Genomic DNA, 126,378 nt, shown 5'->3' with positions numbered 1-126,378 from the left:
TTAATAAATGAGGGAATATATTTTTAGATGAGAAATATTCTGTGTCTCAACAGTTTCACACAATAATTCCAGTGGCTGAATTAATTGTTATTCTGATGTTTCTCAAATGGGTTTTCCAAATCTATCATTCTTTCTGTATTTATTAGGTGGCATTCTACTGTAAGGAAAATCCTCCTATTTCTCTCACTCATTTATATTAGTATAACCTAGTAGATTCCTGTATTCAGTCTGTTACTAAAATTTGTTTTGATATCAAATTATTCCAGATTTGGAATAATCTTTTCAAGCAGCTCTTGGGTCTCTTTGACATCTTATTATTCTTAGAGCAACTCCTTACTTTCCAACACAGGATATTACAGGTTCATCTTTGTTTTCATTTTTTTTCCCTCCCACTCCAGCTCTGGAATTAGTTAACATTTCCCCAGTGTCCTTAATTTCCTTTAATGGGGATTGGTGTTTAAAAACTAAGATCTGGGATTCCTTAGTTGTCATTGCTTTTAGGCTCTTTGGTGAAAAGAGCCAGGAAACCTTTATATTAGAAATCACAAGTTTTAGTGATACCTCCATTTTCATTCTAGGGCTCCAGGGTTCTTCCTTGCCTTTCCCCATTCCATATTTGTATTGTCTTTCATAGTGAAAACTGGTTCTCAGTATCATCAATATGGTTACTCATTTGTAGAACTCATTTTTTTTATATTGGATATGTATACAACTTATAATTAAAATTTCTAAGTTTTAAAAAGTATTTGGGCAAGCCACAGTAGGGTTCTATGTGGTAATGTCATTTATCAGTCTGTCCTTATAGGAAGAAAGCTTGGGAACTTGTATGCATATGCTGTCTTCTAGATAAATTTAGCAAGTTGTGCTAAGTACTTTTTTTTTCCCAATTGAGCCAACATTTACTGGACTTCTTTATTTTTATTCCTAGTCAGACTGCTGTTATTTATTCTAAATTTTTTTAAGTAAGTACTTGATATGTAGCACATCAGATTAATGTGAAATTATAAAAGTAATGTGTATCAACAGAAACAAGGAAATTATTTTGAAAGACTACTAACTAGGAGAGAGACCAATTACAAAGCAACGATTATATTAAAGAGTTAGAAACTGAACGAAGGTAGTCCTGGGAGAATGGAAATAAAGAAAGATTTGAAAGAAATTCAAAAGATTTGAAAAGACTCAAGATTAACTGGAGGGGAAATGAGATGGCTGTGAGTCACAGTGGGCCTTATTTAAACATAGCAGTAGTAGGTCTCTCCACTAGATGGCAATGATGCTCTTAGTTTTTAATTTGCCTCTATGGTAAAAGATTTGTAGTTACAGCAACTTAAAGGTCAAAATGGACTTAAAGTTCTCAATATTACTGTGAATAAGATTGCCAGAGAATTTTGCTATACAACATTAAAGGTCCAATAAATATTTACATGTGCATATACATACAGGAAGAAATACATGTATATACATACAGATATACTTCAAAATGTGACTGATTACATTGGCAGAAGTAAAATGGAAACCCTCAGAGGCCAGAAACAAAGAGAAAGTACAAATTTAAAGGGTAAAGTAGCACCAAAGCCAGTGCTTATATTAGGAATGTCCGCTAATACTTGAGGATCTAAACCTACATTTGATTTGATTGCAGTACTGGAAATTGAACCCAGGAGCACTCTTATCACTAAGCCACATCCCCAGTCCTTTTTTATTTTAAGACAGAACCTCATTAAGTTGCCAAAGGCTGACCATGAATTTATGATCCTCCTGCCTAAGCCTCCTGAGTAGCTAGGATTACAAGCATGGGTAATCACTGCCTGGAAAAATCTACATTTTAAAGAGCATCACAGATACTAACCAAAAGAAAGTAAAAAGGTAGGTCCTAAGATCCTAAGGCATAAAGTATAACTAAAGGCAAAGATCATTATATGATACAAGGTTCAAGTTTCCAAGAAGACAAAATTCTAATGATGATATAGCTTCAAAATATACAAACAAAAAAATTGTAATGGAAGATGTTCCACATTGTTTGCAGTAAATTGATAGAACAAGCAGTCAAAAGATGATATTTCAGGAAGATTTAAACAATTAACAAGCTTGATCGAACAGACAGAATATATACCCAGCAAGTATAAGCATTCTTAAACAGGGAACATCTACAAAAAGTAATCACGCATTAAGCCATCAGGTCAAGATTTGATTTTATAGAAAAACTAGTTTTTAACCACAAATATCAAGTTAGAAGTGGATAGCAGAAAGATAATTTTTAAATATTTGGAAATTTTGGACACTTTTAAATAATCAATGAACAAAGAACCATAGGAAATTGAGAAATATTTAGGATCAAATGACAAAATATTTTGTCAAAATTGGTAGAATACAGCAAAAGTGGAATCTAGAGGGAAGTATGTAGCTTTAAATATTTATATAGGAAAAATTAATGAGCTAACCATAAAACTTAGGAAAATGAGAAAATGGGTAGAAAGTAGAAATTAATAAAGAGGATAAATGAATCCTATCTAAAATTTATTAAAACTCAGTAAAGCAAAAATTTGGTTCTTTAATAAAATTCTCAAACCTCTAGCAAGACTGGTCATGTCAGGAAAGGCCAATTTTATAAATAAATGAAACATAATTATAGATGCAACAAAGATAATATGAACTATTTTGTGTTAATATATTTGAAAATTTAGACCAATATAAAAATATGCCAACTGAGACTACTTGAGAATAAATTAAAATTTTCTAAATTCTATTAACATTGAAGAACTTTTATCAGGCATTGAAGACATATCAGAATAGAGTGATTTTGCAGGCAAATCATACCAAAATTCAAATAACAGGTAATTCCCATTACACAACTTTTTCATCCAATGAAAAAATGGGAAGATCATTATCACTCATGAGCAAAGATGGAAAATATTAGAAAATTAACCCAGAAATGCATGATAGCTAGTAATGTATTGTGAACTGTATGGTTTTAGAAATGCAAGTGTGGCTCACATTTTTATTGTTTTTTTTTATTTATACATGACAGTAGAATCCATTTTGATATATATATATATATCCTATTCTAATTAGGATCCCATTCTTATAGATGTGTATGATGTGAGATTCACTGTAGTGTATTCATATATAAAAATAGAAAAAATATGTCAGATTCATTCCATTGCCTTACCTTTTCCTATCCCACCTCCCTTCCCTTCATTTTCCTTTGTCTAATCTACGGAACTTCTATTCTGCCATTCCCCCTTTTGTGGATTAGTTTCCACATATCACAGAAAATATTGACCTTTGATTTTTTGGATTGGCTTATTTCATTTAACATGAGTCTCCAGATCTATGCATTTACTGGCAAATGTCATAAAGTCGTTCTTGATGTGTATATATACCATTTTCTTTACTCATTCATCCATCAGTTGAAGGCACCTAGGTTGGTTCCCATAGTTTAGCTATTGTGAATTGTGCTACTATAAATATTGATGTGGCTGCATCCCTGTAGTATTCTTATTTTAGATCTTTTGGATATATACCAAGGAGTGGGATAACTGGGAATTACCTTTATTTGAATTTTGGTACAATTTGCCTGCAAAATCAACTCTATTCTGGTATGTCTTCAATGCCTGATAAAAAGTTCTTCAATGATAATGGAATTTACAAAATTTTAATTTATTCTCAAGTAGTTTTGGTTGGCATATTTTTATATTGGTCTAAATTTTCAAATATATTAACACAAAATAGTTCAAATGGTGATTCCATTACAAGTTTTTTGATAAATCTACATACTGCTTTCCAGAGTAGTTGCATCAATTTGCAATCCTACCAAGGAGTATACCTTTTCCCCTTATCCTCACCAACATTTATTGTTACTTGTAATCTTGATAATTGCCATTCTGACTAGAGTCAGATGAAATCTCAGTGTAGCTTTAATTTACATTTTTCCCCAACTGCTAGAGATATTGAACATTTTTTTCATGTATTTGTTAACCATTCATATTTCTTCTTTTGAGAAGTATCTGTTGAATTCCTTTGCCCATTTATTGATTTGAGTTATTTGCCTTGGTGTTTTTGTTATTGTTGTTTGTTTGTTTGTCTGTTTGCTTGTTTTGTGTGTGTGTTAAGTGTTATGAGTTCTTTGCTTGTCTTGGAAATTAACACCCTATCTGAGGTGCAGGTGGCAAAGATTTTTCTCCTATTCCATAGGCTTTCTCTTCACACTCTTGATTGTTTCCTTTGCTGTGAAGAAGCTTTTTAGTTTGATGCCATCTCTTTTATTGATTTTTTTTCAATTTTACTTCTTGCACTTTTAGAATTTTGCTAAGAAAGTCAAGTTCCTGAGCCAGTATGGTTGGAGTGTTTTGGCCCACATTTTTAAAATCTATTAAATTAACCACATTAACAAATTATAGGACAACTACATGGCTATCTCAAAAAGTGCAAAAAAAACTCATTTAATAAAATTCAACAATTAATCATAAGGGAAACTATTAGAAAACTACAATAGAAAGACATTCTTTAACCTAAGGTGTGGACCTTCTAGGATCCCTACTAATTGCCCTGATAGATCAATGAGGATTCTTTCTACTCTGCAGTTATTTGAACAGTTATTTATCCTATGTGAGATCTGGACACTCCTTTGCTCCCAGCTCACCTTTTGTTCTTCTTCAGCCTTATGAACTCGTATGCTACACATGTATAGCCTAGTATTCAGCAAAGATAAAAGAGTATTTCTTTGAAGGTTTCTGGAACTCTTTTTTTCTGTGTAGTTGTACCCTCTGCAAAACTCTGCCCTACATCTTCTGTCTCACACTGCCTGAAGTCCAGTCTTTTTCTTGACTTAGTAAGATTGATAGAATCTGCCTGGATGTGGAATGTGTCTCCAGGACACACCCTCTTAGGAATCACAGTCCTGTGCTGTCCTTTGTCTAATATGAAAACCAATTTTCTAAATTTTGCACAGTTTTCCAGTTGTTTACAGCAGGAAAGTAAATCTGATCCCTAGTATCATGGTCACAAGTGAAAGTTTATTACAGATGGACTAAGACTTATGACAGATTCTCATCTCAATAAACCCATTGTAAGTTGAATATATTGTAAATCAAAAATACATATAATACCTAACCTCCAAACATCACAGTTTGGCAACACAGTAAACTGAAATGTTGGTTGTTCATTCTTGTGACCTCATAACTGACTGATAGCTCCAGCTTGCTTCTCAGCTATATGATCATTTTTTTGTTGTCTGCTTACTCTTAAGAGAGCAGGGACACTGTTGGATTGTTTGGCAACTCTGCTTATACTGGTGGGCCAATTGACCATGGGTTTAATGTAAGGCAGACTTTCTCTAATGACACTTTTGACTGGATAACTCTTTGTTGGAGGAAACTTTCCTTGTGCACTATAGGATGTTCAGTAGCATCCTTGACTTCTATGTGCTAGATGCCAGGAGCACATCCCATGCCATTGGTATCCCAAGCCTCTGGGTTTGTGGCAATTCAACATGTCTCTAGAGATTGCCATAAGCCTTCAGCTGAGAATTGCTGATGTAGGATGATCTGTTTGGGATGTTCATGAGTGGACTCTTAAATTTTATATCTAGGTATTCCCCATTGGATAATTTCTTTGCCTGAAGGATGAAGTGGACGAAGAGAGCAGGGAGTCTTTAAATACCCTCACCTGTACCTCATGCTTCTTCATCTCGAAACTATCTATTTTTCTTTCAGTAGCCTTCACCTCAAGTCTTTGGTGAGTGTGGGAGAGACAGGCAACCAGTGGTAAGAATGGGGCGAAAGAAGAAATCCAAGAATTCACATGATTCTCACAGATCTTTCATTTAATTGTTCTTCCTTAAGTCAACATTCCCAATTCACAGTACTTCCAGAGGTGCTATCAGTTCTTGAGCCTGTTGAGGATTCTGAGTTTTTTTCCTATATTAATGTCACTTTATGATGACTTTTCAAGTCTGCCAACTGTTACCAGGTGTCTCTGCTTTCTACCTTCCAAAATTTGGCTCCTTTGATATCTTCTTTAACTTTCTTTATCTGTAGGGTTCATGGCACTTTCCCTCAAAATAGCTTTGATGTAGTTGTAGAGGGAAAAGTTAAGAAAAATCAAAATTAGATATGTTTTATTCTGTTAACTTTTTCTAGAAGCTTCCATTTCTTGCACTTTTGATAATTTCATCACATTCCTAATAGTCACCAGTTATTTTGGGAAGTTGGTTGTTCAGGGGAAAGGGACAGCTCTAACCTATTTTCTTCCTGCCTTGTTCCTTGCTGGGGCTAGAGCTCGGTGGTAGAACATGGGTTCCCCAAGCCCTGAGGTCAATCCCCAACATAAAAAAAAAAGAGTTAGTTGTAGCCACCAACCAACCAAGTCATGTGGAAAAGTAAGCTATTAGTATTGAAAAGAGGCCCACTCAAGACAGCTCTTGAATGAGAGAAGAAACTGGGCGTGGTTGCCTGTGCCGATAATCTAGGCTTCTCCAGAGGCTGAGACATGGGAAGGCAAGTTCAAGGCTAGCCTAGAGAATATAGAAGATCCCATCTCAAAAACTAAAACTTATAAAAGAATGGGGGGAAAGGTTTTTATAAATCCAGAGTAGTGTCATTGGAATGTAAGGATTTTTGAAGAGCAACCAGCCTTCTTGGATTATAAAACCAGAAAGAAACTGAAATGCTTTCTCTTTTACTGCTACTTTTTCAGTGAACTTTTTGTTTTCCTGGTACCTGGGATTGAACCCAGGGTTGCTTTACCACTGAGCTACATTCCCACCCCTTTTTATTTTGAGAGAGGGTCTTGCAAAATTGCTTAGGGCCTCCCAAAGTTGCTGAGGCTAGCCTTGATCTTGCAGTTCTCCTGCCTCAGCCTCCCAAGTCACTGGGATTTCAGGTGTGCAACCCTGTGCTTGGCTCCATGAACATATCTTGTACAAAGCCCATCAGTTGCTATGCCAGCCCCTGAGTCCACATGACCCTTCTGGCTCCACTCTGCCACCAACTGCATCTTCCCTCTTGTCTTTCAGTTCAAATTACTGAAAAAGAATTACAGCCTAGTTCCATATTTCTAGACAGGGTGTAAATTAAATATAACCAAGTGACCAGCATGGGAGAAAGTGGTGGGGCAGGGAAGGTGTTACACAGCCATATCCATTCAGCAGGGACCTTGTATGTGGCAGGAAAATTGACCTACCCAAGCCTAAATGAAACATTTGTTTTAATGAATCTGAATTAGAACAGAAGCTAGAACTTTTGAGTATATAACCTTAATTTTTGAAGTTGGTGTCAAGTGCAGAATCCATGTACCTTACAAAGCCATTGTCAAGATGAAAGTGTAAAAAGTATGGGATTGGCTTAGTATGGTGATTCCTTTCATTGAATGGTTTGTACCTCAAATTAACTATTCTCCATGATTCCTGCAAGTCTGCTGTCTGCTGAGGCATCTGTTCTCTCTGACGTCACCAGTCCTCAGCCTGTATTTTTACCTAATGTTTACAAATTCCAAAGCATACTAAAGCGCCCTCAACACTCAGCGCCACAGAATTTGGTCTGCTGTGGAGCTCTAAGGAACTCACTATTTTTCCAAAATAATGTATAATGTTTCTATATCTATGTGATTGTTCAAAATCAAGGGTCAGCAAACTACAGCCTATAGGCAAGTTGCCTATTTTTGCAGATAAAATTATATGGGAACATAGCCATGACCATTCATTAACATGTTGTATAAGGCTGCTTTTGTGTATGATGGCAGAGTTACAAAGCCTAAAATGTTTACTGCTTGGCTCTTTAAGAAAAATTTTGCAGACCCCTCTTCTAGTTAGTTCTAGAAATGATCAGCATGTTTGGGAAAACTTTGGGTTGTTGTAAAAGGTTCATAGCTGCAAAGTAGTGGTACAATGTTTTCCCAGGCTATTTTTATTGTTTCTTAATTCCTTAATCACTTTAAGGATTAAATTTAGAGCCAAAAGTCACTCAGACATCTCTAAAGATTATCTTACTGGCATAAGCTAAAGCACATATTATTGTACATTCATGGACTGAAATATTAAGTAATTTGATCTAGATGATTATTTACAGTTTAACTCAAATGTACTCAGTCTGTTCTGGTTATTTATTCAAGGATTATATTTTCTTGCCACATTTACTCAAGAATAATAGTATGTGATCATTTCCTGTGTGATCTGGAATGTGGGGACCTCTCTCCAAATGCAGCCCTCTGATTTGTTTCCATGATGTGGAGTTGGCCTTTAGGTGATGTGATTGAGGTTTCCCAAGCAGGATGTTAATTTTCACTCTTCACAGTTGGTGAAACAAAATCCTTTGTATGATTTTGAAGGCCAAAGAGCCTCATATCCTCTCACACCATCTTTAATTTATAAAATAAATGTTAACTTGGTTTCTTTGTGCATCATTTGCAACAAACTTGTATTTTTAAGGTGCTCTCCCCAACTCAAGCAAGCACACTCAGCTAAAGCAGCCTATTTGGAAACAAATGAGTTTTAGCCAAGAGTTTAATGATAAAAATACATTGCTTGCAAAAGTTCTAAGCAGCACTCTGGTGCCTCCTACACAGTTTTACCAACAAACTCTTTGCCTGAAATACAAAATCTTTAAGGCAGCCTCCACTTTCTCCCTCTAAGAGGGAAGAGGAAAGAAAGGTTGTGGCTTTTGCAATAAAGAGGACCCTCCTCTTCAGTGTCCTCTTACAGGTTCCTGATTCCCACAGTACCCGTTGAAAAAACGAGAAAAGAATCTTCGTGCCAAAACATGCAGCAGTTAACTCTTTTGAATGAGAAAAATGAGTGTAAATGACCACCAAACTGAGACAAACAGCTATCACTGCTACTGGAAACTGGGGACTGGGTCTGAGCCAGAGCAGCTGCTCTCTGTGCCTCTCCTACTTAAGAGAAGACTAGCCTGCAGACTGGCCTGTCACAGCTTGCCCTGCCCCAGAACCCTGGACTCCCTCTCTGAAGTTTCCACTTGTTCCATCTTGTTCTACCCAGTAGACCGTCTCTGGCACCTCTTCTTTGCTAGGCATCCTGCTTTGGTGAACCCTACAACCTGCATTTTCTCCAACGTAACACTGAAGTTTCTTCTTTACCTGTCTTTCCCTGGCCTCTTCCCTCTCCCACTAAACTGTAAGACCGCCCAAATCCAAAGATCATGGTTTTCGTTTGTTGGTTTTTTGTACTAGGGATTGAACTCAGAAGCACTCAACCACTGAGTCACATCCTCAGCCCTATTTTGTATTTTCTTTAGAGACAGGGTCTCACTGAGTTGCTTAGCGCCTTGCTTTTGCTGAGGCTGGCTTTGAACTTTCGATCCTCCTGCCTCAGTCTCCTGAGCTGTTGGGATTACAGGCATGCACCACTGAGCCCAGCAAGACCATGTATTTTTTTGTTCAACAAGACTCTTATATAAGGTTGCCAGAATTAAAATTGGGGTTACTTATTCCCCAATATGTAGTCCACCACAGGAATTCGATTGTTTTGAATGAAAGAAAAAGGGATGGGACTTCAGACTGAATGGGGCAAAAACAGCAGTGTTATAGGCAGTTGTATTTCCAACAGCCCCATGAGCAGGAATTTGCAGAGTTGAATGAAAGAAAGCCACGGAGGGTGGCCATTGACAGTGAGCCTCTGCTTTCACTTGCTGTCTTCCCACCCAACCTCTCCCAAGACTCTTTCAGGCTAAGTGCTGCAACATACAACTGATGGAACTTTTGTTAGTCAGCCAATTCTTTTAAAAATCCCTTTATTTCAGCTTTGTGTCCAAAAGTCCAGGCACTTAGCTCCAGACGCCCCTGTGTAGAACATTGTCAGGAGCCTATAGAAAAACTGTACTAGCGCCCAGGGGGCTTATTTTGATTATCTAAAATTTCACTTTTTGCTTTGTGTCTGATTTCATGGGAGACTTATTTTTCTTCTAGACTCTGGATCCATGAAATCTATGCTAATTTGTGTGTGGGGGAGAATAGTACTAGCCTGTTCCTTTACCATGTGTTTACTCTTCTTATTCCTTCCTTCACCTAGAAAGCTCTCCTAGTTTGTGCTCCTTACCTCAGAGAAGACGAGTGAGAGCAAGGGACAGAGAAACAAAAGTAGCTGCCCTTAAGGAAGAAAAAAACAAAAAATAATGACATAGACAAAATATTTGGAAGAAAAGATAATGACAGTAGAAAAGGGAGAAAAAAAAATCTCGGAGAGAGGAAGTGAAGCCATAGGAAAATAGAAAGGGCAGAGATAGTGTGGAGTCCTGTGCCCTTCCCCAGGCTCACTTGAGAAGGTCACAGTTCCAGATGTCTTTGAGGTACTTGTTCCTTATCCTCAATAGAACCCCAGGAAAGTGGCAAGACCCCAGAGAAGAAATGGGTGCACAGTTGGTCCCTGCTAAAGGGAACTGAGGCAGGCAGACATGCTGTTTTGCAGCCCCTTGTAAGATAAAAAATGCCTCCTTGTGACCAAGAGGATGACAGAAATGGAGGTATTCCTGGGCCTGAATGAGGTCATCAAACTGTGAAGAATGGCTCAGTAAATGCCAGTGCAGAACAGTGATCTTGAGGTCCATGTTAGTCCCTCCACTCCTTTCCCACTGCACACCTTGCATCTCATAAGCCCATTTCAGAAAGGCTTTTCCTAAATACAACCCCAGGGAAAGGAAAAGTTGAAGGCTATCAGCTCACTGAGGGTTCCCTTCTAACAGTTTAAAGAAATGGAGGCTTGAAGTCAAAAGTAGTTGAAGTTCTCACATCAGCATGTGGAACTGTATCCACGGCTTGCAGTTTACTTATATTCAGGGTTGACATTTCTAATGAAGGAGCAGTGCTCATTTAGCCACTTAAATGTCTTCTCAAAAAGTGTTCAGGTTCAAGAAACCAAGTAATGGGTATACTATCCAACATATGCCAATAAACAGGGGAAATGTTCTCTCCTGATAAGAGGTCTCTGTTCTCCACCCCAAGAATCAAGACAAACAATTTGCCAAGTGTGGAAACTGCATTTCAACATTAACAAATAAATAAATAATAACCTCAAGCATGATCCTAGTTAACTTTTAGTATCAGTTGATTAAGAAAATAGAAAGCTAAGATGTATTCAATAACGTTAAAAATAAATTTATTTTATTCATTGTAATGACATTTATGTATATTTGGAAAGTAGCCCATATAGATGAGCACATATTGCACTCGATCTACTGAGAGAACACTCACATGGGTTTGCAGATCCTTTGAAGTGCCTAGAGGTCTGAGGGCCACAAATTGGAACCTACTGGGCCAAATTATTTTAAATTGATCTTGTTTAGAAAATCCAGCATGTATGATGGCAATGTCTTGCAGAAATCTCTCTCTTAGTATTCCAGTCTGAGGACTCTGGCAGAAGTAATAGCCTGCTGCAAAACGGATCACCCTTTTTTGTTTGCAAAGTCTTCATACCAGCTGAATCACAGCTTGCTTTGCACTTCTCGTAACACCTTGCAACATCACAAAATATTTGCTGGAGTTTGTGGAGGGCGGCTGCAGAATTAGTAAACTGAAAGGAAGCCTTCCTTCACTCCCACCCCTGTCAGCACCTTCTGTTTCAGCAGACCGAAAGGCAGCTTGAGAACTCTGATTGCTTCTCCAGAGTATGACAATTCTTGGCACTGTCGCCTGGGGCAAGGATGGAAGCAAAGGAAACATTATGGAGTTTTGCAGGTGCCAGTACAGAATATTGTCACTTTACAGAATTGAATGTATAATGACTTCATGAAGGTGAGTTGCTATGGCAACTAGCATTCTCAACTTTTATATCTGGAAGTAAGAGTGGTGTGGGCCATTTCTATTTGGACTATATATTCTGGGTTTAATGAGTAACTACCCATGCTCCAACTCCTAGGTAACCAGGCTCATGCAATGCTAGACCAGGAAGGGACCTTAGCAACCATCTAGTTTCACCTCTTAGGTTTATAGATAGGGAACTGAGATTCAGAGAAGTGACGTTTCATAACTAATATGTTTTGGTCCTAAGCCCATGTTTCCCCTCTTAGTTTTCTGGTGCTCTATTCTTTATACTGCACTGCCTTTCTGAATGAACTCGCCCAACTTTCATGACTAGATAAACTGAAATGGAACCTCAGGTAGATAAAGGGTCACTGTCATTTACCAATGGTATGTTAAATCAAGTCCTATGGATGTCCTGGCATCTCAAGGATCTATCTATCTTCATCAGAGTAATCCCAGATTTCACATGCAAAAAACTTTTACATATCCAGAATTATGGACAGTACTGAGGAAATAGGAGTGACTTGCGGGGACTTGATCTAGTTTTATGGTTCCAACATATTACGTAGATTAGCAATCTGCAAAGAAGAGAATATACTCCACTTACAGTGAACATAAGGTTAACTTCCTTCAGTGATTTATAAAATGCATCCTTTAGGTTTTTTCAAGGCCTCCTATCATGAATAATTCTCACACAAATACAAGCAAAAATACTTTGGATAAGAATTTTATCCAGTTAATAAATTACCAGCCCACAGAAAATTTAACTATTAGAAGTTTTCATAGGTTCTTGTAGAGAACAAAGGCAGAAGTTTAGAGTATTTACTATCATTATTTCAAAAGCAAATCTAAATCCAAAATTAAAACTTAAAAAATGAAATGAAAGTGTTAATTCATTTTAAACATACACGTGAATATAAACATTTGATCCTCAAAAATCTTAAAATGTGAAAATCATCTGGAGATTCTACTAACATGCAGATTCTGTCTCAGGAGGTCTGGGACAAGAGTTTGCATTTCTAATAAGCTCTTGGGTGGTGTCAATGCCTCTGGTCCTTGGTTTATACCTTGAGTAGAAAAGGGCTAGTTTACTTGAGGCCTCCCTGGATTTGTTTTCTTTCAATGTCAACTCTGACTTTCAGATCTCTGACTACCCCAGTCACAAGAACTTTTCTGGTTAAATTTTATCCACATGGCACTTAGGTGCTGCTGTGTATCAACATGTCCCATAGGTACATGTAATATCCCCAATCTGATCTTAACCCATCTGCATTTGCTCAGCCCTGTGTGTGTACATAGTTGCTGAATGAAGAACTATTGATGATTGATTGATCCACTGAAAATGATTTCCTCCTTTCTCAGAATGCTCATCCATGAACTCAACTTAAAATACAAAGAAACATTGAATCTATTTTTACTCTTACTTTCCCTCCTCTGTAAGTTGATGTTTTTTAGAAATCAGTGGCTGTGTAGAGACTACTCATTGGGTCTGTGACAAAATAACGAGTTGTTAGGATTTCTTTTTAAAGGACAAACCAGAACTGGTTGTAGTAGGCCATCAGAGTGGAAGCACTAGAGTATATTAGGAAGGACACAGCTTGGAGGCCAATAGACTTGATTTACAGCCTTAGTCTATGGCCTACAAGTTGTATATCTTAAGAATAGTTACTTAAAATTCCTGAAACTTATTTCCTCGCCTGTAAAATGGGATACCATCTCCTGTGGTTTTTTTTTTTTTTTTTTTTTGTAGGAACTGTAGGAATGCATTATAAATTGCCTAACCTTGTGCTTAGTAAAAGACAGATGTTGTAATCTCAGCAGTATCTCTCCCAAACAGATCTGGAAATTAAGTCTTTACCACTCACCCTCTGCCTTTAGAGCCCTGGAATAGCTTACATGCAGGGCATTATCGCCATCTTGTGGTGTATCACTGCCTAAGTGTCCTTATATACCTCTTTCCTTATTACCTTTGAATGGTTGTAATTCATTCATATATTTCATGCAACAGGGAATTGAAATTGAAGGAGAAAAGAGAACTTGGCCAATAGGTCACATTGGGCATGTGCCAACAGACACCCAGCAGCATTTCTTTGGGAACATCAACCCCCATTTAGGCTCAGGATCCTGCCAGTCCACAGGAAGCTCCAATCTCAGGCCTTTTTTTATCAGTCACTTAGTGTCTATAGCATTCTACTCTATGCAAGTCACTTTACATACATCATCACTGACTTTTTCATAGTATTATCCTTTTGCAGACAATAATTGGAGAAGTTAAGGAACTTGCACAAAAACATAAAATGATATATCAGAAACAAGATTAACATTTCATCTCTCTGCCTGAAAACTCCATGCTCTTTCCTCTACTCATGCTGTCTCCCTAATGCCAAGCTCTGCTCTCTTTACACTGCATGAAGATGCAAAAGGAAACCATTAGAAGTGCTCAGGGAGAATGAAAATGCAGAGAAGGAGGGGAAATATAACAATATCTCAGTGGGTCATGTATGAAGGACACAGAGAAACCACTGACATGTCTAACTATGCTCCTCCAGTGTGGTTTTAAAAGAGTAAATTCAAGAGATCTGCTCTACCAGGAAAGCAAATATCCCTAATAATGTTCCTTATGCTCTTGTGCTTTGAAATGGGTTATAGCTGCTACTAAATCAAATGATGTGGGATCATTTGGAGAAGAGTAGTGATTCTCTTTACATCTATAGGAAGATGTAAGGATTGCTAAGCACCAAGCACCAAAGCATCACTAAGTCAGAAAATACCCACAGAACTGAAGGTTTCTTGCTACACAGGACTTTCAGCTTTAAGGTTGGGACATTCCCAGGAAAATCATGACAGTTGGTCACCATACCAATGGGCCAAACAGGGAGGCTCTGATGTACTTAGGAAGTTAGGCCAAGGCAAGTATTGAAATGTGGGCTCAGTCACAGACTATGGCAGCAAAGCTGAGACAAGGGAGGTTTAGGTCCCTCAATAAGCATCTTGGTACTCAGAATTTGGATTACTAAATCATTGTAGGCAGAAATCATTGACTCCAGGCCTGAGGGAGGGCTCAGGTAGAGGACAAGTAGGGGAGAAGAGTCAGGCCAATCTGTACCTGGGCTGTAAAATAGAATGAATGACAGCACCTGTCACTAAAATAATCTGTGAGCTCTACTAGTTAATATGTGTAACATGCTTAGAGTGGTGCCTGGCCCTTAGGAATATAGGAAGTGTCACCATGGAATCCTCAGAAAGAAAAGAGGATGACCCTGGGTGGATCACATCCTCTGTAACTGTTTTCCCCATCCACAAAAGGAAAATCAAAATCCCTGACAAAGCTTTCAGAAGGGACAGAACAGGACACAACAATCAACAAGGAGAGAAATCATGGAGTTAGTTAGGAACTTGTGCTCTGGAATCGAATGACCTGGGTCACAGCCAGCTCTGCCATTTAGATGTTCCTTTATTTATTTGACAAACATTTATGAGCCAGGCATTATTCTGAACACTTTACACATAGCAGCTCATTTAGTTATTATGAGTAGGAACTGTCATTCCACTTTACAGTCAAGGAGACAGAGGCACAGAGTGGCTATAACTTGTTCAACTCATTTAGGGAGCCAGAACCTGGAGCGACTTTGTTAACATTTTGTTCCCCTTAAAAAAATGGGGATAATGCATTATGACGTCTATCTCATAGGGTTGTTATACATATTAAATGAGCTAATCTATATAAAGTACTTAACAAAGTAAGGTCTCATACTTAGCTTAGGTAGTAGTTAGTAATGATCATTGGAATGCAAATCAATAATGTGGAGAGGTCATGGATGTTCTTTAAATTGCTTTTAAGGCTAATGAATAATAGAGAAAAAGAACAGGTATACTAAGTCTAAGTATAGACTTATACAAAGAATAAACATGGAGAAACAAAGGAAACCAATTAAGAAATACATCAAAAAAGGAAAAATCAATAGGGCTGACTCCTGACAGGGTCTTCTGAGGTCAACGTAGGATTAGGATATATGGCCAAAGGTTTCTCAATGTATTTCAGAAAGGAAATTTCATTAATAGCGCAGGTGCAGGAAGATGAAGTCTGCCAAGTCATTGACCCTGTCTCTCGCTTTAACATAGGACTGACTTGTAGATAAAGCCCCCTCCCTCATGAGATGAGCACCATGACAGTCCAGAAAGGACCAACTGCTGCTAATTACAAGTCTTACTAGATTTTCAAAATATGCTTTTACCATTCCCCTCATGAAGCCCAAGGCTAGGGGACCTCGTCAAAAATTTCCCCACCCAACATGGAGCAGTTAAACATCTGGTTGGTGAAGACTGCAGAAGGTGGACCCCAGTTCTTCTGACAAACATCAAATAGGAATCAATTTAGAAGCAGCATTGTTTCCTTTGTTATTCTCTGCTAGGAGATGCCTCTCTCTCTCTCTCTCTCTCTCTCTCTCTCTCTCTCATGTTCTCTACTTGAGCCTTACTTTACTTTTACTCAAAATAAAATTCTCTTACTTGGCTTTTTGTGTTTAACTTTAAATTTTCTTTTGTCAGGACATAAGAACCAAGGTTTGAAGCATCAGCTTCCCCATCTCCTGTGACACTTAAACCTCAAGTAATTTACTGTTTAATTGGAGTGATAAGATACATATTCTGTAACTATCAAATATATAACTGTCATTTAAGAAAGTGCCCACTGAGCTGTAAAAATCTAGCATGGGACAGGGACCTTAGGAATACAAGGGGGACTAACAGATCCTGTTTGCAGAGAGAACATATAGGCCTTTGAGGGGAAATGGTGAGGTCTCTAGGGATTGGCAATTTGTTCCAAAACTCCAGCTTTACAAACCCTTGTGTTAGAGAAGTCCTCAGTAGCCCACAGAGAGAGCTGAGGCACCTGGGCCCAGCCCTGAACAAGCTAGGGAGGCCCACAAAGGCAGCCTGTTCTTGCCTCCTGCTGTGGAAGGCCCAGGCAGGGTCCTGACTCCAGCCCAAGGTCTGGATTTCCGCCATCACTACCTCCTTCCTGCCAGAAAACCACTGCACTGGTGCCATCCCTGGACTCCATCCATCTAGAGGCACCTTTGGCTCATTGACAGAGGCCTCTTTCCTCACCTGCACTATTTTTTTTATGATGTCTTCTGGTTCCAGGCAAGACATTTCATTCACTCTATCAGCCCCAGGCTGGGGGACCCTGTGAGAAGAGAGGATGGGCCAGAAATGGGAATCATGATGAGGTGAGAGGAATATCTCTTATCAGAGATGTGATGATGCTACTCATAAGTAGCACTAAAGCCCTAGGACTTCCCCCACATTCTTCATGAGGGGGGAAGGTAAACGCACATTTTGAAAATCTAGTAAGACTTGTAACTAGCAGCAGGGAGAGAATAGGCCCCTTCTTCAGAGCAAGTGACAAGAGCAGTAAGCACTGGGTAGACGGTGCTCTCCAGCCAAGCCAGGATCTCTTTCCTCCTCTCCCACCTCTTAAAAAGGGATAGGAGCTGTGCTTGGGATCAGAGAATTCTTTTCAACTGTTTGCACTGTTTGCCTCTGAATGAGTTCTCTGTCTTTCCTAAGCCCTTTGGATATATGGTTGCTGCAAAACACACACACACACACACACACACACACACACACACACCAGACTGAAATTTTTATGACAATTGTTTTGTTTTGGGTTTTTATGAATGATATAGATGAAAATATGTATTACACATATCAAGGAGATCGCTTCCCATTGCCAAGCATCTTTGAAATGGGGGCTGTAACACAGAACTGTTTTTAGAATTGCTGCTTTGGTGGCTGGCATAGGACTGGTAAGCCCCTCTCTGTCAGGGCTGCAGGAACTCAGGTGTGTTCTTTCCTAACTTAGCTCATGGGCTGTGGGAGAGTCTCTCTGGGTGTCTCTCTGGGCTTCATTGCTAGGCAGCCCAGACTTTTCTGCCCCACATGCCTGCTTGGGAGGATGGAAGCTGAATGCACGCTTGCCTCTCCCTGGGATCTGCGACTGCTCAGGAGTCCCCAGCCTTGCTTAAGGAACCTTCTGCTGACTCCCTTCTTGCAGCACTATCATCTGCTCTTTCTCAGAGGCTTCTTCTTGTTTGTTTGGTTTTTGTTTTGTTTTGTTTTGTTTTAAGCTGGGAAGAGAAGCTCTTCTGACCCTCCTTGGAGGGAGGCATTTTCAATCAATCCACACACACCCCAACCTCACACCTGGCTCCTGCCCACATCTCCTTTCACAATGCCCTTGACTTGCCTGGTCTGCCTAGGATGTTCCTATTTACACTGCATTACAATGTGGATCTGAGTTGAGCTTGCTTACAACACAACTTATTTTATTTTTGTTTATTGTTATTTTAAAGGGCAGGGAGGAGGAAATGAATACTGAGGGAAGGAAAAGGGAACGAACATTTAATTAGCTCCCATAGTTCTTGAGATAGATGCCTCACACACATTGACTTACACATCCTCACAATGATTTGGGGAGATGTTAATTCCCCTAGTTTACAGAGGAGGAAATAGAAATTAAATAACTTATACAAAGTCTCAAAGTCATTCAACAGAGAAGCCAATTGCTAATTTGCTCCTCACTTAATCTAAAAATTTTCTAAATGTTTCAGTGTAAAAAAGAAAAACCAACTTCATGAAGCAGACCATCAAATAGGCTGGGACCTGGGGCAAGTCAATGAGCCTCTCTGAGCTGTAATTTGAACATCTTTAGACTCAGGAAGCTGTTCTAGAGGGTCCTGAGCATCTGACCCAGTCTTTAATTGCCCTTGTTATTAAAAAAAAATTACATCTACCAGTATAGCCCAAATCTCTCAAGAACCTAAATAGCACTACCAGGAAATAATAAGGAGTACATCAGGAGTTGTCTCCTTGATCCCTGCGGGGCAGCAGCTCTGCTAAATCAGGATCTCCTAGTGGGCAGGAGGATGACAAAACAGAGCTAAAGGGACCTGCATTTCTATATCACCACCCTCCCCCACCACAATGCCCTTCCACTCCAGCCACTGCAGCCAGCATCCCTTGCCCCTGCGTGCTGTGGTGGCTCCCCATGCAGCCTGGGTGCTCCTCATAGCTGGCTGCCAGCACTCCTGAAGAACCAGGCCTCACCATGCCTGGTCCCTTGTCAGGCCCAGCTAAGAAAAGTGGGTGGAACTTGCATGACCTCCCTTGCCCCCTGGGAGAGTCTTGTCTGTGTGAAAGAAATAAGAAAATATTTATGGAAAACAATAAAATCTACAGCAGTATGTACATACCTTGAAAGTCTAGGGGCCATAAACTGGAAGGGCATTTTTATACAAGCGTTTGTGCTTGCCTGGCAAGAGGAAGATCACACACACGCATACACATATGTACTTACACACATTTGCATGAATGTATACTGACTATCTCCTTGGGATTTCCTAAGCCTTTCACATGAAGCCTCACCAGCCCCAGGAAACTGTACTTAGGAACTCCAATTCCACTAGAGCGTGCCAGCATTCCAGGGCCAAGTCAAGACTTTTAAATAGCTGTGGACTAGAGTCTGACCTCAGAGCACAGAGTGGACAAAGGAGAAGCCCTGGAGGCTGAGATAGTGGGGAAGCTACAGCCTACCCCTTTCACATTCACATTTCACATTCCCCTCACCCCACACACCAAAAAAGATTAAGTCTCAGAATGAGTAACTGCATTTGAGGAAGACAGTGGTTGAAGCTTTTTTTCCGTGAAAACATGCCTTCTTGATTTGGGACGGCCACCAGAGGCAGTATTACAGCTTAGGTCAAGTTTTCTTTGGCACCCCGCATCTTACTGCTTATCCTCTTTGTTCCCATCCCAAGCCTCCTCAGGCACCCAGCCAAGCAGCTCTGTGCAATTCAACTAAATTTATAGGACACTATGCCACTTGGCACCATGCTGAGGAAGACAAAGTCATTCTGGTACCAGGTCTGTTGCAAGCTCTGTGACCTTGGGCTTTTATAGCAACTGTGTTCTTGCTCCACCTTACAGAAACTGGAAAGATGCGAGAAAGAAGATGAAGAAATCAGGCTCATATAGAAAGCCTAGGCCTCTCGTGCAAAGACTGGCAAAGAAACACATGTGCAAATCCTTTAATAAGATGTCCAAGGCAGATGTGTTTCATTTTCTTGTTTTTTTTTTTTTTTTTTGTTTTTCCTGAGACAGGGGTCTCACTGTTGCCCTTAGTGATAGTTCTGCTCTAAACAACTTTTTCAATTGACCACAGTACAGTAGTCCCCTTTATCTTTGGTTCAGGTTTCCCCTCAAATGCGGTCCAGATATATCGAATGAAAAATTCCCGAAATAAGCAATTCATAGTTTTAAATAACTTTTTAATTATAGTAGATTATCATAATTGTTCTACTTACAACTATCATTTATTGCTGTTAATCTCTTATTGTGCTTTCCTTATAAACTTTATCATAGTTATGTATGTATAGGAAAAAACAGTAAATATAAGGTTCAGTACTATTTGTGATTTCAGGCATACACTAAGGATCTTAGAACGTATTTCCTGTGGATGAGGGGGGACCACTATAGTCTCAATGATATTTGATGAGAGCTTCTGTGATAATACCTTAATTCCTATTTTTATTAACAGCTAGTTTGTAAAAGCTATGGAGGCACTGTGTGCTGGGCATCCTGGAAGGCAGGGCTTGAGCCAGGCAGGTTGATGTGTGGAAAGGGTGGGAAAGGACACAGGGCATTGGCCTATGTCTGGGTGCAGGAACAAGGTGGGTAGGGGCAAGGGACATCAAGCTGGTCAGAACTTAGGAACTTGTAAAGGATAAGCAACAGGCGTAGAATTGGATAGGTAGGATAGAAGAGAGGAAAATATATGTATGAGGCACTGGTAAGTATAGCATGTGATTCCATACTGTGCATAAATTTATTTTGTCATAACAAGCATATGAGAAGGGTATTATTATCTTGATTTTCAGATAAGGACCAAATCCCAAAAGGCTGTCAATGCAGCAGTACTTACCCTAAGGTAGAACTGGGAGCAGTGGTTCCCCAGCCTCTGACAGAGTTCATCGAGGAAGTTAATTTATTTGCTTAATCTGAGCTAGTTAGCAGTAAAGCCTAGATTCCAATCCATCTTTGTGTCTTCAGTGCCAGAGAATAATCTTCATTTTGTTTTACCTCCTAGTTACTATCTTATCAACTTGCTAAAAAAATTTATGGATTGGATTATGGCTGCATATGAATATAACCTATATATAACTATGTATCTATGTATTATGGATAGATAGATAGATAGATAGATAGATAGATAGATAGATAGATAGATAGATAGATAGATCAATCTACATAGTTGAAGAAGAATAAAGCAAGCAAGCACTAGTGACCCTGCCACCTACTTAGGGCACACAGTATTGCCAATGCTAATAAGCTCCCCATGTGCTCCTACCTGATTGTGAACACCACGCTGCCTACACCCAGAGGTGACCACAGTGCTGAAATGTCTACTAGTGATTCTTTTGCCCTTTATAATGTCCTCACATATATTTGCTGCATAATTTCCATCTGCCCCTGCAGATCCAGATCCATTCCCCAACCTTGTCTACCCTGCCCTGTGGCCCCTGAGGCTGACAGACAGTACTGCATGAGGGATCCCTTGATCCTGGGCTCCCTGATGGGTTCTGCCAAAGTGAAGCGCTGATGGCAGATGAAAGGACAGGAAGAGGGAGATCGGGGCTTTGTTCCCCTGCTCCCTCCCTGCTCCATGAATCCTAGGGTTCCACACTGTCCCTTGATGGTTTCCTCAACCTAGTATCTTTTGGCCTTTTCTAATTTATTATCACCTCCCTAAGTAGCCTTTCAGAATCGTTTTTTCCTAATCATCTCCCTGACATGAATTCTTAATCCCACACATGTACTATTTAAAAAATAGTACATGTGTGGGATTAAATAAATAAATAATAAATAAATAAATAAATAAATATTATTTTTGCCCACCCAGGAACCAATTTGTACCCCTTGGATGTTGTATTGTCCTCATTAAGAATGCATGCCTTGCCAGGTGCCACACCTGTAATCCCAGTGGCACAGGAGGCTGAGGCAGGAGAATCACAAGTTCAAAGCTAGCTTCAGCAAAAGTAGGGCCCTAAGCAACTCAGTGAGATCTCATCTCTAAATAAAATGCAAAATAGGGCTGAGGATGTGGCTCAGTGGCTAAGTGCCCCTGAGTTCAATCCCTGGTACCCCCATCTCCAAAAAAAAAAAAAATGCATGCCTTAACTCAAGCCATGTTTTTGTAGAGTTTGCTTAATAAATTCTCGATCATCCAGTATGAGTGTGCCATCTTCATCTTGCAGGACCCTCATTAATTCATAGGCCAATAAATTTAATTATATGTATTACCAATATAACAATATATTAAATAACATATGTTTATCAATATATTGTAAAGAATATATTTCAGATTTTCCAGGCTTTGTTTGATCTTTATGTAAATGAAACAACATATTTTTATTTGTCCTGCTTTCTCACTCCATATTTGTAAAATTCAGCCACATTTACGGTACAGTTCATTTTTATTCATTTTAACTGCTATGTGGTATTGTTTTAAAGAACAATTCAAAATTTATTTGTTTATTTAAGGTGGGGAAATCTGGTTTGATTATTCTGAACATATGGTATAGGACATTCTTATATACATCTCCTGGTTTAGATATAAATTCAGCTGTAGATATATACATATATATGTGTGTGTGTGTGTGTGTGTGTGTATATATATATATATATATATACATATACATATATATACACACACACACACACACACACACATACGTACATACATATGCCTGGACACATATAGGATCTCTGGAGTGTATGCCTGGTCGCAGAATTGGTGGTTTGTAGGTCATGTCTACTTTTCCCCTTACCAGGAAATGCCAAATTGTTTTCCTGTAATTAATAATAATGTACATTCATACTAATAAAGTATGAAAGTTCTAGCTGCTCCATGTTTTTCCCAGCATTTGTTATCATACTTGTTAATCTTTGCCTGTCTTGTAGGTATGGAGAAGGTGTCTTGCCATAGATTTGGTCTTCATTTTGCTTATTATTAGTAGGTTAGACAATGTGTTCTTTATTTGGTGGCCATTCATGTTTCCTTTTCTGTGCATGTCTGTGTCTTTGTCCATTTGCAGTTGGGATGTTTCACTTTTTGTCACTAATTCATTGATGTCCTTCAAATATCCTTGGCCAGTTACATATGCAGCAAATATTATCCCCAGACTGCAATATGTCTTTTCAATCTCTTAATGATGAATCCTGATGAATATAATAAGATTAAAAATTTAATGTAGAAAAGTATATGAATTATTTCCTTTATGGTGTCTTTTGTGACTTATCTGAGACATTCTTTCCTATTCTAAATTCTATGGCTTCTTTTAAAAGATATTTAAAATTATGCCTTTTAAGCTGGGCTTGGTGGGGCACACCTGTAACCCCAGCAGCTTGGGAAGCTGAGACAGGAGGACGGCAAGTTCAAAGCCAGCCTCTGCAACTTAGCGGGGCCCTAAGCAACTCAGTGAGACCCTGTCTCAAAATAAAAAAAGGGCTTGGAGATGTGGCTCAATGGTTAAGTGTCTCTGGGTTCAATCCTGGTACAAAAAAGAAAAAAAAATGTGCCTTTTACATTTAAATTTTCAGTTTTTGATATATGATTGGGAATCATTTTATTTTTTTCCATGTATATGGAAACCAGTTTTCCAGGGCCACTTATTGAATGAGCCATCATCCCTTTTTGCCTTCTCTGTCAGATATTTGAACATGCATGGTCCGTTTTGCTGCTTTCTCCTATGTCCCATTGGGGTATTACTATATCCCTACATCACAACACAGCTTGAATTTCTAAAGCTTAATAATAAGTCTTAATATCTGGTCTCTTTCTTCTCTAGCAGCATCTTGCTTGTTCTTGCTCTTCTTGTCTCTTCCCTGGACAAATTTTTTAATAGTCAGATTTCAAAAAGAGTGTCACCGGTAGACAGCAAGGGCAGGGATTAGCACCTACATGCAAAGCAGTGACACTAGGGTCACCGTCCTGGGGCAGAGTAACATCCAAACCAGGACAGCTGGTGTCAGAGACCAGCTGTCTGAAGTCAAGGGGTCAAGGTCTCTGAGAGCCAGAACCTAACCACCCTATAGAGGGAAGCTTGGGCAATGTCAAAACATGGCTTGTGCCCAGTGGCCCAATGAGGACCTCATGAAAGTACTAAACCTTTATTATAAGCATCCTCATCAAGAGGTTTATTAAGGAACTAGAATTATTTATTCTGAAGAGGAGAAATGGCAGAAATGACTTAATTATTGAATACTGTTCTGGCCAGAAAGATCAATAAAAATGAAAAACAAGGCCAGACTTGGGAGTTGAGACCCATAGGGATCAATTAGCACTAATAGGAGAAAAATCTGGCTGAATCCAAAGCAATGGCCTGTTTTCTCCCACAGAGAATGAAGGTGGTTCCAATCCAAACCCACGTCTTTTACTGGGGTATATGTTGTTTGTAAGATAATATTCATTAAGCATTTAATATGGGCTTGGCTCTCTTCTAAGCATAAAACATGTATTAACTGATTTAAATGCCCTCCCCAACCAACTCCAAGTATACACCTGACTTGTGATTGATCAGTCAGCATTTTCCTGTGAGAAATAGATCACTGAAGAAAATTGAAGAATTCCCCTTATGTATAGACCTTTGACAACCATTCCTCAAACTGGACATGTGCATTTTCCTAGCGAATCTTGCTTATTTGACCTGCATGAAGAAATGTAAAGCTAGGAGCCAGGTTATGCCATTTAAAAACAGAAACAGGCTCATGGTGGCTACATCTTCTCTGCAGAGACAGGCAAGAGGAAGGGAGGAGCAGGAAGATGGATATTCTAGACCAGAATGCCTGGAGTACCCATTATGTCCTACACAGAACAAGGGCACCTTGGCCCCTTGCTTCAGGCCAGGAAGTCCATGGTGTCAGACGCCAAGTCTTGGCATCAAGGATTTTCCAACAAGGAAGGCAGCCACCTAGAATCTTTTGTGGAGCAAGACAGGTTATAAATAGACCTATAATTCTTTTTTTTTTTTTTAACCAGAAGGCAACAGGCTTAGCACAGCTATTCTTCCCCTTGGTTCTCCTCCCTGCTTTGCCTTGCCTATCAAATCCCTGCTACCAGGCAGAGCCATCTGCCTACCAGCCAATCCACTGCAGCAGCCTCAGGAGGGCTAGGCTGGAAACTGCTTCTTTGATGACTTCAGGTTGTGACTTTGCTTGTGGAGAAGAATAAATCTTCCTATCTTACCTCTGGCTAATTGGGAAGGAGGTAGAGGAGACAGGACTTGATTATACAATTTGTCACTTGTAACTAGATCACTATGGCATCTCTTGCAGAGGGAGGCTTTGGTTATATCCATAGAGCAGAAAGAGGCCCTGGGCCCTGGAACCTGCAGCCCAGACCTGCTGCGGGGGGGGGGGGGGGGGGTTCACTATGAGAGTATGTGGCTTGTGGTGTGTGTGTGCCTCTGTGTGAGAGACAGATAGACATATATAGCAACAGAGACAGAGAGAAAAACAGATTGATTTCATCTGCATTTAAGCATGCAAAGACTAGAAAGTCATTTAGCTTACTGCTCCTCAGTCTTTGTTGTACATCAGTATCACCTGGAGGCTTGTTAAATCACTGATTTCTGGGCTCCGCTCCCAGGGTTTCTGATTCAATAAATCCAGGTCAGGACTTGAGAATCTGAATTTCTTCTGAGCCACCAGATGATGCTGATGCTGCCAATGTGAGGACCACTCTTTATAAACCACTGACTTTGCCCAATCTCCTGATTTCACAAATGAAAAAAACCAAAGCCTAACAGTTAATGAAAATACCTGAACAAAGGTGCACAACTGGTTATTGGCTAAAGCCAGAGTAGATTAGAAGCTCCTAGGTTCCTATTCTGGTGCTTATCCTACCACTTCAGACTGGTACATGCCCAGGATGCCAAAGAGGTGCTATTCTAATAATAAACATGCTTTCCTTTATAACTGAAGATGGCCAGTCTCCATGCTATTTCCTCTTCCCCTGCCTTCCCTAGTCCAACATAACTGGCTTGCTGGCTTAGGACATAAATAGCCCAGCCCAACCCACTCACCCACCGTCCAACGGAGCTGAGAATCAGATCATGTTCACACAGCCAGGTGCACACTCTAAGAGCCTTATTTCTACTTTAATCCCTTAGTGTCCTTGTTGATACATGAGCCAGAGATCTGAGGCCTCTGCAGTGACCACTGGGCATGCACATTGGCCCTGGTTCTATCTACATCCTCCACGTTCATCATCAGATATGGTATTTCACATCTTATTTCACTTCACTGTCTTGCCTTTTCTGAAACTGACACCCTCCTCTGGATGATTCCCCCCACAAGGTGAGGCCGATCTAGGATTTTGTTGGTCCTCACCCCTGGGCTGGAGTGTTGACCTATACTGAAACCTGATGACCGGGGCCTATAGTCCACAGATAAACCTCTTCCATGATGTCCGTCTACCTAGAGGTCTTCTGAGCTCTGACTGCTTCCTGAGTTCCCTGGAACTATTTTCTGCCTACCATATTGGGAAACTCAGGCTCAACCTGATATGAAATCAAAGCTGAGATTGGTCTTAAAGTACTTTGTTCATCTGTCACAGGCACTTCCAGCTTCTGCACTGGATAAGTTCCCCAGTCCCTTCTCACCCTAGCAGGGAGATCTAACACAAAAATGTCCCAGAGAAGGCAAGTGTTTCAAGTGATTTTTCCCCAACAAGGGGAAGGAACACATTGGACCCATATACAGTAATACCTGGAAGGCCTCTTTTGATATGGAATGTGATGGTCTGGAAGAACAGAGTTGGCCACATTGTTCTTTATAAAGAATTAGTAGGGGTTAGGGATTTTGCTCAATGGCAGAGTGCTTTCCTAGCATGCACAAGGCCCTGAGTTTGGTCCTTGGCCCTGGAAAAAAAAAAAAGAATTGGTAGATATTGAAGGTTATAGAGAAAAACAAGAAAAGATACTGGAGAAGGTTCGCATAGTTTGAGCGACACTGGTGGTTAGAACCTAGATGAGGCAAGTAGCCAATGAGAGATTCCTTACGTGGAGTGACCAGAGAATTTTCCTTGCTCACTTTTTCTGCTGTGATCTCCTTCTAGCTCCAAATTTTGGTAGGCTTGTACAGCTTTTGTGTGGTGGCATGGGGTGAGAGAGCAAGGCAGTACACAGAATTGTGATCTGCTCCAACCTACGTGATGCTAGCAGCTCTGTATCTTGCTTCTTGGTTCTAATCTGCTGGAACGTCAGAGGAGTGAGCGGTGGCCAATTGTGAGACTAGGAGAAGCAGGGAGGAGAGCTTGACACAACTGCCAGGTGGGGGACTGGCACTAGAGGGATATGAAACATACCATCCATTTGCTGATGGTACTGGAAGCTTCAAAGTCTACTTTGAGATGATGGTCATTCTGGGGTTCATTGTTACTCTAGATATTTGAGAGAACCAGACTGACAAGCAACACTGTAAACTCTCTTTAACGTAGGTAGATCCAACTAACTTGGAATCTGCTCCCTCAGTAAGGAATTTGGGGGAGATGATTTTCCCCTGCTCCACATCTGTGAAAAAATAAATCAGGAATAGAAACAAAGTGGAAGGAAGGATATTTAGGCTTTGTAAAGGAATTATTTATTACTAAAAAAGTGTTTATCACCCTAAAAAATAATTTGCAATAAACTCATTCATAATTTGAAGAGATTTGTGGTTTTAAAGCAGAAATTTTTAAACCCTCAATCCTTTTTTGAAATTTGGTTTGAGGATAGTTCCAAAACCTCTTCCCAACCCCTTGTTCCCCTCTAGATTTTATCCCCTTATTTCTCCCAAGCAGGCCTTGCACAGTGGGGAGATGATATGGCAAGGCGGGTTGCCATTTCTAAAAGCCTCCCCAAAGCATCCTGGAATGGGATAAGTTTTCTTTCTCCTTTCCAGATAAGTGTCAATCATCAGGGCTGGAGTGGAGGGTTGAGATATTGTGGTGGGAATAAAGGGGGGTGGGGAGAAGGTATTTGCTGAAAGCATTCCCCTTCTTTATTTGTTCCTAGGCCAAGGGCTGCTGGAAAGTGTCTCTCAGAGTGCACCTTGGTCCTTGTCCTGAGAAAGCCAAACTTGGAAGTGACTAGCGGGTCTAATTGTGCCTCTGTGGAATCCAAATTCTGGAAGGAGTCAAAGAGAAGTCTGGAGGCCTCTGTCTGGAGAGAGCCTGATGGAATAAATCCAAGTCTTGCATGAACCCAAAAAGCTGTCAGGGTGCCTGGGCAGCGTGGAGCCGATCTGGACGATGCATTCCAGATGGTTCGCCCACTTTCCTTGAGTTTGAGGCCAGTTGGAGCTCCTGGGCGGACTCCCAAGGTAGCCCCCTAGAGGGCTCCGGGCAACTGTCCAGATGGGAGGGACCAGGCTAAGGATCACTGTGGCAGGCTCAGAGTTAAAAGGAAGGGCCCCTCCTTTGTGTTGAGCATCTGGATATCATTTCTCAAGCTATTAAAAACCCTAACTCTACTCTGCCAAATACAGCCAATTCATTTAAAAAAAAAAAAAAAAAAAAAAAAAAGCACTTGGGGAGTGATTCCAAGCAGTTGCCCCCAAATGGATCCAAATAATTTAGGGCTATATGATAAGCTGAAGCTCAAAGAAAGGGCTCCAAAACTCTAATGGGCATCTAGTGGCCACCCCACCCACCACCTCCCAGCTTCATCAACTAGCAATGATGCCACCAAATGCAGAGAACCCAGGGCAATGCCAGGAGTTTGCAATGTATTTTACTGTCTTTTTTTTTTTTTTTTTAGCTTGTACAAAATATACAAGACAGATGTGGAAGATTTTCTTCTATGTTTAAGGCTTTCAGACTAGGTTACAGAAAATAAGTACAAGGCAGAGAGAAGGGACAGGAAGAGTATGTGAGAGAGTAGAGAGAAGGAACAGATCAATATGCCACTTGAAAATTCTCAGTGGATTCCATGGTCTGTGAATCCTCTCTGGTCATGATAAAATGCTTTCCTCTAAAAAGTAGGCCATTTGCCTGTGGTCCTGTTTCAGCCACTTGGCTGGATGGTAACCTGAATTCAGTCAGCTAATAACAGCCTCTTTTCTAAGGGACCTGGGGTGGGGGAGACAGGAGGAGCCTCTGCCCCCTGAGTATCCATGGTTAAATGGGAGAAAAACCTCCCCTGCTTTTAGAAAATCTTGGCCTATGAGGCAGGAATTCCCAGTGCTGGGGAATATATTCACAGAGCAGCACATGCTAAACAATTCCAAGGGAAAGGAGCCCACAAATATCAAAGGCAAACACAATGAAGGAGTGAGCAAAACAGGTTGGGATCATTTGAAAGGAAAATTGTTACTAAGAGAGAAAATCCTTTCCAACCCAATAGTTGTATGTAAAGGAAGTCCAGGTCCTGCCCCACCACTCCAATTTCTATTCTGTTGCTTTTGAACTGAACATTAGTGAAACTGTATTGGACACATATCTAGAAGGTACATACCAGAGAATTAATATCTTATATATTCTTTTTAAAAAATTTTTTTATTGGTTGTTCAAAACATTACAAAGCTCTTGACATATCATATTTCATACATTTGGTTCAAGTGGGTTATGAACTCTCATTTTTACCCCGTATACAGATTGCAGAATCACATCAGTTACACATCCACATTTTTACATATTGCCATACTAGTGACTGTTGTATTCTGTTACCTTTCCTATCCTCTACTATCCCCCCTCCCCGCCCCTCCCATCTTCTCTCTCTACCCCATCTACTGTAATTCATTTCTCTCCCTTGTTTTTTTATTTTTTCCCTTTCCCGTCACCTCCTCTTATATGTAATTTTGTAATATCTTATATATTCAATTAATTCTCTAAAGTGTCCTTGCTTGAACAGTGGAAATGTCTTAGATATACAGTAGTCCTCCCTTAAACAAGGTTTTGCTTTCCATGGTTTCAGTTACTGTGGTTAACTAATGTCTGAAAATATTAAATCGCAAATTCCAGAAACATACAATTTACAAGTTTTAAAATCTACATGGTTCTGAGTAATGTGGTAAAATATAGCACTATTCAATTCCATCCCTTCTAGGACTTGATTCATCTCTTTGTCCAGTGTATTTACACTGTGTGCTACCTGCCATTAGTTACTTAGCAGCTGTCTCAGGTATCAGACTGACCATTGCACTATTGCTCAGGGCTTGTGAACAGTGTTTAGTACTATTTTGGTTTCAGACACCCATGAGGCATCTTGGAATGTATTCTGTAAATATGAGGGAGAATCCACTGTATATCTCCCAGCTCTATGAACTACCAATGATGGCGAAAAGTATGTTTCCTGAAATTTTAACCCTAATTCACGTTGGGAGAAAATAATGACATTTAGTACATCAGTGTCTATTTTGAATAAATCAATATGCTAAAGCAAATAAAATATATATAATATATACATATTTATATATAACTATGCATATTTATATTTAAATATATATTATATATTTATAAATATTAAACATACATATATACATGTATATATATTGCAAACATATAGTGATATAACCTTATGTGGCATATCCACACATTCCTAACTGCTTAATCTATGTCCTCACAAGTCATGTGAGAGCATTATTATCACCACTATTCAAATACCTAACTTGAACCTGGTTTTCCTGGATGTCTCAGAATGCAAATTTATAATCTCAAACTCAGATTCTTGGCAAGGATCTTTCTAGAATTCCCAACAATTCCTTCAATTCTTTGCTGTATCCAGGGTTTTATTGATCAATGTGAATCCCACTCATGACAGCTTTTCTGTGAAATACTAGTCCTGTTAATAGTTTGGTGTTTGGCTCTCTTCTTGTCAACTTGGAGTCAAAATTCAGGCCTAACCTCTCTCTCCTTTTACTATACTAGAAAATTGATAGCCTCTCAAATACTACAAACAATACTTCTCTGAAACTCATCCCCCTCACCATAGCAGAAACATATCATAAGCATCTCCCAATCCTTCTGAAATAATGTTGTAAGTAACAGGCACACAAGGAAATGATAAGTATTTTTTTTTTTACCTCAGATTTAAAGGAGGGTATTTTGATATTATTTTCCAGGTAGGGAAACTTACATGATGAAGAATTTCCTTAGTTTGGTTGTTTCTTTTTCTTTCTTAGCTGAATTTTTCAAGGGGTCCAGCTAAGCATTGTTTTGCTGTGGTTCTTTACATAGAGCAATACTAATTGCCCTTGTCTTGCACATCCCTGATAAATGGCAGCATTGCTCTTCTAGGTTCTTCCGCACTCTGGCTGTGTTACTGGCAGTGGTCCTGGGAACCTGGGGGAGTGGGTCACGTTGTGTTTCTCAGCTCTTGTGTGCTTGCACAGAAGATTTTAAGAAGTCATGAAACATAGTGAAAATTCGTCGTGTTTAATTAGAAGATAAAGGAGAAGACATGCTCAAGGGAGAAGATGGAACCTCTCAGAGAGGAAAGGGGCCCCTTTGCTCCTTAGTTTTATTGGGGGTTTTAGGGAAGTATCTAGAGAGTAATACTCAATTACCATGTTTCAACTTTTGACTGACAATAGGATTGCATCAGATTTTTAAGTCCCAGCTGTGCTTGTACCCATGTACCCAAGTAAAATCCATGGATCCATGGTATATGTTGGAAAGGGTGGACTTTACTATTATAATAACATGCTAAAGATTTAAAGGCAACTTTTATTCACAATGGCCCACACTGACCCATCCCAATTGGAGTTTGCTTGTTGTTTTTTGTCTTCGTTTTATACATTTTATGTACAGTGAGCTTTGTTTTTAATTATTCTGTTTCCTTGGGTCTTGGAATCTTTCTCTGGTCTATATAAAGGTCACAAAAGTCCCTCCTTCAGGGTGATTTATGTTCTTATCGGCAGGGAGGAGTCTTAAATTCCTCTGCCAGAGAACTTAGATTCCTTGGCCCAAAGAATATCTCCAAGGGTAACAGGTTGTTTGTCAAAGAATGTAATGTCCTATTGACTTAAGCTAGAGCAGGGCCAGAATGGCCTTAGGTAAATTTCTTTTTAAAAGAAAGTATGTGGCAGGCCAGCACGTAGGCCCTTATTTCATGTTCCTACTACTTATATCTATCTACTACCTATCAGCCAGACTTCTCCCCTGTGACTCTTGCTTATCCATAAGATGGTCCACATTGGATGGAAGAGTACAGGATCTCCCAGAGACACCTGAGTTTGGCCCCAAGTCACCTTGTATAGAGAACAGAGGCAATAGGAACCTAAATTGTAGAAAAAGATGCATCTCTTCCCAGCTCCAAATTCCTTGGGCACCCCATTTTCATTTCCTCTCCTAAAACTGTCTGTGAGCCCTACCTAAGATGGAGATTCCAGTGTTTGTATAAAAGTCAGATATCTGGGGAGCTCTCCCACAACAGATACTGAAGTCCTTGAGGCTTCGCCTCATAGTGGTTTGGCCCAGATTTTCTAGGACAACTCACTGCACTGGGGAAAATAAGCTCATCTGGTCACTGAGCTGACAGATGGTAGGGACTCTGATCAAGAATGTCAAGAAAGACTCCACAAAGGGGCTGGGGGATATAGCTTGGTTGGTAGAGTGCTTGCCTTGCATACACAAGGCCCTAAGTTCAATCCCCAGCACCACCAAAAAAGACTTCACAGAATATTGCTGCTCCTCCCTGTGGCTTTTGGTGGTGCCACAGGGATCTGTCCACCTGGTAGCCTACTCATACTTATGAAGTATGAACATTAAAAGAATCTGGAATGCCTCAGCAGACAGGTGACCTGATTTGAGCCAGCAGAGGAGAATCTGTCAAACTAAATCTTTTTTGGAAAATGTAGGACTTTTCTGGTAGAATCATCCTGGAACCCAATAGCTGAGAAAATTTGGCTGAGAAGAGCAAGACTCATCCAAGAAGATGTCATGGAAACACACATCATCCTGCCCTGATGGCTGGTTGCCAGAGTAGTATGGTTCCAGGTAAGTCACTAGCAAAGAAAAGAGTATTCTTCCTTCTTTGCAACAGAACCTGAAGCCTGGGCTACTAGAGCAAGGTATGATGTAGAATTGGAAGAACACCAGGTTTCTGCTATCTGATGATATTGGTGCTCACTGAATTCTTTCATCCAATCTCCTACTTCGATGAGGTCATTGGGCATTTCATTTGGTATTGAACAGCTATTCCCACATGGTTGCTGTCCATGGCTCCATCTGAGACACTGACATATTCTTGATTGACCCAAATAATCACATTCTGGGCTTTTTCCTAGCTTCTCTTGCCTGTTACTGAGAGATTAGACTAGATTACTATGGAATAAATACTCTAGAAAGAAGGTTTTTACCAAAAGTACAAAACTTAACTTTTTTTGAATATTTTTTTAGCTGTAGATGGACACCTTTATTTCATTTATTTATTTATATGTGGTGCTGAGGATCGAACCCAGTACCTCACATGTGCTAGGCAAGCACTCTACCACTGAGCCACAACCCCAGTCCCCCAACTTAACTTTAATTGGTAGCAACTCCTGTTAGGATACAAGGCATAGCAGTTTTTCTTTTCTGAAACTCTTTCTTCTCTTTGTTCATTTTGTTTCCGTAACTCTTAGGATCATGTAGAGACTAGTCAAATTTCTTCCATTTGATAACTGAGGACAATGTAATCCCCTCAAGACATGTTCAAGGGATGCCAAAGAATCAGTGACAAAGGTGACCTTTGGATTCCTGATTTCAATTTTGGGGTTCTGTCTACTAATCATTTATTTCACTTATCCAATGCAGAAACTAAACTTTAAAATGCCTACTACATGCCATGGGAAATCAGGCTTCTAGTCTTATTTCCCACAGCCGCCCACATGAGCCATCTGTCCAACCATACCAAAATAGCATTGTGTTTTCAAGCTCTGCACCTTTGCTCCTACCCTGTTACTTGCTTAAACTGCTGAACTGCCCTCCCCCAATTCTCTGCTTAATGAAATGTAATCATTCTTTAATCCCAAGCTCAACTGTCCTCTCTTGTATATTGCCTTCCGGATTATTGCAACAATTTCTCTTGCTCAGAATGCCGTTTAAGGGCTGGGGATGTGGCTCAAGCGGTGGCATGCTCGCCTGGCATTCGTATGGCCTGGGTTCAATCCTCAGCACCACATACAAACAAAGATGTTGTGTCCGCCAAATACTAAAAAATAAATATTAAAATTCTCTCCTTCTTTCTCACTCTCTCTTTAAAAAAAAAAAAAGAATGCCGTTTAAAAAAAGAAAAAGGTAACTGTGGCACCCTCATGCTCTGCTTTGAATAGTAGTGTTTTCCAGATGACTTTTATATCAAGTAAACTGTGAGCCCAAAGAAGGCAGAAGCTGTTTCATGCACCTTACATACTATGCAAGTTTAATATTATTGAATCAGCAAGTAAGATACGGGGAGGGAAAATGGCTTTCCCACAGTTTTGTGCTGTTGAGATTTGAATTCAGAACTCCAGAATCTGATCTCCATGTTCTTTCCACCAAACCATGCTGAGAGCAATGCAGTTTCCACTATAATTATCCCCTCTGGAAGCCAAACATGGCTGATAATAGGCTACTTCATATGGTGCAATCTAATCCAATGCAGGTTGAGCTGTCAGAAGGAACAATAATAGATTGAATGGTTGGGCTTGAAAAACTTAAGTTCCTGTGCCATTGGCTAGCATGAAATTAATAGCCCTTCCCAAGGATGCCTCTTCTTTTCATAAGCTTGAATTGATTCTCACTATGAGGAGCATGAGAATAAAGTATAGAGGTCATATGTGTTTCTAAGGACCAAACCAAGAGAATGGGGGAGTGACCCAGTGTTACCTTTCTTTGACTCATCTATTAACCATTTCCATAAACTGTTTGCCCAAACTGAGCTAGTCATTGTGGATACAGAAACGACACAAAATCTCTATCTTCATGGAGTGCCAACCTCTTGACCATCCATGTTCAATGAAAATAATTTAAGTAAAAATCTTAAATGTCCAGAATAATTTTTCTCACTCTTGATTTTAACTGAAGAGTTGAATTAAGGGTGGAACTCCAGGCATTATTCTATAAATGAATGTACACAGAATCTGTATATTATATATTGACTCAATCTGTATACTGAATTAAAATAAAATAAAATAAAATAAAAGTTTATATTCCCTATGAACCTCTCAGGAAGTTACTTGGAGTAGTAGTTGGAGGCTGAGGCTTCTAAGGAGCTACTCAAGAACAGCAGATGTTCATTTACCTGCCTTCAAAGAGGCTCTAGAGATCTTGTTCTGTTGAGCAAAGGGTACATATTTGAGTCAGTGCTAAACTGTTAAAGCCTATCGGTTAAACTCTTAGAGATCCTCTCCTCTTTCCCCCATGCTTGTAGGGTGTCTTTAAATAAGTAATAAGTACATATTTAAAGAAGATGGGTGCAAGCAATACGAAATTGGCCTTTATTAAGACTGTGTTGTCTGTCTTTGTCTAGACTTGTTTATCTGCATCAATTTACTTATCAAAGGGAATGAACCATTCCTTTGGCAGTAGCAGAGGTCACAGTGCAACCCAGCAGTCTTAACCTAGTCTTGCATCGTATATATTAATATCCCATTGCTAATAGCAATTCATTCCATGTGTTTATTTATTAATGACAATTATCCGCACTGCTCAAATAGCTTCCTCATCCAAACTAAGTTTAGGATGTTAGTTTTTGGAAGGTGATACTTCTCTGAAGTATATAAATGGGATTCAACAAATTAAACAAAGACCAAAAGTCTATTTCCCACCAGGCACTGTGCTAGGGTATCACCGCATAAGAGTTTGTGTAGTTCATTCAGAAGACTACTCTGATAGACAAACCAAGAAATGTCTGGGGGAAGGATAAAAATAATCTTTAGTACATCAGCTTTACTAAGCATGGACATATGCAAAACTGCCTTTACTCCCTTTAACAACTCTTTGTGAGTACTTTATTTATACAGCCATCAAAATCCCTACAGCTTTATTTTGTTCATGTCTCTAGTACTTGTTGGTATTTATAACTCAAGAGTAAGATAGTATATCCTTTTTAATGTTCTAAAATTACTTCTTTTAAAGATGAAGGGCTTCTACTTAAGTTTTAGCAGTGAACCATTTCTGATTGTACATTATATAAATTTCATTTTTCATAAACTTTAATCATGTTCCTTTCAGTCTTTCTCCCACCCTCTGCAGTAGGTCTTCAACCCCTAAATCATTTCTGAGAACTTCATGGAACTTTCCTAGTTATTTATGTTTTTGTTGACATGCCTGGTTTCCAGAAGAGTAGGCAATGCCTGTGCAGGAGGTAGGCTACTGTGATTCTATATATATCTGGATTGACATCTACATAATTATTAAATAATTAATAATTTAGCATTTCACACAACCATTTATCATTAATTCAGGCTTTTTATCCAGACATTGCCTTGCTGTATGACATTTCTAATTGCAAAAATAAATAAACCAGCCCTACTGCAACAAATATTCTCTACCACTTTCCTTTAAAATCTTTCATTGCCACATTCTCTTCCCTCATTTGGGTTTTCTATATACCGTAACGTGGTTACTCATTTAGGTTCTCATAAGCAAACAATACACAAAATAAATGTAACATTTCCTCCTATAAAACAACACATAGCAAACCCTCTTCTTATTCTCTATGCATCCCCATTTTCTCTTTAATTTGCTTCTGCTCCTGCACTAACCTCCATTTTTTCTTCTGGCTGGTAGGGGTTCTTGTTCATCTTTTCTTCACATGCCATATATTTAAAATATAACAAGAAGAAAATATCTCCCTTCCCCAGTTGAAGTATAGCTAATGCAAGGAGAAATAAATAAGTCTCTTAAAGTCAAATAAATTTTAGTAATTAAGTTCCCTCATATGGAGGGAACTTAAAAGTAGAGCTTGTGACATTTCACACTTCACAAATGCCAATCCCCAAACTTGAATTTAGGTAATAATTAACTACTTTAAAACCAGATTCTATAATTTCAGAGATGATTTATTGTGGTGCTTTGCATGTAGGAAACACCTACTAAATACTTGATGGATCCTTACTCTGATAACTACATAAGAAATGTCCCCCCATCCTGTAGGTTGTACATCTTTTAAAAATAAATAAACAAACAAATAAACAAATATTTTGATATATAATTTATATGTATATATTTTAACATACTATATATATGTGTGTATATGTATATATTCATATAATAGTTGTGGATTACTCTTTATTTTTATTTATTTATTTTTATGTGGTGCTGAGAATCAAACCCAGAGCCTCACAAGTGCTAGGCAAATTCTCTACCACTGAGCCCCAGCCCCAGCCCTAGGTTGTGCTTCTTAATGTAGGTGTCTGGTGAGTGTTCAGTGAGTTCTATAAATGTTTTTAATGGAAGGGAGGAAGGAAGGAAGGATGGATGGATGGATGGATGGATGGATGGATGGATGGATGGATGGACGGACGGACGGATGAAGGAAAGGAAGGAAACTATGTGGTAGACTAGTAAGGAATGAGATGGTCTGTATGGGTTTTAAGTTTTTAGAAGGTAACTGTCCTATAGGACTATCTAAAAGGTCTGTGGGATAGTAATCAGTAGAATTCATATGAATCTGACATATACATTTAATTAAATTCACGAGTTCTACAAAATGATGCTTTTTTTGATGTTTTATTCGTGTATCTTTGAAAATGGCAATACTGAACTCTTTCACTCAGGAGAAGTACATTTGATCTAGTCTAGAGAATCATCACTGACCTACAACTCCCCAAAGAAAGCCTCTACTGAGTTTTCATCCTGAGTTTCTAGTGACAGTTTCAAAGCCAGCAGGACTGCAGATATGTACATGGGAACCTCTCCTTTACATAATCAGGCCACTGAGTAGGTGGCATCACATTTCAGTGAGTTGAGAGTGAACACAACATTCTCAGGGACAAATGTTGACCGAAGCATAAGCAAGGAGATGGCTGAATCTAATATTCTGAAATAAATGCTCAGTCATTTACCATGAACCCATCTACACTCTAGTTGGGAAGTCAAACACAGAATGTTTCCTCCTTCTATCTTAAACATCTGAATTAGTTGATCAGTCAATACTATTTCAGTTGCTAGTTTTAGAGGCCTTAGATTTATTTTTTATAGTATATACACATAACCAAATGATGAGGTCCAAAACTAGGTTTTTTTTGGAGGACATAACTAAAAATTCCTTCAGAAGCTCCTTGTTAATAATAAGTCTATTGAAATACGGGAATAAATAAAAACCAACTGTCCTTCTCAGCTGACTTAACTTTTGTAAAAAGCTGAAGAAACATAGACATGTGACCTGTGGTTTGAGAAATGCCCAAATAAACTTCTTCAACATGTTTGAATCCAAATTTGGCTCTACAGAGATCTGTAGTTTCTGCTTCAAAGATGCTATGGCTTATGGGAGAATTAATATGTATCTGCCTCCCAATTTGGTCTCTAAAAGCCAGCATGCTCCCTGTCCTTTACCTGCATTAATCATCTCGGAGTAGCCCACAACAGTTCTATAAAGATTCTAAAGAATTTAAAATCCCATAAGCCCTTATTTACAAAATTCTTTGATTTTGATTCTGAATCAGAATACCTAGGATGTATATAGCCTCTTGCATGGATATTCCAATGTTTTCCTTTTACTGTTTAGAAATAGGAAGTCTTCATTAATTTCAAGCAAATGTCCACATGAAGTATATCCTTCTCCAAGAAATTTAGTAATATTTATCAAATTTTAAAAAGAGTAGGAGAATTCCAGAATGATGGCAGAGAAGGAAACACCTTTCAAAATTTCCCTGATTCCTTTCACAAAAAGAGGAACCAGACAGAAAAACCAAAAGTTCTTGGAAGTATTTATGATAAAGCTAGGTGACTAAGGAGTTTTATAAACTTGAGAACATTAGCAAGAGGGGATTAGACACAAGACCTGCATGCTATCAACACCAATCATAAAGGAGAGGGAAGAATGTATCTAAATAAATATGGGTAGAGCAAAGCCCACAAATAGCCAAGATCTCCACTGGAAAGTGTAGCAGGCCAACATAGCAGCAGTTGACTCTAGAGGGATTTTGACCTTTTTGATAGTAGATGAGTGCATGGAGCTCAAAGTGAGAACTTGAGGAACTGAAACAGTCTCTCCTCTATGAACTGTTGAGACTGAATAACGAGAGGTATCTTTCCAGGTCAGGGACCTACATTAAGGATAAATTTTTTAGGATTGAACCAAAAGTAAGCTGAGTTAGAGCAATAGAGACCATGAGAAATTTCAGATCGAAAGAGGATACACAGAGCCAGGAAATCCCAGAAAGCTCTTTTTAAAAAAGTTACAAAACAGAAACCTCTATCTTACCTTTTCTGACTTCTAAACATTCTGCCTTCTGAAAGTTCAGGAAAACTAATTTTACATAGAAACAAACAACCTAAAGTATCAAGCTCAAATCCCACACAAACATTATTTGATAAAAGAGAATAGGAAGTGAGTAAGGCAAATCCTCAGACAAAATCAAACATTAGCAAGAGGGGATAGCCACAAGACCTGCATGCTATCAACACCAATACATTTAGAAAGTGAAATAAAAGACATTAGAAAAAGAACATATATCAAAAGTAGAAAAACTTGGAAATGAAGAGAGAATTTAGGAAAGAATCTGAAATTTTTAAAAATTTAGTTTAGAAATGTAAACAAAGAAGGAATGCAAGAGCAAAGAAAGATGACAAATAATAAATACATAGCAGGGTGCAGTGGTGCACGCCTGTAACCTCAGTGGCTTGGGATCGAGAGTTCAAAGCCAGTCTCTACAAAAGCAAGGTGCCACGCAACTCTGTGAGACCCTGTCTCTAAATAAAATACAAAATAGGGCTTGGGATGTGACTCAGTGGTTGAGTGCCCCTGAGTTCAATCCTGGTACAAAAAACAACAGCAACAAAAATACATATACAGTAAAAGCAATGTAATCTTTAAAATCTATGTAAAATGAAGAAAGAATTTAAAAGATTCAAGAGAAAGTTACAGATATGGATGGTGGCAAAGAAGGTCCAACATACTATAATAGGAGTCCCTGAACAACAGACTTAATGTAATGGAACAGCACAAATATTCCTATAAAAATGCTTATGAAACTCTCTTGAAATTAAAAGAGATGGGTACAGAACTATATAGAAAGAATACACTGTGCACCCTGGATATTGACTTAGAGAGATATACTAAGCCATTTTCTAATAAAATCTCTGAATTGTAAGGAAAAAGTCTTTTGAGCATACAGTTTTAAAAGGTGGTAACTTTTAAGGGAAAGAAAAACAGCATCTGATGTTTCAACAACAACACTTATATCTAAAGGAAATGGAGTAACATATTTAAGATTCATAAGAAAACATGAACTGAACATTTTATGTGGAAAAAAATGGACCTTTAGGTAGAAATGATACAGACTGTCTCAGATAAGTAAGAACTCAGGGAATTTTGTTCCTTTCTGTGCCTCTGTTAGAAACAAGTTTCAGAATGACCAGACACATCAACCTAAAGACCAGTGGTAAGAATGAAATATCTAGGTACTTGCAGAAGTAATATTAAGTGAGGAATAAAAGGTGGCATATTTTCTATGTAATGGCTATATACTCTGATAATATAGATACAGCTAAAAATTACTTTTGAAAAATAGAGGTAAATGTAGAGAACAAATTTTGAAAATGTAACCTTAGTAATCTTATTGGTTGTGGTGCTACTAGTATTGCTCTGAGCCTTTTGCAATTATAAAAAAATATAATAGTATTAAATTTGAGTTGGAATATCAAAATGAACTCATAAAGTATTTTATCTTTAAAAATAGGTATTTTCTACCTCTGCCCACTGAAAATCTCTAGAAGTCATGACCAACATAGTAGTAATAACTTTGTAGCTAGATTCTGGTTTTTGAAATATCACTTCCCACTAAAAGAAACCATAGCTTGCTGGAGAAATAGCAGATTCAGGTCTGAGACATAACATGTACAATGAGAGCCTAGAATATCTGGTCATATAATAAAGAAGAGATCAAGGATGTTGAGTCATATCAAAAGGATTCAAGTGCTAATAGAAGAGGCTCTCCATGGCCAAAGATGGAAAAGATTGAGCTGCCATAAAGACAATGATTGCAATGGCTCAAAACAATAAAATATGTTGAGTACATGTACAAATACATGCATACATGAGTTCAGAATAACCAATATAAAGTTGCTTTTGTAGGACGACAGGAAACATTATCTTGAAAACTGGTAAATAAATGGAAAGAGCCAATTTGCCTTTCCTGTCTTATACCACTGATTAAAAAATAAATAGATGAAGGGAAGTATCTTTTTATAGAACTATTCTAACTAATAAATTAGAAAGAAATGACAGAATTATAATATTCTGTAGAATGTACTAAGTTAACAGATCTGGGCATTAAACACCAATGTCTGCTAAAGTCACAGAGAGAGACAACCAGACATCATGTACCTCTTGAGGTACCTCCCACCCATCATTGTCTTGCCAAAGGGATCAAACCTGAGTCTTATCACGCTTCCAATTCCAGTCCCTGGTTTGCAGGAAATACCAAGGGCAGAGGAATGTGCGGAGCCCTGTCAGGAACTAGCAATCAACACAATCCAGGAAATATTAGGTCAAGTGTTGTGGATTCTTCAACAATTAAGAATTGTACAGGAAATTTTGGAGGGGAAAACTGTAGGTTTAACAAGATTTGAAAGACATATTAGAATTCTAAAAATGGACAAAATTAAACTGAAGTGTTTAGGGATCCTCTTCTGATAGTAAAGTCACAAAAACAATAGATGGAAATCGGTACTGTGGTTACTTTCAGTGGAAGGGAGACAGTGGTGATCATGAAAGAGCATGTGGAGGTCTTCTAACACGGCTGACACATGTTCTGTTTCTTGATCTGGATGATGCATAAAATAGCACTGCCTCACAACAATCCTTTAAACCCTGTATTTTTTTTGTTTTGTTTCCTATATTTGTATTTTATTTTAAAAATAAAAAGAGGTTTTAAGATTTAAAATGTTCATATCCTTTGGCATAACAATTCTACCACTAGGGATTTGTCTATAAGATTAACTCATCAAAATTCACAAAGATGGGTGTGTTCACTGTAGCATTATTTATAATAGCTAAATAACTGGAGTGGTAATGGTGAAAATAAATATCTGTTAGTTAAGGACATGTGAATAAATCATAGTATAGCCATATGATGGAATATTATGTAGCCAAAAATTTGAGATACATATTATTAAACATATTATTAAATGAAAAAAAACATATTATTAAATGAAAAAAAAGAGCAAGGGGTAGAACATTATTATAATACCATATGTGCAAAGAAAGAATACATGTTATATTAGAACTGAAAATATCTGGAAGGCTACCTAAGAAACTGTTAAATTCATTATATATGGAGGTGAAGTGGGACTGGGGCTGAGGTCAAAGAAAGAGAATTTACTGATAATTTTCTATGTTTTTATACCTTAAGAATATATTTTTTTATTTTTAGTTGTAGCTGGACTCAATACCTTTATTTAATTTATTTATTTGTATGTGGTGCTGAGGATCTAACCCAGTGCTTCACACATGCGAGGCAAGCACTCCACCACTGAGCTACAGCCCCAGCCCATGTTGTATAATTTTTAAAATCAGGTTTGGTTAAAAAAAAAAAACTGTGGTCCTTTATGGTCATTTTGAATCATGGGTAATATGCCACAGAAATGAGATTTGTTGAAGAAAAAAATCCATTTTCCATTTGTGAAAAAATGGAGTTAGAGTTTCTTTTATTAGAAACCCTGGGTTGTTACAAAGTTGGTAACTGGCTGTGACTATCTTTGGAAAACCCCAAGTCATACCAATCTCTTCCTTCTCCTCTTGGATACAAAGGCAAGTATTTCTGATGCTCAGTTTCTAAGGGAGTGAAGTACAATTGTGACACATGATATCATAGTAGACTATAATAAAAAGAGTTGAAGCAATTCATTTAACCACATCTACTATGTGTCAAACCCTGTGGTAGACACTGGGGATACAACAGAAAACATGACAGATAAAGTCTCTGCCTTCACAGAGCTGGCATTCCAATTAGACATGTGACTGAATATTTCCTTCACTGATTAAAATGGCTTGATCACTGGCTAAGAAGATCTGGATCTCTCAGTGGCACATGAATCATTTAAGTAAATAGAACCATTTACTAATGAAGGCAAAAGACATGAATTATATAGATTTTTGGAGCATTTTTCTCCGAAGAAAATATTTCTGATCTTGAGACGGCAGTGTACTGTTTATATGCTATACAATTAAGGTTGATGTGGTAGGCTGCTTTGAAGATGGTTCCTAATGATACTGCTTTCCAGTCTTCACATCCTTATAAGATCCCCTTCCCTTGAGTGTGTGCTGGTCCTAGTAAATTCTCATAAAGAGAACATTGAAAAAGTGATGGACAACAATTCTGAGGTTAGATTACAAAAGACTGTGACTTCCATCTTCCTTGCCCACTCTTTTGGCTTTCTCTCACACATTTGCTTGGAGAGAAGCTGAATGCAATGCACTGGAAGCTAGGAGAGGACTTCATGGCATATGGCATAGAATTGTGGCCGCCTCTGGCCAACAACCATGGAAGGAGTGAGGTCCTCCTCCAATAGCCCATGGGGGATTGAAAGCCTGGGTGAGCTGCAAAATGGATCCCATCAGCCATAAGTGGCTAACCAACCAGCTGATGCCTTGATTACAATCTTAGAAGAGATACTCAGCACCCAATAGGAGAAACCAGCTAAGCTGCACCTAGATTCCTGCCACAAAGGAACAATAATGATGCTATTGTTTTAAGCTTTAAGTTTTGGGATATTTGCTGCACAGAAATATGTAACAGGGTTAACTAAACAATCATTCCCCTTTGGAATTAGACCACATAAAGCACGATATTTGCCTTTGGGAGCATCCCGTGGCACATGGGGCAGATGTGACAAAGTCATAATGTAATATACTCACCTGAGTCACTTTGCTTCATTTCAGTTGTTTTTAATGAGCTGAACTTGTCTCAGAAGGCTTTGAGTTCAAAATTGGCTTTAACAAAAAAGAAAACTAGATTACCCTTTCTAGCAATGAGTTTTTCTTTAATCTCATATTTATTTAAAAACTTCAATTTGAAAGAGATTTCATTAAGAATCATCTCAGACTCTTGATTTATTATCTTACATATTATGATTATTTTCTGTACTCCTCTGCTTTTCTCTATTGTCTGTATTCTTTACCACTTTTTAGAGCTCTTCTTCATTTTTTAGCTTTTGGTTGGAACATAAGGATCTACTTGAGTAAGATTTCATATTGTTCCCATCTCAACATTTATTTTTTTTTACTTTCTTTTTTTAAATTTTTGGATAGAACTACACTTCCTTATATTAATTTCTCTGAAAACGTTGTATGATTTACTTTTATTTCTCATTGAATGAAGAAAGAAATAATAAATTTGAGAATTTTAAGTAGTTTCTACTGGGAAAAGACAATTTGCGTTATTTTTTAGAGAAAGTTCAGATCATTGAACAACTGAGGTTCACCAGATTTAGGAGGTCATGTATTAGAGAGAGGCCTTTGTCCCTCCAGTATGATGATGCCTTGGCTAAATGGGAGATCTTAGAAAGATAAGAGAAAAGGGAAGATGTGGGTAGCATTTTATATCGTTTTCCAAGTTCTGAGAAAGCCTATTTGGCATGAAACACAGTGATCCAAACATTATTTTGACTGAATCAAGAACACAAGCTCCCTAAATTAAAAAAAAGAAGAACAAAACAAACATTACTTTTTCTCCTAAAATATTTAATATGAGAAGCAAACCACAGGCAGGAAAATAACCTTAAGAGAACATGGCAATTATTTATGTCAGAGAGAGAGAGAGAGAGAGAGAGAGAGAGAGAGAGAGAGAGAGAGAATGTCAAATAAATGCTTTCAGAAATGAAAGAAGCTGGCAGTGCCTGTGCTAGGCTTTTCCTTGCACTAAGTATTTTGCCTGTTTTCCAGCTGTAACATAGTCTTGGAACTACAAATATGCCTTTCACCATCAAACCATAGCAACAACAATAAAAAAATTGCATGAGATTTTAAAAATTGTGTTTTATCATCAACTCCAAGAACAGATGTAGTCCCAGAGAATGAGAGGACCAAAGACCTCTGGTTATGTGGTGTAACTCTAAGTTGCTCTTCTGACACCAAATAGGGAATGAAAGATATTCCTTTCCAACTTGGAAGAAAATGTTTAGGGACTTGGGAAAGGGCACCTGATAATTTTCAAGATGTTACCAATCTTTCTCAATAAACACCCCCATGGGAAACACAGGGCACACAAAGGGATGTTGTGGAAAAAACATGACACAGATGGCTGACAAATAGCAACCCTTGGTGAATTGAGCTCGAAGAAAGCACATTTCTATAGTATGCAAGATTTGTTTAGGCTCATTTTCAAAATGTAATAAAGAGACAAATTAATCATACTAATGGTCATCTCACCACATGGCTCTTTTAAGATCTTTAGAGTATGGTAATTTGATTTCCCTGCTGGATGACAGGAAATTGAATTTGGTTCATTCCTGGAGTATCTTTGTATTCTCACTGAGGACCATGACATTCTTAGGAAGAACTAGAGCATTGGGTGGCTCTTCCCCATTAGTTAGCATGGGCAAGTCCCAATCTTCAAGATCCCTTTGGATTTACCCTCTGCTATTTTCAGATAAGAGGACTCTAGTAAAGATCCCGCCTCCCGAAGGCATATATAGCAAGGGGTACTGCCAAGAAGTAGAAGGCTGTCCTTGCTGTTTCTGGAATCATAGACCTTTCTAGTTTGGGGCACTATGGCTCTCCTCAAACCCTATTCTTCTCTGTAGATATTCAGAAGCAAAGCATGTCTCTGGCGGCAGACACACAGAGCCATCTAGAAAGAGCCATCTTTGGAAAAGAGAAAGGACATAAATAAGTTTTTCTCAGAATTTTTTTTATAAAATGATATTCCTTTTATTTTAATGCTCATTTTAGAGTTGAGGCCACTGAGACATGGGCATAATGACCAAAGGCACACAACTAGTTACTGATAGGACTGGCTCTTTCTCCTGTATTATAATACCTTTTCATTTTTCTAATTTCCAACTTCTGTTCAAGTCTAAATCTGCTGTGTTAATTGAGATTTAAGTCCTTACATGTAGAGTTTTAGACATATTTGGAAACGTCTTTTAAACATGTTGATTCACTCAAGGCTGACTTATTTGTTAAAGCAAGAATCACTCCACCCTGGGGCATATTCAGCAGGATGCAGAAATAATCACATTGTGTTCCATTTTTCATGGCTTTCTTGATATTTTCACACAAGAGAAATTTGGTTTCTCAGGGTGCACAGACTCCCAATGGCCACCAAAAGGTGCAAGGCAAAGTAAGAGATCTAGGCACCCTCCACAGACACCCTAGAATGACCTTTTGGGACCTGATTCTTTCTGTGGCAATGATGTTCTTGGACTAGGTGTTTTGGGAAAGGCATGTTAATGTGTGGTTGGTTTTGATTAGCTGGCAAGATCATGTCCTTCTCCCATGGTCTCTGAGTGTCACTGTTCAGCAGCATGTAAACAAGGAGATGAAGAAGGAGCAGTGTTGTGTCTAATTTTGAGAATAGGGTGCAAATGACACATACCAATGGCCAGTGCAGGAACACCTGGGTTGTATGATTACCTCATAAATTATAGGCATGGTCCAATACTTTCCCAATTCTTTCTTCTAATAATGAACTGCAAGATAACAGTGTGTACCATTGTGCTTTATAATGTAGACAGACAATACAGATATTGGCTAACTTGGTTTGACATGATCAGCTGCTTTTTTTTTCCCCCCAGCCAATCTAGCAGAAAAGAGTTGGACCACTATGGGAGTTTCATGAGTCTTTCCAGCACTTTTTTGTCCAGCTCATTAATCGGCAGCAGAATAGCCAAGGGACCATGTTATTTCCCTTATCACAAAGAGGTCTCTGGTTGTGAGTGGAAACAAAGTCCCATCATTCCAATTCTAATTGATTAGTTCTTAAGTCATTGCTAAATAATGATTACCAGTCTCCCAAATCCACAAAGTCCCTCTCTTTATCACAGATTCCAGTGTCTTCTTGTATAACTTTAGATCCTACCGCCAAGGCTTTCTGATCCCAATTTTCCAAATCACCTCAGTTCTTCCCACTTACTTGTTCATTCCATATCATTTTCTTTGCCCCCTTTTCTCTGGATCCCTTTTTGTATGGTTCCTATGTCCAGGTGTACTGATGTGTGTAAGAGAAAGAGAACACATCAGGTTAGATCAGTATATTTCTACTAATCCTAGATATAGGGGTAGGTTTTTAGAGTTGCAAGAATGTTTGGACAGTATCAAACTTAAATATTGCTTTTCTGTTTGTAGTTTCCTGTGACATATCCAAATAATTAATGGAAAAGATTTTTTTTTTTTTAGTTTTAAATAAGCTCTGCTTTCTGTCAGCAATGTTTAAGGCTACTTCTTGCCAGCTTTCCACTTGGTAGAAGATGCTTCCTAAAGATGCACTTTTGTGAAGCCTCTGCAGAACCAGCATAGATGAGACCAAATCATGATTAAGATTCTTGATGGCTTCTCCTTTTGCCAGTGTAGCCCTGTGTTTCCACTTGTTGGAAATGCATCTGCCTGTCAATGTTTGAGAACACACACCAGCACCTTTTTGATATTACAGACTCACAGTGTCCCATTTCAAGAATGCCAGCATTCATAATTTTTAAGACTCAAACTTTCAAGAAATGAAAGCCACTGAATTTCACCACATTTTAAAGTAGAAATGGTAATATTACACAGCTAGAAATTTCTAAAAGTAGGATTGGCAATAACATTATTTAGACTAAAAATGGGCCCTTCTAAATTCATGACTTATGTACCAGTTCCAAGTTATGTTTCTAATACATTCTTTAAGTTTTAACCATCTTGGGTTTTGTCCCAGAAATTCTGAATGATTGAGAAGATACAGAAATTTACAGAAGTTAAAATTGAAACAAAATGTTTCAAAACTCAGGTAGACATAAATTATGTTTATTACTGTGAGGAAAATACTCTTAGTTGCAACATCTCTTACTGGAAAATTTTTGAATTTTCTAGATATGACTAATAAAATTTATGAGGTATAATTTCACAAGGAAAAAAGAGTTTTGTTTTGAAGGTAAAGTAGAAAATCACAAAAGGAACAAATGAAATTTTATAGAAAACATCTATTGACTTATTTGAGCAAATGAAATACATTAAATTTTTGAAATGTAAACATGCATGTTTATTATTTAGTTTCTGATATTGAGTTCTTTTTATTTTCCTACAGAGTTGCTTGTGGAATCCATTATTTTGAAAACTGCTATTAGAACATGGACTGTCAATAACTTGATCCTAAGGAAGAGAGGATACTGAGTTAGGAACCAGATGGCTTGGGTTTTATTCTCATGCTACTACTTAACCTGGTTTATGACTATGATGATATCTCTTTAACATTTTGGACCTCCGTTTTCTCATCTGGTCAATGGAAATAATAAATACTTAATTTCCAGACCTCTTAATATCGTTGAGAGGATCAAATAAGGTCCTAGTTGATAAATCACTTTGAAATTATAAAATGTTACACAATAAAAGGCATTCTGTTCATTATTACCTCAGAATTCCTCTCAGATTACATTGCTTCAAATGCATTATTTAGGAAAAGTACAAACTTGAATGCCATATGGAGTCCTTGTTGACACTGCAGATGTTGGTTAATTTTAGATTCTAAAAGAACAAAAGAACAGAAGCACTACCAGGCAAATTAGCCTCTCTTTAGCTTTTTCTTCGAAGTCTCCTATTATCCCAATATTAAACTAAAAATGGCATTCTAAATATTATAGAAAATTACATCATTTGAAGCATTGAAATTCTGTATATTCAAGCCCTTTTGTAGAACACAAGTTTATTCCCTCCAAAGCACATTGCCAATGAATTTAATGCTATAAGATTATTATTATTATTTTTGCAGACCAAGTAAAAGGATTTAAGTCTTAAACTCTAAATAATAAAGAGCCAGGGGAAACATTAAAGTCTCAGAAGAACCACAAAAATATATGCAATCCATTCAGGTGCCCATAGTCTCTCTTAAACTAATGGAAAACTGAACTAAGCTCAGCCAAACTTGGAATCTGATTCTGAAGATCTATTCATATTTTTAAGAGGGAATTTCTTTGTAGAAGAACAGGTGTAACAGATGTACACATGCTCAGGACACCTGTTTTTATAGGCCCATCCAGTTTAGAAGACCTGTCCTGTTCCCATGTGCCACCTGTATAAGACATCTCTTTTCATGTTATCCAATTCTCTGCTTACACATGCATAAGAAAGATGTTTTTGCAAAATATATAGTTGGCATCTGTCACTCTACCTTTTGTTTGCATACCATCTACTCACAAAAAATATCCCAGAACAAGCTAAGTGTTTTGAAAGTGCCTTGAAATTTTGAAAAATTTTAGAAACAATGAAACAAAGGAATCTTGATATTAAAGAATATCTACCAGGTTACCCAAAGCAGTTCAAAAATGGTCCAGTTGATGTTGAGCCTACATTTTGATGTCATTTTCCAGAGATTAATTCATCCCAAGACTGCTCACTTAAGTCTTAATGCCTTAAAAAACATTAATAGACTATCACTCTAATTAGAACTAATTTCAGAGGCCATAAATATTTTCCCATAAAAAACTTGTTCCTCTGGGCTGGGGCTGTAGCTCAGTGGTAGAGAGCCTGACTCTCACATGTGAGACACCGGGTTCGATCCTCAGCACCAAATAAAAATAAATAAAGATATTGTGTCCATGTACAATTTAAAAAAATTCTAAAAACTTGTTCCTCTAAAAGAGGCACCATTGCAAATAATATTTTAACCTACATTTTAGTAAGTTGATACTATATATTTTAAGTATGCTCTCATGAGAATAATAAATATTAAGAATAAATCCAGGGGCTGGGGATGTGGCTCAAGTGGTAGCACCCTCGCCTGGCATGTGTGTGGCCTGGGTTCGATCCTCAGCACCACATACAAAGATGTTGTGTCCGCCAAAAACTAAAAAAAATAAATATTAAAAAAAGAGAAGAAATCCAAAGGGAAGGCTTTTTAATACTCCTTATTTGGATGTTGTCTACACTGACTTTTAGTATTAAGAATATTATTAATCCATCCACATGGGATGGAAACAAAGAGAAATTCTATGTGAAAAGATAATTTTATTTTTGAATAATGACAGAACTGTGGATGTGTAGGTTTTTATTTTGTTTTGGTACTGGGGATTGAACGGAGAGAATGGTTTACCACTGAGCTAGCTACATCCCAGCCTTTTTTAAAATTTTTGAGACAGGATCTAGCTAAGTTTCCCAGGCTGACCTTGAACTTGTGATTTTCCTGCCTCAGCCTCCAGAGCTGGGATTGCAGGTGTATACCACCATGCCCAGCTGGGGTAACTTCTTAAGAAGTACAGAATTGTTAAAGGGGCAGCATTGGGGCTGGGGATGTGGCTCAAGTGGTAGCGCACTCGCCTGGCATACGCGGAGCGCTGGGTTCAATCCTCAGCACCATATAAAAATAAAGATGTTGTGTCCACTGAAAACTAAAAAATAAATATTAAAAAATTCTCTTTCTCTCTCTCTCTTTAAAAAAAAGTGGGGGGCAGCCTTCACTGATGTATCCCTGGTATATATTTCTGCATTTGTATGCGTTCTCCCAAAGATCTCATGTAAATTAAGTACCCTAGGATTATTCCATTCAGGTCTCATACATCTGGAATCTAGAAAATAAGAAAGTCTACAGTGGTAGGGAAAAAACTAGTGTAACGATAGAATACTTAGGGGCTGGGTTGTGGCTCAGTGGTAGAGTGCTCACCTGGCATACATGAGGTACTGAGTTCGATCCTCAGCACCACATAAATGTAAAACAAAGATACTGTGTCCGCCTAAAACTTAGGAATAAATATTAAAAGAAAAGACAGAATACTTACTCTACCTTACCCAGTTATAAAGCACATTTACAAAAATCTACCCACTTCTTCAAAACCTTAAGCCAATTTTCCAAAAGACACTATGAGAAAATAAAAAAATTATTAAGGGAAGTAAGATGGGATTCTAAGGGACTAGAGTTGTGGCTCAGTGGTAGAGCATTTGCCTAGCACACATGAGGCACTGGTTTTAATCCTCAGCACCACATAAAAATAAAAGTTATTGTGTCCAACTGCAACTAAAACAAATATTAAAAAATAAAGTTGTATTCAAAAGATTGAGTTAAAAAAAAGAAGGGATACTAATAAAAAAGTGGTTGAGGGGTACCTGACTCTGGAGTGAAGGCAGCACTAGAACTTTGTGGGCCTGGGTTCATTTTACAAGTTCTCTACTCCAAACCCGATATCCCTGAGACCTCATTCCAGAGATACTTTTGTATGATGGATTAAGAAAATTCAGGTATTTTCTAGTGCTTTCAATTCATTAACTGGGGCATAATCATATATTTTAATTCTCTCTTGGGTCTTCTTTACCTTCCCTCTTCTCCTTCTCCTTCTCTAAAAACATCATTCCAACTATTGTTGGTTTCAGGAGAGGCAGATTGAATATAAAAATGTTTCCTTATTGGAAAAAATACAAAGATGTAATTTACAGGCCAAGAATGAAGAACTACTCTTAATGGAATGTGAAAGTTAATCCTTGGAAAGCTGAGGTTCTAATTTGGAAACCCAGTCACACCATCTTAGAACATTCCTTGGAAGGTTTTATTAAAGTTTATTAAAAAGTTTGGGAGACTTCTGGGAATTTATTCTAAAGATATTCTTGCTTACATACATGCCTTATTATTCATCACAGCATTGTTCATAATAAACAGCAAAGAGTGGAAACAACCCAAGTGTTCATCAATGGAGGAATGGTTAAATAAACTATGGCATATCCTGCAGTGCAATCTATGCAGCTGTTTGAAAGAATGAGGAAGCTCTGCTAGTACTGACAGGAAAAAACTCTTAAGATATATCGCTAGAGGGAAAAGCAAGATGCAAATCAGGGGATACAATATGCCACCTCTTATGTAAGAAGGGGGAAGAGAAAAAAATAGATAAAGACTTGTTTATATTTTCTTGAAGAAACACTGGAAGGATACACAGAGAAAACTGTCTTAACAGTTATCTCTACATATGAGGGTCAATGAGAAACAAACAGGAGGGGTAGGGATAGAGAGGCACTTTTCACTCTGTACCTATTTTCTTTTTTTGATTTGTGAAACATGTGAGTATATTGGTTGGTCAAATATAAACATATACTAAAAAGAAAAAAGCTTGAGAGAAGTCATATGGCAATTTCATAAAATTTATAGTTGCTATTAATCAAAAACAAAAATAAAACCCTGAATCAATGCTCAACCAAAGGCACACCATTGGTATGGTTCAAGCAGGCAGCTCCAGAAGTCTGCACCATACTGAGTCTTATTCTCCTTATCCAAGAACCTTGCTTCTGCCTAGTATTTTTGGTGTCCTTGCTATTTTTTTCGCATATTTTTTTCTTCTTCAAATAAATAAATGGGTCTGGGGTTATGACTCAGTGGTAGAGTGCTTGCCTAGCATGTGTGAGGCACTGTGTTCGATCCCAGCACCACATTAAAAAAAAAAAAAAAACCCACAACTACTAAATAAATAAATAAATAAGAGTATCACGACCTTCTACAACTAAAAACATTTTTTAAAAAAATAAATAAATTGGAGACCCTGGAAGATGTTGCTGAGGAGGATCATACTTAATTATTGACTCGTAAAGAATTACATTAAAGGTTAGAATGTGGATTGCTACACGTATTTATAAATGTCAAGAAAGTTCAGTAGCTCTCTTCTCAAGAAAGTGGGACTTCTGGTTCAAATAGCTGGCGACACTAGGTGTTCCTTCTCTTTTAAATATATATTTTAGTTGTTGATGGACCTTCATTTTATTCATTTATTTATATGTGGTGCTGAGAATCAAACCCAGTGCCTTACACATGTGAGGCAAGCGCTCTACCAATGAGGCACAACCCTAGCCTCAGTGTTTCTTCTTGATACTCTTTCATTGTAACCTGTGCTTAGCTTTGTCATTGTGCCTAAACATTCCACTGAAATTACTAAACTATGAGACAATGTTTCCACTAATCTGTGAATTTTTTTAACAAAGAATTTTATTCATTGAGTTCTGTATTCTCTGCACCTAGCACAGAGACTGCCATGGAACTAGAACTCTAAAAACTGAACTTCCATCTACCTAATTGCTCATCTTCTATTGGCTGCACATTTTAACTATATAGATTAGAATCTTGGTTTATGTTTATTGTTCATCATTGTAATATTTTATGAGAACTATTATTTCATTTCCATATGATTAAATGCCTAGAATAGGGCACTGTTATGGCTTTCCAAAGTTTTTATCCAGTAAATAAAGGCCTCTAAAACTTATCATGTATAAAATATGTATTTTGTCCCTCCAGAGACCTTCTTATGTGACTATTTAACTATAAAGGCATTAAACAATTATACAAAGAAATGAACATGTCATGATTGTCTTTTAAGAGACATTATTAGGCTAAGATAATTGAGGGAATAATTGGGAAAATATAATTCTACAAAAAAATAGTAATTTCTATCATAAAACAATCTATGGAACAGGCAGAGATAGGTGCTATTTTGGGGAAAGAATAGAAAGATGACCAGATGTTTGTTTTGCTCTCAATGTACTTAGAACCCATCAGAAGACAGCTTTGTAATTTTAGTTGTTTTTACTACAATTCTATAAGTAAAATAACTGAGGCTCAGAGAGGTTTTGTGACTTGCATTGGATGGCACAATGAATGACCCATGAGATTTTTTTTGTCTTCTAACTCAGCTCCCCAGTTTTATCCCACCATTGTGTCTATTCAGTGTGATAAATGTATGGTGCAATGCTGGGTGAGGCTGATTGTTACAGGGAGAAGAACTATTTTTACGGTAGAGGTCTGGAAAGGCTTCACTGAGGAAAAGTCATTTAAACAGGCCTGTGGAAAATGAAAAGGAGTGTTTAGGTGGAGGAAGAGGCAGCACAATGCAGGCAAAGAGTGGATGAAAAGCACAGAAAGATGAAAATAAATACAGGACTCCCTGTAATGGGGAGCAGAGGAGTCCAGAGTGGAGGTAAAATATTTTTAATGCCATCTTGCCTGCAGTTGTACAGCCCATGAAAGCAGGGAATTAAAAGTCATACAGATCTAGGTTTCCAAAAGAAATTAGAGTGGCAGATTGGTGCATGAATTGGAGCATGAAGAAAGGAGTTTGGAGTTTTTTGCAATCATGCAACTGAGATAAGTGTCTGAATGAGGACAGTGAAAATGGGAAGTGCCTATTAAAAGAAGTGTGTGTCCTTTAGAATCACTTACTGACATTAGGAGCTGGAAGAGAGAGAGAAGAAAAGATTCTTTTGAAAAACTTCTAGAGTATATGACTTGGTAGATGATGATTACCAAACTGGGGAATACAAAAAAAAAAAAAAAAGGCTTGGGAAGGAAATGGCAGTTTGTAGTTTTCTTATAGTTAAGTTAAAGCATTTGCCACTAGGCCTGTTTGGTTTGAGATGCCTGTTTGTAAGACATCTGTTGACAAGTGAAGTGGGTAGCTGAAAATGGGGATCTAAACGTTGAAAGCAAGGTCAAGGCTGGAAATCTAGATTTTGGAGTCATCTAAACAAAAGTTGAGGAATAGGTGTACCTCAGTGGTAGAGTATTTTCCCAGCATGTGCAAGAGAAAGGGTTTGATCCCCAATAATACCACATACACAAATAGTCCTTCTCCCTGTAACAATCAGCCTCACCCAGCCTTGCTAGGTATGCCAGTTACCGGCATTTGGGGAGTTCTCCATTCAAAATATTTCCTCCTGAAACAACCCACACCTATCCTTGGCCTACCCTTCCTCAGCTCCTGCCTCCCAACCCAGAACCACATGGATCGACTTCCCCATTTGGAGTAGCTGAGACAATAAAGGTACTTGAAGAATATAATATGACTCATCTCCGAACAAAAAATCTCCCTTACTGATTGATTTTAGGCTTATGGCCAATTTGGCCTCCTTCTTTGGCACCATTCCCTCAGAATCACTTCCGAATTATCCTTCCAGTACTCAGTTTAAGATCTACTTTATTCAAGAAACCATTTTTATCTGATAGCAAGAGGTGAAATCTGAACATAAATTCAGCTATCAGTATGGAAAAATCCAGTATGAGTATAAAATCACCAAATTTCTGCATTTATGTTGAACTCTTGAGTTCTGTCATTTACTGCCTTTGTAACTTTGAAGAAAATGGGGATTATAAAGCCTCCCTTGCAGAGTGGTGTGGATTAAATCAGATAAAATAGGTGAAATGCCAACTATGGCACTGGGTAGGTGTTCAGTAAGTGGCAGGCTTCTTGTCAAACCTGACTATGCTTTTTGAATTATGTAGTCTACATGATAAGCTTCTTGAAAGTAAAAGCACTCCTTGTGTTTTATACTCTCACCCTAACTGAGTGCCCTCTAATGTCAGGAGACATTGTAGAATGATGTTTAGGAAGCGAGGAGGTCAAGGATAAAGTTGAAAAGAGTTTATGCAATAGGTATGTAGATGAGAAAAGGCTGTTAATTTGATTCAAAAGTGGTGGCAAAGGTCTTTCTTTACATTTCCTCTAACAATTTACTTAAAATTTTATCTTGCCAAAAAGAAGGGACAGAAGGTCTCATCTTGATGAATGTGGAGCTGTAAAACTATGTGCCAATACACCTGGTATTGATTCATGCCAGCTGGGAGAGGAGCTTGGCTTCTCAGTGTTTTACTACTGTGGTTTCCTGGGCTGGGCAGCTGGGTGCCTAATAATGAGAAAAACCATAATACTTCATAATTATGCACTGCCCTTTGCCAGAACTAGGATTTAATTACAATGACTATGACGGAACTGGCAACATCCCGTTCCCTGTTGGGGTGCAATACCCAAGGGCCTGGAAATATAAAGTGAAGTAGCAACTGCAACCTTCCCCTGCAGGGCCTATCCTGGCAATTCACCCAGACTTCTCTGGGTTTGAGGCTCATCATCTGAAACAGAATACTTATAAATTGCCCCATGTACTCGACACTCTCAAGTAAACTAGTATTTATGAAGTAACTACTGCAATACATGATGAATAGCATTGTGGAATCTCAAGTCTGGAAGGTACCAAAACAGGTGACCTCATTCATAATCCTGTCCCCTGCCTCTAGGTATCATTCCTATTCCATCAAATTGGTGAGTTTCAGATCTTCCCATTCTGATACAGGCTGGAGTTGTTTTTATGGTATCCTGATTCAGGTGTCAGGGGACTCACTGATTCATTTAATACTCATCTTTGAGCACTGCAAGGGCACAAAGATATATAAGGTATGATCTCTGATCTCAAATAGCTTATCGTCTATTTGGGAGATTTGCTATTTAGGCAGCTATAACATAACAACATAAAGATCAGAAAGTCCTTTTAGATGAAAAGGAATGAAATCAAGACTCCAGATGAAAAGATCAAGACCAAGGATCCTGAAAATAAGAAATAATGAGAAGAGGGGCAGGGAAACTGCAGTGAAGAGCTGGGCAACGGACTCTGAGGTTCTGATAGATGTCCCTATTTTATTGTCTTCGTAACACTTATCAACCTTGATTTGTTTTTTTTAGTTATTAATTTATTCATATACCATTTGTCTCACCCTATTCAGTAACACTGTCAGTTTTGTTTACCAATATATCCTGAGCATCTCAAACAATGCCTAGCACATTTTAAGTAAATATTGGTCAAATGAATAAATGGCAATGGAAATGGACAGGAGAGTGCATCTGAAATGCATTCTGCTGTCATATACAACTAAGTAGAACAAATGAAAATAAAATAAACAAAAAGAAAGTGAGAAAGGGTAGTATATGTTGATCTGCTTTCCACCACTGCAATACCTGAGATGATCAACTAATGAAGAAAAAAATGCTTAGGGTTTTGGGAGATTTCAGTTCATGATAGGATGGACCTATTGCTTTTAGGCCTCTAGTAGGGGATGAAGATGCCACATTATGGTGGGACTGTGTGGTGGAGCAAGCGTGCTCACACCATGACCAGGAAGAGAAAAAGAAACAGGGTTCCACAATCTCCTATGAGGGCAAAATTTCAATGAATGAAAACTTCCTATTAGGCTGCACCTCTTAAAGGTTCCACCACCTCTGGATAGTGCCAAGCTGGAGACCAAGTTTTAACATACTGGACTTCGGGGGCATTCCAGATCAATCTACAAGTAGAGATATTTTGAAGCAGTGAGGAAGTGGATGGTGGATTACCCCTGGTTCTAGACTTGGGAAAGTGAGTGGACAGCGATATTGTCAAAGAAGAAAAGGAATAGAGGAGCACATTTTGTATACTTCAGAAAGCATAGGAGGTCCAATTTGGACATGGTGTTGGTAGGCAAGTGAACTGTCCAAAAGGCACATATGCAGATCTGGATCTCACTAAATGTACGTACATTCAGCTTTTGCAAGCAGGAGATTGGTTAGATTACCTAATGTAATAGGACTATGAGCCACCTAAAACTGAAGATCAGAACCTGGGCTTTTAAGGATTGAAGAGACAGAAAAATTACCTGAAGAGAAAGACACATAGGTTAAGGGGTCTGAGTGGAAAGATAAAAACCTTCAAGAAGGATGCAGTTCACCGAATCCACTGAAAGAGATAAAGTCTAAACTGTGAGCCTTGCACTCCATCATATGATGTCACTGGGGTAGCCTTAGGAGGAGCACTCTCCGGTGGACTAGTAGGTAGAATAATTCAGACTTCTTGAAGCACAAACTGAAATAAAGAATGAGAATTTGACAAGGTGTCAGAGGCAAGTTTTTTTAGTTTACTATTTTTAGTTTGGAGACTTTGGAATGCAACCATGGATGTGTAACACTTAAGAAGTGGCCAGTGACTCTGTGAATGACGATCAGGTTTCTAAAAGGCCAGATGGAGAGTCCCGTGGGCGTTACAATTCCTCAACTGCGCTTCTCTTCCTCTCCCTTTCAGCCATTTCTAGGGCGGGGGCCTTTCACTTAAAGTACAAGCAAAAAGAGGGAGACAGAACACCCCTCCCACCGATTTGTGAGTCATCTTTGTGATGGCTGAGAGAGGGAATGGGAAGACTTCAATTAAATGAGGTGCCCGGTTTCCAGTGGATCTTGAAATTTTGTGACTGAGTGGCTCCATGCTGGAGGGAGCTAGGGAGACTCATTCACATTTTCCTACCGGGCGCTCACACCCTCCATTCAGTATTTTCCTCTCCTCCCTCACAACAGTTGAACGCTGGGACAAAGACTTCCCCCGGCTCCTACCTCAGGTTGACCTTCCAGCCCCAAACCCACCACCAGCCCTTCTGCATCCACGTGACTCTCAGCCCTGATGACTCTTTGCCACCCACCCCTCCCCTCGGGCAGCAGCCCGCTTTACCCCGCCCCTCAATCCACGTGACTGCTTCCCTCTCACCTGACTGGCTCCTTCCTTTCCCTGGCCGGACCCGGCCTCCGTCGCAGCTGCCCGACTCCAAAATGGAGGCCGCGCACAGCGCGCACCCGAGCGGCCGGACCTCCCAGGCTCCCGGGCCGCCCCCTTCTCGTTCTCTGCCTCCCTCCTCTGGCCTTCACCTACACGCCTCCGGATTGGCCGCTGGGAATCCCGCCCCACCAAATCCCCGCCTGCTATTGGTCACGGTAGGCTGCCCTTCAGAGAGGCGTGCCCCCGCCCGCCCCCAGCCCCGGGAGGTATTTTCCATTCCGGTGGGGGTTGGGGGAATGGGGGAGGGGAAAAGAGGGAAGAGGGGGAGGTGGCCGGGGAAGGGGGTGGGGGCCAGGCGGGGGCATCCGGCCGAGCTGGGGTCTCCGGGCTCCGTCCGGAGGAAGCGAGGCTGCGCTGGCTGGGCAGTCAGAGGGGACGGGACGCACCGGCGGGCGAGCGGACTCGCCCTCTTGATGACTGAGCCGTCCGGGCCCGTCCTGCCTGGCCGCAGGTGCCCTGGATGAGGCCGACCCGTGCGTCCCGGCCGGTGAGTGTCCCCGCGGTAGTCCAGCCGGCCGCCTGCCCCCGGCCCCTGCGCCGCCGTTAGTGGCCACCTCTCCTTGCCCCAGTGCCCGCGCCCGGCGCAGCCCGCCTCCGGCCGGCGCCTCCGCACCCTGCGGAGGTGGCACGGGCCCTGGGGCCGGGATGGGCCGGCCGGGAAGAGGACCGCAAGCCCGGGCCGTGAGCCGATGCAGACCGCGCGGCGCATAGTAGGAGCTTGCGCGTAGTAGGCTCTCAATGCATTTCTGAAGAATTCCTTTTCGGTTTGGAGGAAGGTAGGGTACCTAAGGGAAAGGGGGTCGTCCCGGGTATTAGGAAAGTGTTCGTGATTCGGGTCGGGGGGAGGCCACCGAGTAGTGGCTCAAGGGAAGGGGGCACCGGTCAAGTCATTTTGGGCTCTACTGCTTCGATCTGGGGAGTCCTCAAGGTCGAAGAGGAAAGGTCCGCTGGGAGATGAAGGAGGGAACCAGCGAGTGTGGATGCGAGAAGTGACTGGAGCATCTCTGCTGGTTTAACCTGAGGTGGTTAGGTTAGGAAAGGATGCGGAGGCGGGCGCAGGGAAGACCCGGTGCAGCAATTTGGGCTCTTAAGATTCTTTGGTGCTGGGATTTGGGTATCGGAGTAGCCAAAGCAGAGTGACTTTGTGGAGAGGGAGTTGCGTTTAAAGGATGCTGTGAAACAGTGTAAGTACATCTTTGGTTCTGAACTTTCAAAGGTTTGGGGGATCAAAATCACGAGTAGGTTTTGACATTTTCTTTTGGCATTTCAACCCCATAGGTGGCTTGTCGCTGGACTTGGTCAGTGATCCTTTATATTAAATTGTCTATATATATTTGATGGTATTTTGTCAGTTACTAGTTTTGCTGGACATACTTATAACTACACCTTAAAATTCTTGTAGCAGACACTCTATACTAGTGACTTACTTCCCTATTTAGTGTTTAGTCTGAACTGTACTGTTATAATTTGCCACTAACTTCTATTCTAGAAGTTTAATTCATGCTTTTTCTTTTGTTTCTTTACAAGGTCATGCAAAATTAAAATATTTTAAAACTTCTATGAAATATATAGTTTAAGTGTTGAATTGGGAAGATATTGGTAAGCTAACAGCTTACCAAGAAATTGAGTTCTGACAGTTGGGACTCTTTTGTCAAATGCATAATTTTAATTTTAAAAATCTTATATTTACATAACACTTTTGAGAATGGACTGGGAACAGAGGCAAGGATTACCAAGATTAGGCAGTGGCTGTTCACAGAGTCTACCTTTGTGGCAGTCCAAGAAGATTCTTCGTTTCACTGAAAAGAGTAAGCTAATAACTACACTTCTAGATCTTTCTTTTTCTTTCTTTCTTCTAATGTTTGTGTGTATTTGTGTGTGTACTGAGGATTGAAACCAGGGTCACTTTACCACTGAGCCACATCCCCAGCCCTTTTTATTTTTTATTTTGCTGGGCCTGGCAAAGTTGCCCAGGCGGGCCTCCCACTTGGGATCCTCCTGCCACAGCCTCTCAGGTTGCTGGGATTACAGCAATCACCATTTGCACCTGGGTTTAATTTTTTATTCTCTTAATCATGAATATTACTAATTCCTTATATTTGTTGCATACTCTACAGTTTACAAAATGAAAGCTCATTGATTAGGGAGTACTTAAACATAATTTTGAAAAATTTCTAGATCATACTTTGCCCTTTAATTCATCAGAAAAAACATTTCTGCAATAAGGTGCTGTAATGTTTTTGGTTGGCTTTCTAGTTCTTGAATAACTAATGAATAGTCATGTATTTTTTTTTTATCCCTATTGTCCTTGAATTTTACTATTTGTCCTTAGGGAGAATGTACTGGCATACAAAACAGTAGCCTAAAATATTGAAACCTAACACCTTTTAAAGTGTCTCCTCCATTATTCACCTTGAGAATTATCTATGGCAAACCAGTTGTTGGGAAGACTCTTTTCTCACCTTGATTAAATTGGTCTGTTTTCTCCTGTTGTAGAACTAAGAATAATAATGCTTACTGGCTATGAAGTAATGATAATAACTAAAAAGAACGAGAATGCAAACCTTGGAAAAGATGTATGTGTATGAGTCATATTTTTTTTAGAGTTGGAAGAGTAGGCCATGGAGATGATTGTTTTGCAGATCAGGAAACTAAGGCCCAGAACAGTTGAAGGGACTAAATTGTTGGTTAAGTGCTGGAGCCAGGATTAGTGGGCAGAGTTTCTGGACTCCAGGCAAGAGTTTTTTCTGCTTTATCACATTCACACTATTTATTTCTAAAGTATTCTAGTGCCAACTGTAAATAGTTTTTGGATTATTTGTGATGATGTTCTCTTCTAAGGATGGAGAAATTTGGTTGAATGCTGTCTTTGTGAAATGATGTAAAGTTGGATGAGCTTTTTATTCTGAATTTTAAAACAATTTGCTGCATTGTTGGTGGGAATGCTGATAGTTTTCTCATTGGAAAGAGATAAACTATCATGTAGATTAAAATATTAGATGAACATCTCAGAGTAGTCTAGCAGTGTAAAATTTTTATGCTAAAACTAATTGCTTAAAATTTTAGAATTCAAAGGCTTTCATATTTTTAAAGTGAATTATATGAAAATTATTATTCGTAGTGTGAGGTTTTGTTATGTTAAATTTTATGGAGAACAGTAGTAGAATTATAGATAGTTATGAAAGCATAATTTTTATCATATTATAGAGAAAGGATTTGTTTCTCAGCCACTTAACATGACTCTCAGACAAGTGAGTTAACTACTGTGTGCCTAGGTTTCATCATATGTAAAGTGTGGTTATTGAAAGTACCTGCCTCATAGCATAGTAGTGAAGATTAATTATACCTAGCAATAGTAAGGGCACAGTAAATACTAGACATTACTTTCTGTGGTTCATTAGGTATAAGTAGGCATTGTATGTTCATTTGTTTCCTTGGTGTTATCTCAGTCACTTTCAGGCTACAAAAAAATTCCCATGTAAATACATGGTCAATAATTGTCTGCCTTAAGGGGCACTTAGTGCAAATGATGTTCTCTTGGTTTTTTGTTATTGTCCTTCTCCTTCCTCTGCTTACCTTGAACCTTAATTAGAGCTGCATATCAAGTTAGAGTTAATGTGTCTTTTTTTTTTTCTGAATACTGTGTGAGATTAAAATATGCCACCAAAGTGTGCTTCTTTGGCATATTTCCAGATGGCTATTCCGAGTGGCTAGAGATACAGGAATAGCTCTGAAAAGCTGTCCCTTTGTGGGGGAGAGTTGCATCTGTAGAGGAAACCCACATTAGTGAAATAAACAGCTCTGCAAACAGGCTTTCTGTAAGGCTTTATTATCTGGGTTTAGGAAAGATCATAAGACTCCCCACTTCCCTCTAAGACCCCAGTGTTTCCACAGAATGTTACATATTATTTTGAGGCTATTACCTGAGATACTTTATGTGTATGGGGCAACATCTTTGTTCCCAGTGCATTTCTTCTCTTTACCCTGAGATAACCTGTTGTTATTATTGCCCCTTCTTTTTTGACATCCCCCAGGCTCCCAGGCTCCTGTTCCTTTCTGCTGAGAATACTATTTGAACTTCAACCATCAGGCTTCTTTTAAAAATGTTTGTGGTGCTAGGGATTGAATCCAGGGCCTGTGCATGCAAGCCAAGTGCTCTACCATTAAGCTATACCCCCAGCTCAGGCCCTTTTTTGAGTGTCACGTTTTGTATGGTGCCCTAATAATTATATTATTGCACATAAATAATTTTGTATGCCATTTCTTATAATGCCAATCTATTATCAGTTTATTTTATAGACTTAAATATCAAACTGTGGAAGGGGGAATGTCATTCTTTTCTACAATGTCATTGGGAGACCTTGCTGCATTTTCATTAATCTAGAGTGAAAATGTTAATTGTTGATTTGCAGGTGTTCTAGTTAAAATGCAGTCAGTTTTAGAGGCCTGCTAGATAAGCTTAAGTAAGGAAGTCAGGAATTTATAAGGTCTGTTAGTGAGTGATTGCACCTTTTCTGCCAGTGGAACCATGGGAAAAAAAAATCATTGAATCTTGTTTTAAGTGAATGTTTTGATTGCTTTAGTCATTAAATTTTTAGGTTTAAATGATACAATTTGTGTAATTCCAGTTTTATAACATAGTTCTTTTTACTTTGATGTAACCCAAGTCCAACTAATTTAAAGAACCTTGTGGTTTAGCAGATGTTTCTGATGGTGACAGTTGGAGTCATTAGCTATCTCAGAATTCTTTAATTGTGTGTCACCTAAGATGGTGGATTTCTTCAGTTCTGCCTTCTCAGTTTCTTCTATTGCTATTATAGCACTCTTCTTCCATTTGTGGTCCTCTTCGATTTTCATTCATTTTTGCAGCTTTTTCCTTCTGATAACATCTTTGCCTCCTGTCTCAACATGTATCTTATTATCTGTTACACACATGCTTAATTTTTAATGGCTTTTTGAACATTAATTTCTGCTAATTTTTAAATGTATTTCACTTTTTAAAAAATATTATTTTGTGATGAACCTTTTACTTATTTATATGTGGTGCTGAGAATCGAACCCAGTGCCTCACGCGCATGCTAGGAGAGTGTTCAATCACTGAGCCACAACCCCAGCTCTTTCACTTTCTTTTAATTTCCCTTATTTTTGGAATTTCATCAAACTGAGTTCATTTTATACTCGAGGGATGAAAATCAGAAAATAAGTTATAGCCCCAAAGTAACTTTGTTATGCTAATAGTAGAGTCATACTGTTTGTTGTTCTGGATGTCAAGCAGCCATCCCATTGGTGGTACTTAAGATGATAAGTATATGGATCACTTTAGTCCTAGGTGATGCTAACAGAGCTAAGAGTTACATGAAGCTTTCAAAAGTCTTTAGGCATGTAGCTCAGTGGTACAGCACTTGCCTCACATGGATGAGATCCTGGATTTGGTCCTTAGTACTGCTAAGTAAATAAATAAATAAATGGTTTATATGGTCATATTTTTCTTCCACTGCAAAATGACCAGCTCCTGATGTTATTTTGATTAATTATTATAAGAATTAGAGATTATCATGATTTATTGGATACTTATTGGATTCATGGCATGCATTTAGAGATTTTGAAGAACCAAGACATGCAGATACTTTCTTCAGGCCTGTGACATATTTTAATTATGTGAATACATTATTTAGTTAAATATGAGTGTAGAATAAATCAGAAATACCATGTCATATTAAAATATAACCCCTATTCATTTTCTCATTAGGTTAGTGTTAGGCATTGTGATTAGTTATTCAGGGTACATGGACCGAGTATATGTAGACCATGTGGATTACATTTTTAGCTTTGGTGCGGTCCTAGAGAATGAAAGAGGGAAAAATATGAAGTATTCACCTGATGCAGTGTAATTCTTCACCTACATTAGCCAACTATTCCTTTTTTAAAATTTTTGTTGTTGATAGACATTTATTTTATTTACTTATTTTCATGTGGTACTGAGAATTGAATCCACTGCCTCACCTATGCTAGGCAAGTGCTCTACCACTGAGCCACAGCCTCAGTCCCAACTATTCTACTTTTAAGGAAGGAAAAGGTGTTTTGTATCTGATTAGAGCAAAATAATCTTGAAAGGGTAATTAAGCTGGATTATTGACTCATGTTAATGTTGAATAAATTTGCATCTAAGCAGTTTAAATGGAAATTAATTGCTTGCCTTTACATATAGGTGAAAAATTCTACATAATGATTTTAGAGAGGCTGTAATGATACTGTTAAGAAATATAGTATAGGGCTGGGGATGTGGCTCACCTGGCATGCGTGCAGTCCGGGTTCAATCCTCAGCACCACATACAAACAAAGATGTTGTGTCCGCCGAAAACTAAAAAATAAACATTAAAAAATTTCTCTCTCTCTCTCTCTAAAAAAAAAAAGAAAAGAAAAGAAAAGAAAAGAAATATAGTATAGTGAGAATATATCCACAGCGTTTTATATGATGTTCAACACTGTGGAAATCAAAATATGCCACTCCTAACATATATATCTGGCATATTTTGAGAGGTTATTTAGAGAAACTGCAAACACCGAAATAGTTTTGAAGAGCTGTTCTTTGTAAAAGAAAATTTACATCTAGAAAGGAAATATGCACTAGTAAACTATGGCTTACCTTCTCTGAGGTCTCCTTATCTGCTGAAGGAGAATCTAGGAAAGATCATATCACAGGAAAAGAGATTAGAGGTCTGTACCTCTTACTGACAGAGATTGCCACAGGCCCTAACCTTTTCTTTTAAGGGTAGCTCAAACTACCTGAGAGGCTTTATCTGCACAAGCCAATCTGTTATTAACTATGCATTGCCCCATCCCATGGCTTTTTGACACCTACCCCCAAGAAACCCCAAACCCCTATTTATCCAGTACATGTACTGTCAGCCCTCTTTATGTACAGGTTCTTCATCTGTGTATTCCACCAACCTCACATCAAAAATATTTGGGGCCTTGCATGGTAGCAGTGTGCCTATAATTCCCCCTACACAGGAGGCTGAGGCAGGAGGACCAAGTTCAAGGCCAGCCTCAGAAACTTAGTGAGACCCTTGCCCAGAATAAAAAAATAAAAAGGGCTGGAAATGTAGCTCAGTGGTAGCACCCTGATTTAAATCTCCAGTACTGCCAAAGGAAATATTTGGAAAGTTACATCTATCTGTACTGAACATGTATAGACCCTTTTTGTCATTGTTTCATAAATAGTACCATATAACAACTATATTTTATTAGGTATTATAGAGGATGTGCTTAGGTTATGTTTGCATATACTATGCCATTTTAATAAAGGACCTGAGCATCTGCAGTGTTTGATATCCTAGGAGTGGAGAGTGTCCAATTCCCCTCTGATAGCAAGAGATGACTGTAGATTCTAAAGCTAAAGAATTAACTCACTAAACATTAAATATAACCTGTTAGGAGAAGTCCAGGTACTTTCTTAAGGTTAAAGTATGTGTGTAGCCAAATGGGGAGCTGATTTATTTGGTTATTTATTTAGTCTTTGATTTTGGCTATTTACATAAGATAGCAGTCTAACCTCATTATCCTTCAGGTGATCAATGCTAGGACCAGTTTTATTAATGTTTAAAAAATGATTTAAAAGACACACTGGCAGTGAAAATTGCCAGATTTGTAGCTGACACCATGTGCTATTCCAGGTAGTTAAAAGCCAAGCCAACAAGGAGAAGCTACAGGAGCATCCATTGATGAGTGACACAGAACAAGATAATGTATTTAGGAGGAGATATTCCAAATTATATTTATAGGACCTGAGTTGTGACCCAGGAAGGTGATCCAGAAAATTTGTAGATAACTACCTTGAAGGCATTTATTGTAGTTGTCGCTGAGCCACAAAGTCCAAGAATCTGTTGAGGGTGGTTGGGCATGGGTCTGAAAGCACAAATGATGTTGTACATACATAAAAATAATTATAAAGAGGATTACCATTTTTAATTATTATGTTCCAGGCTAAGTGATTTATAGTCTTTTCATTTAATTCTCTTAATAATTCTGAAAGGTAGGTGGCTTATTACATTTTATAGAAGAGGAAATTTGACTCAGGGAAAATACGTGACTTTCCCAAGTCAGCAGTTATGTGGTAGATTAGGGACTAGGGCTCTAGGCTTTTGATTGTTAATCCTGAATATCTCCCAGGATGTTAGTAGGCATCTCTTAAAACTTCTGATAGTTTTAATTTAGGACTTCTGAAGTGCTCCTTAACTCCTTGCTGTGTTTAGCTTTGGATGTCAGTTACCAAAAGGATAGTGTCTAAATACTTGGAGAGGATTTAGAGACATTCTTTAAATTTTTCCTTTTAAATGAAAGATGGGGATATTTTGGTGTAGTTTTACCCCGTTGTAATTGGCATGTAATTTCTGGCTACCCATAAGACATTTCTCCCCCTGACTTACAAAATGCTGGATTATTAATAATCATTAATAAAGATAACATTAATTAGCAAGGAAAATATTGTTTAGTAGAAAAAGTCATCAGGGTAGTAGTCTAGAGACCTGGGTTCTTCTACTGGTATAAAACAATGAAGTGAAAAACATTAGAATACAGGCATAACATTCTTGTTCTTGGAGTAGAGAAATGCTTGAGCCATGTCTTGAGAGACGGGCAAGTGATGGAGTTAGAGTTGTAGGTAGAGAGTAGAGCAGCATATTTTGGAATCCCAGAAAATTAGTTTGTAAAACCAAGTGAGTAGGTATGTATGAAAATTCTTTGTAAATTTTAAATGCTGTTCAAATGAGAGTGATAAAGAAATCCTTTTGTTCTTGTAAAGGATAGACAATGAGAATGCAGTGAAAACTGGTGGCAGGAAAGAAAAAGAGTAGAAACAGCAGAAGTGATATTAAAGATGAAAGGAAAAAAGATGTGAAGAAAATAGTTTGCTTTGTGTCTGCTGTATTTAAAACGTTTGTAACTAAAGAATTATAACAATATACTGTTAAGGAAGAAATTTAGCAGGTAGTTTAAACATGTTATTCGCTTTTCCATTTAGGCTACATTGACCATGTTAATAAGGCCAGGAGTATGGGCTAATTGAGAGTTGGCTGTATTATCTGATTGTTTCGTCACTCATTACTTCTGTACAGGTTAGTTAATGACTTTAAATAGTAGGGTGCTCATAAAAATAAATAAACTGGACTGAGTTACTATGTATTCTGGGTTATTAAAAATGAAAGGGCATAGTGTGTTTAAAGAGAAGAGTGAAGTTTGATCTTTCTAAGTGAGTGCAAAAGAAAATTAGGAAATCATATTAGGACCAGGGTAGAATGGAAACAAATGTGAAGAGTCTTTTATGCCATACTAGGAGTTTGGATTTTTATTTCGTTTTGTAGGTGGGGAAATGACACAAACAGTTTTGTGTTTTAGAAAAGTAATCATAAGCATAATAAAGAAAATGGGCTGGAGGAAAAGATATTGGGGCCATTTACTCACCAAATAATTATTGAACAAAGAATACATATCACAGGCCGAGTGAATGAGGCAAATTCTCTCTGGCTTCTGATAGGTAGATCTCAATGAAGGATGCCATTTAAGGCTCTGCCATATTTCAGGAAAGAGATTATATGATGATTTGAATTAAGAAATTTATAGTGCAGATAGAAACAACCTCTTACTTCAGAAAAACTTAGGATATTTAAGTCTCCAGACTTTGTTAGTATTGGAGGTTATAGAAGTTGAGGATGAGCCTATGGTCCCTCATTTGGCAGTAGGATAAGATGGACAAATTTGTCAGAAGAGGAGTACTGAATTTACATTCTGACGAGTGATGGTGCTTTTTAGATAAGTAACAGTATGACCAAGATATCATTGAATGTATAGGTTTATATCAGGAATGTGGTCAGTTTTCTATATATGATTTGGAATTTATATATTTATAGTTGAAAATCACAAAATTGTACAAATAATAACCAAACTTTCTACACTATAATACATTCATAACAAAAAGTAACTTGCATTTCTTGCACTTACTTCAAGAATGTAAACATTTGAAAGTATTTACCTATTATCTATCATGTAGCCTTACAAAAAAAAATGTAAAATATGCATCAGAACCAGAAATAGTTTAGTGTCTGAGAAACAGTGTATTGGAGTTTTCCTTCCTCGGTGGCCTGAGTAGCTATGCAGTTATAGTACAGGGGCTGCTCAGAAAATATAGCTCCTTATTCCTCACTGCAGTTTCTTTTTAGAATTCCTATTTGCTTTCTTGGGCTGTAAAGGTAGTCTGAACAGAGGCTGAAACTCAAGAGTCTTTTTCATCATCTTTAAAATCTATTCCAGAGCATCCTTAACCCACCAGGTGTTTTTTTTGTTGTTGTTGTTGTTTGCCTCTTTCCTTCCTATCCTTCCAGCACTTTAGAGCGTAGGACCCTGGCAACTCGAAGAAGGAAAAGTAAAGATAGTATGAGAGGAAGAACTACAGATTGTTGTAACTCTGCAGCTGTTGAGGGCCACAGCCCAGTCGGGATGACGCATGACATTTTGCCAGAAGGAAGTGGTTGAGAGGTGATGCCAGCAAGCCTTTGAGATGATGATGCTAAGCTGTGTATTCAATTGTATATAGACCTTTACTGTCTGGCAATAGGGCAGCTCTTGCTGCCTTGGGCACCCGCTACTTTGGAGTTCCCGTTGAGTTCTTGAGGATCCGGGAGGGTAGGCCCGGAGCCCTGGGGAGAGCTGAGAGAGTTTCCAGGGAGTGTGCGTGGAGTGCTGGTGGAGTTTGGGCAATAAAGTTTGTTCCTGCTTGAGTGGCTCGTGATTTGTGCCCAGCCAGACTGCGGCATGCAGTTCTCCCCTAAAAGTTCTCTATAAGCCAGGGGATGGAGTTGGTGAGTCATTAAAATGAGATGTCCAGTTTCAGTTTCATCTGTTAAGGGTAAGATTTTTTTAAGTGCTGAGAGGAATGTGGGGAAAAAAATCTAATGTAGGTGATTGAGCACTTAAAAGAGGCAGAAAGATAAGACTGCACAGTGAAAAAAGTAGGAAGATACTTTTAAGATGTGGGGGAAACAGTACCAAGAAAGAATATTAAGGAAAAAAAGCAAAGGAACTGGTGAGCAAAATTCCATATCTAAAATGCATAGTTTTAAGTTGGGATTAATAAGAAATTATTTATATGATTGAAGGCTATGTTAGCTTTTCATCACTATAATAAAATATCTGAGATAACCAGCTTGTAAAGAGAGGGTTTTTCCTGGAGCACAGTTTTAGAGGTTTCAGCCTGTGATTTGTTGGTGCTTTGGGCCTGTAGTGAGTGAGGTAGTATATAATGGCAGGAGCATGTGGCATAACAAAACTACTTATGACCACGAAGCAAAGAAGAGAGGAATAGATTAATGTCCCACAGTCTCCCTTGAGGTCATACCCTCAGTGACCGAAGGACCGCCACAGAAGGTCCCATCTCTTAAAAATTTCTACCACTTCCCAGTAGTGCCATAGGGACCAAGCCTTTTGATACCTGTGCCTTGAGGGTCATTCAAGATCTGAACTAGCAGTTTGAATTGGAATTAATAAGAAATTAATAGTAGTTAGATGATTGAAGACCAAGGTTGGAATTGGAACTCCTTCTAGTATATAAGTAGAATTAAACTGAACAGAAGTGGTAATGTAACTTAAATAGCAATTTAGCACTTAAATGACAACTTTATATATAGTTCATAATGTATACAGCACTGATTACTTAATTTTTATCTAAATCCTGTGTGTGTGTGTGTGTGTGTGTGTGTGTGTGTGTGTGTGTGTCTATGAATAAGCAAAATTTTGAGTTTGATGAAGTCCTATTTTATGCAAGTGTTTTCTGGGTCCTGAGTTCCCCCACAGTTGTGAAGATAGTCTGTTTCTTTCCACATGCTTTACAGTGATAACTTTTATTCTTAGGTCTATGAACTGTCTTGGATTGTGTAGTGAGGCTGAAGTATTAGTTGTAGTTAAATGTTTTCCTCCATGTAGATAGCTAGTTATTTCAGAAAAATTTATTCAAAAGGCTTTCCTTTCCCAATAGTTGCTTTAGTCAAAGATCAGTTGACAAAATAATTGGGTTGGTTCTATACTGTGTTTGGTTTGTTTCAGTTTGTCAGTTTTTCTGTCTTCATACCAACATGCCATTGTCTTGATTAACATAGTTTTATTTGTCCTGAAATAGAGTAATGTAAACCCTCCAATTTTGTTATTTTTTTTTCCGCCCTCAGGATTGTTTAGGCTTTTCTAGATACTGTGCATTTTCATATAAATTTTGGAATCAGCTTATCAACATCTACAAAAAAACCTACTGAAATTTTTAATAGAGGTGCACTGACTATGAAATTGGAGAGAAATGACATTTTAGCAGTAATTTTTTCAATCCATTAACAGAGTGTATCTGTTTAATTTCTTGAGCAATGTAATGTACTTTTTGTGGGTGTATTATTTTAATCAAATTTGTGAAATCCTTGTCTTCAAATTTTTTATTTTCCAAGTATCTTTTTTTGCTCTTCAGACTCTAGTCCCACATGTGAGCAGCCACTCATAGGTAACTGAGATTCTGTCCATTTTTCTTGCAGTCTCTTTCTCTTTCATTCAGTTTAGAAAATTTCTGTTGCCCTCTCAAGTACATTGATTTTTTTTTAAACTTTTCCTTTGTCTAATTTGCTGTAATGCCTGTCAAAGTTAATTTTTTATGTTAGATATTCTTTTCACTTCTAGAATTGTGTGGTTCCTTTTTTATATGTACAGTTTCCATTCTGTTGAGACTTTTTGTTGTTGCTCATTATGTTGATGTTTTTGAGTCTTTGAACTCTTCTGTAATTAAAATCTGTGTATTCATTTTAACCATTTTTATGTTATTTTTATGTTATTATTTTCATAATTTATGTTAGTATTTTCTGGGTCCTGAATTAACCCACAGTTGTGAAAATAGTCTTGTGTTTCCTTCCAGATGCTTTATAGTGATAACTTATTTTAAAGTTGTGAACTGCTTTGGATTATGTAGTGGGTCCTGCCATATCTGGGTCCTGATTATAGGTTATAATTGCTTTTTCTTATATTTTATTAATTTTCATGGATTTATGATGTCTTTTTTTTTTCAGGTGGGTTGATCTTTCTTTATTACTGTTTTGTTCTGGCGGGCAATCAACTTGATTTTCAAATTTTGTTTAAGGGTTTTTGGTTTTAAGGATTTTTGTTTGTCTTGGGCAGTTCTACAAGAACTAAACTTTAGTTTAGGACTAGTTGATGATCACGATGTCCTTTCTTGCATCTCCTTTGATTGCCCCCATGTATTGGTCAGGCTTTATTTGCCCTACCTGGTAGGGACTGAGTGATCCCAACAGTATTTGAACTCTGTGAGTTCTTGAATGAGATCTTCCCAGTATTTGTTATTTTCTTGAGCATTTTTCTCTGTCTAGTCTTGTGGAGTTACACAGCATACCTACACAGATAGGTATGTGGCTAGAGACTCAAGAAGGTCTCTTTTGCAGATTTTTGAAACGTTTTCTCTGTAGCTTTTTCCTTTGTGGTACTCTGCCCTGTGGATTCTTGCTGCTTTAGTGTGCTACAAAGTCTTTTCTGGCTCCTCAACTCAGTCAGATTCTTTTTGGCCCTCCCTGCCTTTCTCCTTGTCTCTCTCCTTTCCTCCCTTCCTTCCTTGTGGTTCCAGGCAGAAAGCTGGAAAATCATAGAATTGCTTCATTTATTTTCCTTCTTTCAGGAAGGAATTACGTTTTCACACTGCCTCTTATCTAATGTCTTAAAACTATTATTTGGTATTTTGTCTAATTTTCTGCTTGCTTGTAATGGGAGGACAATTATTGCCTTATGACCAGAAGTCAAAGTCTTTTGCCTTAATGAAGTTACATACCAATGTAAACTCGTTGTAAATTGAAAATATGGTTGTCAAAAATGCATATAATACATTTCACCTATTGAATATGATAGTACACTGTGGAGTGTTGGTTGTTCACCCTTGAGGTTGTGGCTCTCTGCTTCTGTCCAGCATCAACAGGGTATCCTACTACATTTTCCTTGCTTAGGAAAAGATCAAGTCAAAGTATTGATTTTAATGAATGTGAAACATTATTTTTCACACCACTGTCAAAAAAGTCATAAGTTGAACCATCATAAATTGGGGACCATCTGAACTGCCCACATTTATTGTTGTTTGTAGTAGCAGGTTTAGCCCAGCATCACTTACTGCATCATAACCTGAAATGGAAATACAGAAATTTTAGCTTTTCTTCATAAAAATGGTATAGTTTTGGTATTTTGTGCTTTTTAGGGTATGACTTGATTTTTAAAATATAGCATCTTTTGATTTTCAGTCAATATAGAGAGGTACAAAGGAGGAAAAAAATCTTTTGAAAAAGGAAAAATAACTAAATATTCTAAAACACAAGAGTTTATGATAGCTATTTGACATCATTTCAGATTTTTTTTAATTGAAAATATCTACATAGAAGAGTAATTTTATTTAAAACTTTAAAAAGAGAAACTTGTATTCTTTTTATTAAAAATACTTAAGTTTAATTAACGAAGGTAAATTGTTAAACAGAAACAATCTGGGAAAAATTGCTCAACCACAGATAAATATTTAATTACTGAAAGAGCTATCACTTCCTAAAAGATCTTCCTCTAAGCTTAAGAAATAAGTTTTCGGAAAAAGTCTAAAAGGTTAAAGTCATTATGTCATTAACTGCATGCTCCAATAGATCTCTCACATAAAAAGGGTCAAGTGTTGGCATATACTGGTACAACTTTCTAAATGGCAATTTGGCAGTATTCAGAATCCTTTAAAATTTTTATACTCTTTGCCCCAAAATTGCATTTTCAGGAATTGATTCTAAGGAAATAAAAGATGCACACAAATGTATACGTGTGTTATTTATTCATCACGATGGCACTTATAATGTTAAAAAATTAGAAATTTAATCTTAAATGATTAAAATTATGCTGTGGCAGTATAACCATACCATTAAACAATTACAAATGATATTCCTTAAAATTTTTGTTTAGTGTACTGATTATAATAATTGTCAGGAGATTAAAAAATTATGAGTATTAGGATATTTAATGGTAGAATAAAGTTTTCACTAATGTAAAAAATAGGTTGATACTTTTGAAATCCTTAAAAGGAAACATTTACTTTTAAAAGTAAGATGTAAACTTTGAATAGATTTTTTTAAATCATCTTGTACTATTTAATATTTTTTTACTTTTTCCATAATAAGCATATACTGTGTTCATAATCATCCAAAGAACATACTTTTAATATTTAAATTCTTATAAAATTAATGTTTGGGAGGATAAGGAAAGAATTTAAGTGAACTTAGTTTTTTATTATCTTGATGCCTTTTTTCCACTTTTGCAGATAGTTTAGCTTCAACTTTTTTTTTAGTTTTAATGAGACATTTATTCTTACACATTTAATATGTATCCTAAATGTTTCTCAAATTAAAACAATTTCTCATGTCTCATACTGTAATATTGAATTTCCATCAGACACATCATTATGCACTTGAAGAAGTATAATATCGCCCCCCCCCCCCCCAAGAGCTGTTTTGAAGAAGTTTTGGTCTTGCTTTCTTGGCCACTATTTGTAATCCCCTCATTGCAGGTGTTTATGTCCTTATGTTAAAGAAAGAACAAAAGTCAAAGTCTGTATTATTCTAAATAGTATACCTTATTTGGTGGCTATCCCTTTCATCTTAAGCATATGAACCTAGTACTCTGCAGGAAGCTTCAAATACTTTGCTGTATATAGAACCTGTTAGAAATCCAGAGAAGAGCAGTTATAGCACAAGCCTGTAATCTCAGTAGCTCGAGAGGCTGAGACAGGAGGATTGGGAGTTCAAAGCCAGTCTCAGCAAAAAAAAAAAAAAAAAGGCACTAAGCAAATCAGTGGGTGTTAAACAACTCAGTGAGATCCTGTCCCTAAATAAAATATGAAATAGGGCTGAGAATGTGGCTTTAGTGGTCAAGTGCCCTTGAGTTCAATCCCTGGTCATCCCCCACACTCCCCCAAAAGAAAGAAATACAGAGAAGAAAGTAATGAACAAATAAGTTAACTCCATAGAGGCACCATTCATACACCATTCATCGATTCTGAGAATTACTTTAATATAAACTCTTTAGACTGTTCCTTAGCAAATGTAGACCCAGAACTCATTTGGGTGTGGGAGATGTACTTCAGTCTAAGCAAACTCAGAGAAGACTAATATAAAAAACAGAGACTAATATAAAAAGCTTTTAAAATTTATACTAAGATTAAACAAGCCATGATAGTCTGGTGGCATACATCTTTATTGTAAGACTATCTCCCAAAAAGATTTTTGAGTGATTGGGTCCACTGATCAGAGCTTACTGATGCTTTTCTGAAAGCTTGAGACAGTGATTTGTTATTCTACTTTATTGTTAGGCTTTGTGAAGGGTTCTGAAGTTGTAGACAAAGTATTTAACCTGTTGAGCCTCAAGTTTTTAATTATTAAAGTAGTAATAACTATCTACCTTATAGAATTGTTGAGAATTAAATAAAACAATCCATGTAAAATGACTGGTACAGTGCCTAGCAGATATCCTCTTCATTGTTCAGATTATTTGATTTCTTCTACTTCTAGATTTGAAGTCTAGAATTTAAGAAAGTGTACTTGATCTTTCCTTGTTCCCTGCAGATGTTTCTGGGAACTCAACTGTTTTGGTATTACAGAGGCACTAATGTCACTTGATTTACAAGAGTATCATTGTTTGGAGTAGAAATTTTTACTCAATCTAGTTAAGAATTATGATGAATTTTTACATATATTATGTTTTACTGATATATTTAGTAAGAATCTTTATTTTAAGGAATTTAGTTGTGCTTGCTTTTCTAATTTGGCATTTCTAAAACAACTGGATGTTTCTTGTAAAACAAAGAAGTATATGTTCAGATAACAATGTTATGTTAATAAGCTGTTTTTACTTATAACTGACAAATTTGTTAGTTTTTTGTTCTATGGTTAGTGTTTTTAAATTCATTATATTTGTAGATTATGATATTGTAAGGGATCTGGTCCAATTCTCTGGGATTATAGAGATAGAACCAGAGTGAAATTAAGCCAGATAGCTGATACATCCTAGGGGGTCCTTGGGACTGTGAGGTGCCAGTGCAGTTGGGCCCAGGTCAGGGAGGCCATTGATGTAAGTGTTTATCTCTGGAGCAAACAAGGAGAATAGCCAACTTTTCCTTTTGAGTGTCAGCATCTTTTCTTTTGCATCTCTGTGAGAAGGTAGTATTGAATTTAAGTAGCAAGACTGCTGTCCCAAGGTGCAAACATCCTGAGTGAGTCCCTCCAGGATGGAGCCCCTGCCTGCCCCTCCTTTCTTGTTTAGTCAAATTCAAGTCAGAGATGAAATAACAGATGTCCTTTTTGGGTCAGGTGTCATGTCATGTCTACTGGGCACTATAGAACATTTGAACTCGTCTAGGAGTTTGTTAATGGCAGAGCTGGGACATGTCTCTGGACTTCAGTCTTATCCCAATTACCTCCCTGCTTCAGGTGAATTTCTTTTCATTTGGAAGAGATCTGTTTAAAAGAGACATTGGTTTATTAAGAAATGTTTTGACATCTATTTAGATGCTATTTGCTAGTTGTACTGTATATTACTTTATTATATACAATTTGGTATTTAATTATCTTACAGGTCTGTGTTACCTCCTTAGCTGAGTCTTTGAGGGCCAGTAGGCCAGGATCATTTTGGTTTCTCTTTTAGATGACTTTTAAGGCATGAAATATTTTAAACATTCAATAATTAACTTGTTGATTAGTGGGTAAATATTTCTGACAGTTTTTTTTATTTGTATCCAATTTCACATTTTAACATAATAGAAAACATAAATAGAGAAAGCCAGATTTTGTTACTTAAGGCTCACATCTTTGGGAGATTTGAGATTAAGTTACATAGGCATTGTTGTTAATTCAAAGAACCTAGTGCTCCTACAGTAAACTGACATTTAACATGTTAAGAATTAGGGAAAGTTAGGGACAATATGGTAGGTCACTTATTTAAATAAATGGCTTAGTGATCTCATTGGTGTGTGTGTGTGTGTGTGTGTGTGTGTGTGTGTGTGTTTTAAATCACAATCTAAGAGGAGCTACTAACTTTTAATGTACTGATTTGCTGTGGGTTTATTTACTTAGGGAAAAAAGAAATATTTAATGCCTTCTTAGATTGGTTTGCAAAGTGGTGCAACTGTGGTCAGTTTTACTTGATCCTAGTCGGCGTTCTTCAGAAGTGCATGTTTTGGGTGTCAAGAGGAATTAAGTGAATCCATCCTGGCAGGTGGCATCACTGGTAGAGGAGAGTTAAAGGAGCCAGGAAACTTTGTCCCCAAGAGTCATCTCTGAGGAATCTCAGCTGATTCTTAAGAATAGATAGGACTCTTAAGAATTGACCAACTTTGTCTTAAACTTCTGGCAGGAGCGTATACCCTGAGAACAGTCATACATAGACATTTAAAAGGAAAAACAATGGTTTATTTAAGTGGAACTTAAGGTATACACTTTTGTGTCAGCCCTACCAAAAGTAAGTAAAGCTGGAGGCTATAAATGAGGGGTTCTTGTGTGAGAGTGCCTAATAATAATGATCACAAGAGTCACAAATTTGTCCTTAGTTAATTTGAGTCTGATTTCATAAACTACAAATCTTCCTAACTTCCTATAGTGATGAACTTGATCTGTTTTTCACTGATAAGATTATGAGTTACTGTTCTCAAAGTTTTCAGAGACTGGCTGAAATACTAATTGTTTTTGTGCTAATTATTTACAAAAAAAAAGTAGTGCTTTGCTGTTGTTATTGTTGTCTTAGCATGATCCCTGCCCAATGTGTGACTTGTCCAGTCACCTGCCATCTGTCACTGTTGGACATCTGGATGCCTGTATTGTTGAATGCCCTTAACTGTCCACGCCCCACCCGATAGAGAACAAGGGTTTTAGATTACTTCTCCCAACATCTCCCCCTTTCAATGGGAAGCAGTTTGGAGATATCATTGCCCATTTTTTCTGTAGAAACTGATAGTGGGGAAATGTAATGGTAGTCCACTTTATGCTTTGAATATTCCCCTTGCTGCCCTGCCAATGCAAATTGTTATTTTTTAAAATAATTTTTAGATGTTGATGGAGCTTTATTTTTATTTTATTCATTTATATGTGATGCTGAGAGTTGAACCCAGTGCCTCACACTTGCTATGCAAGTGCTCTATCACTAAGCCACAACCCCAGCCTGTAATTATTTTTAAAATGGACATTTCTTTCTCTTCTTTCTCCCTGATCCTCCTTAATCTCTCCAGCCCTGCCTAATCTCAAGGGAAACAGGATTACCTTTCTTCCCCATCCTAGGCAGAATTATCTGTTCCTGAGTACACACCCACCATAGGAAGGAAGTAACCCAGACTTTGGGGATGGCACCAGAAAATCTCAGAAATGACTGTCTCCCAGATTAACAAGTGAATTACAATTCCAACAGAGAACTAGTGAAATGTAGTTTTGAGTCACCTCTTTAAAAGCCCCCTGTTCCTGCTGATGGACAGAATCACAGCCTTTGGCACAGGAGTCCCCTGTGTTTCTCCTTTGCTAGTAAAGCAATAAACCTTTTCCCTTTTTCTCAAAAAAAAAAAAAAAAAAAAAAAAAAAAGGGAATTAGGTGAGAGAATTTATGGATAAATTAGTATAAATCTGAAACTGCTGTCAGAAAAAAAAGCACGTATTAATGATAATGAACAATATTTTTATTTCTATTCCAATGACCCAATTAATATATAGTATGAATGTGAAATATTCATTCAAATTTATATTTGTGTATATCATGTTTGTATTGTCTCAAATTATCGTTTATGTGCTGTCCTTTAAATATTTTTTTGATATTAGATGTTAATAACCTCTGCTATTGGTTGAGACATTGTATTAGTCAGCTTTCAGTTACTGTAACAAAATATCTAAGCTTGTCAACTTTAAAAGAGGAAAGGTTTATTTTGGCTACAGTTTTGGAGGTTTTAGTCTATGACCAATTATTCCTATTGCTTTATCCTATATGCCTATGGTAGCATATAGTTGTGGGGCAGCCTGTTTGCTTCATGGCAGGGAACAAAACAAAGAAAGAGATCAGGTCCTTCAGTCTCTTTCAATGACAGGCCCTCACTGCTTTAAAACTTCCCACTAGGCCTCATATTCCATTAACACCAAATTAAGGACCAAGCCTCTTACCACATGGGTTTTTTTCAACCTAAGGTAGAAATTAGTTGTTTCTAAGTCTCAAATTACTTTTAAAAATTTTAGTCTACTGTGCTGCATCTTCATTTTCCCATTTTTTGATGCACACATACTCAAAACATTTAATTTTAAGACTTAATTTGTAAGGAATTAGAAAGTCTAAGGTAATTTATGTTATGTACTTTTAAAATTTAAAAATTAACATTAGTAAAATTGATTATTTAGTATATTGCTTTATAAACTTTAACTGGTACATAAATTCATAAAATCACCATCACAGTCAAGATAAAGAATCATTGTGTTTCCCCAAAAAACTACCTGGTACTCTCTTGTACCACATTCCTAGCCCCTGGCTTTCCTGCTGTAACTCTGGATAACCACTGGTTTCTTACAAATTGAAGCACTCAGTATGTTTGTTACCTTTTAAGACTGATTGCTTTTACTTAGCATGACTTTGAAATTTATCCAGATTGTTGCTTATATGAATGATTAATTCTGTTTATCATAATAGTATTCCATTGTATGGCTGTACTACATGTTGTCTGTTCACCTGTTGAAAGATATTTGTAGTATTGCCAGTTTGGGGTGATTATGAATAGAACTGTTATAAGGATTTATGTACAAGTTTTTGTGTGAACATAAGTTTTTGTTTTTCTAGGATAAATATTAAGGGTTGGGATTGTTAAGTCATATGTTTGACATAAGAAATTGCAAATTGTTTTCAAGAGTGATTGTCCCATTTTGTGTCCCCACTAGAACCTAGAAGCATTCTTGTTGCTCAGCATCTTTACCAACATTTTAAGTATTTTTAAATTTTATGTGTTTTTAATTTATTTTGGCTTAATTAGCATTTCCCAAATTAGATGGCTAACAGTGTTAAACTGTTCATGCAGTCAGCTGCCTTTCATCTGTCCTGCTTGGTGAATGGACTCTATTCAAATCTTTTGCTCATTTTGTATTTTCTTGCTGTTGAGTTTTGAGCATTCTTTACATGTTCAGGATACAAATTATGTGTCGAATATGCCATTTGTCAGTAGTTTCTCCCAGTTTGTAGTTTGTTCTTCTTTCTCTTGACAGTGTCTTTGACAGAACAAAAAATTTTTAATTTGATGAAATTGAATTTGTTTTTTTTTCTTTTATGGATGGTATTTTTGTGTCATGCTTAAAAGTAATCTTCATAACTCTGTTGCGATGATTTTATCCATAGGTTCTAAAAGTTTTATAGGTTAACATTTTACATTTACATCTATAATCTGTTTGAAGTTAATTTTTATATGAGGTTTGTGAAGTTTATGTTGAGGTTCATATGTTTTAATTTTACGTTGAAATTCACATGTTTTTGCATATGAGTGCTCAGGTTTTACAACACTTCATTTAATAAATATTATCCTTTCTCCATTGAATTGTCTTTGCACTTGTTTGAAAAATAATTGGCCATATTTTAGTGGGTCTCTTTCTTGACTATTTTGTTTCATTAATTTATGTATCTGTCCCTTCCGCAATACTATACTGTCTTAATTGATGTAGCTTTTTAGTAAGTTTTAAAATCACATAGTGTAATTCTTTTAATTTTATTCAAAATTGTTTGACTATTTCAGTTTCTTTGTTTTAGCTTTTTAGAATTAGTTTGTATCTATGAGATATACCTGGGGTTAGGGGTTGATTGGAATCCTATTACATCTATAGATCAAATAGGAAAAATAGACATCTTTATGTTGAGTCTTCAAATTTTCAAATGTGATGTATATTTATTTACATCTTTGATTTCTTTTATAGTGTTGTAGTTTTCAGCATATAGCTCTTTTAAATGTTTTGTTAGATTTATATCTTAGTATATCAGTTTTTTAGAGCCATTATAAATGGTATTTTAAAATTTCAGTTTCTAATTGTTCATTGTCAGATTATAAAAATAGGATTGACTTTAGTATTTACCTGTATCCTAAACCTTGAAACCTTACTCAGTTCTCAGTGGTGTTTTTTTGTTTGTTTGTTTGTTTTTTTGGCAGGGGGTGCTGGGGAAGTTCTCTGGGATTTCTACATAGACAAATATTTCTGTAAATGTAGCCACTTTTTTCTTTCAAGTCTGTGTGCTTCCTTCCCATACACTTTTTCTCATTAGTTAGGATTTCAAATATAGTATTGAATACAAGTGACAGAAGTAAATATCATTGATTTGTTTGCAATTACAGAGGAAAGCATTCACTTTTTTATGATTAAGTTTGAGGTTAACTGTAGGAATGTCCTTCCTTCTACTTGATTTGGGATTATTTTACTCTTCGTTTCTTCTAGCTTTTTGAAGTGGACACTAACGTAATAGTTTTGAGAATTTTTTTTTGTCAATATAAGCATTTAATATATTAACTATAAACTTTTTCTGAGCATTGCTGAACTCCATCAAATAAATGTTGACATTTTTTTATTTTCTAATTGGCCTTGACACTTCCTCTTTGTCCTGTGTGGATTACTTAGAAGTTCATTCATTGTTTAATTTACAAATTTTTAGAGGTTTTTCTGTTATTGATTTTTAGGGTAGATTCACTGCAGTCAGAGAACATATACTATGTTACTTTAGTTCTTTTATTAAATTTGTTAAAATTTGTTTTATGACCTTAAAGATATGTTCATAATGGTGAATGTTTGGTGTACTTGAAAACAGAAAATACTTAGCTGCTGTTAGGTGGAATGTTCTATAATTGTCAGTTAGATCCAGTTGGTTGTAGTGTTAAGTTTTATATTCTTGTTAATTTTTTGTGTGTGTGTACTACATTTTTTGTTACTTAGATTACTGAGAGACAGAGACAGCATTGAATTCTCCAACTATCATTGTAGACACCCCTGATTCTGAAGTTCTGTCAATTGTTTGTTCTGTTAATACCTTGAGGATTATGTTATTTGTAGTAAATTGGCCCTGATCTTATCATAATGTTTTGGGTCTTTTTTATGCCTGCTTATTTTCTTTGCTTTGAAATTTACTCTGATAAGAGCATAGCCACTCCAACTTTTTTTTCTTATATTTATTTTTTAGTTATAGGTGGACATAATATCTTTATTTTATGTGGTGCTCAGGATTGAACCCAGTGCCTCATGCATGCCCAAGTGAGCACTCCAGCTCTGAACCACAACCTCAACCCACTTTTGAATAGATTTCTATGCATTGTTTTTCCCCCCATCTACCTTTTCATCATATTTGACATGAATTTCTTATAGGTAGCATAGAATCCAGTCATCCTTTTTAAAGAAAATCTAATCTTCGGTGTCTTGTTTTATTTTGTGTGTGGTGCTAGGAATTGAACCTAGGGCTTCGTGCATGCTAGCAATTGCTTTACTACTGAGCTATGCCCCCAGCCCTTTTTATTTTTTATTTTGGGACAGTGTCTCACTAAGTTGCTGAGGCAGGCCTTGAACTTGGAATTCTCTTGTTTAAGCTTCCCAAGTCACAGGGATTGTAGGTGTGCCCACTACTCTGGCTTTATCTTGTTGTTTGTAGATAATTTACATTTAATACATGTAGTCACATGTTTAATTTTTGTTGTTGTTGTTTGCTTTCTTTCTTTCTTTTTCTGCTCCTCCTTAATCCCCTTACTGCCTCCTTTTAGATTATTTCAAGTTTTTAATATTCCATTATTTTTTATCTGTTGTGGGTTTTTAAAAATTGTATCTCATCATAGTGTAAGAGTACCCATTAGTTTGTGTAATTGCTCTAAAGGTCATATACATGTTTAGAATAAGTATTTTTTCATTTATGTGGGATGCAGAAATTTTAACACTGTATATTTCTTTACCTCCTCTCTTAAGTGTATTATCTTATTTATAACATACACACATGGAAAGCCATATTAGACAATTACATAGTTTTTGCTTTCAACTGGCAAACATGTTTGAATAATTTATTATATTACTAAGATGGCTACCTTTTTTATTCTTTCTTCATTATTGATGGTCTAGTTTTCTCTTTATATCATTTCCCATTGTCCTTGAGTAATTCTTCTAGATCAGATATGTTGGCAATAAATCCTTTTCGTTTTACCTTTACCTGAGAGTATTTTTATTTCATTTTCAATCCTAAAGGAAATTTTCATTGGGTATAGAAATTTTAAATTGTTAGTTCTTTTCTTGGAGCCCTTTAAAAATGTGCTATTTCCTTCTGGACTCCATGGTTTCCAGTGAGAAGTTTAATCATTCAGATTGCTATTCTCCTATAAGCAATTCATCACCCTTCTCCCCCCCCCCCCCGGCCCCACCCCCGCCACTATTTGGACTATAGTGTGCCTAGGCATAGTTTTCTTCTGTTTGATTTTTCTGAGTTTCTAGGATCTTATATACTTGTGCTTTTACCAGGTTTGTTTTTTTCAGTCACTCTTTGCTCAGATACTTTTCTCCATTGCATTCTTTTACTTTCTTTTCAGAGTACTGATTAGACCTTTTGATATCTCAAAGGTTCTTGAGTCTCTGTTCATTTTTTTCCCCCAGACTAGATAATTTTTATCAGTCTGTCTTCAAGTTCACTGACTCTTTTGTCATATCAACTGTACTTACTAAGCCTATCCAATGATTAATTTTAGTTATTCTGTTTTTCAGTTCTAAAATTTCCATTTGGTTTTATAGAAGTCTCCCTTCTCCATGGTTTCAGTTACTCATGGTCAACCATAGTCTGAAAATACTAACTTGAAAATTCCAGAAATAAACAATTCATAAATTTTAACTTGAGTTAAAACTGAGTAGTGTGATGGAATCTTGTGTTAATATTCATTCATTAGTAAATTAATGATCGAATGACTAATTCATTCATTCATTAATTGACCCATGAACAAATTGGTCAATTAGACAAGTAGCTGTCTTTTATTGGATTGACTTATCAGTTTCTCAGTGCATGTATATGGGATTTAATACTACCACAAATATCACCTGCAATTCTTAGAATGTATCCCTTTAGATAAGGAGTGACTGCTGTGTTTCATAGCTTCTGTTTCTTTTCTGAAACATTCTGTTTGCTTCATGACTGTTGGCACAGTCTTTAGCCCTACCTCAAATCTACTAAATTAAATTCAGGGAATGGGGTCTAGTAATTTGTTTTGAAAAGCCCTCTGATACCCTATACATACTGAATTTAAGAATTACTCCTCAATGTCGAATAACTTCACAATCACTCAGTATGGCTTAAATTCTTAGCAAAACTTTAATAGAAGGTAAAATTGCTTTTTCCCATTTTTCAAACATGCTAATATGCTCAGATCTAATTTATTGCCAAGATCACTAACACATAGATTGAAATTCACACTTTTCTTTTTTACCTGAGACGTTAAATAAATTATAAACACCACAACTTAAAATTGTTGAATGTACATATATAAGGAAATTAAACTTTGATGTAGTTTTTGGCCAGTAAATCACTTAGTCTCTGATCATTACAATGCTATAAATTGTCCTGTATTTTAAATTTCAGGATGTTAGTATTTTTTGTTAGATTTTAGGCTAACTTTCAGATTAAGATTGGGTTGAATAATTGGAAGATGGATCTTATTCTATATAATTTCTTTTTTGCACACAAGATTAATTTACATATGCTTATAAGTTATTTATGTAAATTTGCCATTCAGGACAAAAATGTCAGTCTTATCATAAGAGTCTGTTTTTAAATTAATCACATAGACCATGAGGTGTATGTAGGTTAGTGGATTAGATTAGTAGGTATATGAGGATGTGTGGGTTAGTTATGATGTATTGTTTCTCTTGTTATAAACTTTGGGGTCAGAAACACTTGTGTTCAGTTCCTAGATCTTTTACTAATGATGGGATTGGGGAAATCAAATATTAATTTTACATTATAGATTATGGATTATAGTCTATTAATATTTGTGTTAGATTTCAAGTCCATTACCCCATGGTTTCTGCATTAGCAACAGACCTCCTGTCTGCTTAATACTAGTCAAGGAATAGCAGTGTTATGGAAAAAAGGACTGCTGAATACTGAATATTATTATATCTTCCCCTAATTAATGTTATTATATCTTTCCCCTAATTCACGTGTTGAAATCTAATCCCCAGTGTAGCTGTATTAGGAAGTAGAGCCTTTGGGAGGTGATTATGTCATGAGGATGGAACCGGCATAAGTGGGATTAGTGCCTTTATAAGAGGCCAGTGAAATTCGAGTTCTTTCACTATGTGAGGTTTCCATTAGAAAATGGCCATCTGTGGAATCAGAAAGCGGGCCTTCCCAGACACCAAATCTGCTGGTGCTTTCATTTTAGACTTCCAGCCTCAAGACTGTGAAAAATAAATTTCTATTGTATACAAGCCACCCAGTTTTTGGTATTTTTGTTTTAACAGCTGTAGAAGACTAAGACAAGGGCCCTGCCCTCAAGAATCTTACTATCTATTGGAATAAACAGGAAAACAGTTTATTATGCAAAAGAAATGATTGCTATGATGAAGGTAAGTTCACAGTACTGTGGATGTGGCATGTTGGAACCAGGTCTGACCCACAGAGCTAAGCTGTTTGTAGTTTGAAATCAACTGGTGGTGTATACACCACAGAAACCCACAAATGTGCATATAGTCAGTTCTGCTATAATGGAACATTTGCATTCCTAAAAGTCACTAAATAAAAGGAAAACTGGGATTGAGACGTAACTTACACTTTAAAAAAAATAGCAACCTAATAAAAATGATAGCTTAGTTTTACATGTTAAAATGGTTAAGAAAAATGAGTATTACAGCAAATATGGTATTTCACATTGATAAAGATCTGAAGTTGGCTTGTGGAAGTAGACATGGGAAAATTTTCTCTTGTGGTTTCTGTGAAATGGTAGAAGGTTGTCAGAAATCGGATAGAGAGTTAACACCAGATGTGAATGGGTGTGACTGATAACACACAGGTGAACTGAGGTAGCTAGGAAGTGTTTGGGGTGTGTGTATGTGCTGTATATTCCTCTCAGTTGGGTGTAGTTTTCTGCATTAAACTAGTATCTAATGACACATGAGCAAATGGGATTTGTATTATTGTCATATTGTTCCCCAAAGTAACCTGCACATTGAAACAACTTGGAGTTTTCAAAACCAACATTGTAGCAGAACTGAGTGGTTAGCATCCAGCCCACTCTGAGACCTGTTTTATAACATGCCACTGGAAATGGCACTTGAAGAGACTTAAGGAATGAGTATGGTATTTTGTCAAGTATAGTAAATGTAGAAGGAGTGCATACCAGAGAACAACAGCATGTGGAAAGGCATACAGAAGAAAACCTATTGCATTCAGGAAACATATGTGGTTAGAACTATACCAGAGAACAACAGCATGTGGAAAGGCATACAGAAGAAAACCTATTGCATTCAGGAAACATATGTGGTTAGAACTTGAAAGGAAGGAAAAAGAAACTCTGTTAATAAAACTTAATGATTAAGCAGGGGCCAAATTCACAATGACCAGATATCTAATTGAAAGAATGTACATTTTATCTCTGAAGGTGTAGAGACCAGGGAATTTTGAACAGGGAATTATATATTTTTTAAAAATATTTATTTTTTATGTGTAGATGGACACAATACAAAGCCTTTATTTTTATGTGGTGTTGAGAATGAAATCCGGGTCCTGCCCATGCTAGGTGAGCGCTCTACCGCTGGGCCATAATCCCAGCCCCGGGAATTATATTTTCTAATATGATTTATATGGCACTATCTGGTGACAGTAGGATGGTAGTTTGAAGAAGACCATTGGGGTCTGAGAATCTAGGGAGCTCAGGAGGAACAAGTGTGTGTCTTCCATAGAGCTATAAATGCTTTACGGACAACTGTGTCCTTTCTTTGTTCCTAGTAATCGTTATTATTGTAATTCTGTTTCTTGATTTTAAGAGCTGGGGTCATGAGCAGATGGTAATGAGCAGGTGAATTTATAGCCAGCTTTACAATAGCTATTTTCACTATTAGCTTTATTCTTACAGTGTTTAAAAGTGGTGTGGTGAATCATTTGAAGAAGTTTTAACATCTTAAGGTGAATTCATTGAAAAATAATTATATGGGCCAAAGTTCTCTTTGCCCACTGAATCCCTTTGGCGAGGGCACTGGGAATGTAACCTTGGTGGGGGGGGACATAATTTACCACTGAGCTACATCCCCAGCCCATTTTTTTATTTTGAGACAGAGTCTCACTAAGTTGCTTAAGGCCTTGCTAAATTGCTGAGATTGGCCTTGAACTTACGGTCTTCCTGGTTCAGCTTCCCTAGCCATTAGAATTATAGGCATGCGCCACTGTGTCTGGCTAGATTCATAGTTTTTCCCAAATTATAAGAAATGAAGAAATAAAAGGAGAAAACTCAAGGGTTAAAAAAAAAAAAAGCTATTACTGTATTCCTTCAAGTGAAAGTTATATTTAGATGCAGATGATTTGAGTAACAAGTCTAAATTAAGAAAGCCATATATCCCTTCCTTTAAAATATTGTTTTCTCACTTTGTACCTTTTGATGTGTGTTACAGAGAGTAGGGCACTTATAATCTGGTTGAATATACCAAAAGCACACTAAATTCAATTGGAAACAGGCTTAAAACATAAAACCGTGCCTATAGCTTCCAGGTACTTAATTCACATGTCCCACAGTGTATTTAGGTTATAATTATTATACAACAAATATTTGTTAAAAGGCTAAAATGCAGTACCCAAATTTAGGGCCAGTTAGAGCCAAGAAGTAATGGAAACATTGCAAGTTTTTTTTTTAAATAATTTTTTGATCTTTGAGACTGAAGAGTGTAATTAATAGGTTATGGATTCACAGAGGCTATATACTCAGAGTAATTTGACTCAATATTTCTTTGAGGCAATAGTTGCTGCTGTTTTTTTTTTTTTTAGTTTCACAATTGGGCATTGATGGGATTTTTATTTTTAATGATAAAATTTAAAAGTTACAAAAATTACACATGATCATCTTAGAACAATTAAGTATTCTACTTGTTAAGATAAAAATTAAAATTCCTCATATGCTTCAAGAGTGCTGATTTTTTTTTTAATTCCTTGCCTGCAACTCTTTGATAGGGATCAGGTCATCAAATACCAAGTTCCTACTATAGATAATGTTTACCTAAGACTTACTAACCTATGACAGCCATTTGTGAAAAGAAACCATGAATGTGGGCGTATAAAAATGAAACTTATTATCAGGAAGTGGTTATAGTTACACTATAAATCATTTACCTCAGTTTACTTTAAAGGTAGATATTTCCAATCCTTACTTAATCTTGACAGCTCCAAATTATACATATTTCCATATTCCTGTACCTTAATTTTCTCAGAAGTTATAATCTTTTCCTTTATGCCAGTATTTTTTCTAGTCCTTTGCATTTACTAAAACAGTATTGTACCTTTCTGTCATGAAGTTTTTTCTCTTTAACCCCTGTCCTCCATACATTCATTCATACTGCTTTATTTTCTGACTGATTTGTTTGGCTCTTCTAAAACATGCAGTGAATTATCTATGGAGTTATAATCACTTATAAGACAAAAGTCAAAGAATAAAAGCACTTTGATTAGCATGACATGTAAGATCCTTTAGTGTCTCTCTTCTCTGCCTTTCAGGTTGCTTTTTCTTTTACTGTACATCTGCTGTACTTCAGCCATTGGAACCCCTCTCTGCCTTTGGGAAAGGCAGGTCTTTTCCTGAGTCTGTGCTTTTACAGTGTCTCTGTCTGAAATGCCCCTTTCCACCTGACAGATAATCATTCTTTAAAACCCAGCTCGAGATCCTCTTGTCTATAAAACCTGCCTGTTCCCTGTGGATGTTAGGTTTAGTTAGGTGTATGTTGCAAGTTATGAAAACTCCAAAATCCCAACAGGCTAAAGACAGTATTAACTTCTGAACTCTGAACTGTAGAAGTTCAGAGTTTATAATGTAAGGCTAAAATGGCAGCTCTGCTTCATGAAGTAATTTTTAGCTCATGGCTTCAGAATGTCTCAGATTTGACCTTAGGCCTCATAGTTCAAAACTGGGTGTCTTTATTTTAAACAGCAGGGTACAGGAAGAAAAAAAGAAAGGAAGGAGAGAAGGGCCTGTAACAGAGGTCTCTTAAGAAAGCTTTCCTAACCAAAGGTCGAATATGCTGTCTGATACGTAGATGCTAACACACAATAAGGCGGGCAGGGAGATGGGAAGTTCATTGGATTAGACAAAGGGGAATGAAGGGAAGGGAGGAGGGATGCAAATAGGAGACAGTGGAATGAATTTGGCCTAACTTTCCTTTTTTCATATATGAATACATGACCAGTGAAACTGCAGATCGTGTTCAACCACAAGAATGGGATCCTAATTAGAACATCGGTTATATTCCATGTGTGTATGTATAATATACGTCAAAATACATTCTACTGTCATGTATGTCTAAAAAGAACAAATTAAATAAAGAAAAAAGAAAAAATGTTTTCCTAAAGCTTCCATCATATATATGTGCTTCATTTCACTAACCAGAACTTAGTCCATGGCTGCAAAGAAGGTTGGAGAAATGTAGTCTTTATTCTGGGTAGCTTTGTGCCAGTTAATTATGTTATTATAAGGAAGAAAAGGAGAACAGGCATGGGGACAGCTTGCAGTCTGGCACATTCCCTCAACTAGAGATAGTTGCTTTGTGCTTTGCATTCCCATGGCACTCTTAATTAATTCACACTTAAATTGTAATTTATTTCCCTTTTCTCCTGGATTGTATACTTCTCAGAGACTGTGTTTCATCTTGTTATCTCCAGCACCGTATATAAAGTTTACCACATGGTCCATGGCCCATGTTGAATTAATAAACATATTCAGGAAGAATACAGCAAAAATATCAGAGACACACACCAATAGCAATATTTAAATTCCAAAGTATTTAAATAAGCCATTGCTTATGTAGACATTAGTATCTACTTCTTATACTTAAATTTTGTTTTTCTTTTCTTCATTAAATGAAGAGAAGTAGATACTGCCAGTTGTAAAGGACTTGGCTTGTCCTGTTAAATATCTCAAGATGGATTGATCATATAGAACATGAAGTAATTTAAAAGTTCACATAATTCTTCTGTTACACTTTTTTATTGGACTAAAATGGACATGAAATTTAACATTTTTAAGTGTACAGTTCTGTAGCATTAAGTGCCTTCACATTGTCATAACCATCACCACCTGTCACCAAAACTTTTTCATCTTCCCCTACAGAAACTCTGTACCCATTATACATTAACTCTCTTTTCTCTCCTCAGCTTCTGGAAACCACCTTTCTGCCTTGTGATTCTATGAATGTGACTACTCAAGGGACCCATGTTAGGGGAGACATACATATTTTTTGTCTTTCATTTAGCTTAAAATTTTCAAGGTTCAACCATGTGGTAGCATGTGTTAGTATTTTCTTCTTTTTTAAGGTTGAACAATGTTCTGTTTTATTTGTACCAGTTTTTTCTATTCATCTGTTAGTGGACACTTGGGTTGCTGTGTTAGATTGTTTTTTGGAAGGCTTGTTTTCCACAAGTATTCTCAGCATTCAGGTAGTGTTTGATCTGTTGTAATATTACTATCAGTACCCCCAAACACAAACCACACACTTATATAATTTTTTAAAGGAAATTTAAGAAAAGTGCAAATGAGATAGAACCAGTCTGTTCTTATTAAAATAGGTTAAGTTTGGAATGAGAAGTAAATACAGTAATATATTTCATGAAAAAAGACTAGATTTTTGTACTCTCCTGAATACATGGTAAAAGACACAGTAGAATCCTATCTGTGAGTGCCTAATCTTTTGAAATAAAAAGGATCTTAAAGATTGGACAATAACTCTTCTTCCTCTCCTCAGCTTCTGGAACCACCTTTCTGCCTTATGATTCTATGCAGCTTACTGATTTTGCTCACCAATTCTCTGTAGCATTGATGAGAAAAGAGTTCTGTTCTCACTGGGTTGAGGAAGAAAAATTAACTCCATTCCTCCTACTTGACCTCGATGTAGTGATAGTAATTGTTAGATATTTGATTACCAGTAATTTTCCTGATACATGGAAAATTCTAGTTTGGAACCTCTATCTCAGTGGGCACGTAGTCCGAATTAACAATCAGATTTGGTTACTAAAATTCTCTGGTCAAGCTTTCAAATATCTATTTAAGTAAAATACCTATTCAGTGGTTTAAATAGGATCTCATAGAAGCCTTCCCATTGAAGCTAATTCTTTGGTCAGTTTGGCAAAATGGTGAGCCATACTTTAGCTGACCAACTCACAGATCAGCTGTTGATCTATCAGTTGCCTGAGCCAAGATAGAAACACCAGAACCAAGTAAAGCACCTTGGTTCTATACCTTTATATCTTTTTCTTTAAAAATCTGAATGTAAATTTTTATCCTTTTCTTAGGTACTTATAAAAAGCAATATAAAACCATTCTTTGTCTTTTAAATCTTAAAGTACAGTTGTACAGATAAAATTGACTTGATCTGAATTAAAAAGAACAATTTGTAGTGTTAATTATAACAATTGTAGTGTTAATTGTAAACCCTTTTAGAGAAATCAACAGGTAGATATTAGAACTTGATGTAGATGTTAAAAATAGAATGGTGGAGGACAGAGTAGAGGAGGTGCTTCAGAGTAAGGAGAATTAAGTTTGAATAAAATGGGGCCTAATAATAGATGGCAGTAAGTGAACAACAGGCACAAGATACTGTAGCTGTTAAATGTTCAGAAAGGAGATAAGTCTGGCAGAGTTATGAGTCTGGGAAGATGGGAGAGACTAAGATGTTTTAGAATGGAAAAATGTGGCAACATAAATCTAGACAATGTTACAGGTAGAGAGAAAAGGTACATTTGAGGAACATTTTGGAAAAAAAGCTATTAAATTAGGCAACATTAAATATGATGATGTTAAAGAAGAATAAAATACTCCTAAATATTTTCTAGCAGTTCTGTAGAAAGATGGTAATGACATCCCAGTTTGGGGAGAAATGTTAAATTTTAAATACAGTGAATTTGACGTACATTGGAGAATATCCAAAGTGGGCCAGACTTTGAGGCTGTTAATGAACTAAATAGTGTATTTAAAATGTGGACTAGAAGTATGTTTCCCATAAACACCCACCTGTACTCAAGGAGGTAAAAATTGGTCCTAGAAAATACTTGGGGGAAGGTAAGAACATAGGTTCTCATAGTTTCTATATATAGGTGAAAATTCTTTAAAATCAAAGATTTTTCTTCATTAGCTTCACTTCACTGAAGGAACTAGATGAAATTCACATCCAGGAAAGTGAAGTTTTTCTCATAAAATTAAATAAGGGAGCCAATTGCTTTATGTGGCTTAGTAAGGTGCAAAATGGACAAGAACTCAGATTCTTTAATAAAGATTAACATCTTAGAATTAATAGTTAATTGTAGCAGAATAATATGTCAAGAAGTACATTCTTTAAAATATTCTTATTGAAAGTTATTGAATTAACTCTTACATAGTTTAATTTTACAACATTTAAAATAATTTATAATGTATAATTGAATGTTCTATATTTTCCTTTAGTGGAAGCTTCAATTGGATTGTCTATGCCAAATATCTGTGGCTTTCTCAGAATGCCTCTTTGTGTAGATGGGAAAATATGTATAACCATATTGAAGTCAAGTAGAAAAAAATTTGGCACAATCATGTTTCCATGATTATTGGACTAGAGATTGTCCTAAGATATAATATCTTATAGTAATGATAATGGTTATATAATTGGAGAAATAATAGTCTAGTGTAGGGATGGGCCATTATTTGGCTTTCACTGAACACTTCAGGTGATTGTTAGTAGCACTTTGCTGTTGCCTACAACAAATATTGCTCTCTTTGCTCTGTCTTGTGTATGCTTTTCCCCCCTCTTTATTTTCCTTTTTATAGTAAAATGTAAAATATATATTTCTATGTATGTATATATACACACACATAGAAAACAGTGAATACAAGATGAGCGGTTTTAAGGCGTATTTACTACCCAGATTAAGTAATAGAACATTGGGAGTATACCAAGAAGCTTGTTGTATTGCCCCTTTCTCAGTTGAACACTACCTGTTGCCACTCCATCCCAGCCTTCAGAAGTAAGCATTTTTTTAAATATTTATTTTTTAGTTATAGGTAAACACAATATTTTTTATTTTATATGGTGCTGAGGCTTGAACCCAGTGCCTCACGCATGCCAGGCAAGCGCTCTGCCTCTGAGGTACAACCCCAGCCTAGAAGTAAACATTTTTATAGTTTGGCAAAATCATTTTTTTCCTTCTCTGTAAAGATTTACCATCTAATGTATCCCTAAATGATATAGTTTAATTTTGGTTTTATTTATTTATTTATTTATTTTGTTTTGGTACTGGAGATTGAACTCGGGGTCACTTTACCACTGAGCTACATCTCTAGCCAGTTTTTGAGACAGGTTCTTGCTGAGTTGCTGAGGCTGGCCTTGAACTTATATGAATATGCCACAATACGTTTTCTTCATTGTATTTCATAATATTGAATAATTTAGCTGTGACAATTCTATATATTTATTTCTTGGTATACATGGGCACCAGTGTTTACCCTCAGGAGTAGAATTGCTGTCATTAGAAAATTTCATATCCTCAAATTCACTGGATAATACCAAACTATTTTTCAAAGCAGTTATACTAATTTATATTTGCCCCAACAGGATATGAGCATTCCTATTGTTTTACATTCTTGCTGTTACAAAATTAAGTATTTTGGGCAGAAGAACTGTATCTTTGTGATTTTTATTAAGGAGTTCTTTATATTTTCTGAATGCTCATCCTTTAGTCTCCAACCATTTTTATTGAAAATGTAATTTCCTACTTTTGGGTTGTGGGTTTTTTGGGTTTTTTTGTTTGTTTGTTTGGTTTTTTTATTTGTTCTTGTTGGTATCAGGAATTGAACCCAGCTGCACTTAACCACTGAGCTACATCCCCAGTCCTCATTATTTTGAGACAGTGTCTCACTAGTTGCTTAGGGCCTTACTAAGTTTCTGAGTCTGGCTTTGATTCTCCTGCCCCAGCCTCTATGAGCCACTGGGAATACAGGGATGTGCCTGACCCTATTTGGTGTTTTTGATGGACAAAAATTCTTAATTTTAATGTCATGTAATTTATTATTACAAATAATGCTTTTTTCCTGAAAAAACTTGCAGATCTTAGATTTATCCTAGATATTTCATACCATTGAGGCTATTGTAAATGATATATACTTTTACATTTCATTTTATTACAAACATATAGGAATAAAATACATGCTTTATATATTGATTAGAGCCTATTATCCTTTCTAAATTCTTATTAGTTCTTAAAATTTATTATCATTTTGGAGTTTGGAATATGTAACTATATCATGAGAATGATATTTTTGTTCTTGGCAAAATTATATGAGTCTATAAGGATAAAATTAATCAGTGTCTTTTGTTTTTTGTGTTAAGCTGGCTAGTATCTTCATCACAATGTGGATACGGGGCATCCTTATTTTAAGAAACACTTAAATCTCAGTGATCTCACTGTTTTATCAAGGATGTGGTGACATTTTTTTTTTTAAGACTCTTTATCAGGTTAGTTAAAGGTTATTTTTCGCTATAATTTGCCTAAAAGTTTTCATCACAAATGGATGCCATATCTTACCAAGTGCTTTTTCTATCTCTAATGAGATTATCCTATACTTTTTTCTTTATCATTGTGATAATTTTCATTAGTTGATTTTCTAATGTTAATCCAACCTTGCATTCTTAGGCTGTATCTAGCTTGATCGTTTTTATGTATTGCTGGATTTTTTAATGTTTTACTTAAAACATAACATGAAAGACTTGTGTCTGTATTCATGAGAGATTATTCTGTATTCTTTCTTCTCATAGTGTACTTGTTGGGCTTTGATATTAGGTTATGCTAGACTAATAATATGGGGAATATTTAGTAAAAGCTTTGTATATTGGAATCTTTTTTTCTGAAATGATGATAGAATTAACCAATAAAGGAATCTAGGCCTAGAGGTTTCTTTTGGGAAAAGAATTTGATTGCAGATACTTTTATTTGGTTCTTTACATATTTTCCATACTAATTTTTGTCAAGTTTGACTTTTATTTAATATGGTTGGTAAGCATTTTAGTGTTAATCTCTAAGCCTGGTCATTTGATACCCACAATATCTGTGGATCTATCTGTTCCTGTGGATTCTTATTCTTACCCATGATGATTTGGCTTGTGTATGCAAGATTTAATTCTCTTGCTTATTTTTCTTAAAATTATTTGTGGGTGGTATTTGAGGCCTAGAATGAATTCCTTTAGAGATGGTTTATGTTTGCTTCTACTAAAATGTGTGTTCAAACCACTAGCCCAGGAATATTTTTAAAGAATTTCACAGATTAAAGTTACCTGGGTTATAAACTCCCTGCAAACCCAGACTGCAAATCCTTGTTTCATCCTTTTTTCTCTTGATTGTCTTGGGGCTTAAACAACCTTCCTTGAAGTCTCTTAGGGGTAGCATTGGATTTCGATTTAATTATAGTTTCCCCTCACGTGAGGTCATATAGCCCTTTGGGATAACTAGTGTGGGGAAGGAGTTCTGTTATGATTTGATTCTTAAATGTCCTCTGAGAGTTCATGTGTTGAAGACTTGGTCCCCAGTGCAGCCGTGTTTGGAGGTGGGGTCTTTGAGAGGTGACTGGACCATGAGGGCTCTGAACTCATGATCATGGATTAATCCATGATCAATTCATGGCTTCATGGGTTTCAGGGAATGGACTTCCTTACAAAAGTGACCTTTGTCTTTGCTTCCTAGCTGCCATGAGGTGAGCAGCTATGCTCTGCCATGTGACCCTTGTCATGATGTTGCCTCATCATAGGCCTGTAATAATGGAGCCAGCCACACATGGATTGAAGTCTCTAAAACTGTGATCCAAAATAAATTCTCCAGCTTTTGAGAAATCTGTACCTTGACATTTTTTAATATATCCTCTGAGGCTATTGAAAACAGACTTAATTTAAAATACATCTGCAGGTATGTACCAGGGCCAGTGTCTGATGGAGTAGGGGCTGTTCCATGACCTCTCTGGGTTTCCACTTGTTAACATTCAGTTTGGCAGTTTCCCACTATCTTGTCAACTTCTTATTTTGAGGTATTTTTTTATTTTTTGTGTGGAGGATTTTTAGTTTTTTTTCAGCAGGAGGGTTGGTCTGTTGTTACCAGAAATAGTAGTCCTTTTGTTTTTATTTTTCCATTTAATCTTTTATTAACCATTTTCCCCTTAGCACTGATGTTAATGACTTAGTTTTGTGAGCATTTATATATTGAACACCTAATATATACCAAGCATGGCACCAAAAAAAAAAAAAAAAAAAAGACTCTGCTTTCTTTACACTTAAATTGGAGTGGTTTCTGGATTGTGGGAGTAGTTGTAGTACTAGGATGGCATTTTTTAAATTGCTTCACAGAGTGTTAAGTGTCCTGTGAGATATTAATAAGGTTGCCATTGTCAAACAAGTTTGAGAAATAATGCCCAGGAGGATATTCTGTCTGAGACCTGAGGCATGAACTTTCTCAAACTGAAACCTTTTGAACTTGCTCAAACTGAAACCTTTATTTGTAGAATGCCTCTTAATATCCTATTGTATACCAGAATTCCAGGGGAAATAGTTTATGAAATGCTGAACTAGGACCACAGGCATCAAACATTTCTATATTACTACATGTTGTCACTAAGTAATTTCATTTGCTGCTGTTCCACAGTTATGTGAAAGGGGAATGCTTGCTGAGGAAGGAAGCCAGGTGTCTATACTCTGTCTTATCTGACTTGGCCATGGGTGGTTGGACTGGTGAGAATACCTAAATTAATGATGGCAATCAAAAAATAAACAAATGAATACAGATGGCAATCATAGTTCAGCCACTGGCCAACCAAGTAGACAAGCACAGAAAGTTTTGTCCATATGGCAATGAGCTTCACCAGTCTTGGTTCTCACGGGCCTTGTGATTGACCAAAATATGGCTCTTTTAATTTAAATTTTTAGCCAGATATACTCAGGGTAGACAAGATGGAATGGTGATTCCTATAAGTATATACAGAATGATATGTATCATAAAACTCACAAAAAGAAACAGCATAGGAGTTAAGCAGTAGAAGCAGAATTGGAAAAGTCAAGAGGAGGAGATAAGAGGGACCTCAATCAGTAAATAGTGAAAGGTATAAGAAAGTGGCACTCTTGTGAGATAGAAAAAGAAAACAGCTTGGAAACAGTGATAGCAGCTGATGGCTAGAGGCAAATCAGATTCTAAAGGCTGATGCTCAGGGAGTTACCTAAACCTAATAATGAACAGAGTTCTTGAATGAGGATCCACCAGCTCCTGTAGCTCCTGCTGTCAGTCCCTAGGGCGTCCTGGTGGAATGAGGCCAGGTTCTCAGGTCTAGTATCTTGAGGGCCAGGCCCATTTGTGTTACTGATTTTGTCATTGGATTTCTATGACAATTCCTGTTCCCCTTGTTATTAAAGTCATGCTTATCAACATCTTCCACCACACACACACACACCTATGTTTGTCTACTGAGTGTCAGAACCTTGCAACCAGAGAGACTGATAAATGAATAAATTTGTGTTCATAAATGACTGACATGTAAGCAAAATTGAATTCATATCAGAAAGCTACTGTTTTATTAACAATTAGCATTTTTTATAACATGGAATACCCACCATTCCTACCACTGCTTTTTACTTCCTCTTCTTTTTATTACATTTTGGAAATTGTCACCTAAGCTCAGCTGTACTAGCTGTTAATATTATGTATCACATAGTCTGTTTCTGTTGGTTGGCCTATAAATAGTATCTCTATATGCAACAAATGCACATTACTTCCTACTGGCACTCTATTGAAAAGTGTATTTCCTATGTGTCAATCCAATATTACTTACCACTAATCCCCAGTACCGTTGAGAGTCAGGCAAAAACCTGAATTTGTTATTCTTTTTCCATTGATTGTGTTCTTCCCCTCCAACCCCTCATTTCTTGTCTTTGCTCACTGTTGTCCCACCTTTTCCTTTAAAAGTTTATTTATTCTGCATTTTACATATATAACTTTGGGCTTATAATATAAAAGTAGGTCTTTTTCAAGAGTCAGTTTCTTTTTTAAATAACATTAGTTCAACTAGGAAACTAATAAGTATTGAGTCTAATGTTTTAGAAAATACAGAAAAAAAAACCTGAAATTAAAATAATAAAAAGCTAACCAGAGAGTACTATATTGGTATAATCTTTATGTGTGTATGTGTTTGTATCATGCACACATATTATGATTATGCACACACTATGATTATATATAATAGTGAGGTTCATTGTGACATATTTATACATGCTTCATAACATGATTTATTTCATTCCCAGCATTTCCACTTGCGCTCTTCTCCTCCCTGACCTTGATCTCCTTCCTCAGCTCTATTGGTCTCCTTTATATTTTCATGAAATCCCTTTTTAATTTCTTTTTTCTCTCTCTAGCTTCCATGTATGAGAAAGAACATAAAACTCTTTGACTTTCTGAGTCTGGCTTATTTAGCTCAACATGATGCTCTGCAGTTCCATTTATTTTCTGGCAAATGACATAATTTCATTCTTCTTTATAGCTAAAAGAACTCTACTGGGTATAGTTACCACCTTTTCTCTATACATTCATCTGTTGACAGCCATCTAAGCTGGTTTCATGCTTGGCCATTATAATATGTGCACTATAAATATGCCTACCCATAGTCTTTTTAAAAATATATATTTGTATTTATGTATGTTTGTGTGTTGAGCTCAGTTTAAAATTTTAAGATTCTCTTTTAATTGAAAAGTAGTATGATTAGAATTAGAGTTATCACTGTTGTACTTTTAGGTCTTAAATAAAGAGTCTATTTATGGAATGCTATGTTTCTTTTTTAAATTCTAATATTAAAAAAAATCAGAGATATTTGAGATTAGCTAATTCAGGTTACCTATAGAGGAAGGACTACCTTGGATGGCTAGGAAGAACATTTTTTTATCTGCTTTAACGTCTCCCATGAAAGACTCTTCACAAATCTCTTTTGGTTGTTTATTTACATTCTTAACATTTAAAATATTAATTTTTTCTGAGAGTTTTGTTATTATCTTCAGAAGGATTGAGTAGCCAGTCAGAATTCTTTTAGAGGAAGATTTTTTAATAATAAACAACCATTTGGTCACTTTCATTTTCCAGGTAATTGAATTTCAATTTAATTTTTTAATCTTCATATTCCTATAGTACTGTTAGTTGTTTGTTTGTTTTTGTTCCTTTTGTGCAGAGTTCTTAAAATGTATAAGAAGCAACCTCCCTTGATTTTTTTTTTTCTTTTTCTTTTTCTTTTTCTTTGATGCTTGAAATTCTAGGATAAATATTCTGGAAGATGTCCCAAAGGGGAGTGAGAGTGGAGGAAGGTAGACTGTATAGGCAACTGTTGCAGTTAGTCCATTGCAAATGATGATAAAGACTGGACCTGGGAGATGGGCTGTGGAGGGGAAAAAGATGGACCTGTATGGCTGTGGAATAGATTGTAGACCCATATCCTCATAGTTCACCACTCCCCAGGCAGTAGTAACTCTAAGACAGCTACCACAGTTTCTCCCTGCCATTTTCATCTCATCCTTTAGGGGCATAAAGAAGTTAGAACTCTTGCTAAAGGAATAATTTGAAAGAAATGTCCTGTCAGCCTTTCTCCTTACCCTTGCATTTCTTTTAGTTTCAGTTTTCATGTTATTGGTAAATAGCTACGTGATTGATTTTGGGGTATTGATCTTGTACCCTGCTGAACTCATTTATTATACAGTTCAGGGATTTTGGCTTTTTTTTTTTTTTTAACAATTGTTTTGGTTTTCCATGTGGATAATCATGTCATTTGAAAGCAAAAAGTTTTATTCTTTCCAATTTGTATGCCTTTCTTTTTCCTGTCTTATTGAACTGGCTGTTGTACCACCTTTGACTTCTTGCTCTGCCCATTTAATTAGAAATCACAATTATTACAAAAAAATGACTTCTGCTACCCAGAATACCTGCCAGGGTTAATGTGTTCCTTGTGCAAAGATTTTTAATTACTGCTTCAAAGTCTTTAAAGGTTATAGTCTAAACCCCTACTTCCCCCGTCCCACCCCACCCCCTATGTTGGAGCTTGAATCCAGGGCCTCACACATGCTAGACAAGCACTCTGCCACTGAGCTACATCCCCAGCCTGGTCTGTCAATTCCTATTTCTTATCAAGTCAACCTTGGTAATTTTGTGTTTTTCTAAAAATCTAGCTATTTAAAATTTTTTTTTAACGTACTGGCTTATAATGATCATAATAATCTCTCTTAAGTTTTTACATCTTTATGTGTTCCTTTTTTCATGTCTTACCTTGTGTGTACATGTAGTTTGTGTCCCTAGGCTACTATACTATTTAAGGATTCTTTGATCTTTGCTTGCTCTGGTCAGTGTACTTGCATGTAGCACTTTTGTCTAGCCACACTCCACCCCTTCTAATTTTTAGTTTCTAAGTTGCTATGCAGTTGGTGTCCAGAGAATAAAGTTTGCTTAAATTATGGACCAATTTAGAGTAAACATGCATAGAGCAAGGGCTTTAAGTATTCTCATGTGAGAGCTTGAACTTTATCATAATGTTTTCCACATGTGGTACTTGGTAAATGTTAAAATGATTATTTTTTTAAAATCCCTTCAGTTTATTCCTCTGTGTTTGATAGGGGAGGTTTTATTTCAGTTCTGTTAACAAGCTAAAGATTTTTGATTGTCCTATTTTAAAATAAACTAGTATGTTACATGATGATGCATAAAAGAAAACTGAGGTGATTACTCATTTCTAGTCTGTAGTTTTGGGCCAACATGGTTCTGTTTACATTCATGTTCTTAAATGATTTAAAAGCACCATTCTCAGGTATTTCCTTATAGAACAGACTAATTTTGAGATGTTAATTTTTTTTCTTATGGTGGTAGAAAAGCTACCTCAGAAAAAGGGATGTTGTCCTGATTGCTTGCTTGCTATTTGTTTCATCCTTTCCTCATTCTTCCTTCCTTTTTTTGATTCATTACAAGCTGTCAGATTATTTGAAGCCTGTTAGTTTACTTCAGACGTAAAATTTGTCCTAGAAAAGAGTAGGTATCCTAAAGTTTGTAAATGAATAATAAATGTATGCAGTTTTAGATAGAAAATAAAAGGAAAATGTTATCATAGTGTATTTCAGTCCTTAGAGTCTTTGTATTTCTTGAAATATTTTGTTTAAACTGCTGGGGTTATAAAATGGTTATCCTTCCTAGGGAAGGAAATGGTCCAGAAAACATTTCACTCACTGTTTTCTTTGTAAATTATTAGCCAGGCCACAATGAGCTCACTGTTAAGACTTAAATCAGAAAGACTTTTCCAGATTTAAGCTGCCCACTAAGTTCCACAACTGAGTAGTTTGGGTTTTCTTGTTTGTTTTTAACTCTTTTTGTGTGAAGGGAGATTCCTGATGCGCTTTGATGCACTCTGGGAAGCATGATCTATAGAGGCAGTAGTGAGGGTACTAATCACATAGTTATAATGCTCAGTACATTTGCTTGATTTGCCTCCCTGGAGGTGGGAGATGAAGGCAAAACTAACTAACCAATAATGAATCTCTCTCCCCACCCCCAACATAAAAACAGCCTTGCTTTTTGCTGTTATCACTGAAATGTACCATCCCTGTCTTGGATTGGTTGTATATCAGAAGCTACCAATTTTGAGCTCCTAATATATACTCAGCTGTACTTATATTACCATTATCCTTGTAAGAGATGGTAATTGTTCCTATTTTTAGATGGAAAGGCTAAGACTTAGATCTCACACTGCTAGTCAGTGCATGAATGTGATTTTAGGTTCTGCTAAATCTAAAGCATATGTTATCTGTATCATACCCCATAGTTTGCCAGTAATGCTGGCCAGATAAGAAACATTTCAGTAAATGGTATGTTTGTTAGTATATTACATAAGATATTTTCTCTATAGAAAATGAAGCATAACTTTAATAGGATTTTATGCTTTTTTAGTGTACAGTATTATAGAGTAAAATTTAAATTGTGGCAGTGTTTTATAGACTAAAAAGGGATTTTGAAGCCAGAAACAAATGAATAAGGACTATGTTCCTAGACTTTGCCCAGAACTATACAGATGAGCTATCCTTTGCTTATATTGTAAATTAGCTGTAGCTTGAACTGATAAGAAACATTGAAATCAACATTGTGTTTCCTAGGAAGTAATATAGAAGTTTAATAATCAATAGAACTTTTATCTGGAAGGTACTGTACATAGGAAGATATTGACATTTGTGATATAACCCAGAAGAACTGAAAGGGAGAATTATTAAAAAAAAGAACAACAACTAAAGATGCTAGATAGTAATGATAATATTTTTAAAGCCTCTGACTTTTTTTAAAATTGACTTCTGGGGGCCAATAAATATTATTTCTAATCCTTTTATATAATCTATAAGTAGATATTATACTCATTATACCAGGAACAAATTTATGTTCAGAAATGTGAAGGAAGACATTCAAGTTCACAACATTCTGAAGTGGTGAAGCTAAAATCAACTCCCCTCCAGCCCTCAAGTGTTGAAGACTAGTTTATGCCTGTGCCCTTTTCATTCTGCTTCCCTAAGCAAAGTATGGGCAGTATTCCTACTTGGGCCTTGGGCCAAAAAATAGGATGTAAGCTGGACCTAGAGTACCTCCTATGTGATACTGCAAGTCAGAATTGTGTGGGTAAAATTTAAGAAATGAAAATATAAATTTAAATACCTATTTTTTAATTAGGAAAAAATAGCCCTCAAATTTTTCCCCTTTTTTGGGAGGGGAACATGTTGTTATGGAATCTTTATATCACTGTGACTCTCAAGTTGTTTCTATGTCTTATTTATTTTCTTCTTTTTAAAACCTCATTCCTTGAAATTATGTTGTTACAAATATTTTTAACTGACCATGTGGTTAAAAGTAGTATTCTTGAAAAGCAGTAAAACGTAGGTGGATCCATTATTTACAACAATACCAGAACATTCTTGAATGGTATATAGGCCTACATAAAGGATTATGGGTTTCATAATAGATAGGCATCAAGTGTAAAAATCAAAACACTTGCTACTGCAAGGGAATATACTTTTTACTCTGCATTCTTTTAGCTAAAATATTCTTTATTAAATAGGCCAGTGATTTTCTTTTGAGCGTGCATATGCTACCTTTGTCATATTTTATTATTATTATTTATTAGAGGTTCTGTATGTGTACTAATTCCCGATAAATTCTGTCTTTATGTTCTCCAATAATTAAAAGATATAGGAATGATGGATTCTTTGGAGTTTTAAAGAACTTGCTAATGACATTGCTAGGATAAAGTTTCTAAAATTGATTCAAGAAGAGGTAGAAAACCAGAGTAGACTGATAATAGTGCAAGAAATAGAAGTCAAGGTTGTTATTAATCTCTCAGGTATATTAGTTTCTACATCTATAAAATTGAGATAGTTACTTACTTATAAGTTTATTGGGAGAAGAAAAATGCATTTATCAGTGCATGGCACAAGCTTAGCACCCAGGAATGTAAATGTCGTTACAGCTGTTGCTACCATCATCATCATTCCTTTTTGTCAAGATTAAGCTTTAAAAGGTTTACCTGTTTTATGGCTCAGTTTAGAGACTCTTGGATTTATTTATCATTTAAAATACATATATAAAAGCTCGAAGTGTTTCCCTTTTACTTTTCTAATGCCATCTCTGACAAAGCTAGCCCCCCTGCCCCACAAAAAGGCATTTTACAAAAAAAAAAAAAAAAAGCGGGGGAGGATAAGATAGACATGAAGATTTGTAGTTGTAAGAGAAGATTGTTTACAAGCGTTTTGCATAAAACAGACCATCTGAGTATCCACCAAAATATTATCAGTGATTATCTCTGGATGGTGGAATTTCAAGTATAGGATTAGATTTTTTGTATGTTTATATGGTGTTTTAATTCTTCTCTAATGTGTGTATTTCTTTTTCTTTATTTGCAAGAAACAGTTTTCAGTTTTTCCACTGTTTTGCCCTAGTAACTATCTGTGCACTTTTATCTTTATGCACTTAAGATGAGCTTAGAGTATGGATCCCCAAACTGTTCTATAGAGTGACTGTTGATTTTGATAAGCATAATATCAAAGGTTTTATGCTACACCTGTGGTGTCTGTAAAATATGACTTACCTCTTAACTCATTATTTAAATATGACTTACCTCTTAACTCATTATTTAAATGGTTAAAACAAATCAGAATAATAACATTTTGTGACAAGTGAAAATTATGAAATGAAGTTTTACTGACATGTAGCCATACCTAGTTATTTATATATTATCTATGGTTGCATTCATGCTGCAATGGTAGGATTCAGTATTGCCATAGAGATCATATGGCCCACAAAGCCTAAAATATTTACTATCTGGCCCTTAAAAAAAAAAAAAAAAGTAGTTTGCTCTGTACTATATGCAAGGAACTTTTTTGGGATTATATGGGGATTGAAACCAGGGGTGCTTAACCACTGAACCACATCCCCAGTCCTTTTTAGTTTGTATTTTGACAGAGTCTAAGTTGCTTAAGACCTCATTTAGTTGCTGAGACTGGCTTTGAATTTTTTAACCTGCCTCAGCTTACTAAATTGTTGGGTTTATAGGGATGCACCACCATGACCAACTTGGTTTTGGTGTTTTGCTTTTTTTTTTTTTTGGTTTGGTTTTTTAACATTGCTGTCTTTACAGTAACCAAGTTAAAGAGTAAGAACATTTTGATTAGCTGTCATAAATTTTCCATTTAGAAAAATAAACCCATATGCTATTTTCTAAATAGCTTTTTACTTTCAGTTACCCTTTTACTCTAAAAGAGAGCATTTTGTTTTCCTTAAATTTTGTTTTGTTTTTGTAATTGTTCAATATTTGATTATTCTATTGTGGTAAAGGTGTGGCTTGTGTAATTGTAAAAATTTTATTATGCAGTGTGTCATATATAGGAAAGGGTGGATAAAATCGTCAGGGACAGTCTAAAAGAATATTTAATAGGCAAAAACCTTGAGCCTACTACCCAGGCTAAACAATAGAAAAACTTCCAGTGTCTTAGAAGCCTCTCCTAAATAATTCTCCTAATTCTATATCCCTCTTACAAGAAGCATCCATTATTGTTTGATGACTTTTGACAGTCTGTTGCTTTTTATATTTTTATTATGTATGAATGTATATTTAAACCACATACTTTGAATTTTGCTTGTTTAAAAGCAGATTTATTCATAATGAATGTATTCATCTATTATTCTTTCTCTAAGCATTTTGTTTTTGAAGTTAATGTTTTGATGCAAGTAGCTATTATAGTTTATCATTCCTACTATATTGTATTCTGTTATGAATATATACCAGTAGAACAATGAGTATTCACTTAGATGTCCCCATGATAACCACAACTGCATTATTTCAAAAATTAAGTTCATTCATTCTCCAAATCCCACTTGCCAACACTGTTCTCTCTCTCTGAAATAGCATCTCTGTCCATGCATCTACCCAAACTATTATTTTTGACAAATCCCTCTTTCTCATTCTGCATTTTCAGTCAGTATCAATCCTATAGATTTATACTTCTAAACATCTCTATATCCATTTCTACTTTTACCACCTTAATTGAGTTCATACTTGGACCTCTGCAATAGTCTTCAGTGCAGGGCCAACGAACATCCATTCTTGTCCTCTTATGGGTTACAAGGCCTACCTCTTGCAACTTCATCTTGGTGCTCTTCCCCTTCCTACCTAAGCTGCGTTAACTCAGCCTTGTACATCCGGCTTCAGGACATTTGCAAATGCTGTTCTATGCCTGTAGAACTCTGCCCTAATTCATTTTACTCGTTCTTCCGAACAGAATTTTGAAATATCGCCTCCTCAGAGAATTCCTTGTTCACCAACCCAAAAGAGGTCACGTCTTCCTGTTAACATGAGGACATTATGCTATTCTGTCTTGGCTACAAATTTTAATCTTAATTTTAATTAAATAATTGTTGAGAAAAGCCATAAAAAGGAATACATACCTTAAATATTTTCTCTACCTATATGTTCATTCTTTAGTTCCCACCCCCCATACCCCTAAACTGAGGATTGAAATCAAGGGCACTTAACCACTGAGCCACATTCCCAGCCCTTTTTATTTTTTATTTTAAGACAGTTTCTTGTTAACTTTCTGGGACTGGCTTTGAACTTGCAATCTTCCTGCCTCACCCTCCCAAGCCACTGGGATTATAGGTGTGTGCCACCAACCCTGCTCATTTGTCAGTCTTGATTAAGGAGCCAAGATCTTTTCTTTGAAAGTAAGTCTACTAGTTACAGATTCATATTTTCTATCTTACAGAAACAATACCTATAATGTATCACCAATACTCCATTTTGGGTTTTTTTTTTTTTTAAGTAGAACAAGAACTTAAACTCTTCTGATGCTTTCCAAGTGTAGAATCCTTGTGTATTCTTTGTCTTATTCTTCTCAATACTTGGCACCATTTTCATTATTTCAAAGACATTCACCTTAGTCAAACTTCCAACCCTTTCATTTTCTACTATGTTCATTAGCATTTAATTAAATAATATAATTATAATAATACAAATAGCATAAACAGATTTGGAGCCTACCATAACTAACTCACTAAAGTCAACCAATGGGAATAGAAATATCTGGGCATATTAGATCAGGATTCCACATTTTTTCTGAGTGGACGTACACATGGTCTACTGTATTACTATGTTATGCACACTGTTTTAGTGTATCTCTGAGCAATTTTATATGGTTTACTCTAATATTAAATAGTATTAAGGCAAATAGCTATCAATTTGGATAATACAGACCAGGTCCCAATACAGTGTATAAATAATTCACAATAGATTGTTTTTAAAAGCATATGGTTTTCAAATTCTTTTAAGGAGCAATAGTTCTGATGGCTAAACATCCCAAGAAATATTAAGTCAGTCTTAATATTACTAATATTGTGTTCTTTTTCCAAACACTATTGAAATGCCACCCAAATATTAATAAAACTTTAGTTTCCTAAACTGCCTCTTGTACCTGAATTTGACATGGAAATACTTTAATCAGTTCATATGTCCCAATTTTTGTTACTGTGATTGAAGATCTTTGTATTAGAAAAATATTACCATGGTGAAGCAATCTATGTGGGCTGAATAGTAGAGGAAGGATTTGAATTGGGTTACAGTATTCCTTTTTATCCAATAAATCTTGCATTATATTCTGTTGAAATGAAGTACTGGGAAATATTTCGATTATTTTGTTTTGTGGAAATTTTGTAATAGATACTGCTTGGCATTGAAGAGGCCATTGACTAACTGTACTTTTAAATATTTTGTGTAGTAATGGAATTTGACCTCTAATTTTCCTTAATTCTGATTTATAGCTTATCTTGTTAAATACAATTTTTCAACAGAAGTCAACTAACTTACAAAAGCATTATAAAACCAGTCTCAATTATGATTCCCTGGGGGAAAGTTTAACTTTTAGAAATTTGCTTTGGATAGCTTTAAGGATAGCTAAGCTTGTATAGAAATGTGAAAGATCATAATGGTTGGTAAACTTTCCTTGTAGAGTCAATACAATTGAAATTTAACCCTTCTTTTTTAGTCCAGTATAATTTTATGTAAAACTATAAAGTAATAGAGTTGTAATTTAGACCTCAGAGGATTTTAACTCTGTCCTACAATGCATATCTGAAAATTTAACAACAAAAGAACCTCAAATCTTAAACTTTAAATCATAAATATTAAAATGGCTGAAATGCCTTGATTCTTAAGTGACCTATTCTATGAATCACTGTAAGTATTTTTTGTTTTCCAGTAATACAGCTGCCCACACAGCATTCCCATGTCAAGAAAAATCCACTTTCTTTCCCCAAGGAGTATGGAAGCATAATAGGCTTTCTTTAAATGAGACAATGTTGTCACAATGCAATCTGGTAACAATCTCCAGATTCGAAATAGAGAAATAACTAAGTGTCACGCTCTGTGAACCTAAACCAAGGGTTGAGTGTTGCTGTTTTCTGCCTATAAACAGCTGTGTAAGATGAGTGGTTTTATGTTTGGTCATTTTCTAAAACAGTCATTTTTCAGGTTTAATTTGCTCATCAGAAAAAATATTTTTTGGAGAACTACAAAATTTATCTTTAACTTGGAGAAGAGAGCTAGACTTCTGGATTTCCTGAATATGGCTCTTCTACTGTGTAGAGTAGTATATAGTTTATTATCTTACACGCTTACTCTTGACTAGTGTCAGTAAACTTTTTCTGAAAAGGGCAAGATAAAAAATATTTTAGGCTTTGCAGCCTACTTGTAGTCTCTGTCAGATTTTCTTTTTTTGTTTTTGTTTTTAAGCCCTTAAAAAATGTAAAACCCAATTCTTTCAGTCCACACAAAATGTGGCTGTAGACCAGATTGTCTCTCAGTCCGTATTTTGCAGACTGCAGCCCTATTGTAGTACTTTCCAGTAGATATATAATCCAAACTATAAGTGTAATTTAAAATTTTCTAGTAGCACTAATGAAAAAAGTAAAAATAAAAAGCAATATGTTTAGCCAATTACTATTTAAACTATTACAGTTTCAGTATGTGAACCAAACCACAATTCGGGGATCAATATAGCCACATAGATTGGACAGCACAGTTCTAAACCATAGCTACTCAAAACATGGTCCAATAACTGATGCCAGTTCCTTGAAAGATAAGGTCAGGGAAGGCTGAAAATCTGTATGGATCAGATTCCCACATATCTTTTACTCTGAACAGCCAGGAGACTGTTCTTCCTTTACTTTGGCTAAAACTAAAGGTTTAATAGCTTGGCAAATTTAATCTAAGATGTTCAGTCAAAGCTAAGGTTGGGATACCTTTTGAAAATATGCATAACTTTAGAAAAAACAGATTTCAGTGCAAATCTGAATATTGAGGATAAAACCTAATGGCTCCTATTTCCCTGTTGTTATAACATAGTAGTCAGGTGCTATGACCTATATAGGAAATCAGAGGATTTCTCTCTTGAGTTAATTTACTAGCTAGTAAATTTTTTTTGGGGGGGGGTGCTAATATAAAAACCAACTTATTGTTTCCTTTGTAGTAAAGCCAACAGTTGAGAAGCCTCACCCAGGCAGACAGAGCGACTAATCAGCATTGTGATGCAGATGGACAGTCAGGAAGCATCAGACACTTGTCAGAAGCTTCTAAAATGAAAAACAGACCTAAAGATTCAAGGAGAAAAAAGATGTTAAGAAGAAATGAGGTGGGGGGTATATTTAAGGTATTAAAAGGAAAAACAAGGAAGAAATCACTGAAGAAGTGTGTATCTTCAGAGAAATGAGATGTTGCATCCAAGAAACTAGAATAAGATGCTATTAAAATGAATGTTTATAGAACAAGAAAATGGTCTTAGAAATTAAATTTTGTCAGAAAGAAGTATAAATAAAATAGAATTGTTGGAAATTGAAGTGAAAGAAATTTACCAGAATGTAGAAAAGGAAAATAAATGCAAAATAGAAAAGAATATAGAAGATAATCAAAAGACTGTTCCAAGAGGTGTAGTGTCTAATGGAAAGGACTTTGAAAAGGGAGGATGGAGGGCAGTGGTTAAAGGAAAAGGCCCACACTGAGGAGGATGAGGAGGAACAGCAAGCAGCAGCTACAAATTTTCAGAAAATTAAACAGAAGAGTGGGAATTGGTGTAGTCTGAGACCTTTCAGTAGCCACACTAGAAAATATTAGGGTGAGGCCCTCAAAATTTTGACAATAAATTATTTCCAACCTCGTTTTTTTCCTAAAAGAATAGAAAACATGAGAATGAAATAGAACATTTCATAAGAAAAAGGAGTTGCTAGAATAATGGTTAAGGAAAGTCATAGGACGGCACTTTGTAGGCAGCATTTGACCTTATTGAGAGTTATCTTACAATTTTGTTAAAGAATTCAATAGATACAGAAAAAAGCAAGCAAACCAAAAAGTTTTAGGCAATTATTCTAGGAAAAACAAATGATTGCATAAGAAAAGAAAATGGCTTAACTCTGTACAATATTCACATGGTCACAATAAATATTAATTTAACCAAAAGATATATTTTAATATATTTTAATGTTTTCTTCATTCTAGTTAGCTTCTTGAAAATACAAGAATCTATGAGAGAAAATTAATCCAAATTATAGAAACATCAGCTCTGATGACTTGCCAATATAAGAAGCATACTCAAGTTGTTTACCAATACTAATGCTAACTTGTAAGAGGATAAATATGAACAAAAAAACCCCAGAAAAGTTGTACCATGTTTATTAAATGACAAATTAGACACCTTTTTAAGTTACCCTTTTTACAAAGCTCTCTGCTATTATGATGTGACAAAACAGTTGATCCATATATGTTTAATTCATATGTTTAGATTTTGTCATTTCTTCTAAAAATATCAACTTTCCAATTATTGAATGAGATAATAGTGTGTGCCTGTCTTAAAAACATATTTTTTAAAGTACCATGAAACTGCTTCAGGCTCCACCCACTCCCCAAAAGAAGCAAGAATACAGACTGTTAATTGCATAAGGTTTTGCTTTTTTTTTTTTGCCAATCCCTACATTGTCATAACATAATTTTGTTTCTGTTACTTTTATTAGTTTTTCTCTCTCAGGTTTAAAAATTTAGAAACTCAAAGATACCTTTCTATTTAAACCTAAATATTCTATCTCCTCCTATTTTCCTATTAACACTGCTTCTTCAAAATTGTGGATTAAGTGTGATATATTATTGAATGGGAAGGGAAGATATGGGGTTTTAACAAGTGATTAACCTGTTAACTAGCCTCAGGGAAGGAGTTAATAAATGAAATTGGGAAAATTCCTACTTTAAGGGTTTGAAACTTTTTTTTGGCCCTGGGAATTAAAAAACCCTGGGGCACTTCACCAGTGAGCTGCATCCTAGCCCTTTTGATTTTTTTTTTTTTGGAAACGGGGTTTTACTAAGTTGCTTAGGGCCAAACTGATTTGCTGAGGCTGGCCTCAAACTTGCAATCTTTCTACCTCAAGCCTCCAAAGCCACTAGAATGATTACAGGTGTTTACCACTGCACCTGGCGGAACTTATTTTAATGTGTTGGCACAGATGTGGTCCTGATAATTATGACTTTCGAAAAGCTAAATACAAGTGTGTTTCAATGTTGTTTTCCCTTTGAAGTATTTGGGACAATATTCCAGTTACTCAAAGTAGGGAGACAAAAATTAGTGCGATAATCAAATCAGGTTGATGCCTGGAGAAAGAAACCAGATTTTAATTGAGAAGAGTTGTTTCCTTTCATCTGAGTCTTGAGTATTCTACCTGAAAGGAAATGGAAAGTGATGACTGGCTGAAGTCATGGCCTTTGCCTCTGAAGGACCTGGTAGGCTTACCTACTACCAAACAGAAAGTTTGCTTCATCGCTTTTAGGGGCAATGTAAGGCAAATTCTTGACTGCCTAAGGGGCATAGAGTACTTACTGCCTTATCTCTTTTCACACGCCACTTTGGTTAATTTGTTTTTCTCCTTTTCCTATTCTGTCTTTAGGTCTTATAATCAATGGATAAAGTGGGGAAAATGTGGAATAACTTCAAATACAGGTGTCAGAATCTCTTCAGCCATGAGGGAGGAAGCCGTGGTGAAAGCGTAGACATGAATTCCAACAGATGTTTGTCTGTCAAAGAGAAAAACATCAGTCTGGGAGACTCGGTTCCTCAGCAACAAAGCAGTCCTTTGAGAGAAAATATTGCCTTACAACTGGGGTTAAGCCCATCCAAGAATTCTTCAAGGAGAAACCAGAACTGTGCCACTGAAATTCCTCAAATTGTTGAAATAAGCATTGAGAAAGATAATGATTCATGTGTCACCCCCGGAGCAAGAATTGCACGAAGAGATTCCTACTCGAGGCATGCCCCATGGGGAGGGAAGAAAAAACATTCCTGTTCCACAAAGACCCAGAGTTCATTGGACACTGATAAAAAGTTCGGTAGAACTCGCAGTGGACTTCAAAGACGAGAGCGGCGCTATGGAGTGAGCTCTGCACACGATACGGACAGTGTTCCCAGCAGAACCCTGGGGAGCCGCTCTCTGAGACAGAGGCTTCAGGATACTGTGGGCTTGTGTTTTCCCATGAGAACTTATAGCAAGCAATCAAAGCCCCTCTTTTCCAATAAAAGAAAAATACATCTTTCTGAATTAATGCTTGAGAAATGTCCTTTTCCTGCTGGCTCAGATCTAGCTCAAAAATGGCATTTGATTAAACAGCATACAGCTCCTGTGAGCCCACATTCAACATTTTTTGATACATTTGATCCATCTTTGGTTTCTACAGAAGATGAAGAAGATAGACTTAGAGAGAGAAGACGGCTTAGTATTGAAGAAGGGGTGGACCCCCCTCCCAATGCACAAATACATACATTTGAAGCTACTGCACAGGTTAATCCATTATATAAACTGGGACCAAAGTTAGCTCCTGGAATGACAGAAATAAGTGGGGACAGTTCTGCAATTCCACAAACTAATTGTGACTCGGAAGAGGACACAACCACCCTGTGTTTGCAGTCGCGAAGGCAGAAACAACGTCAGGTATCTGGAGACAGCCATGCCCATGTTAGCAGACAGGGAGCGTGGAAAGTTCACACGCAGATTGATTACATTCACTGCCTCGTGCCGGATTTGCTTCAGATTACCGGGAATCCTTGTTACTGGGGCGTGATGGACCGATATGAAGCAGAAGCCCTACTGGAAGGGAAACCCGAAGGCACATTTTTGCTCAGGGACTCTGCACAAGAGGACTACCTCTTCTCTGTGAGCTTCCGCCGCTACAACAGATCCCTGCATGCCCGGATTGAACAGTGGAACCACAACTTCAGTTTCGATGCCCATGACCCATGTGTGTTTCACTCCTCCACTGTAACAGGACTTCTAGAACATTATAAAGATCCCAGTTCGTGCATGTTTTTTGAACCATTGCTTACAATATCTCTGAACAGGACTTTTCCTTTCAGCCTGCAGTATATCTGCCGTGCAGTGATCTGCAGGTGCACTACATATGATGGAATTGATGGTCTCCCTTTACCATCCATGTTACAGGATTTTTTAAAAGAGTATCATTATAAACAAAAAGTTAGGGTTCGCTGGTTAGAACGAGAACCAGTCAAGGCGAAGTAAACTCTTCTGTTCCCAAAGGGCATTAACTAGGTCTGCTTTCATGTGCATCTGACAGTACACGTATAGGAAGCACAGTGTCAGTGCTTGGTTTTTCATACGGTGTGTAAGCTTAGTTATTAATCTCTGTCAGATGCAGTCTACTGTTACTCAGACAAATGTGGTGCCTATTGAAACAACAGGATAGAACTGCAGGTGTTCAGTAAGGCTACAAAAACATTTGCCCATTTAGTTGAGTTTGGTTTTTAATGGCTATAGTAACTAATGGAGGCAACTCTGGGGCATTTGCTATGAAGAATTCTATTTCTTATTAAAGAACAAATTAATAGTAGATGAGTATTTCAGCAGTTGACTAATGTTTGAAATTATTTTTTCTAAGAATTTTTTATAACCTTCCAAAAGTAGTGATGTTTGTAGTTACTCTAAGTCAAGCTTTGGAAGTCCAAAATAAATAAATAAAAGACTGCCTTCCTTTTAGGGGAAAAAAAAATGCAATTTTCTGGCCACAAGGGCATAGTGCAGTTCACTTAAGTGTTGACATAGTTTATAGTCAGTCTCCTTTTCTCTTCTGCAAAAGGTACTGTTAAGTAAACCAGGTTTTCTAAATAGTTGTTTTTAAAATTTCAGACTTATAAAGTTAGTAGTAGAGTTTTGTTTAAAGGCCTTAGTTATTCATTTTTTAAATGAGTGCTTTAACTCAAAGCAGGCATTTGGAATAGCTGCTGCAATTGTAGTCCTGCGTGTGATTTTGTTTTTTAAGTTGATGTGTTCAGTCTAAACATTGTTCCATTAAAATTGGATCTTTTCCTATGCCCAGGATGAGTTTGTGAACCATGAAGAAAATGAGACTAGAAATGCCCAAACAAGTCAGATAATAGTAACTACAGTGGTTGCTGGTGTTGAGAATATTGTTAAACTATAATTAATAATTTGGATGGCAGTATTTATCTTTGTTGTAAACTCTCATAGCTGAATCACTTAAGTATAATTTAATAGAATTTCAGTGCAGTTAATTCTTAATGGGAAAATTTGAAATCTAAATTGCAGATTTAAAAGGTACTGTACAACCATTGTATCTGTAAATAACTTAGCACCTTTTTGTCACTTAGAATAGTATGTAATACAACTTGAGTGAGCGCTTTGGGAAGTATTATCAAGTTCTAGTGGTTGCTTCTTAGTATTGAACCGAATTTTCAATTCTGTCCTAGACATTTTGCACTATAGTAGCCAAATCCCATTCTCATGTCTTTTTGTTAATGTGCTCTGTGCTGCTGGAGAGTGCTCCTTAGTTTCCTTACCAGCTGCTACTGAAGGTTATTTTACATCCCTGTAGCTATTTCCAAGGCTACAAAAAAACAAAAGCTATATCTGTATGCAACACTAACCCTTTGACTGCTAATGTATGTTTCTGCTTGCTGTGCCTTGTTATGGCTGCTTTTTTGTGCTAATAAAGTATGTTTGGTGTTCTCCTTGTATATCTGCTGTTTCATACATTTGCAACAGTTTCTCTTGTACATGGAATGGTTTGGGGTTTTTAAATAAGCATTATCTGGCAACCTGCTATAGTTAATGCAGATTTACCTACAGTCTAATATTGACTTATCAGAATAAGCTAACTCTAAATTTAATGCTTTACATCTTTCTAATAATCACATATACTGTGGAACAGTATCTATAGTTACTGGAAATTACTGTACAGTTTAGGTTACAACAGAAAATTTACAGAGAAATGATAAACCTATCAATTTCTCTGCTTGTAAGTGAAAGATTGAAACTCAATGACTTAGTATATAGTAAATGAATATTTATAGCATCCAGCTGCATCAGAAACAGGTTAAATGAAGTCTTGTAGAGTAATAATACATCAGCACCATTTATTGGTTTGGGGACCATTTTAATTGATAATAAATGCCCAAAATGTAGAACTTTAACCAAAGACTTGTCCATTTTTAATGTAAAATGGGAATTGAAGGGACTTTTAATTTGTTATTTCTAATAAGTCCCTGAAGAACATATACCAAAGTGTTTGAGAACTTCATCCAAACCTACTTTAAAGCTTATGTGCAATTAAGTTGTTATGACATAATTATATTGCATAATTGTTAGGTCCGTTTTCTTGAGCTTATAATGTACCTGGAAAATAAACCTCTGAGGAAAAAAAAAAGTCCATATTGATTTTTGGAGAAAGACTATATATGCAAGTAAGATGGTGTTGTGAAGAGGTAACTTGAAACTCCAAGAAAGCACTTGATGTTTTTATATGCTTGTAGCAAATTGATGTTCTAATTGTAGTTTTATAGAAAGTATTAATGCTTTTATGTATTTTAGAACTTTCATAATGTTAAATGGACATTGTTTTAAATGTGTAACTATTTGAGTTTATGTAAGCATGTATACACTGTGCAAAAAGTCACTTATGTTTCAGTTTGTATAATATTAATATGCAACTTTTGAGTTAAACTTTTTTCTTAAAATATTAGTGGCTTACATTTTAAAAAAGAAAAATCACCAGCATGAAAATGCACCTAAGTCTATATTCACTGTGTCTTTTTCTGAATCCCATTGTAGCCTGTCAACTAAATTTGTGTTTTTATGGTCTTTTTGAAGTGCAATTTATTATAAACCAGAAAATTCTTCAGAAGTTGGGGCACATCTTCATAGTGAAATATGAAGAAAGGGTAGAAGAGTTGCTTTGATATCCTCATTCTTCGATTATTTCCCTTCCCCTACACACATACAAATGCACACACACACACACGCCTCTCTCCCTTAACCCTCCATCTCTCCCTCCATATCTCCATATATAGGTATACATATGTATGTGTACATTTATGTATGTATGTATATATACATATACAATTATGGTATTATTTTGGACAACAATATTGTCATCTGATACAAAATCATCTAGAGGCCTTATTCTATAGATATTGTCTGAGAAATGTTCTTTGTTTGTGTGTGTGTTGCAGGTGGGGGATTTTGGAGGTTGAACCCAGGGTCTTGCACATGCTAGGAAATCATTCTACCACTGAGTGACAGTTCCAACCCTGGGAAATATTCTTGTATCATTCAAAATTTATTATCTCCTCCTAAAGTTTAGCCTTGCCACTGTAGTATTATTTGTAATATAGTCATCTTACAGAGAGAAACAAATTCATCAGGATTTTCTTTTCTGGCTAAACAGTTTAAAAATTTAAAAAAAAATAGCAAGAGTCATAATTATATTTCTTAGATTAAAGTTGATCCCAAATAGTTCTTCACAAGCCAATTTATATTCTTATGGTCTTTTAGAAAGTTTTTATAAGATTGTAATGGCTCAAACCATAAAAACTGATACTTGAATTCCAGGCTTCATTTTGACAAAATCCAAAGTTTATGAACTTTTTTAGTTGACATTTTGATCCTGGTTGCTATTCATTTTCATCCCAAAGCTTCTTTTGCTCCCTGGCACTAAACATTAACCTGAAGATTTTATTGATACTGACTTTAAACCTTATTTTTATAGCAAATAACAAAAATTGCTTTTTGGTAACAGTAAAGAGCCCATGAGTAAGTCAGAATCCTAAGTAAAAGATAGAGCCAAATCCATCTCTTGAGAGTATGTTAGCATAAGGGCGAATCACACCCACTTGTTCACTTACCAACACATGCTGTTGTACTTCGATGGAATTCAATAAAAATGCACACAGGACTGACTTAAAAGTGGGAAAAGTTTCAAAAGGGATGATGCTACTCGGTATATGTTCCTTACAAAACTGAGTATGTAAGATTCAAGTGGTTTCATGTTTTTGTTTTTGTTTTTTTGCAATAGCTGATAAAGAATATAGACTTTTAAAAATAGTATATTCCTATGAGATTTGAAGTGAAATTTTTGTGGGAGGTGGTTGTTGGAGTGTGTGGATGAGTTGGGGCAACTGTTTCCATGTTCAAGAATCTTGATTGAATATTAGCCCTTTCAGCCATTCATTCAACAAAGGTTTATTGAAGACCCATGTGCCAGTCACTGTTTTAGATAATGGGTGTACATTGGGGTACAAGAAAAAGGCTACTGCCTCTTGGAGCTTGTTTCATTTTCATAGCTAAGAAATAAAATATGAACAAAATCCCAGAAACTGAATAAGACAAAATGTGGTTATCAAGGCACAATTTTATAGGATCACTGGGAAATAATAACCTCGAATGATAAGAGAAAAATTATACCCGTGTCAAGAGAATAGGGTATTCTGGATGAAAAAAACAACAAAACCCAAATCCCCAAAACAGGAACAAGTTTTTATGCTAAGAAAGAAAATGCCAGAAAAGTCCAGTGGGGAGTGGTAGGTGATGAAGTTCTTTAGATTGGCAAGGTCTTGATCGTGCATGACTATGAATCCTTAGTAAGGAATTCAGATTTTCTTCAAGTGTGATGGGAAGCTACCAAAAGGTTTTAAATAAGGGAATAACGATGGTCTGATTTATGTTTCTCTGGTAGGTGAAGAATAGGTTGTAGTGGGGTGAAATAAAGATCATTGCAGTCATCCAGGTGAAAGATTGTGGGAACCTGAGCTGGGGCAATAGTCACGGGGAGAAGTCAGGTTCAGGTGTACTTTAGTGGTAAGGTTCACAGGATTTGGTGGTAAATTAGATATGAAAAGAGGAGAAATTTTTTAAAAATGACTACAGTGTTTGGTGTGAGCAAGGATGGTGATAACAGCTGAGATTTTGGGAAACAGTGTAAATTGAATCCTGCCTTGAATATGCTGAGTTCTGAGATTCCTCCTATCCCACTGGAGACGCTGAACAGGGAATTGGATGTGTGATTATAGTTCAGGGGAGAAAACAAAATATGGAGAGACAGGGATAGTATTTGACACCATAGGAGAGGATGTCAACAGCTAGGGATTTTGCGTGAGCTTAAGTATTTGAGGGAAGTGATGTAACATTTGGTTTGTCAATTTAGGGTTCTGTATTAGGTTTGGTTTTGGTTTTCCCTTAGAACTACCTACTTTCAATATAGGACTTGTCATTCAAAATGTTTAAAACACTGAAATCACAAACTTTGCACCAAATTTCAGAACTTTCTAATTTGCTTAGTATCTTATATATTTAGTATGAATTTATAGGATAAGTACAAGTTCATTATGAGTCTAATGATGAAGAACACCAGCAGAAAAGTGCACAGTATCAATTTCTCTACCGCCACCAGTCCTGCCCCTGCACTTCCCAAGGCTCATTTGTAATTTTTTTGTAGGTAACTGCTATCAGCACTTGTTTTGTTCTCGTCCACTGTTTTCACAAGTAATTTTAACAGTTAAGAGACCAAATTTAGAGAGGAAAGGAGAGAATTGTAAAATGTAGATTCAGAAACATATAGATAGAAAATACACATGTACATACACAAAGAGGGACGGAGGCCTCAGTCGCCTTTTGAGAGTGTGCTCAGATATTGTCCCCATTAGGCTCTTCGTGTAGTAGTGTGGACCTGGGTTTCTTACAACATGAGCAGGCCAGTCAGAACAAATGAGAGGAAAGGCTTGCTTATCAAGGGATTCTTGAAATAAAATTTCGGTGGAAGGTGAAGACTGTGACCTCCGGTGAGTTTATAAGCTGGTGAGACACAGCCAAATATATGGAAATAGATGAAGTAAACAATAATGTAAAACTTTTCATTTGTGATGAGGAAAAACAAGTGACTGGAGTGGAATCAAGAATGCCTGAAGAGTTTGGTTTAGCAGAAGATGGTGGAGAAGACAGGGGGGCAGTGGAGGGGCGGGGCAGGTGGTGAAGGCAGGGCTTAGGTGGGAGAGTCCCCCCAGATTGCAGCATTTGCCTCGACTAGACTGATTAGGTTCTTAAGCAAGGAAGAATTAGAAATTATGCTAGCAGCTATAAGATACACAACCATCAGGAAAGAAAAATGAGGAAGTTCTGTCATCTGATTTAAACTGATCTCAGAGAAGTTACCAAAGAAAAGCAGTTTTGGTAAGAAAAGCAAGCAATTTGCCCAGGATATTTCAATTATACTTGTCAATTTCTCCAAATTTAAGCAAATCATAAGCCGAGCTGTTTCTCACTTTTAATGTAAATGATATATCCTTTAAAAAACATTTAATATAAATAGCATATACTATTTAAATAAAACATGGATGATATATGCATTTGAAAGATTTTAAAGAAAAAAATTAATATTAAATCTAATAAGAAAAACTTCACTCTTAGTCATACTTAGAAAAAATAGGAAAATTAGGTCAAATATAAAGTAACAAAAAATGTATTTGACAAAAATCCTGAGGAAAGGTATCAAAATAAATTTAAGAGGGAGTTGAGTTGAACTTAACCCCTCAAATGCTAATATGATTGATGTAGTATTTCTCAATTTCTTAAGTGTAAAAGCTTTGAAATTTTATTGTTTAGTGCTAGATACTACATTTAGGAATACATAACATTATTGCCAAATATTTCTTTCTCTATGTGCTTACTAAATATCCCTTTCTAAACAAAACCCCAAGATTTTAGGTTTTTATTCTTTACAATACTGAATGGTTAATGCTTTTCCCATTTAAAAGTACATATAATTATGGACTTCCTACCTTTTTAGTTGCTTTTATTTTTCAAAGTTAACTGTATTATCGTACCTTTGTTGAACCTTTTAAGCCATTCTTTAAAAATGAAACTAGAATACCTTAAAGCTTTATCACCTAATTTTATAAACATATTTAGGCGTCCTTAGGTATAATTAAGACAGTATTAAATTTTAATAGCATTAAGAGAACAGAAATATTTTGATATGGTAGTTTCAACCCTGTGACTGATATAAATTTGTAAATTTTTAAATATCATCTTAACTGCTAGCAATTTTTTTCCTAATGATGATAATAGAAATAAAAGGTTAGAAATTATTTTCTAGAATTACTTTGCTAAATTTCTTAATCCTTGGAACGGTCAGTCTGGGAAACAGTACAGGTCAGTGATGATGTAAACAAAATAAATGTAAGGGCCTACATTTGGTCTACAGATAATTTTGTCAGATCCTGGGCAGTGTCCTTAAGACAAGCCTGGGGGAGAGCTGCCAGAATACTTTCCCGGTCCAGCAAGCAAGCCAGCCACACATAACCTGATGCAGCAAGCTGATTATTATATAGTATGCAAGGTTTCCCTGAGCTATGCCTATCTAATCTTCTGCTTGTCTTTGATACCTGGCTAAGAGGGGTTAGGTAAGTTGCCCAAGGTCATAGAGAAAATGTCAGAAATAGATTTCAACATGCACCTGAGGCCAGAGCCAAGCTCTTATCTACTCAACTATGCTTTTGAGATACCAATTCTGCCAGCCAAAATAATATTTCTTCCCTTTGTTTTCTTTTATTGAATTCCATTAAAATGGTGGCAGTAGCTTTTTTAACTGATAGATTCTAAACCATTGAAAGGTGTCAAAAGAACAGGCCACTAGAATCTTCCTTAATTCATATTCTCCCTTGTGGTGTTTGGGGAGTGCCTTTGCCCATTTCTCCAGGCTCATCCAGTGCTACTCTCCCTCTTGCTCACTGCTCTTGTGTCACCTGGCCATCTTTCAAACACTCCAATACAGTCTTGCGCACCCTGAAGCTATGCCTGGGTGGCCCCTCCTGAAAATCTTCCCAGTCTTCCTCAGCAAGATTAATTATTCTCCTGTTTTATACCTACAGTAAAGTGTTGAGTGTCAGCTCCTCAGAGAGACCTGATCTTACCAATTTAAGACTTTCCCCCTATTATTCCCTGCCTGCCTTTGTATTACTCCTAGTCTTTATTACTAAACTTGCTAATATTTTATTTGGGGTTTTCAGTTTTGACTGTCCCTCTAGAGACAGTCTTTGCTATTTTATCCTCAATGCCCAGGATAGTGCTTAATACACAGGAAGTGTTTGTTAAATGAGTAAATGAGAAAATCTAGCCCAGCACAATGACCAAACCTGGAATCCCAACCACTTTGGAGGCTGAGGCAGGAGGGTGGCAAGTTTGAGGCCAGACAGCAGCTTAGCAAGACACTCAGCAATTCAGGAAGACCCTGTCTCAAAGTTTAAAAAATAAAAAAGGTCTGGGGATGGAGGATGTATAGAAATCTCTATTCTCTTTCAATATCATGAAAACCCTCCTTCATCTCCCTGTAAAATCTAGATTGTCTACATATTTTCATAATCTCTCATTTAGCTATTTTGTTCTGGAAAATAAGGTCAGGTTAATATGACATAAATTGTTCTGGTGACTCCATACTGGTTTCTGAAAATTACCACCGTCTTTTCTAAATTATCACAAGCCCTGATTTTAGTTATCTAGAATGTCCCCCAGGATTATGTCAAGTTCTTGGGTCAGCAGTTTTTGGAACCATCAACTCCCCTTATTTAAAGATAGGTATCACTTCACTCATCTTCCAGCATGCCTTTTATTTTCCCCAACTTCTCTGTTAATTCCACTTTTATTATTTATTTGGAAAGTCTTTATTCTTGGGTCTGGGAGACAATCCAGACAGGATATTTGAACATATTTATTGTGACTTTTTTTCTGATTCTTCAGAAATTCTTCTGATAATTCAGACCATTGATTCTTTCTTGTCAGCATCTGTTCTTTTTCAGAAAAAAGTACAAGTGTAATAATAGGGATTGGGTAGATGAGCTTGCTCGTCATCCATTAATATCATTTATTATTTCTTTATTCATTGTCTCTTTATCTCAAACATAACACTCTCTCTCTCTCTCTCTCTCTCTCTCTCTCTCTCTCTCTCTCTCTGTGTGTGTGTGTGTGTGTGTGTGTGTGTGTGTGCGTGTTTTAAGTTGAAATACTTTCCTGGTAGTAGGATGAGATGTCTTTGTCAGTGCGTTTGGATCATCCTCTTTACATACGCCGCAGCTGTCCAACAAAGATAGATAGCTTGAAAGAATTCCTTTTGAACAGGCTGCGCTTTAAGATAAAATACACTGTCATATGTACTCAGAGTACAACTAGATATTTAAATAATGGAAAGTAAATTTTTTTCATTAAAATTAGAATATTGGAAATATCCCTTATTTGGAACTTTAAAAAATGGTTTAGGAATCAATTTCATATGAAAAATACAGATTTGTGTTTTCTACCTGAATATCCAGAATGCTTGTGGATGATAAAATCAAATGGGCACATCTCTGCTATTTTTCCTTTTTATCTGTTTCCCTAATTTTGTTTTCAAACTTAGTGCCCAAATAATTTTCCTCCTTTTCATGTTAAGAAATATTTTTTAAATATATGCATGTGTTGTTGTTGTTGTTCTCCAAAGTTCTTCAGTTAATTTCTTGTCATCTCTGTGTGTGTGTGTGTGTGTGTGTGTGTGTGTGTGTGTGTGAGAGAGAGAGAGAGAGAGAGAGAGAGAGAGAGAGAGAGAGAGATTTTTTAGAAAGTAATTTATACTAATACCTTAAAATTGCTTTGAACTTCAGTAAAAACGTGAAAGAATGCTGCTTTGGAAATGAAGAAATACTCAGAGTACAACATGATGCTATACGTGGCTTGTGATCATAGTTTCAGTTTATTGAACTTGACTTCTAGTGGACATGGACAGGTATAGGATTACTCATTCTTCATTCCTTATTAAGTGAGTGAAGAGACTCTCAGGGACCCATAGTCTCATGTTAAATGGACACAATGTAGATACAGGTAGGTGCTGTGTCCTTTTGCAGTGTGAGCACAAAATTGCCCACCCAAGTAACTTTTAAAAAGAGACAAGTTGATAAGTAACATGATGGCCTTCCTCTGGCAAATAGAGAGGCCATGGATAATACACAGAATAAGTGAATGGTGGAAAATGTTAGGTGGTGATCTCATGTGGTGGGAGGTAACTATGAAACTACAACCCTAAATTATCTGGTACTGAATGTTATAATTTTAATCAAAAAACAAAGCAAATAATAATAATAAACATTTGGATAAACATCAAATGAGATTATGAGATTCTAGGTACTTGGGGTATGGTAGAGTTAAAGACCAGGGTTCAGATTGGAGGCCTGCCATTCATGTCATCTTGGTCAAATCAGAATTTCTCTTGACCCTTGTGTTTTCCTATCCTTAAGAAAATAATGCCTGCCTACCTCACAGAATCATATTTTGGAAATTATCTCAAATTAAAAATAGCAAATAAAGCACCAATCATTAATTTCAGAACTTTATGGCATTTGGGGAAAAGGACATTTGTAGTTTGTGACTATGAGTTAGTGTAAAACAGCAGATTTACTGAAATTTTTGGACTATTATTATTATTATTATTATTGGCAATGCTGGGGCTTGAACCCAGGCCCTCATGTAAACTAGAACTCTACCACTGAGTTATACCCCCAACCCTTAAAATAATTTTTAAGCTAAGAAAGAAGCTGTTCTTTATACAATCTTTTTCTCTGAAGCACTCAGATTTCATAGATGTGTACCTGTGGTCAGACTGCCTCGGTGGTAGCTCAGCTCAGCAACCTAGTAACTGGTCAGTTCCCTAACTCTTCTAGGCTTGCTTTCTTCATCTACCTACTTTGTTGTGCTGTGGAAATGAGAAATTGAATAACCTTTGAGAAGTGCACAGCACAGTGCTTGGCACATAGTAAGTGCCCAATAAATGTTACTTTCTTTATCTTTATACTCATCTCTGTATAGTAGACAATTCCTGGAAACACGATACTGGAATCCAGAGTTCCTGACCAAAATTGCAGTCTTCCTTTCTGCTGAAGGCTTAACTAAAATGTAAAGTCCACTGGCAGTACTTATACTGTTTGTTTAATGTGGAATTTTCTAGAAGTACATAGTTAAAATGTTGAAACATAATCCAAATCTTCATGGGGGAAAAATCTTCAAAACTTCTTTCTTAGAAAATGGTAAGCAGACAAAAAACAAACCATAATTCTACTCAAATCTTTATTTCAGTGCTCCTAAAATGCTTTAGTTTTCCGTCAAGTGAAAGAATTTACGTATGGAATCATTACAAGTATAACTTACTGTAAATCTAGTTCATGTTTTTACAACCTGGTAGATATGTGACCAACAACATAGAAAGCTTCCATTGTTTTTCTCCATTCTGCCTTGGAACCTTGGCATTGAGAGTAGGACTAGGAAACACACACAGCAAGGGACACGCCACAGTAGCTGTAAGAGCAGTGGAGCCATCTTGCACTGCCACTTTTGAATCATCACATTTGGGTCACCTGTGGGAAATCTGCATTGTCATCAACTGCTGCACGAGACTTTGGAAAGCAGTTTGGGTTCTTCCATGATTTCTAGAAAGGTTCTGTAGTGCTCCTTTTCATCTAGTTTCTGTTTGTCCCTTCCCCAGTTACACACTGAATAATTTCCAGTTGCTGCTATGAGCCCCTTCAGGACAGGGACCTTGCCGTTCTGGTGCTTATTGTATCCTTAAAATCCAGCCCGTTGCTTGGCTTATGGCATGCCCTCAGTAAATACTGGTTGAAAAAATAAAACATTTGGGCTGGGGATGTGGCTCAAGCGGTAGCGCATGCGTGCGGCCCGGGTTCGATCCTCAGCACCACATACCAACAAAGATGTTGTGTCCGCCGAGAACTGGAAAATAAATATTAAAAAATCCTAAAAATAAATAAATAAATAAATAAAACATTTGAGTATCTGCACATATTTAAACAGCATAACATATGGGCTTTTGCCCTAAAACTTAAACCTTCTATTTGAAAGAATTAAAGAACATTGCTCATCTTCTCTGCCTTATGTCAAAAACTAATAAAGTCATAATGTTTTTTTCCTTTATTCTAACCTTTTTACTTTACCTGACTACCTTATACTTAAAAAATCTCTCCTGACCTTAATTTTGAAACTTGGACCCAACCTTTTTGGACCTTGTCACATTATTCTGCTGGTTATGTACCCCTTTAAGCATTCACAACTTTGCACAACTTTGGACTCTAGAACTGCTGGAGGCTTAGAAGATGTTGTTTTTGCTTTGAAGTTGAAGGCCTCCTCTTTATTGAGAAGAGGGACCCAGTGGACCTGGAGTATATTGCTACACAGAGGTTAAGTATTTATACCTATTAACACATGGGTTTTCTCCTAGAAGCGACAGGTCAAGTGGGACATAAGTAAAAGGCCACATGACTGACTGTCACCCCTTAGCGTTTCTATTTACAGCAGATGGATACAGGAGTGGTGCTTCCATTCTCCAAGGCAAAGTGTTTAGGGTCTTGCCTGTGGGGTCTGCACTGGAGAAATCCTAAGGGAATGTTTTGAAAATTATGTTACACTTGCAAGGAGTATCTCTGACCAAACAGGAGAAGTAGCACTTTGACATCCAGGGTTTCTGAGTTCTGGTGCTGCCCAAGCTGCCCTAGGGCCCCACCAGGTGAGAAGGCGCATGCTGTTCCATGCAGGGACACATATTTCTCCCTGGTCTGTCAGTTCTGGAAGGAAGGTCGAGGTGAAAGGAGAGAACTCCAAACCACACCTCCCTGGCCCTGTCCTCAGAGGAGCAGTTCAATCCTACCTTAAATCATTCGTCCTGGTTTCAGTTCAAGAAACCTAATACTATGTTGATTTATATAATTAAACCAGAAACATTTTAAGGAAAGGTATAAAAACTGGAATCCCTTTATCACTGATCTGTTCTTTAGATGATTCCAGTTCTTTTAGGTTTAAAAGCTTTATGTAGTTTTTTTATCCTGTTTATTTTATTCTGTGATGGAAGGAAAGGATAAAATCTAATGGCCCCAAATATACTTAATTTGAAATTCTTTTGGTTAAATGTATTTAAGTGGTTAAAAAATATATCCATTTGGGATTCTCTGAATCCCATATCTTGGAAAAAGAATATCTTCATGCTTACCAAGCAATGTCTGAGTCCAACAAATGATTCCAAGAAAGGACATGACCTAGCTTTCCCAATAGCTGTCCTTGGTCCCCTCTGATCATAACAAGAAGTCGACGTTCAGGGGTGGCACTTACATGGCCTTCTGCCTGTGTCCGCTTCCTCTCCTCTTTGTCTTGATGCATAACCGATGCACACCTCAGTCACTTGAGCCCATTTCCAATATTTCCTAGGTTCCCTAGTTTAGGGCAGCACTTTCAAACTCTTAGTATCAAACCCCCATGATACTTTATAAAATTATTGATGATCCCCAAATCTTTTATTTGTGAATTTACCATACTAGAAATTAATCACCAACATCTATCATACTAGAAATTAAAACATAAATGAGAAAATATACATTTGTTATATACAATATATATTTGTTATTTTAAAACCAACAGTAAACCCATCATACATTAACAAATAACATTCTGAGGGAAAATATTTTGTAAAACAAAATTCATCCAGAGGACCAGCATTGTTTTAATCTTTGCCCATCTCTTTAAGGTCTAGCTTAATAGAAGACAGCTGGATATTCTTATCTGCCTCTGTATTCAATCTGTTCCAGTATGTTGCTTTGGTTAAAAAAAAAATATGAAGAAAACCTGGCTTCACATATGTATGTAGTTGGAA

The 126,378-nt window shown here is 36.8% G+C and overlaps 2 protein-coding genes across 14 annotated transcripts; one reads left to right on the top strand and one right to left on the bottom strand.

Annotated features, from left to right (window-relative positions):
• Positions 1-11,090: 11,090 nt before the first annotated feature.
• LOC144369383 (uncharacterized) lies at positions 11,091-59,187 on the bottom strand. 7 transcript variants are annotated; one of them, XM_078029259.1, is made up of 4 exons: positions 58,410-59,187; positions 57,532-57,737; positions 43,839-43,913; positions 11,091-11,640 (listed from the first exon to the last, which is right to left on the bottom strand). In XM_078029259.1, the coding sequence occupies exon 1, from the start codon at positions 59,185-59,187 to the stop codon at positions 58,564-58,566; it is 624 nt and encodes a 207-aa protein (XP_077885385.1). In that variant the 3' UTR covers positions 11,091-11,640; positions 43,839-43,913; positions 57,532-57,737; positions 58,410-58,563. The 7 variants fall into 7 exon arrangements, with proteins under 7 accessions (XP_077885385.1, XP_077885386.1, XP_077885388.1 ...); XM_078029260.1 differs by having other exon boundaries at positions 57,582-57,737; XM_078029261.1 differs by lacking the exon at positions 11,091-11,640 and adding an exon at positions 30,894-34,421.
• Socs5 (suppressor of cytokine signaling 5) lies at positions 58,503-115,511 on the top strand. 7 transcript variants are annotated; one of them, XM_021725835.3, is made up of 3 exons: positions 58,826-58,965; positions 85,046-85,150; positions 111,294-115,511. In XM_021725835.3, the coding sequence occupies exon 3, from the start codon at positions 111,306-111,308 to the stop codon at positions 112,914-112,916; it is 1,611 nt and encodes a 536-aa protein (XP_021581510.1). In that variant the 5' UTR covers positions 58,826-58,965; positions 85,046-85,150; positions 111,294-111,305; the 3' UTR covers positions 112,917-115,511. The 7 variants fall into 7 exon arrangements, with proteins under 7 accessions (XP_021581511.1, XP_021581510.1, XP_005324554.1 ...); XM_078029256.1 differs by lacking the exon at positions 58,826-58,965 and adding an exon at positions 59,115-59,254; XM_021725836.3 differs by lacking the exons at positions 58,826-58,965; positions 85,046-85,150 and adding an exon at positions 58,503-58,633.
• Positions 115,512-126,378: the final 10,867 nt, after the last annotated feature.

Source organism: Ictidomys tridecemlineatus, chromosome 12, assembly GCF_052094955.1.
Source record: "Ictidomys tridecemlineatus isolate mIctTri1 chromosome 12, mIctTri1.hap1, whole genome shotgun sequence".
NCBI classification, from domain to species: Eukaryota; Metazoa; Chordata; class Mammalia; order Rodentia; family Sciuridae; genus Ictidomys; species Ictidomys tridecemlineatus.
The sequence above is the reverse complement of the archived record's forward strand: the minus strand, read 5'-3'. Positions and strand labels throughout refer to the sequence as shown.

Bases quoted from the DNA above. Each gene is read 5' to 3' on its own strand.
- LOC144369383 (XM_078029259.1), bottom strand. From the start codon at position 59,187: ATGCGCCGCGCGGTCTGCATCGGCTCACGGCCCGGGCTTGCGGTCCTC.
- Socs5 (XM_021725836.3), top strand. From the start codon at position 111,306: ATGGATAAAGTGGGGAAAATGTGGAATAACTTCAAATACAGGTGTCAG.